This window comes from Sorex fumeus, unplaced genomic scaffold, assembly GCF_029834395.1.
Source record: "Sorex fumeus unplaced genomic scaffold, SorFum_2.1 ptg000001l, whole genome shotgun sequence".
NCBI classification, from domain to species: Eukaryota; Metazoa; Chordata; class Mammalia; order Eulipotyphla; family Soricidae; genus Sorex; species Sorex fumeus.
In genome coordinates, this window is record NW_026606058.1 from 1,299,955 (window position 1) to 1,442,371 (window position 142,417).

The following is a 142,417-nucleotide window of genomic DNA, read 5'->3' on the forward strand; positions in this document are numbered from 1 at the left end:
GGCATATTGAATACGCCATGGGGAGCTTCCCAGGCTTTTCTGTGTGGGCAGGGTACTCTCAGTAGCTTGCCAGGCTCTCTGAGAGGGACGGAGGAATCGAACCCAGGTCGGCTGCATGCAACTCAAATGCCCTGCCCATTGTGCTATTGCTCCAACCCATCATCAGGTAATTTTTATTTATTGATTGATTTACTGGTTTGGGGGGCAAACCCAGCAGTGCTCAGGGCTATCTCCTGGCACTGCACTCAGGATTCACTCCTGGCAGGGCAAGGAGACCTTATCAGGAGTTAAGGCCTGAACCCAGGTCTAAGGGAAGGCTGGAAATAAGAGATGCAGGAGACACCAGGAGAAAATGTTTAGAAAGCAAGAAAGAAAGGAGAGAGGGAGGGAGGGCCGAGGGGTCCAGATCTCAACTTCCTCCTTTATTTTGGAAATTATATGATTTTTAGAATTTTTATTTAAAAATAAAATTATTTTTAAAAACTTGTTTTTGTTTATTGGGCCAGACCCAGTGGTGCTCAGGGCTTACTCCTGGCTCTGTGCTCAGGCATCACTCCTGGTAGGGATCAGGGGACCAGATGAGGCGCTAGGGATCAACCCTGGGTAGGTGGCGCACAAGGCAAACACGTGACCAACCATGCTGTGTCTTGGGCAGGAGCTACACAATCTTGGTTATGTTCATTGGGTTACAAGTTGCTTCATTGGGTTACATTGGTTTGGGGAAAGAGATTATTATTTTTTTTTTTTTTTGCTTTTTGGGTCACACCCAGCAATGCTCAGGGGTTACTCCTGGCTCATGCACTCAGGAATCACCCCTGGCGGTGCTCAGGGGACCATATGGGATGCTGGGAATCGAACCAGGGTACGCCATGTTGGCTGCGTGCAAGGCAAACGCCCTACCCACTGTGCTATTGCTCCAGCCCCGAAAGAGATTATATTTATCTAGAAATAAACTAGAGCAGTCAATAAGTCCCCCTACAGTAAAATTTGCTTGATGGTTCTTGTACTTGGGGGGTAAAAATCAGTTCTGCCCTTATCAGTAGAAAGAAAACTTTTGTAATGTACGGCGATATAGTTATCCAGAACTATTGTAATAGTCATTGTGCAGTATGTGCAAATATCAAATCATTGTGTTACTTATACACATGAAGCTAATGTGATGCTATACATCAATTACACTTGAATCAGAGGATAAGATTGATTTCTATAGAACGCATGCTAGCTGTTTTTGATCTTACAATGTGTGAGAAGTCGCACAAAATACCTTTTCTCTGAAAAAATTAAGATCTGTTTATGTCACTGCTCGTTCCTTAATCTGAAAATTAATCTGTAGATTAAGATTAAGATTAAGATTAATCTGTAGGGCTGGGAATTTAGCTCACGACAGAGAGTCTGGTTTGTACTGGTGAGGAGTTGGGCTCAAACCATGACATTCAAAGAAACATAATGATAAAATAAAGATTGTTTATAGACAGTAGATTAAACACAGGTGTTTATCTTGTATAAACCCCTTTAAGGGAACAACAGGAGTCAGAGAGATGATACAAGGGATAAGGCATGTGGTAAACCCTAGTTGGACCCCTAGTACCCTCTATGGTGCCCTGGGACCCACCAAGAGTGATTCCATGTGCAAGAAAAATGTCCTCCTCACTACACTGTCTTTCTAACCCCAACGGTCTTGTCTTAAGATGATTTTCTCCTCCCAATCCAAGCTCCCCGTGACGTATTCGATATGCCAAACACAGTAACAGCAAGTCTCACGATGGAGATGTTACTGGGCCCGCTCGAGAAAATCGATGAATAACGGGAGGACCGTGACCGTGACCGTGATTGACAGAAAACATATCAATATAAAAATTAATTCAAAACTTCTATACAGAATGGGCAATGATTCACAGCCATTCTATGGGAAAGTGTGCACACTTCATCCTCATCATCATCATCATCATCATATTGTGTTAAGGTAATTCTTGCCTAGAAATGTGCCCCTCTCTATTCAACTTCGAAGTTTACAGAAATCTGAACACAAAATAAAGTGTACTAAATTACCTAACCCTATTAAAGCATTTTGGAAATTGACTTCCAGTAAAACAGAAAATTGTCAAGCTCTCAAAAGGCTCTTGTGTTTTTACAGGGTAATTCCTAGATCTGCACTAAAGAGAAGAGTGTATTAATTCTAAGTTGCCAAGTGGCAAAATCATAGCTAATTTCCACGGTTGCCTTAGTTTGATTTGACCATGACCAACAGGTCTGAGTTTCAAGTGATCAGTTACCATGATGAGACAGGTTCTCACAGTGACAAATAAGTAATAATAAGGGAATTCAAACATTCAGTTTATTAAACTAAGGCTGGTGAAGCCATGACATGAAAAGAGACTGCTGTCATCTGGGCCAGGGGATGATTTTATAAAGCTAAAATCAAGATATAAGACACGGAAAAATTAATAGTATGAGGAAGTAATAAAACACAAAGTGACTACAAGAATTCAAGTACATTCAAATCTCAGCTCTGAGAAATGGCCTCCACACGGCCTCTTAGCAGGAAATAGAAATACTTCTGTGTTCCAACAGCATGCACCTTTGTTTTGTTTTTGGTATTTGGTTGCACATGAAAAGGAACTGTACTGTTATTGCTTGGTAACATATCGTTTTCACATCTGTCTGACATTTGCTTCTGGGAAACAATGTGGTATATCTGTTAGGATGGTCTGAGAAGCAACTTCTACATCTGCAGAGTCTGGAGCAAATGTCTCCATAAGTAACAAGCCATTTTCTCAGCAAAAACTCTGGTTTCATGGGGCCAGAGCAAAAGTCAAGTGAGTAGGTGTTTGTATTGCACACAGCTGACTTGAGTTTGGTCCCTGGTACCCCGAGCTCCACCGAGAGTGATTCCTGAGCACAGAGCCAGGAGTAACCCTGAGCACCTTTGGGAGTGGTCCAAAAATGAAAACAAAAGACAACAGCCAAAGGACTCTCGAGTTATCTGTCGGTGTTGGGGAACTGTTACCCCAAAACTCCCGGACATCTTGTACACCGTGTCAGGGCAGGAACCTGTTGGCGGGCGAATGAGGAGGGGCATGTGGCAAAACCCCTCTGAGAGTAGACTCAGTGACCACAGCTCAACTTTATTGCCAAAAACGCGCATTCTTCTAGAGAGTCTTGGCTTACAGGTCCAATCACATAGAGCTGAACACTCTTGGCCTATCACTTTTTCCTCTCTGCTTTGCCCCCGATCCAAAGCTACAGGTTGCGGGTAGGATGACTCGCTTAAGATGTATGTGACGGTTTCCGTGTTTTAAGCATATGTGAGTAGGGGGTGAATGAGACCAGTTGTAGTTACTGGTCAGCTGAATCTTACGAAGACAATGTTTATGAGAAACAGCCTCGTTCCTGACGCCCCATTCGCTCTCAACGGAACGACCATCTCCGAATGCAACAGCTATGTGTACCTAGGTCGAGAGGTCAACATGACAAATGACCTGGCACCCGAGCTGCGCAGGAGGAAGAGAGCAGCTTGGAACGCCTTCAAGAACGTCGAAGAAATAGCTAAGAGGACGAAGAACCTCCGGCTCCGGGCACATCTCTTTGATTCCACTGTTCTTCCTGCATTAACATATGCCTCAGAGACCTGGGCCCTACGCAAACAGGATGAGAACGCTATTCGGGTCTCCCAAAGAAGAATAGAAAGAGCTATGCTTGGAATATCACGTTTCACTCAAGTGAGAGAAAGAATCCGGAGTTCTGATCTCCGTCAACACTCAAGAATCAGGGACGCTGTCTCATTTGCCAAGGCATCAAAAATCCGATGGGCTGGACACGTAATGAGATTTAAAGACGACCGTTGGACTAGAGCTGTTACTGACTGGATTCCACGGGATGTCAAAAGACCGCGTGGCCGCCCACCTTCCAGATGGTCAGACTTCTTCGTCAAGATCATGAACGATCGGTTTGAGGCCCTCCATGTTCCCGGAGCGAACAGATGCCATTGGGCTACACTAGCACGCGACAGGGACAAATGGAGACGTTACTGGCGCCCGCTCCAGCAAATCGCCGACTAATGGGAAGTTAAGTGATTAAGTGATTAAGTGACTAGGGGGTCGAGTGAGGCTCAAGAGGCAGGTGCCCTGTTTTGCAATCTCTGCCCAGCTACTCCCTCTTGCGAGGTTTCCCTTCAGGACCGTTTTGCAAGGTCGGGTTTTTCCTGCTCCAGTGCCTGTCACCCTGCTGCACGTGGAAGAACTGCCCGGAGAGGGCACAGCTCTCTCTTATTGCCCACAGGCACGGTGACAACGCCGGGGTGATTTTCCAATTCCTACAGCCCTCTCTGAGTTGTTTAGCCATGTCGGAAGCCAACGAGGCACCCTCAGGTTCATGACTGTTCTGCCCTGCTCTTGCTCCGCTGCAATCCAGATGCTTCTTGTTGCAAATTCTGCTCCAGCGGTGCTGTTGCTTTTGAGATTAAATCCATTTGAAGCTAATCAAGGCAGGAGGTGACTCTTTCTTCCCAGCACAAATCTCCAATAAGGACAACTTGGAAGAGATGGTTGTACTCGGCGATGCGAGTGCCAAAAAGCCAAGGGAAAAAAATGTTATTTTGGTTTGTTTGGGGGCCACACCTGGCAGTGCTCAGAACTTACTCCTGACTCTATGCTCAGAGAAGTTCTCCAATCCAAGTAGATAACAGGATGTCTGAGGTGCCAGCAGATAGCAGGAAACCTCCAGCCAGGCTCTGTTTTTGCACTGACATTTGGACAGACGACAGAACAGCCAGGGCCTCACCCACTAGTATGGAGCTGTGTCCGGGCACTAAGGAACTCCCAGGGCAGAGGGAGGCCCCGGAGAACAGTCCAAGAGGGATCCAGTGACAGGTGACAGAGCAGCAGCCCCAACAAGGGACACAGTGATGGGGTTCCCACTACGGATTCTGGACAGGAAAGCACCCACTGGACTGAGACAGCAGAGGGACAAGCGCAGGCCACCAGACACAGGAGAGACAGGCCTGAAGTCCAGGCATCAAGGGACAGCACAAGTGAAATTGTACACAAAGGAGAGGCCTGGACATCTGGAGCGACCTGATCCCATTCTACTCAACTGTACAAAACACTCTAATTTCTGCTGAAATTCTTCTGAGTTTTGTCTCCAAATCTTCCACATGGTGTAGGTGTGTTCCAAAGGTGGCCCATGTGAAGCAGGGAGGATAAAGAGGGTCACTTTCTCCCCACCCGCCTCTGCCACCCAGGACCCAGGGTTACTGGGTTCTTGTCTCGCCCGACAGAAAAGAATTTCAGGAGTGGACGAGCAGCAGAACTTCTGTGGGAGGGGGTCCAACCTTCTCCAGGTGTGTTGCTGGTACCAGGTGAGGGTCTTATCAGACCTTAGTGTCCGTTTTCTGCAAGATTGGCTTTCGAAACTTCAGGGTTATTACTTCCTAGGAAATTACTGCCTTTGCCCTCTTGGAAGGAGACCTTCCCTATCTGCCAACCTACCTACATCACATACAATGCTCAAGAACCCATGAGCACAGGAAAAATCTATCTTGGCGTTTGCACTGGGCGTGAGGCTGTGCTGGCAGCTGCCTCCCTGCTGTGCTGCCTCCCAGCCCCTCACAGGCCTTTTCATTTCAGAGCACACTGGGTCACACGACTCCCTCTCTGGAAATCACGCCCGGATGGAAATCACAGTATTGACAAACAGGGCTAGCTCCAGGCCCCGTTTCCATAAGTGTTGCCTTAATAACTGCTTGAGCATTCTATATTTTATTTGGGATTTTGAGTCATACTTGGCGGCTTACTCACTCCTGGCTCTGTGCTCAGCGATCACCCTGGCAGCCTCAGGGGACCATATGGGGTGCTGGGGATCAAGGCAGGCAAGGCAGTGACCCCACCCGCTGTGCTATTGCTCCAGCCCTTATTGTGTTGTCTTGGCTTAGAAAGTCTGCAATTACGGTACTGAGTTTTGGCTCTGCAATTACGGTACTGGGTTTTGGCTCTGCAATTATGGCTCTGAGTTTTATGTTTTGTTTAGGGGGGCTATTTCCAATTCAAGAATAAAAGTCTGGGCCAGAGGGATGACTCAGCACTGTAATGTGTCAGTGGGCCAGCTATACTCCCCTCTGCCCCTGGGTGTGGCCCCAAAACTATAAACAGGGACAGGACACGCAGAGCAGGGTTAAGGCACTTGTCTTCACATGGCTGATCCCAGATGCATCCCTGGTACCACATATGGTCCCCTGAGCACAGAGCCAGGGGTGATCCCTGAGCACTGCCAGGTGAGCTCCCAAGCAAAACTATAAACAACAACGAAAAGAACGATGCTTTTTTCTTTAAAGTTTTAAAACTTGTTCACTTAGATTTTGGTTGTTACCCTATATTTTCTTTAGAAAATAGTATTATTTTTCAAATGGATGGCTAACGGCCTCTGAACTCATGCTGTCCATCCACTGCCCATTGATTTAAATATGATCTTTAGGGGCCAGGCCAATAATATAGCAGGGAAAGCATTTGCCTTGCTTGGGGCCGACCCAGGTTTGATTCCCGGCATCCCATGTGGTCCCCTGAGCCTGCCAGGAGTGACCCCTGATTGCAGAACCAGTAGTAACACTCCTGAGTATCACTGGGTGTGACCCAAACAAACTAAATAAATAAAATAAAATGTAGTCTTTATGTTACTGTGTCTGGCATATCGAACACGTCACGGGGAGCTTGCCAGGCTCTGCCGTGCGGGCGAGATACTCTCGGTAGCTTGCTGGGCTCTCCGAGAGGGGTAGAGGAATCGAACTCGGGTCGGCCATGTTGGCTGCATGCAAGGCAAATGCCCTACCGCTGTGCTATCCCTCCAGCCTTTATGATAGAGTACATTTCCACTTCCGTCTGAGCCTATTGGTGGCTGGAGTAATAGTATGGTGGGAAGGGTGCTCACCTTGCACAGGTGGATGTGGGTTCAATCCCCGGCATCCCACATGGTTCCCTGAGTCTCCCAGGAGTGATTCCTGAACGCCGAGCCAGGAGTGAGCTCTGAATATCACTGGCGGGGGGTCACTGGTTGTCTAAGATTGGGGGGGGGGGGTCAACAAAAACAAACAAAAAAATAAGTGCTTTTTCAAAATCTGAGTCTACTTCTGTAAACTCACTCTAGCCTCCCCCACTTGCCTTTTCCATTGCTGAACTCTTTAGTTGTTTTTCACAGTCTGATGTCTAATAAAGCAAATTATCCCAGATCCATCTACTACCTATTATTCCATAATTTCTTTCTTTTTATTTAGTAGGGAGGGGCACACCAGTTGTGGTAAAGGCTTACTCCTGGCTCTATACTGGGGCGTATGTGGTACTGGGGACTGAACCCCAGTCAGCTATATACTATATACCAAGGCAAGTACCTTACCTTCTGTACTATCTCTCTGGCCCGATTTTTTTTAATTGTCTTTTTTTTGTTTGTTTGTTTTTTTGTTTTGGGTCACACCTGGCGATGCACAGGGGCCATTCCTGGCTCTGTACTCAGAAACCATTCCTGGCGGTGCTCAGGGGACCACATGGGATGCTGGGACTCGAACCCGGGTCAGCTGCATGCAAGGCAGACGTCCTAACCATTGCGCTATCGTTCCAGACCCATAATTGTCCATTTTTGCAGCATCCTCTCTTCATATGTCAAGTGTTCATGTTCCGCCAATTCCCCTTGAGATTCTATTTGAGATTTCATTGATTTTCTAGATAAAAAGAAGAGTTTGGCACCAATATATTGCATTTTCCTGTCAAAAATTCTTTTTTCTCATCCTCCCCTCAAAGATTATTTACTTTAATTTATTTAAAACTTTGCATTGTTTTTCAGGAACAAGCAATAATTTTTCATATAGGTTATACATTGCTTGCTTGGTTTATACTTTTGTAATTCTTTTATTTGAGTTTTTTTTTGTAGTCTTAAGGATTAAGCCTAGAGCCTCACAAATGCAGGGAAAGTACTTCACCACTGAGCCACATACTCGGCCCTGGTCGCCTTAGAGAAGGGATTTCCTCCCCCTTTTCTTTGTCTATTAGTTCTTGCTGGTACGGAGACTTTGTTTACCTAACACTGAGTCATTTGTTGTACTTATGGTTGTCTAAGATGGTCAAACAGGCAATCATATTGCTGTATATAATTTTTGTCTCCCTCTTCCCAGTATCTTTTCCCTTCCTTCCTTCCTTCCTTCCTTCCTTCCTTCCTTCCTTCCTTTCTTCCTTCCTTTTCTCTCTCCTCTCTTTTTTCTTTCTCTCTCCTTCCTTCCTTCCTTCCTTTTCTCCCTCCTCTCTTTTTTCTCTCTCCTTCCTTCCTTCCTTCCTTCCTTCCTTCCTTCCTTCCTCCCCTTCCTCCCCTTCCTTCCCTTCCTTCCTTCCTTCCTTCCTTCCTTCCTTCCTTCCTTCCTTCCTTCCATTTCTCTCTCCTCTCTTTTTTCTTTCTCTCTCCTTCCTTCCTTCCTTCCTTCCTTCCTTCCTTCCTTCCTTCCTTTTCTCTCTCCTCTCTTTTTTCTTTCTCTCTCCTTCCTTCCTTCCTTCCTTCCTTCCATTTCTCTCTCCTCTCTTTTTTCTTTCTCTCTCCTTCCTTCCTTCCTTCCTTCCTTCCTTCCTTCCTTCCTTCCTTTTCTCTCTCCTCTCTTTTTTCTTTCTCTCTCCTTCCTTCCTTCCTTCCTTCCTTCCTTCCTTTTCTCTCTCCTCTCTTTTTTCTTTCTCCTTCCTTCCTTCCTTCCTTCCTTCCTTCCTTCCTTCCTTCCTTTTCTCTCTCCTCTCTTTTTTCTTTCTCTCTCCTTCCTTCCTTCCTTCCATTTCTCTCTCCTCTCTTTTTTCTTTCTCTCTCCTTCCTTCCTTCCTTCCTTTTCTCTCTCCTCTCTTTTTTCTTTCTCTCTCCTTCCTTCCTTCCTTCCTTCCTTCCTTCCTTCCTTCCTTCCTTTTCTCTCTCCTCTCTTTTTTCTTTCTCCTTCCTTCCTTTCTTTCTTCCTTTCTTTCTTTCTTTCTTTCTTTCTTTCTTTCTTTCTTTCTCCATAGTCTAACAGTTCTAGAACACAGAGTAGCAGGAGCAGTTAGAGTGTTAGGGCACCCTATATGGAATGACTGCCAACCTCAGCAGTTGGGGAACCAGTAGGGGGAGAGGAAATAGGAAATAATTGAACCAGTAGGAAATTGAAATAACTGACCTAAGAAAAGGCAGCCAATCCCGAGCTGCCCTGTAGGAAAGTCCCTAACCGCCCTGAGGCCCACCAATCAAGGGATAGGTCGGTTCACAGATGGCTTCAGGGTGTAAAAGGGGCTTGGAGATGTAGGGGAGATCTCTTTGGGGAGACAGCCCTGATCGATCAGTAACTGGACTCTGAGCTTGGCGCAGAATAAAGCTCTGCTGAATTTTAGGCATTTCTCTTGCACTCGTTCCTTAGATCACGGACCTAGCAAGAGCATTCCTGTCTCATCCGTGAAAAGGCATCACTGTTTCATGATGAAGTTCCAGTGCTGGAGCAATACTACAGTGGAGAGGACGCTTGCCTTACACACCAACCCAGGTTCAATCCTTTGCACGCCATATGGTCCCCTGAGCACCACCAGGAGTGATTCCTGGACACAGAGCCGGGAGTAAACCCAGAGAATCACCAGGTGTGGTTCAAGAGCAATGAAAATAAAGTTTCAGGGCTTTGTAACAGATGGCCCTCATCAAATTAAGACAATTTCCTCTTCCTAGTTTACAATCATTTCTGTCAAGAGTTAAACTTATTAGGGGGCATAGGGCTGGAGCGATAGCACAGCGGTAGGGCGTTTGCCTTGCACGCAGCCAACATGAACGACCCAAGTTCGATTCCTCCGCCCCTCTCGGAGAGCCCGGCAAGCTCCCGAGAGGATCTCGCCCACACGGCAAAGTCTGGCAAGCTCCCCGTGACGTATTCGATATGCCAGACACAGTAACAACAAAGTCTCCAATGGAGACGTTACTGGGCCCGCTCGAGCAAATCGACGATCAACCAGAGGGCCTTTACCTTTACCTTTACCTCATATATATATATATATGAGATATATCTGGGCTGGAGCGATAGCACAGCAGTAGGGCGTTTGCCTTGCACGCAGCCAACATGGCCAACCCGAGTTCGATTCCTCCGCCCCTCTTGGAGAGCCCGGCAAGCTACCGAGAGTATTCGATATGCCAGACACAGTAACAACAAAGTCTCCAATGGAGACGTTACTGGGCCCGCTCGAGCAAATCGATGATCAACGGGAGAGCCTTTCCATCTCTTTCCTTAGAAATGGTACAGCGGTAAGGCACTTGTCTTGCACCCAGCTGGCCCAGAGTCAATCCCCAAAACTGCATAAGGTCTCCTAAACCCTGCCAGGAGTGATCCCTGAGCTCAGAATCAGGAGTCAACCCTGAACACAGCTAGGTGTTGCCTCCAAAGAAAAAACAAGAGAAAATCATTTAATCTTATCCACAGCTTTTTCAACATTTTACAAGATTATCTTTTTTTTCATTTAATTGATTTTTTTTTCTTTTTGGGTCACACCCAGCGATGCACAGGGATTACTCCTGGCTCTGCACTCAGGAATTACTCCTGGCGTTGCTGGGGGACCTATGAGATGCTGGGAATAGAACCTGGGTTGGCCATGTGCAAGGCAAATGCCCTACCTGCTGTGCTATTGCTCCAAGATTGTCTTTAATTTTAATTTTTTTTTTTGGTACATTGAACCTATTCGACCACACTCAAATTAATGGGTTTAACCCTACCTGGATAATTCAATGAATCAACAGAATTTAAAATTCAACCAATTCAGCACTTTCTGTTTGTTTGTTCTGGGTCCAACTAGCTGTGCTGGAGGCTGTTACTCTCTGCTTGGTTTGGGGAGGGGGGAGGCATGGTAGGGCATAGCTGAGGGGATATTTTCTCCCAGTGGTGCTTCCGGAATACAAAGTCCTAGGAACCAAACTCAGGCCCACACATTCAAGGCAAGTGCTCTGTCACTGAGCCACATTCCCAGCCCTTGACAAATACCTGTGCATCTAATATGCATTGTCCTTTTCTGGGTACTTGTGACACACAATTCTTCAGAGAGCTCCTGTTCTTGTAGCCCTATAATCTGTCTTACTATTACTGCTGAATTTTAATTGCTAAAATGTGCTTTACTTCAAGCATGATAGCCTCCCAGTAGCTATATTGCAGACCATGATACCCCAAAACAGAGAGAGACTATTGGGGGGAATTGTCTACCATAGAGGCAGCGGGAAGGTTGCGATGGGGGGAGTGGACACTGGGGACATTGGTGGTGGAGAATGTGCACTGGTGTTCGATCATTGTATGACTGAAACTCAAACATGAAAGCTTTGTAACTGTGTCTCGCAGTGATTCAATTAAAAAAAAAAAGAGTCCAAAAAATTGTACTATGGCTTAACATTTTTGTATTTACAGTTACGAGTGTGACTGCTATCAGCCTTTTGTGAAGGACTGACCCTGGCAGCTCTTGGGGGCCACTTTCCAGTGATGCTGGGTGAGGTGACACTCAGGTTGTGACTCAGGCTCAAACCCAGGCCTCTCACATGTACCCGGAACCCAGGTGTTTCCTGTGGGTGCTGTTCTTTTGCTTTCCTTATGAAGGAAATAGAAATTCTGTAGAAATAGATGAATTTACAATCTCTCCGGTCCCTAATACATATGAGGCACTGAGTTTGATCTCCACGTGCCCAATTCTGCCAAGGGGGCTGGTGACACCCCTCCAACCCCCAGCGGAATAGGCAACTTTGCAGCAGCCAAGCAAAATAAAACTGATTTAGGGTTGGAATGATGAGCAGTAGGGAGCTTACCTTGCATACTGTGGACCCAGGTTCAATCCCTGACACCGACCCTGACCCTAGCCCTGCCAGGAGTGATCCCTGAGCACAGAGCCAGGAGTAAGCCCTGAGCACCACTGTTTTGGGCCCCAAACCAAAATCAACCTCCCCAATAACCCAAAAGTTTTCACAGTTTTTTTTTTAATTTTTAATTTTTTAATTAATTTTTAAAAATTCCTTTTTCTTCTGTGTCACCTTGATTTTTCATTTTCTATTTTTATTATTTTTTTAAATTGTTTTATATTTGAATTTTTATTTTTGTATTTACTTATTTATTTTAATTTTTAATAGTGAGACATCATGAGATGCCCGGGAATGAATAATATTCAAAGCCAATTAAATCCTAAGCTACAAAGCATAATATTAATTGTCTTCCTGTATCTATACAAAAAGGACATTGCATTAAAGTAAACTATTCATAAGACATAAGGAGAGGAGAAAGGCAATATTAACTTACAATACAAGTTCAGGGTCCTAGAAGGATCTGACCTTACAAATGAACAGATTTTGATTAGGGGAAAAGCTGATTAACTGGTTGGGGAAGAGAGCATAGAGAAGTGGTTACAGACAAACAAAGGAATGGGAGTGACTCGGGAGCACTGTGATGGGTGCAACCTGATAAACCTAGGCTCCTTGTGGCAAGGGAGAAAAGGACAAATCAATTGTTATCCTACACTCTCTGCATGTGGGATCACTTCTGGCACTGTGCTCAGGTGACCATACGTGGGGCCAAGATCCAACCCAGGTTGGCTGCTTATAAGGCAAGCACATTACCCCTGTACTCTCTCTCTCTCTGTCTCTCTCTCTGTCTCTCTCTGTCTCTCTCTCTGTCTCTCTCTCTGTCTCTCTGTCTCTCTCTCTGTCTCTCTCTGTCTCTCTGTCTCTCTGTCTCTCTCTCTCTGTCTCTCTCTCTGTCTCTCTCTGTCTCTCTCTCTGTCTCTCTGTCTCTCTCTCTGTCTCTCTGTCTCTCTGTCTCTCTCTGTCTCTGTCTCTGTCTCTCTCTCTCTCTCTCTCTTTCTCCCTCCATCCCCCACTCCCTCTCCCTCTCCCTTTCCCTCCACCCTTCCCTCCTTCCCCGTCCCTCTTCTTACAACCCAGCAGCCAGATAGACAACCTGTTCAAAGTTTGCCAATGATTTTTCACCTCTTTTCCCAAAAATGCTAAAATGCTCCTGCTCTCTCTGAAGGTCCCCCTGTAACTTACCTCCTGTAACTTGCCACACCAGAGTCCAGCTCCTGTGCACACTTGATTCTTCTCTTTTCATTCCCAGTGACTTATGTGTGGAAAGAGAGTGAGAGCGAGTCCTAGGGAATACCAGAGGCAAGTGGGGGGGTCTCCTGGCTGGTGCCAACAGGTAGACTTATATTATAGCCTGCTCCCCTAAATGGAACAAGACACAGACAATATGAAAATATAAAGCAAAGAATGATTTCCATATGCAACACATAAAATACAAGAGTTTATGAATAGCAGTTTTCTGGTTCACGTCCTTCATTCGAAAGGCAAAGGTCCAGTGAGTAGGACACTTGTCTTGGATGTGGCCAACCTGGGTTCGATCCCTGGCACCCCATAGGGTCTCCTGAGCATCACCAGGAGTGATTCCTGAGTGCAGAGCCAGGAGTAACCCCTGAGTATTGCTGGATGTAGCCCCAAAACAAAAAAAGTAAAAGGGAAGGAAAAAAGAAAGGAAGGAAGGAAGGAAGGAAGGAAGGAAGGAAGGAAGGAAGGAAGAAGGGAGGAAGGAAGGAAGGAAGGGTGGGGGAGAAAGAATATAAAACAGTAAATTTGTGAAATTGAAATATTTCATTGATTTGAAGCCAAAATCAGACTAAGCCCAACAAAAAGGAAACGTGTGTCATATATTTGAACCAGCACAAATGCGCCTTCTCTCCCTTCTGGAATCATTACTCAGCAGACCAGCACTTGATGGAAAGGAGCCAGTTGTGTTGATGTTGGTTGTCCCCCTCTGTCTGAGAACATGCCAAGCCATTTGGTTTGGTTTGGTTTGGTTTGGTTTGGTTTTGGTTTTGGAATACACATGCTGGTGTGGTGCCTGGACAGACCCTGGGCAACAGCATGCAAGGCAAGCACCCTACCCTCAGTGCTATCACTCCAGCCGTATAAGTTAAAAAAATAATAATAATAAGCGAGCCCTTTGCCAGCTTTTTCTTTTTCTTCTTTTTTTTGTTATTTTGGGTCATACCTGGCGATGCTCAGGGGTTACTCCTGGCTCAGCACTCAGAAATCACTCCTGGCGGTGCTCAGGGGACCATATGGGATGCTGGGAATTGAACCCGGGTCAGCCGCGTGCAAGGCAAATGCCCTACCCTACCTGCTGTGCTATTGCTCCAGCCTTTGCAAGCTTTCTGAATTCCTTTTTTTTTTTGTTTTGTTTTTGCTTTTTGGGTTACACTCGGAGATGCACAGGGGTTACTCCTGGCTCTGCACTCAGGAATTACTCCTGGCGGTGCTCAGGGGGACCATATGGGATGCTGGGAATTGAACCTGGGTCATCTGCATGCAAGGCAAACGCTCTACCCACTATGCTATCACTCCAGACCCAGCTTTTTGAATTCTTAACAATCCTATAAGATCAGCCCTCTTTGCAAGCTTTTTAATTTCTAAGATTCCTATGAGATCAAACCTCACAACTAGCCAAAAAAAAAAAAAGTATTGTACCAAATGTTTGTTATAAGACCACCAAAAGAACCATATTGGCATCCTGCAATTGACCTGAGAGATTTAAAAGAAAACCCACAATGTATTTTTTCCCCAGAATTTATTCCATCTCCTTCAATAAAATTTTGGCCTAGAGAAGTACCCTGGTCTCTCTCTTCGTTCTGTCCCAATGAAAGTCTATACTTCAGACGTATAGACAAACAAACTGAAGCTGTTTGTTCAGCAGTAGCACAGACATTAATTATTTATTGGGGGCGCTTTTGTGTGCTGAGTGAAAGGTGAGGGGGGGGGGAACGTTCTCGGGCCTCACAGACATGATAATCTACTTTCTAGGACATACAAAAGAAACAGATGGGAAATGCTACAAGAAAGACCCCTCAGTTTGCTCTTAGCTGTGTCCCTTTTGGAAAATATTTAGCTTCTCAGAGCTATTTATTTGTACGAGGGACATAACATCCATCTTAAAGAAAAGTTGCCAAAGTTGAAATATTATAAAAAAAAAGGTTTTCTTTCTTTTTTTAAAGATCATTTCATTTTCATTTTCATCATTTCATCATCCTGTTATTCGTCGATTGCCTCGAGCAGGCCCCAGTAACGTCTCTTTCATCCTAGCCCTGAGATTATATTCAAGGCTATTTAGGAGAATGAGACCCTTCATTGTTACTGGTATCTGGCATATTTGGTACGCCACAGGGAGTTTGCCAGACTCTGCCCTGTGGGCAGGCTACATTCGATAGCCTGCAAGTTTTTCCAAAGTAGTAATGAGACAATAAGATGTCATAAAGAAAAGTTCTGATAAGATGTCGTGCGGCTGCGAATGCGGCCGCGCGGTTCCGGGATCTGGATTTTATAGTCTCTGAGTCTTGGCCGCTGATGGGATTACACGGCGCCAGGGGGCCAGGTGGTGGGTGTGACCCCCGCCTACTGGAATTTGGAGGATCTGGGTGGAAGATGCTCGACTCCAATTCGAGTAGGCTTGGAGGTCTCGGCCCCGGAACCCACGTGGCTTTGTCCCTCTGCCAGTACCTTCATGTGTGCGGAGAGTGGTCTCAGCATGGTGGTGGCTGGTCCTGGAGGTCTTCGGCTGCCGGAGCCCTGGTCGGGGCGGGGAGGAAAGCTCAACCCGCTCCCCTTTGATTTTAAAGATCAAACGATACTATTTCCAGGGTGCCGTCTATGACCAAGATTCTGGTCTTAGACTTCTCCATTACTTGATATGCCAACAACCTTTTGGTTTTGTTTTTGTCTGGGGGCTACTCCTGGCATTGCTCAGGACTTACTCCTGACTCTGTGCTCAAGGAGCACCCCTGTTGGGTTCAGGAGACCATATAGGGTGTCAGGGATCGATCGAAATTGGGTCATCCATTTGCAAGGCAAGTGCCCTACATATGGCATTATCTCTCTGGCCCCAAGGACAAACATTTTTAATACTTCAAATAACGTGTCAAGGGAATTGCTAAGCCATGTAAGGTAAGTAAATGGTCAACAAGGGGTGGCTGTATTTATGCAGTAAGAGAAATATTGAATAATAGCAACATACTACATTAAAGAAATTTTATTTGCTTCAATGGAAAGAGACAGAAACAACAAAATAGTTTCTATATTTTCTTAATATTAAATATTTTTCTAGGGACTAGAGAGATAGCACAGCGGGTAGGGCATTTGCCTTGCACGCGGCCGACCCGGGTTCGATCCCAGCATCTCATATGGTCCCCTGAGCACCGCCAGGAGTAACTCCTGAGTGCAGAGCCAGGAGTAACCTCTGTGCATCGCCGGGTGTGACCCAAAAAGCAAAATAAATAAATAAATAAATAAAAATAAATAAAAAATTAAAAAATATTTTTCTAAGAAAAACAACTAACCTCCATCAAGTGCTTGATCAAGTCAATGAGATATTTCTAGAAATTATTTCAATATAAATATAATCATGTCTCTTTTACCACTAATAAAGTTTTAAGGTTGTAGAAGAGCGTTCATTTTTTAATATTTCATGTGGTATGAAGATTCTCTTGGAACATTGATGTATAATGCTAAAAACAACTTCATCACGTTTTGGTGTCTGTGGTCCCAAAATCCAACCCAGGTGCTTTCCTGGCCAGTTTCGTTACATTTCATGGCAGTGGCTGTATCTTTAAATTTAATTTTTAAATCACCTCTCGGAGAGCCCGGCAAGCGATCGAGAGTATTCGATATGCCAGACACAGTAACAACAAAGTCTCCAATGGAGACGTTACTGGCTGTATCTAAGACCAAGAAAACACCATGCCAAGAAAGTGGATCTAGTCTGATTGCTTTTCTAATTATTATTCTTGTCCCTTCCCTATTCTCTTGTTGTTAAAATGCCTGGGCCACATAAGCCATTGCGGTGGTCACGCTCTTGCCCCATTTCTGTCCATGGGTGACCCAGCACATTCCCGTTACAGGACCTGCTGGGACCACCAGGTGGCACGCGCTTGTTGTGGTGGCGTCTGGGGTCCTGCTTTTATTTCAACCTTCCTGTTCTTAAAGGTAATTATTGTCGTGGACAGGAGAGATGGTGCAGCAGGCCGGGCGTTAGCTTTGTACCAGCTGACGTGGATTCTATCCCCAGCACCCCAAAGCATCCCCTAAACCTCACCAGGAATGATCCCTGGGCATCCACAGATGTGACCCATCCCACCCAAAGTGCTGGTATGGAATAAATAAAAGAAGATTCCAGAGGAATTCCAATTCTTTCTTTCCCGTTTTTTGGTTTTTTTTTTTTTTTCCTTTTTGGGCCACACCTGAAGATGCTCAGGGGTTACTCCCGGCTCTGTGCTCAGGAACCACTCCTGGTGGTGACCATGTGGGATGCTGTGGATTGAACCCCGGTCAGCTGTATGCAAGACAAGTTGATGTCGGTGGGCCCCACGGGTGACTTATGTGAAGTGGGGAGGAGAAAGACAGTCACTTTCTCCCCACCCGCCTCTGCCACCCGGGACCCTGGGTAGGCTAGGACCGGTAAAGTCTGCAGTGAGCACCTGCTCAGCACGGGCCTAAGCCCCGCCAGCCCCACAAGGTGGCCGTCAAGCCACACCTGAAGTCCGCTTGATCTTCTTGGCACGGAGTTAATCCCCGCCACCCGATTGCTCGGGGAGCCACGGACTCAAGCTGGGGCGAGAATTTGCTCTTCGCAGGAAAGGAGAGACCAGTCCCAAGCTGTACCCGAGGTTTCTGGGGTTCTTGTCTTGCTCGCAGAAAAGAATTTCAGGAGAAGACGAGCAGTGAAGCAACAGGTTTTATTTGGAGGCTTTTGGAGAGGGAGAGAAAGGGATAAGCAGAGAGAGAGAGAGAGTAACGTGTCCAGAGGGAACGCGGGCTTCTCCGAGGGTGGAGAGACCCCCAAGTGGGCTCTCGAGCTGGCTCTTATAGATCCTTCTGACTTGGAATGTTCTGGAATCTCCTTGGGGCTTGGTCACTGGAGTTAACTGGATTGAAAGGGGATTCAATAATCATCTGACTTGGGATGTCCTGGAATCACCTTGGGGCTGGGTCGCTGGAGTCAACCGGATTGAAAGGGGGTTCGAGAATCATCTGACTTGGAATGTCCTGGAATCACCTTGGGGCTGGGTCGCTGGAGTCAACCGGATTAAAAGGGGGGTTTTCGGAAAGGAGGAATTTCATGGGGAGGAGGCCCATATTTTTAGGGTCTGGGGATGGTCTTATCAAGTCTTTATTCTCTGTGTCCACAGGGTGGGTCGGTCCTAGAATTCTTCTATGAGACTTTGTTTCATTGCAGAGAGCCTTTCCCTATCTACCTGCCTACATCAGAACCACCCTGAACAGGTAGATTCGAAAGGGAGCTTCGGTGTCTGGCTGCCCCTCGCCTTCCGACTAATTTCACTCTGCTCGGTATCTCCATGTAACAGACAGAGAATGACAGCCATAAAAGGACTCCACTCATTTTGGGATATAAAAAAATAATGACAAAAGTATGAGACTAATGTCCAAGAACAGAAAAACCAGGGTCCAGGAGGAAAGAAAGGGAGAGAGCACCCGAGGGAGGGGAGGGGAGGGGAGAGAGAGAGAGAGAGAGAGAGAGAGAGAGAGAGAGAGAGAGAGAGAGTAACGCGTCCAGAGGGAACGCGGGCTTCTCCGAGGGTGGAGAGAGCCCCAACTGGGCTCTTGAGCTGGCTCTTATAGATCCTTCCGACTCAGAATGTTCTGGAATCTCCTTGGGGCTGGGTCGCTGGAGTCAACCGGATTGAAAGGGGGTTCGAGAATCATCTGACTTGGAATGTCCTGGAATCTCCTTGGGGCTGGGTCGCTGGAGTCAACCGGATTGAAAGGGGGTTCGAGAATCATCTGACTTGGAATGTTCTGGAATCTCCTTGGGGCTGGGTCGCTGGAGTCAACCGGATTGAAAAGGGGTTCGAGAATCATCTGACTCGGAATGTTCTGGAATCTCCTTGGGGCTGGGTCGCTGGAGTCAACCGGATTGAAAGGGGGTTCTCGGAAAGGAGGAATTTCATGGGGAGGAGGCCCATATCTTCAGGGTCTGGGGATGGTCTTATCAAGTCCTTATTCTCTGTCTCCACAGGGTGGGTCGGTCCTAGAATTCTTCTATGAGACTTTGTTTCATTGCAGAGAGCCTTTCCCTATCTACCTGCCTACATCAAAGTGTCCTCCCAGCTGTTGGCTCTGACCCCAAGGAATTCCAATGATTATAGAAAAAAAATTAGAAAGCAATTACCACTAGAGAAATATCAGTTGGTGGTGGTGTTAGGTGCCAGAGATCTCAGTGGAAACTCGTGGTGCCACAAGCCTGAGCTCAGCAGCTGACTGAGACACACCGAGACAGGACAGATATCTCAAGGTTTCATTCACACACCAAAACATACTCATACAAGGAACTCAGTGCTGAGGGCACTCGTATAATGGATCCAGTGTTGAGGGTTTACAAGCCCAAGAGAGGTAGAACTCTGAGCACCAGCGACTCAGCGCTAAGGGTTCACAAGTCTATGAGACTCCAACCCCTGACTGCCCTCTGGGAGAGGTTTTTAAGCCCTGTGCCCTCCTGCCTACTTGGCTGGGTGCTCGTCTGTGTGCCTGGGTGCCCCCTGCTAGGTGCATTTTCAAGGCCTTGAGCAAGCAAAGCAGAGGGTACAGGAGCGAAACAGAGCGATTAATACAAATTGTCACATTTCCTTGGACCATCCTTGTTAACTGTGGTTAGATGTCCATGCCCTTGGGTCTGGCGTGTTTTTCTTACTAGGTTGCAAACTCATGACCCTGAGACACAAAATGGAGTTTTGCATACAGCTGACTGGTTTTCCAAAACGGAGTTGCTGTGGTCCTTTCTGTGGCAAGGTCTATTAATTAGTTCAAGTTAAAATTAGGTTAAAGTGGGGCTGGAGTGATAGCACAGCGGGGAGGGCGTTTGCCTTGCACGCAGCTCGACCCGGGTTCGATCCCCAGCATCCCATAGGGTCCCCTGAGCACGGCCAGGAGTAGTTCCTGAGTACATGAACCAGGAGGAGTAACTCCTGAGCATCGCCGGGTGTGACCCAAAAAGCAAAAAAAAAAAAAGTGTTTTTAGTTTTTGTTTTGGGCCACACCCAGCAATTCTCAAGGCTTACTCCCGGACGAGAGCAGTGCAGTCTCTGCCCCCGCGCCTCGGTGTTCCTTCCCGGAGTCCCTTGGAGGGGAGCAGGTTGAGCTTTCCTCCCCGCCCCGGCCAGGGCTACGGCAGCCGGAGACCTCCAGGACCAGCCACCACCATGCTGAGACCACTCTCCGCACACCTGAAGGTACTGGCAGAGGGACAAAGCCACGCGGGTTCCGGGGCCGAGACCTCCAAGCCTACTCGAATTGGAGTCGAGCATCTTCCACCCAGATCCTCCAAATTCCAGTAGGCGGGGGTCACACCCACCCCCTGGCCCCCTGGCGCCGTGTAATCCCATCAGCGGCCAAGACTCAGAGACTATAAAATCCAGATCCCGGACGAGAGCAGTGCAGTCTCTGCCCCCGCGCCTCGGTGTTCCTTCCCGGAGTCCCTTGGAGGGGAGCGGGTTGAGCTTTCCTCCCCGCCCCGGCCAGGGCTACGGCAGCCGGAGACCTCCAGGACCAGCCACCACCATGCTGAGACCACTCTCCGCACACCTGAAGGTACTGGCAGAGGGACAAAGCCACGCGGGTTCCGGGGCCGAAACCTCCAAGCCTACTCGAATTGGAGTCGAGCATCTTCCACCCAGATCCTCCAAATTCCAGTAGGCGGGGGTCACACCCACCCCCTGGCCCCCTGGCGCCGTGTAATCCCATCAGCGGCCAAGACTCAGAGACTATAAAATCCAGATCCCGGAAGCTGGGACATCTTATTATCTCATTCCTACTTTGGACAAACTTGCAGGCTGTCGAATGTAGCCTGCCCACAGGGCAGAGTCTGGCAAACTCCCCGTGGCCTACCAAATATGCCAAATACCAGTAACAATGATGGGTCTCATTCTCCTAAAGAGCCCTGAATATAATCTCAGGGCTAGGATGAAAGAGACGTTACTGGGGCCTGCTCGAGGCAATCGACTCCCGCTTTGAGCTCAGGAATCAACCCCAGCGGCGGTGGTCGGGGACCAGAGGGGATTCTGGGGCTGGAACTCTGGTCAGCAGTGTGCAAGGCAAACGCCCTACACACTGTACTCTAACTCCTTACCTTGGAGTTTTCTATCCTTAAAGCCTAAATTTCTCAGATTTATTGAATACCAAAGTTTTGAGTAACTGCGTCACAAACTCTTCTAACGATTTGTATCTGATGCATTTTAAAAATTTGATAGCTTCACTCTTGAAAATACCATTTGCTCTTACATGTCCACTGTTGGAGTACAAGGAGCTTAGCTTTATCTGGTTACACCCATCACAGAGCTCCTGAAGCACTTCCACTTCCATTGTGTTTATCTGTAAACTTCAGTCTTCCCTATGATCTCCTCCCCACCCAGTTAATCAGCTTTCCCCTTAATCAGACTTTGTTAATTTGTAAGATCAGTTTCCCAGAAATCTATGATTTTATATGTATGAGTGAAATATTGCCTTTCTCCTCTCCTTATGCCTTATGAACAGTTTACCTTAAAGTAATATCCTTTTTGTATAGATACAGGAAGACCGTTAACATCATGCTTTGTAACTTAGGATTTCATTGGCTTTGAATATTATTCACTCCCGGGCATCTGCTTTCTCGACTTAAGCCTCAGTTGCCCTTAGTTCTTAACACCCCAAAAGCAGGGTCCCGACGAGGGACTGAATGGACCCAGGGCAAGCGGTGAGCTACCCTGGCAGCGAAATGGGCCTGGCCAAAGTGCCACGATTCTTAACTATAAGTTAAGAGTTTGATCATAGACAAATGCTGTCATGATCCAAAGGTAATGACGAGACTAGGATCCTGCTAGGGGTGGGAAAGACTATCTGGCCTGAGCACCGTAGTCTGAGATCAAGATGGCCCTAGGAGAGCAATTCTATAAGTTTAAGATATTTCTTACTGTATCCATACAAAATGATTTATATAATATTTTATATGCTTGTCAGACAAGGAGAGGAGAGACACACCCTTGGGATTCCGCTCTAAGGTGAATCCTCCTGCTGAGAGAGGATCTGTCCTAGGAGCGGCCTTCCCTGAAGCTAAGATTTCTACCCCTATTGATCTCCACCCCTATTGATTGTGACCGCACCTATGTGTAATTGTTTCCCCAAGTCCTCTTGGAGAGAGATATAATGAGACTGTAGATTGGGCAGGGGGGAGCAGAGAGAGAAGGAGAGAGGGAGCAGAGACAGATGAGGAGAGAATCAGAATAAACTACGGCTAATACCTACCAGCCTGGCCCTCGTTCCTTCCTCCGCCTGACCATTGCCATCGACCTCTCCGGGGTGGGAGAAGGGTGAGACTACCGAACTCAGGCGGCGGGAGAGATAGAGCCACCGCCGCTGTGTGTGCCGTGCCCCCCCTTTTGTGTGAGTTTACACAGTCCACCCTAAACTTGTGGGGAGAAAAGCAATAACGTGTGCCTTTCTGAATTTTCTCTCTTGCAAATCACCTGGATGATTTGTTACAAGAGTTTGGGTCTACACTTAGTTATAAGAGTTTAAACTTTAGGTTTGATTTCAGTCCTATTTTTAGAGGTAAGGGGATACAAATCCTCATGTCCCATTTTAAAAAATTATTATTATTAATGTAGGAGAACTGCTATTTATTCAGCCATTGATTAAGCTGATTGAATTATGCCCCATTTTTTTTTTTTTGCTTTTTGGGTCACATCTGGTGATGCACAGGGGTTACTCCTGGCTCTGCACTCAGGAGTCACTCCTGGCGGTGCTCAGGGGACCATATGGGATGCTGGGAATCGAACCCGGGTCAGCTGCATGCAAGGCAAACGCCCTACCTGCTGTGCTATCTCTCCAGCCCTGCCCCATTTTTTTGAGACACCTATTTGGAAAACTGGTCTATTCCAGTAGGATGACCCCAATAGGATGGGGTCTATTCCTGGCCCTGTGCTCAGGGTCTTGCCAGGCACTTGGGGTATCAAGTAGTGAGGGGACTGAAACAGATCATGCACACAGACCTCTGAGCTTCCTCCGCTCCACCAGTCACAAATCACAATCACAAATCATCCTTTTAATCGTCGATTGCCTCGAGCAGGCCCCAGTAACGTCTCCTTCATCCTAGCCCTGAGATTATATTCACGGCTCTTTAGGAGAATGAGACCCATCATTGTTACTGGTGTTTGGCATGTTTGGTACGCCACGGGGAGTTTGCCAGACTCTGCCGTGTGGGCAGGCTACATTCGGTAGCCTGCCAGGTTGTCTAAAGTAGGAATGAGATAATAAGATGTTATAATAAGATGTTGTGCGGCCGCAAATGCGGCCGTGCGGTTCCGGGAACTGGTTTTTATAGTCTCTGAGTCTTGGCCTCTGATGGGATTACACGGCGCCAGGGGGCCAGGTGGTGGGTGTGACCCCCGCCTACTGGCATTTGGAGGATCTGGGTGGAGGAGACTATAAAAACCAGCTCCCGGAATAACAGTGCAGTCTCCTGCCCCCGCGCCTACTGTCCTCGCCACCGGGGCCCCTTGGAGGGGAGCGGGTTGAGCTTTCCTCCCCGCCCCGACCAGGGCTCCGGCAGCCAAAGACCTCCAGGCCCAGCCACCACCATGCTGAGACCACTCTCCGCACACATGAAGGTACTGGCAGAGGGACAGTCACGCGGGTTCCGGGGCCGAGATCTCCATGCCTACTTGGATTTGGGCCGCTCCACCAACTACATTCTTAATCCTGGGAATATTTCTAGTCGCTTTTTAGTTTTCTTTAGGTGGAAAACTCCGAGATAACCAGCAAACTTTAAATATACAATTATCTTGTAGAAGTTGTTCTGCTCCGTATATTAAAGGTAAAGGCCCTCCCGTTGATCGTCGATTTGCTCGAGCGGGCCCAGTAACGTCTCCATTGGAGACTTTGTTGTTACTGTGTCTGGCATATCGAATACTCTCGGTAGCTTGCCGGGCTCTCCGAGAGGGGCGGAGGAATCGAACTCGGGTCTGCCATGTTGGCCGCTTGTAAGGCGAACGCCCTACCCGCTGTGCTATCGCTCCAGCCCACTCCTAGGCTGGAGTGATAGCACAGCGGTAGGGCGTTTGCCTTGCACGCAGCCAACATGGCTCCGTATATTATCAATGTATAAATAACCGCCACTTACACCAATAGAGTTTTATGGGCAAGGAAAGGAATCAGAAAGTCTCGGCAAAATGGGTGTTTTTCTTCCCCTTCAAATATTACAATTGTCTGAGTATAACCAGAAGGACGCTTTTCCCCTGAATTAATATCTAAAAAACAGCTTAACTTCACAGGCAAACTTTTCCTTATTCTAAAACAACACAGAACAGGGCTGGAGCGATAGCACCGCAAGTAGAACATTTGCCTTGCACGCTGCCGACCCGGATTCGAGTACCAGCATCTCATATGATCCCTCGAGCACCGCCAGGAGTAATTCCTGAGTGCATGGGCCAGGAGTAACCCCTGTGCAGAGCCGGGTGTGACCCAAAAAGAAAAAACAAACACAGAGAACAGAAAATAATCATACTGAAGTCCAAATTACAGCTAAGACTGGAGACCAGAACCATGGCAAAGTGGGTAGGTCACTTGCCCATGGCCGACCCAGGTTCAATCCTTGGAATCTTATATGGTCCCCAGAGCCTGCCAGGAGTGATTCCTGAGTGTAGAGCCAGAAGTAACCTCTGAACACTGCTGGGTATAACCCCCCCAAAAAAACAAACAAAAACCCAGGGGCAGAGTTGTAGTATAGGGGTAGGGCACTTACCTTGTACACAGCCAGGCCTGATTCAATTCCTGCCACCACATATGATCCCGAGCTCTGATAGGAGTGATCCCTGAGTGTACAGCCAGGAGTAAGCCTTGATCATAGTTGGGTGTGGCCCCCAAATCAAGGAAAAACAAAAACCAAATGGCACAGGAGTGTGGAGAGGAATCTTCAAGTACCAGAACTTACAGGATTTGTGGGGCTGCATTTCCCATTAGCACTGTGTTGGATTATAGTTCCAAGTATTGTTTTTTTTTTCTTTTTGGGTCACACCCGGCGATGCACAGGGGTTACTCCTGGTTCATACATTCAGCAATTACTCCTGGCGGTGCTCAGGGGACCAGGTGGGATGCTGGGAATCAACCTGGGTTGGCCGCGTGCAAGGCAAATGCCCTACCCGCTGTGCTATCACTCCAGCCCTATAGTTCCAAGTATTTTAGATAAACATTGATTTATCTTTAACCTCTCCTTTGTGCTCTTCTTCCCCTATCTGTTTGTCACAAATATCTCCAAATCAGACACCGTAACTTGTAAAGTCAAACCTTCTGATGACTCTGGATTTTGTATTTGTAAGTGGAATATTGCTTTTCTCTTGTCCTTATGTCCTTTGCATTGTTTGATATTAGAGCAATGTCCTTTTTGGATATACACAGGAACACAGTTAATGCTGTGATTTTGTATTACGGGAGTTGACTCTGCATAATATTTACTCCTGGGCATCCATCATATTTACTTGACTTAAGCCTCAGTTGCCCTTAGACTGACATTAGTTCCTTACAACCCTTAAAGATGGGTCCCACGGAAGGACTTGGATGGATCCATAAGCTACCCTGGCTTCAACACAGACAATCTAAGCACCACAAGAAACACAGTAAGTTCGCCTACTCCAGATGGAATCCGGTGACCAAAAGCTTCCACAAGCAAGGCCCTGGTATGTGGGTCCCAGGACTGAATCTCCAGGCCACATGGCGGCAGAGAACCTGGGCTGTCCCTCGCTAGGTCCCCACCCACCCAGCAGACTGGCTGTCACGCCCACAATTTGATTCTAAGCGCACCAACAGCCCTGGCCCAGAGACTCCCAACTGAATCCCAAAATGGATTAGTGCCATACACAGATGTCTCTGGAACCCAACCATTTATAATCTAGAAATTTACATTTATAATCACAACCATGTGAGCTCTCATGATATTCAAAATGAGCCACGGAAAATAAATTATCTAGCGTCTGCCCCTGGCAGGTAGGCTTGAGTGGTAGTTGGCAATTTCGAGCAAAACGTAATGCCCAAACTTAGAGAGAGTTTGGGGGAATTATCTGCCATCGAGGAAAGGTGGGGCCTGGGATGTGGGTGGTGGAAAATGAGCACTGGTGGAGGGGTGGCATCAATGTGTGTCTGAATCACAAACATGAAAGCTTTATAACTGTCTCACGGCGATACAATAATTAAAAAAAGAAGGTAATGTGGAGTTCATGCCCAGTTCAATCAGCTTAATCAATGGCTGAACAAACAGCAGTATTTCTTATTTTTTTTAAAAAAAAAGGGGAGGGGCTGGAGCCATAGCACAGCGGGTGGGGTGTTTGCCTTGCACGCGGCCGACCCGGGTTCGAATACCAGCGTCCCATGTGGTCACCCGAGCACCGCCAGGAGTAATCAGGAGTAATTCCTGAGTGCATGAGCCAGGAGTAACCCCTGTGCATCGCCGGGTGTGACCAAAAAAAAAAAAAGGGAAAAAAAAAGAAGTATAGTAAGTTAAGAGCACAGTCATGGAACAAACTGTGACATGACCTAAAAGGAAATGACTGAATAAAGATCCTCTTTGTGTTAGGAAAAACTAATCTGGTCTGAGGAACTGCAGTCTGGGAAATATAGTGAGATATCCCCAGGAAAAACCAACCTTTAAGCTTAATCTAGCCACCCTTTAAGCGTAATCTAAGATTAATAGATAAGAGGCTACATCTCTCACTGTGTTTATACAAAGTGGTTAGAAATATTATTAGGAGGTAAATTTGATTGTTTGAATGGATTACCAGCAAAGGAAAGGAGAAAGCTATATGCCCTCAGATGGAATTCTGTCCTTGGGCGGATCTCCTAGAAGAATTTCCCCTGAAGGAGGGACTTCACATCGGTTCATCATTTATGGTATGTGTAACTATGTGTAACCACACCTATGTGTAACTGCTACCCGCCCCAGTCCTTCATGATTTATTTCTAATAATCCTGATGGATTTGAATAAAGTGCCACTGATTACCAGCCTGTGGCCCGGTTCCTTCATCTATCGGCTGGGGGTGAGGGGACAGGAAGGGGAAGGGGAATGGTCATGGGCCCAAATGCACCAGGGGACCTCAGTCATCCTGGAACAGTGACGACGAGAGTACTGGTTCCCTGTTTTCTCATTTTAATTGATATGAAAAATTTCAGGGGCTGGAGCAATAGCATAGCGGGTAGGGCATTTGCCTTGCACACGGCCAACCCGGGTTCGATTCCCAGCATCCCATGTGGTCCCCTGAGCACCACCAGGGGTAATTCCTGAGCGCAGAGCCAGGAGTAACCCCTGTGCATTGCCGGATGTGACCCAAAAAGCAAAAAAAAAAAAAAAATCATAAGACATGAAACTTTCCTCTACTTTCCTCTGTATATTCCTCTGCTGGAAACTTTCCGTTGTTTCAGTTGTGCGACTTTCGCACAGGCCTCTCTGGTCTCCGGACACTGGCGCCCCCCTGTGGGTGGCCATCAGCCCTGCCTGCTTCCTGGCGCGGGTGTGACTCAGGCCCAGGCTCTTTCGGCGCCAATGAAGTCCTTGGCAATGTGGCTTCACTCCTCTATTTCATTTATTTTATTAAAATTTATCTTATTATTGCTTTTGTTCTGGGGCCACACCAAGTTGTATCTGCGGGGTACCTGGGAGAGAACCTGGTCAACCAGTGCAAGGTAGGCGCCCTACCTGCAATACCTTCTCTTCAGCCCTGGGGCCGTGTCTTAGAGCACTCCTGTGTCACCTTCCTGTGGTCGTGGCTGGTGCTTCCTCTACACGGGGGCATTAAGACCTCCATACAGGGGTGGAGGGTGGGGGGAGACTTTCCCACCCTTTCCTGGGTTCAGAGCTCTACATACCATTCTATGTGAGGTTCATGAAGGCTTTTTGTCTTTGGAGTCCTTGGGTCCACTATGTCGATGGCCTTTTCTTGGTAGTCTCTATTGAACTTGGAAACTCCATATCCTAATAAGCTCTTAACTCAAACCTTAACTTCCAAATATCTCTTATTTTGTTTGTATTTTAGACACACCCGATGGTGTTCAGGAGTTACTCCTGGCTCTGCCTTCAGAGATCACCCTTGGTGCTGCTTGGGGGACCCTAGGGAACACCGGAGGTCAAGCCCAAGTCGGCAACATACAAAGAAAGCACCCACCCCACTGGGTTTTGTTCCTTGTTTTGTAATGACATAACATGTCTCCTTCACCTGGGCAGTGCTCAAGGTATAAGAGAGGACACTTCAACCAGCTCCTCTGACACGTCTTTTGGAAGGGCAAAAACCACTGCACACACCACATTCCTCGACACTCTGACTCCAGTGAGTGCACACGGCACCCTGTGGGAACGGGCAGTGAGCCCAGGCAGTAAAGGTTCGAGAACTGGAGCACAGTTCATGAACTCCGTGTGGTCTGTGCCTCACTTTGGTCATGCTAGGATCCTTCAGTGGAACTGACCACAGTTTCTGCAGACAGCGACTGTATTCTCACAGAACCACCCGAACCAGAATTAGGATTCTCGCTCTGTGGGAGGCTGAGGCAGGCTGGCCATGGTTTCCTTCCAGCATTCATTTTTCCAGGTTCCAAGGGGGCCAATTCTCTGTGTATAATTAAAACTTGTGAGCAGAAACAGCAGCAAAACTGATGGGCAGACAGATGACCCCCTTCGGTGTCCGACTAACGACAATCTAACAACCAAGTCATCTTGGGCCACTTGCATGCCTGATGAAGACCACCCGCTTGTCCTGTCCTGTTATCCTCCACATTTGCAAGAGGAGAAAAGGGAAGGTTTGCGCACTTAGATGTGAAGAGCTTTGAATCCTCCATGAATCAGACCGAGGCAGAGGGTGGGAGTGGTTCAGCTGGGAGCAAGGGCTCTGAGAACGGATGAGATTAGGTGACCCAAAAGGGTAAAACTGCAGGTCCCGCTCAGCGCTCCCTGCACCACTGGATTAATGCCTGATCTGATGTATTGCTACAGTGGCGGGAAAGTTACAGACACTAGCAGGGAACCAAGCACAGGGAACCAGGTGACAGCAAGGCCAGAGGTGGAAGCTCTGAGCACCTGTTCTGGGAGCTGGGAATGATGAACAGGCCATAAATCATAGGCGTTGATTCAGAACAGAACAAAGGACCCAAAGCCACCTGGAACCTTGGCTGGAAGGGGAGCAGGGCCACCAAAACAATTAGTAAATTAATAATTATTGGAGCTGGAGCAATAGTATAGTGGATAAGGTGCTTACTTTGCATGCAATGGGCCTGGGTCCTATCCCCAGCACCCCAGAGTTTCCCTGAACCCACCAGAAGTGATCCCTGAGTAAGGCCTGAGCACAGCTGGATATGGCCCCAAACAAAAACAAACCAAAGTCTACAGGACCTAGGACAGAACTATCCACTACAAAGGACCTAGAACAGAGCCATCCACCTCAAAGGTCCCCAGCAACAAGGGCCCCCCAAGTCCCGTGCTGTGCCCCCTACTTCAGTGCCCTTCAGTGTGTTGTCACGATGCGACCAAGCAAAAAAACCTCATTCTTTTCCTCTTCTCCTCTTTGTCCTGTGATTTGTTATATTGCCAGAAAAATGAAAGGAAGCGCTCTGTACCCCCATCCAGGGATGCAGTTTCAAGAGACTGCCTAGTTGCCTTGTAGATGACAGGCATCTACAAGCTGTTCACTCGAGTCATCCTGAATAGGATTGGCAGAACACTAGATGAAGGACAACCATGCGAGCAAGCCGGGTTCCGCAAAGGATTCAGCACCATCGACCATATCCACACGATAACCAAGCTCATTGAGGTTTCTCGGGAGTTCAAGATGCCACTCTGTTTAACGTTCGTTGATTTAAAGAAGGCCTTTGATTCTGTTGAGACGGAAGCGATCATTGAAGCCCTAGCCAATCAGGGCATTCAAGCCCAATACATCAGGATCCTCCGTGAGCTGTATTGCGGATTCACTACCAGGATCTCACCATTCTACAAAGAAGTGATGGTTGATGTCAAGAGAGGGGTGCGGCAGGGTGATACCATTTCACTGAAACTCTTCAGTGCCACCCTCGAGAACATCATGCGAAGACTGGAATGGGAAGGAATGGGAGTGAAGATAGATGGTCGGCAACTACAACACCTACACACACACACACACACACACACACACACACACACACGACAGCACCTGCGAAGCAGTTCAGCCGAACAAGCAGAGTGATCCTAAAATTAAACCAGCCACACTTGGGGCTGGAGCCACAGTACAGCGAGTGGGGAGGGCACTTGCCCTGCATGCTGCCATCTTAGGTTCGATCCCTGGCGCCTCATATAGTTCCCCAAGCACCAAGCAGAGCCAGGAGTAACTTGAGCATTGCCCGATATGGTCCCCAAGCCCTCTCCCCTCACCCCCTCCAAAAAAAAAAAAAAAAAAGAAAGAAACCCAACAACAAAAACCAGCCACACCTAAAGTTAAATTTTTAAAAAATTAAAATTATCCATCTTGGTGGGAAGGCATAAAAGAAAAAAAAAACTCTTCCCCAGAATGCCATCTGCAGAATCATCCTCCATCCTCCAACTACCGCTTTTATGCTTCTAATGAATGTGTTACTCTGAGCTTGGCTATTCATTTCCTATTTCTCCATCTTTGGTCACAGGTGACAATATTGTATTCGAAGTAACAAGGTTATTTTGAGTGGCATTTTCCAGGCAATGAAAAATTTGAACTCAAATTTTTGGACTCAACTAATACCTAGTCTTTTTTACAGACGGGTGGACATGCCTAGTGGTCACTCAGGGGTAACCAGGGGTCACTCCTGGTGGGTTCAGGGAACCATATGGGATGCCAAGGACTGAACCAAGGTGGACTTTACACAAGGCCAAGACTGGTCCCATGTTCAGGCCCCCTCTGACAACACTGCCTGCTCTACTACTGATCCAATCCAGCATTGGTCAGTCTTAAATACTTTTCAAAACATATCCCAAAAATAGAAACTTGTGCCCAATGGGAAGTTTTATTTACGCCGTAGAAAAACTGAGAAGGAAAGAAAATGAACATTCTTCACTATTTCAGAGCTATTCGTAATCTTGTTTATTTTTATTTGGGGCCACCCTTGGCGGTGCCAGGAGTGATCTATCTCTAACTTCCTTCTGACAATTCAAGTGGTTTCTACTCCCCTTAAGTGGCCATTGAATGTTTTACAAAGTAATCCTAACGATCAGGATCACGATCACGACCATCCTGTTATTCGTCGATTGCCTTGAGAAGGCCCCAGTAACATCTCCTTCGTCCCAGCCCTGAGATTTTTAAAAACGTGCCATATTCAAGGCTCTTTCAGAGTTAGGAGAATGAGACCCATCATTGTTACTGGTCTTTGGCATATTGGGTACGCCACGGGGAGTTTGCCAGACTCTGCCGTGTGGGCAGGCTACATTCGGTAGCCTGCCAGTTTGTCCAAAGTAGGAATGAGAAAACAAGAGTAATGTGAAGATGTTCTGAGTCTGATAAAATTATTTTTGGAGGTGGGTTTTGGGGCCTAAAGATTTACACCAGGTGGACCTAGGGGCTATTTCTGGCTCTGGGCCTAGGAGCCACAACAGACAGTGCTCCTGACATCCATTACACACTATAGTGAACAGCATCCACTGCACGCAAGGCCGCTTCTGATGCCTGAACCACACCTGGTGGTGCTCGGGGCTTACTCCTACGTTTGCACTCAGAGATCACTCCTGCCAGGGCTCAGAGGACCATTTGGGATTGAACAGGGGAAGACTGAGTCACTGCTGTATGGGGCTCAGCACCACTGCCCCCTTCTGATTTGTTTTCCCCTTTGGCTTCTTTGGGTCACACCTGGCAATGCTCAGGGGTTACTCCTGGCTCTGCATTCAGGAATCAGTCCTGGCAGTGCGGTGCTCAGGGGACCATATGGATGCCCTGGGTGGGCGGGGGCTGGAGCGACAGTACTGCCTACCCACAGTACTGTGGCTCCAGCCCCCACCCACCCTTCTGATTTCAACAGCACACCTCTTACAGTATCTGAAATCGTTGACTTGGTCATTGTCACTGTCACTGTCCTCCCGCAGTTCATTGATTTACTTGAGCAGGCCCAGTAACGTCTCCATTGTGACACTTGTTACTGTGTATGGCATATTGAATATGTCACAGGTAGCTTGCCAAGCTTTGCGGTGTGGGTGAGATACTCTTGGTAGGTTGCCGGGCTCTCGGAGAGAGGTGGAGGAATCGTACCTGGGTCGGGCAGGTCGGCCTCGTGCAAGGCAAACGCCCTACCCGCTGTGCTATCGCTCCAAATTAAATTGACCACCACGATCAATGGTCAACACTGGGTGGAAATATTGTCACTGGTTTCTTGCCCGTGCTTCTTGTTGTAACTGTTGTAAAGGTGTGCAAAACTCATTTACCCTCCTCTTCAAGAAGGCAGAGGCCAGTAGTCGGGCATAAACACAAGAGTAGACAATTAGAAACCGAGGCAGGGATGAGTTTGGTTGCCAAATGTATGTGTGTCCGTGAATCAGAACTTAGAGGAGTTTTGGGCTGGAGAGATAGCACAGCGGGTCGGGCGTTTGCCTTGCACGCGGCCGACCCCGGTTCGATCCCCAGCATCCCATATGGTCCCCCAAGCACCGCCAGGAGTAATTCCTGAGTGCAGAGCTAGGACTGACCCCTGAGCATTGCTGGGTGCGACCCAAAAAGGCAAAAAAAAAAAAAAAACTTAGAGGAGTTTTGCTTTTGCTTTCCTCTTGCTGGGGCCCTGATCCCTTTGCCATTTCTTTTTACCCTTTTTTATGGGTTTTTTTTTTTTTTTTTTTTTAGACAGACTTGACGATGCTTGGGGCTTCCCCTGGCTCTGTACTCAAGGATGACTCGTGGCGAGGCTCGGGGAACCTTATGTGAGGTCAGGGACTGAGCTCGGGTCAGCTGCGCGTAAGGCCAGCGCCTCCCCGCTGGACCCCGGCCCGGCCCCCTTTTTTCTGCTTCTGACCGTGCCAACTCCTGCTGGCAAATTCCAAGGTGCTGATACCGGCGCGCTGGGACGGGCGCCCGTCAGGCCCGCAGGTGGCCGACTGGTCCCAGCCCGGGCCCTCCTGGACAGCAAGGTCAAGGGGCGTTCCCCTGTCCATTCATTCCGCAACGGTGTGTCCGCGCACCGAGGCCTGGGCTCCTGAATCTCCGAAACCCAGATTCCAGTCCCACTGTGCCTCGTTGGTGACCCGGTGGGGCTCCGGGCCGAGCCTCGGCCCCTATGCAGCAGCCCCGAGCGCCCCCCGCCCCTCACCCCCTAGGACCCCCCCATCCCCCAGGACCACCCTTCATCACCCTTCAGTGATGAAGGGGTGTCCTGGAGGATGCGAGGGGGTCCTGGGGGATGAGGGCTGGGCCTGGGGGATGCAGGGGGTGGTCCTGGGGATGTGGGGTGGTCCTGGGGGATGAGGGGTGATCCTGGGGGATGGAGGTGGTCTTGGGGGGGATGCGATGCGGGGTGGTCCTGGAGGATGCGGGGTGGGCCTGGGGGATGGGGGGTCCTGGGGGAGATGAGGGGGTGTCCTGGAGGATGCGACGGGGTCCTGAGGGATGAGGGCTGGGCCTGGGGGATGCAGGGGGTGATCCTGGGGATGAGGGGTGGTCCTGGGGGATGGGGGGTCCTGGGGGATGAGGGTTGTCCTGGAGGATGCGACGGGGTCCTGGGGGATGAGGGCTGGGCCTGGGGGATGCAGGGGGTGATCCTGGGGATGAGGGGTGGTCATGGGGGATGGGGGGTCCTGGGGGAGATGAGGGGGTGTCCTGGAGGATGCGAGGGGGTCCTGGGGGATGAGGGCTGGGCCTGGGGGATGCAGGGGGTGATCCTGGGGATGAGGGGTGGTCCTGGGGGATGACGGAGTGTCCTGGGGGATGGGGGGTCCTGGGGGATGCAGGGCGGGGGGCGCTCGGGACCCCCGGGCTCCGGAGCTGCGGGGCAGGACGACGCCCGCCTCGGTCCGAGGGCTCCGCCCAGTGCGCCGAGTCCAGCCAGAGCCCAGAGCCGCGCGCGCCGGGAACTACAACTCCCAGAAGCCTCTGCGCGGGGACCGGAAGTTGCGTCCGGCCGAGCGGAAGTCGCGGGGGCTCGGCGCAGGCCCGGAGCTAATTGAGCCCGAAAAGGGGGCGTGAGGGGCTGCGCGACCCGCTGGTCCGTGCGCCGCCATGAACGTGGTCTTCGCCGTCAAGCAGTACGTCTCCAAGATGATCGAGGACAGCGGCCCGGGCATGAAGGTCCTCCTGATGGACAAGGAGACGGTGGGTTGGCCGGGGCCGGCGCTGTCCGCGCGGGCGCGGCTCTCGGCTTGGGGCCCTGGACGCTGCCCTGGAGGGCGTCTTGGCCCCGGAGCGGGCTGCTCGGGTCCGGAGTTGCGTGGCCAGCGTGCGCCTGGGGGATGCGGGGCGGGCCTGGGGGGATGCGGGGTGGGCCTGGGGGATGCGGGGCGGTCCTGGGGGATGGGGGGGTCCCGGGGGATGAGGGGGTGTCCTGGAGGATGCGACGGGGTCCTGGGGGATGAGGGCTAGGCCTGAGGGATGCAGGGGGTGATCCTGGGGATGTGGGGTGGTCCTGGGGGGATGAGGGGTGGTCCTGGGGGATGCGGGGTGGTCCTGGGGGATTGGGGGGGGTCCTGGGGGATGAGGGCTGGGCCTCGGGGATGCAGGGGGTGGCAGGGGGTGGTCCTGGGGATGCGAGCTAGTCCTGGGGGCTGAGGGCTGGTCCTGGGGGCTGAGGGCTGGGCCTGGGGGATGCAGGGGGTGATCCTGGGGATGAGGGGTGGTCCTGGGGGATGGGGGGTTCTGGGGGATGAGGGGGTGTCCTGGAGGATGCGACGGGGTCCTGGGAGATGAGGGCTGGGCCTGGGGGATGCAGGGGGTGATCCTGGGGATGAGGGGTGGTCCTGGGGGATGGGGGGTCCTGGGGGATGAGGGGGTGTCCTGGAGGATGCGACGGGGTCCTGGGAGATGAGGGCTGGGCCTGGGGGATGCAGGGGGTGATCCTGGGGATGAGGGGTGGTCCTGGGGGGATGAGGGGTGGTCCTGGGGGATGAGGGCTGGGCCTGGGGATGCAGAGGGTGATCCTCGGGGATGCGGGGTGGTCCTAGGGGATTAGGGGGTGTCCTGGGGGATGCGGGGAGGTCCTGGGGGCTGAGGGATGGGCCTGGGGGATGGGGAGGTGGTCCTGGGGGATGAGGGCTGGTCCTGGGGGGTGAGGGGGTTCTGGGGGATGAGGGGGTGTCCTGGGGCCTGAGGGCTGGGTCTGGGGGATGCGGGGTGGTCCTGGGGGATGGGGCGTTCTGGGGGGATGCGGGGTGGTCCTGGGGGATGCGGGCTGGTCCTGGGGGGATGAGGGGTGGTCCTGGGGGATGAGGGCTGGTCCTGGGGGATTGGGGGGGGTCCTGGGGGATGAGGGCTGGGCCTCGGGGACGCAGGGGGTGGCAGGGGGTGGTCCTGGGGATGCGAGCTAGTCCTGGGGGCTGAGGGCTGGTCCTGGGGGCTGAGGGCTGGTCCTGGGGGATGCAGGGGGTGATCCTGGGGATGTGGGGAGGTCCTGGGGGGATGAGGGGTGGTCCTGAGGGATGGGGGGTCCTGGGGGATAAGGGGGTGTCCTGGAGAATGCGATGGGGTCCTGGGGGATGAGGGCTGGGCCTGGGGGATGCAGGGGGTGATCCTGGGGATGAGGGTTGGTCCTGGGGGGATGAGGGTTGGTCCTGGGGGATGGGGGGTCCTGGGGGATGAGGGGGTGTCCTGGAGGATGTGACGGGGTCCTGTGGGATGAGGGCTGGCCCTGGGGGATGCGGGGTGGTCCTGGGGGATTGGGGGGGGGGGTCCTGGGGGCTGAGGGCTGGTCCTGGGGGATGCGGGCTGGTCCTGGGGGGATGAGGTCCTCGGGGATGCAGGAGGTGGCAGGGGGTGGTCCTGGGGATGCGAGCTAGTCCTGGGGGCTGAGGGCTGGTCCTGGGGGCAGAGGGCTGGGCCTGGGGGATGCGGGCTGGTCCTGGGGGCTGAGGGCTGGGCCTGGGGGTTGCGGGCTGGTAGTGCAAAAGCGGAACTATTGGGGCTGTGGAGCACCTGGCAGGCTGCAGGGCACAGTATTTACATTTTGTAAGAGGCCGTAAGGTGATGGGGACATTTTGTGGGCACCGCTCGTGTTCAAAGGGCGTATGTTTCATTCTGCACGTTATCTCCAGATTTCGGATGCTCTGTCGATGTTGTCCCATAGGTTAGTATTCAAGGGACGAGCATCATACCTAGAAACGTGGGTGGGAGGCAGTGCCACAGGCTCTGTCATTCCATCCGGCACAGCAGCCCGTTCTCGCCCCTTTGCAGACCGGCATCGTGAGCATGGTCTACACGCAGTCGGAGATCCTGCAGAAAGAGGTCTACCTTTTTGAACGCCTCGATGCAGGGAACAGAGAGGTCATGAAGCATCTGAAAGCCATCTGCTTTATTCGCCCCACAAAGGTATGACATGAGCCGAGCCTGGCTTCCCAGCCGTGCGGGGACCCACAGACGGAAACTCCCAGCTAGAGGACAGAACATGAGGCTCCCACGGGTGAGGTTCCGGGCGGGGTGACCCCGCACAGCCCCTGGGCCAGAAGACCAGTGTGTATCACCTTCATCGGTCATGCCTGGTCTGCGCGGTTACACAGCTGGACAGACAGCCCGTTCCCTCCTCCCCCAGCTCCACTTGCTCTTTCCTGCCTCTGTCCCATCACCAAGGACTACTCCAGACACCCGCAGTGTTTTCTCCTGGGTTACTCTCCGCATATATCATCACACTGAGCTCTTTTGTTTTTTGGAAGTAAAATCGTTTTATTTAGAGTATTTTACAGAGCGGGAGGGGTAGAGAGAGGTGAAGGGGGGAGAGAGAGGGAGGGAGGGAGGGAGGGAGTCTATCCAGAGAGGACTTGGGCCTCTCCAGAGGGGGATATGCCGAGGATCCCTGCACCCTCACCCAGGAAAGACGAGGTTAACCTCCAGGAGAGAATGAGCCGGGTTATCCATGGCTTAGGGCCTCTGTTCATATCTGTAGTACTTGAGTCCTCCTTCTGTGATGAAACCAACATTCATTAACCCTCCTGCCTATCGTTGACGGGGTCTGAACGTGGCGCCCGGCTCCCTCTGTCCCTCCTCCGCCCCTTCCCGGCCTTTCCGTGTCCATCCCGTTCTGGTTGCTCTGTTCCCCTCATTAAAGGCTCTTTCATTCATTGTCATTTTCCTTTTGGGCAGTTCTGGAGATCCAGTCTGGGCCTCACACCCGCCAGGCAAATGCTCTGCCGCCCAGCCACCACCCTGGCCAATTCGATTTTTTTTTTTTTTTATGTAGGAGTGCTGCTATTTATTCAGCCACTGATTAGCTGATTGAATGGGGCATGAACTCCACCTTATTTTTTTTTCTTAATTTTCTTTATTTTTTTTCTTCTTATATTTATTTACTGAATCACTGTGGGAAAAGTTACTAAGCTTTCGGGTTTACGTCTCGGTTATTTCCCTTCACCAGTACTCATTTTTCACCACCAAGAACCCCAGTATACCCTTCCTCCCACCCCTCCCAGTGCCTGTGAGGCAGATGATCTCTACTTAACTCTTCTCTACATTGATCCGATTCCATTTTTAATCTGCTAAATCTATCTCAGCTCTAACCTCCTTTAGCCTTTCTTAGCATCTCATCTGATTTGGGGTTTTTGGGTTTTGGGGGTGATGTCAGCTGGTTGCGTAGTGCTAGTGTCAGGATCGAACCCGGGACAGATACCTGCAGAGCTGAGTTCTGTCCTTCGAGCTCTCTCCCTGGTCCTTCCTTTGTGCCCTCTTTTTGCTTTAGGTTTTATGTTCTTCAACTCCAGTGCTCTCTCTGCGGTGCTTGTACATAATAAGCCTTTCAAAATATAATCATGATCCTGTCGTCCCCACTTGAACATGAACGAATTCTCTTTACCTTTACGATAAAGACGCTGCCTCAATTGGGGCCTGCAAAACTGTGTGTGACCTATTCCTACCACTCCAACAGCTTCTTTTCGGACCACGTCCTTTTGATTTTGGCGATCAAGTTGCTTAGTCTGCCGTATTCCGTTGTGCTGCAGAACCTTTGCACAGACTCTTCTCTGCCTGGAACAAATTCTCTGGCCTCCCAGAGCAGCTCAGCCCTCCCTCCCTTCCCCCACCCGCAGCATCCCCTTCCTCTCCCTGCTGCGTGTCGTGGTTGAATTTTTATTTGATTTATTGATTATGCCAGGAGGGCAGTCCGCATCTGTTTTGTCTTGTGGTTGGTCATCAGTGCCTGCCCCATCGTGAGTAACCAGTAGTCCTGTAGCTCCTGACTCTGCAGGGATTGAGGGGCCACCTCACACAGAGGTGTGGACTCACCTGGCCTCACTCCGTCTTTGCGGTAAAGATCACTCACTGTCCCCTGTGTACTTTCTTTCAGAGAGCAAAGGGAAAGCGCCCCATCCCACCCCAACCGCACCCAGCTGTCATTCAGGGGATTTAGGGGGTGGGGTGGTAGCTGCCACACTGGGGAACAGGGACTAATCCAGCATCTAAGATTCTTTAAAAAGTAGCGCTCTCGGGGCTGGAGCGATAGCACAGCAGGTAGGGCGTTTGCCTTGCACGCGGCCGACCCGGGTTCGATTCCCAGCGTCCCATAGGGTTCGCCAGGAGTAATTCCTGAGTGCAGAGCCAGAAGAGTACACCCGCTGGGTGCGACCCAAAAAGGAAAAAATAAAAAGTAGCGCTCTCATATATAAAACTCTCTCTCTCTGTATATATTTAACTCTCCTTTCTCCCTTTCTCTCCCTTTCTCTCTCTCCCTCTCTCTGTCACTCTTTCTCTCTTACCATATATCACTATCCTATCACCTCGTTGTTCATCAATTCGCTCGAGCGGGCCCAGTAACGTCTCCATTCGTCCCTGCCACGTGCAAGTGTAGCCCGATGACATACTGAGGGCTCCTTCAGGGTCAGGGGAATGGGGACCACTCATTGTTACTGATTTTGACATATTGAGTACGCCACGGGTAGCTTGCCAGGCTCTGCCGTGCGGGCAGGATGCTCTCGGTAGCTTGCTGGGCTCTCCGAGACGGATGGAGGCTTTTGGGGCAGCCTCTAATCACCTCTACAGGTGTTCCTAGTCAGGCATACAGGCGGGTAAGATACTCTCAGTAGTCTGCCAGGTTCTCTGAGTGAGAACTAGAGAATAAGAGATCGCACGGCTGCAAATGCTTCCGGGAGCTTGGTTTTAGAGTCTCTGGATCCTGGGTGTAGCAGGGGGTTGGGTTTTTGGAGGTGTTCCTCAGCTTACCACACAGTGCTGTGCCAAGACCGATGTGGGCACTAGCAGTGCTCAGGGGTTCCTCCTGGCTCTGCACTCAGAAATTCCTCCTGGCAGTGCCTGGGGGACCATCTGGGATGCTGGGGGTTGGCTCTGGGCGTGCAAGGCAGGTGCTCTCCCTGCTGTTCTCTGGCCTCTCACTTGACTTGTTTATTCTTGCCTGGCATATTATGGGGGAGATGAATAAAAGTGATGGGACACATTGGATTTTTCACTGTCACTGTCACTGTCCTCCCGTCGTTCATCGATTTGTTCTAGTGGACCCAGTAACGTCTCCATTGTGACAGTTGGTACTGTGTTTGGCACATCGAATATGCCACAGGGAGCTTGCCAGGCTTTTCCGTGCGGGCGAGATACTCTTGGCAAGTCAGGCTCTTCGAGAGGGGCGGAGGAATCGAACTCGGGTCGGCTATGTTGGCTGCGTGCAAGGCAAACGCCCTACCCGCTGTGCTATCGCTCCAGCCCATTTGGATTTTTATATGCTCAAATTAATATACTAGCACCTTGAGGAAAGTTTCAATTTTATCTTCTGTTCAACATCTGTGTCCTTCATGTTTTTAATCTAAATTTGTCCAAAATAGCACGGTGAGTTATATGTGATTCCAGATCATTTAATTTAATGTGTTTCTTATCCCCAGCCCTCACCGCCGACCCTCCGTAGACATAACAGTTAATCTCGAACCAGTCGAGTCTCTACTTACAGAAGGGCTGGAGAGCGAGCCGTGGGGAGGGCTCTTGCACATGGCTGACCCAGGTTCGACCCCCCACATTCCGTGTGGTCCCTGAGCCCACCAGGAGTGAGTCCTAGAATGCAGAGCGGTGAGGAAGCCCTGAGCATTGCTGGGTGTGGCCCAGAAACAGGCTCACAGAAATGAATGAATGATATTTATCACTTTTCTCTTTAAAGATCTTTCATATTTTGTTTGTTCTTAATTTTCTAGGAAAATATCAATTATTTGATTCAGGAACTCCGAAGACCCAAGTACAGTATATACTTTATTTGTAAGTACACAATTTCACTGCTTCATCATATGACAACATTTTAGCAAGTGCACTCCATTGGATGTCATCCGTGAGTTCATGGAACCTGTCACCTGTATAAATCCAGTTCTTTGGTTTCTGGGCCAGGGGTCAGGAATTGTTAGAGGGACAATCTGCAGCTTGGTGGCCTGGTTGAGTCCTGGGCCTCTCACTGTGCTCTTTGAACTGTCTCCAAGGGCCTCAAAGACAAATAAAAGTCATGACCTTTTTCAGTGTGACAGAGCTAAATTTGATTTTTATTCATAATAATTGTTCAATTTTTTTTTTTTTAAGTCTTTTAGGCCTTTCAGGATTCTTTGTAAGCCAAAAAAATTGAATAGCACGGCAGTCAGGGAGTGTGCCTGCCTTGCATGCTGCCGACGACCCTGGTTTGATCACTAGCACCCCACGTTCCCCTGAGTCCAACCAGAGTGACCCCTGAGTGTAGAGCCAGGGCATCACCAGTTATGGCCCCAAAACAAACAAAAATTTTAAGTTGCCAAATTTTACATGATAGAAAGAAAGAAGGAAGATATCCTTGCTAATTCCTATTTTGTTCTCAAATAACTTGGGCACAGAAGCTGATTTTCATATTTGGTGGGAGGTTGTATCTGAGTTTGTTATAAAAGCAGAAATTTATTTTACATGACAGATAAAAACATCCTGCTCTCTTTGCTATTTTCTGTATTATTGGAAGGAATGAGTTACTAGGTAAATATCTTTTTTTTTTTTTTTAGGGGAGGGTAAAGGAAAGAATCCTGGAAATAAACTAGGTTTGGGGTTATTATGTGTTCAATAAAGATGGTCTTATTTTGCTTTTGAGCCCTACTTGGCTGTGCTCAGGGCTTACTCCTGGCTCTGCACTCAGGGATCGGTCCTGGCGGGGCTCAGCATAATAGCTCGAACCCAGGGCAACCATGTGCAAGGCAAGTGCCTAACCACTGTGCCAACTCTCCATCCCTCAATAGGGATGTTTAAAATCTTTAACGTAGGCACTGCACTGTGCGTTCCAGTCTGTCGATGATAGGGTTTCATGTGTGCCGGGACCCAACAGCCTACCTACCCCAAGACAGTCCCCTCGAGGGCCCCGCTCTCTCCCCACGACGGTCAGCTCAGTTCCCTAGACCAGGTCTCAGGTTCCGTTACCTTTGGCCGTTGGTTATCCCCTTGCTGTGCTGCTTCCTATCCCGCACATGAGAGGGATTCTGTGTCCTCCCTCTCCCTCGGACTGATGTCACCCTCTGGCTCCAACCAGAGTGTGTGGCCTTTTCTTTCCTTTGCAGCTGAGTGTGTTCCATTGCGCATGGGTACTGTAGTTTCTCTATCCATCACCTGTTCTTGAGCACGGGGTTGTGTCCAGATTCGGGCTATTATGAACGGTGTTAAGTGTACACGGGAGTGGAGAGGCCTTTCCGTAATAGAGTTTTGGGCCCTTGGAGTATTTGCCCAGAACTGGAATCACTGAGGCATAGGAAAAATCAATTCCTAGTTTGTTTTGTTTTGTTTTATCTGGGGGCCACACCTGGCAGTGCTTAGGGGTTACTCCTGGCTCTGCACCCAGGAATCACTCCTGGCAGTGCTTGGGGGACCATATGGGATGCCAGGGATCGAACCTGAGTCGGTCACTTGCAAGACAAACGCCCAGCCTGCTGTGCTATCTCTCCAGCCCCACAATGCCGAGTTACGTTTGAGGAATATCCAAATTATTTTCCAAAATGTTGGACCGGTCTAAGTATTCAGCATGAATGAGTCTCTTTCCACATATCACACAAGCACTGGTGTTTTTGTACTCTCTGATGAGGGCCATTTCTCTGGTGTGAATAGTATCTTATTGTTCTGATTTCGTTTCCCTGATGGTAACGGATACAGAGCATTTTTTAATACACTTGTGACATATTCGATGTGCCAAACACAGTAACAAGTCTCACAGTGTTACTGGGCCCGCTTGAGCAAATTGATGATCAACAGGAGGACAGTGACAAGTGCCTACCTGTATGTCTACTTTGAGGAAGTTTCTTTTTATCTCTTCCTACTTGATGATGGGTTGGTTGCTTTCTGTATCAGACTATAAATTTTCTGTATAAGTCTATAATTTGTATTGAGGAAAACAGAACCCCTTATGACATTACATCTAGTGGCATCTTCAGTGATCCAGCCCAGTGGCCAACCAAATAGACCACGACCACAACCATCCTGTTATTCGTCGATTGCCTTGAGCAGGGCCCAGTAACGTCTCCTTCGTTCCAGCCCTGAGATTTTTTTTAAAAAGTGCCATATTCAAGGCTCTTCCAGGGTTAGGAGAATGAGACCCATCATTGTTACTGGTATTTGGCATATTGGATACGCCACGGAGTTTGCCAGACTCTGCCATGTGGGCAGGTTACATTCGGTAGCCTGCCAGTTTGTCCAAAGTAGGAATGAGATAATAAGATGTTGCGGCCACGCGCTTCCAGGAGCTGGGTTTTATAGTCTCTGAGTCTTGGCCGTTGATGGGATTACACGGCTCCAGGGGGCCAGTTGGTGGGTGTGACCCCCGGCCTACTGGAATTTGGAGGATCTGGGTGGAGGATGCTCAGCCCGGATCTGAGTAGGCTTGGAGATCTGAGCCCCGGGACCGCATGCCTTTGTTCCTCTACCAAATAGAAGCAAAGATAAACAAATAGGATTACATCAAACCAAAAAACTTCTTCATAGCAAAATAAACCATCACCAGGATTTTAAAAAGTACCCCAAAGACTGGGAGAGAATATTTGTCTCATCTGACAAAGGGTTAATATCCCAGAGATATGAAGCATTTGTTAAATTCACCAAGAAATCAATGAGGATTTCACGAATCACGATCACGACCATCCTGTTATTCGTCGATTGCCTCGAGCAGGCCCCAGTAACGTCTCTTTCATCCTAGCCCTGAGATTATATTCAAGGCTCTTTTGGAGAATGAGACCCATCATTGTTACTGGGATTTGGCATATTGGGTACGCCACGGGGAGTTTGCCAGACTCTGCCGTGTGGGCAGGCTACATTCGGTAGCCTGCCAGTTTGTCCAAAGTAGGAATGAGATAATAAGATGTCATAATAAGATGTTGCGTGGCTGCAAATGCGGCCGCGCGGTTCTGGGAGCTAGGTTCTGTGAGAAAAGGGAAACTGCCTCTTACAAATTTTTCATAAATGTTAGCTGAGGCTTGTAAGATAAGTTCTTGCTTTCTCTAAACTCTTATTTCACTTTAGTTTTAGGCTCTAATTCCACAGCTCTTCCTGGACAGTATAGATTCTTAAGTTCAAAAGAATTACAACTGTTAATAACCATTAATGTTCTTCCAATAAGAAATTTAGATTGAGAATTCTGCTTTCTCTGTAGGTAACTTTCTGATAAGAAATCTTCGTTTAAACCTTGTCTAGCAAGTTCCAGAAACAACTACACTTCTTAAATCCCTAGGTTGCATATCACTCACTGACTTCTCTAGAATTCCTACTTCTGATTTCAACCTGGTTCCAGCACAAACTGTTCCACACAGACAGACAGACAATGAACTGACTAAAAACCACATGTACATGCGCACACGTCTGCAGTTGATCGATAAGCCGGCAAAATAAACTATGACAAGTTGTTGAAACCTAAGGTGGTCAGATGTTAGATGTTACCATATTTTGGTCAAGGCTAGTTCTGAGGCAGGGAACTGGTATCTTCTTGCTTCTTCCTGCCTCTTGCATCTTAATGAGGATTTAAAAAGAAATAATTTGACACATTATGCTTTAGAAGTTACAGCTGTTCACCTCTAGAGGTCACTGTTGGTCTTTATAGAATTAGTTTCTATTCAAACCAAAGACAAAGCTTAGTGCCCAGCAGGGAGTCTTAGACGTCGGGGAGGTTTGTGTATGTGTGTGGTGCCCGTGGCCAAACCCAAGACCTCATGCAGAGGCAGCCTGGGCTTTCCTCGGAGCTGTGTTCCCAGCCATTGGAGGAGTTTCCAAACATCCTTGAAGACTTAGGAGCTTTAGGGAAGTGTGGTCTGACCTGCAAGCTTAGCGTATGCAGTCTCAGCATTCTTAGTTTGGCAGTGGTACCGACATTTAATGCTTGACATAATTTTTTAAATTTTAATTCCATAAGAACTTTAGGGCCAGAGAGAGAGAGCACAGGAGGTAAGATACTTGCCTTGCTCTTGGCTGGCCTGACTTCAGTGTCATAGAGTTCCACTGAGCACTGGCCAGGGATCATTCCTGAGCACGGAGCCATCCAGAGGTGAAATAGACAATTTTATTAGCTTCTGTGGTTCTTAGATAGTTTTTGGGTCCCCCACCCTTCCACCCCACAGTGTGCGTGTGTGGTCCTGGGGATTGAGCCCAGGGCAGCACACACGTGGCAAACTGGCACTGGACTCCATCCCCAGCCCATCATCCCTGTATTTTCTTCCTCACTAATAGTCACAGGTTAACTTTTTAAAAACTTATTTGATAAAATTTTAGCTTCGTATATGGTTTTGTAGATAGCTCCCATTCCTTTCCTCTGTAGAATCTCACATAAACACAGTATAATATCAGATCCATGATGTTGTCACTACAGCAGTCAAAATACATAATACTTCCATCTCCTTACGGGTCCTACATGCTGCCCTTGGTAGCTCTGTCCACTTCTCTTCAACCCAACCCCTCTTTAGCCCTGCACAGCCCCAACAGTACATTTCCCACTTCTAGAACTGTGTCATCCCAAGACTATTCTATAAATGGAGTCGTAGTCTCTGGGATTGACTGTTTTCATGAAGCGTAAAGAGATTCGTTTAGGCTGCTATATGTATTACTCATTTCTTTTTAATTCGTGGCATGGATATACATTTTATTCAGCTGTTCAGCCACTGGAGGATATTTGAGTTGTTTCCAGTTTTGACTTCTGCAAAAAAAGCTGTGAAAATATTCATATACAGGTTGCCCGTGACGTACTCAATATGCCAAACACAGTAACAACAAGTCTCACGATGGAGATGTTACTGGGCCCGCTCGAGCAAATCGATGAATAACGGGAGGACCGTGATACAGGTTTTCATAAGAGCATTGGTCTTTGTGTCTCTGTAATAATGCCCAGCTCTGTATTGCAAACCATAATGCAGAGAGAGAGAGAGAGGAGAGGTGCCAACCATAGAGGCAGGCTGGGGTGGGGGTCGGGGTGGCTTAAAGTGGTAGGGGGGAAGCTGGAGACATTGGTGCTAGGAAATCACACTGGTGAAGGGACGGATGTTAGAACATCGCATGACTGAAATGCAGTCAGAAACAATTTTGTAATGCTCTGTCTCATGATGATTCAACTTTAAAAAAGGTAAGAAAATAATTGAAATGTAAACAAATAAATAAAATAATTCCCAGTATAATTTCTGGATCATACTCTACTTGTGAGTTGTATATTTTAAAAAATCGTTCTATGCATTCTAGAGTGACTATACTGTTTTATATCCTGTTGATCCAGTTTCTTTATGTATTCATGAGTAATATTTTTAAAACTATTTTTTGTCTGTCATGGTGATGCAAGTTTGTAATCACTCTAGTATTTTTTTAGTCTGAGTATAATTTAGATTCCTTGAAAAAATGTAGACATTTCTGCACTCAGATAGATGCATGCATATACGTATATATATATACACACACATATATATGTATAAATATATATATACACTTAACGTATCTACCACCAAATTTAAGTGGGTCATTCTTTAAATTTAAGGATCATTCTTTCCGTTTACTTTCTTTTTTGCTTTTTTTTTGGGGGGGGAGGGGCTGTACTTAGAGCTTATTCCTGGCTCTGCACTCAGGATCACCCCTGGAAGGACTCGGGGAACCATATGGGGTTCTGGGGACGGAACCCACGTTGACCATGTGCAGCGCAAGTGCTCTTTCTGCTGAATTATTGCTCCAGCCCTTAGGATCTTTCTTTTTCTGAGTTTTGTACCCCCAAAATATTATAGGTTACGAAATGAAAGATTCCTTCCTTTAAAAATAGTTCTTGGATGAAAAGTTTGAAATTAATAAAAATCAATAAACCTAGGTCTAGTATTTACTCTTCTATTCTAAAGATTGTTTCATCTAGGATGTAAGTCTAAGAAGCAGGAGATAAAAATATATATGTATTAGTTAGCAACAAAAAGCCTAAAACAAATATACTTAAATTTCTTGGAGCAATCGGTTTCACAATTTCATTTGATCAAATTAAGCTAAAATGAGTTTCTATATGGTTTATTCATTCTACGTTTATAGATCAATTTGTTTTCTTCAGATTCAGAAAAGATTTTTTTTTTTAATAAAGGAAGTTGTGTGTCTTTGTTCAATTGAGTTACAGTGAGATACAGTTACAAAGTCGTTCGTGATTGGGTTTCAGTCATATAATGTTCTAACACCCTCCCTTCACCAGTGTCCATTTCCCACCACCAGTGTCCCCAGCTTCCCTCCCGCACCCCTAACCCCCACCTCAATGGCAGTCTCTCTCTCTCTCTCTCTCTCTCTCTCTCTCTCTCTCTCTCTCTCTCTCTCTCTCTCTCAAGTTTTTAAATTTTTCCATCAAGGAGGAGACTATCAGGCAGGGAAGCCCCTAGACCACGGGAGGGTTTTCTTAAACAGGATTCCAGAGGAAGGCGGAGACCTGTCCCTTTCTATAGTAAACTTTAACATAAGGGCGAGGGGCGTTTTTCACTGAGCTACAGTAGGTGGGTTGATAGGACATGCTCAGAGCACTGTCTCCTGGTCATTAGGCAGCGGATCACAGAAGCTGTGGAACCATTGGTATTAGCATGGAATTGGCAAATTGAGGTCGGTGCCCTCCCCAGCGTACTATCACTCAAGCCCTCTGCTTGGTGTGTTTGTATGTTTATAAGCTTCTGTCACTTATTTCGTTGTCCAGTACTTTATTATATATATTTTCGGTCTTCTAAAGCCCTGCTAACGTAAGCTTCTTTATTCTTTTAGCAAAAAAATAAGCTGACCTGGGGCCAAAATGATAGTTAAACAGGTAGGGCACGTGCCTTGAATGTGGTCGATCTGAATTTGATCCCCAGAACCTGGTGTGTTCCGCTGAGTCCCACCAGGAGTGATTCCAGAACCCATAGCGAGGAATAACCCCTGTGCACCACCAGATGTGCCCCATAACAGAATGAAGCAAACACACAAAACACCAAGCAGAGGTCTGGAGTAATAATACAGTGGGGAGGGCTCTTGCCTCAGTCGCCAGCACCTTGTGGTCCCATGACCTCCACCAGGAGTGATTCCAGACTGCAGAGCCAGGAGTAACCCCTGAGCATCCCTGGGTGTGCCCCCTCCAAAAGGAAAAAAAAAAGGTACGTGATTTAATTAGATTTGGATTCTAATAATTCTTACTCGTAGGATACTTCCTAGGAAGTGTTTTGTGCTTCCATTGATTAATTGGGACTTGAAAAAAAATGCTGATGTTCTGATTCCATCATTATGGTTCCTGGATTATTTCTGTGAGAAGAAATAATCCCTTACAGGGTTGGAGTGATAGCACAGCGGGTAGGGCGTTTGCCTTGCACGCAGCCAACATGACCGACACAGGTTCGATTCCCAGCATCCCATGTGGTCCCCTGAGCACCGCCAGGAGTAACTCCTGAGTGCAGAGCCAGGAGTAACCCATGTGCATCGCCGGGTGTGACCCAAAAAGCAAAAAAAAAAAAAAAGGAAAGGAAAGGAAGGGAGAGTAGGTGGGTGAATGAGTCCCTTGGTCATAGCAATAGTACAATGGGGAGGGCACTTGCCTTGTATGCAGCTGACCTGGGTCCATCCCTCTCATCTCATATGGTCCCTCAGGCCTGCCAGAAGTGACCCCTGGGTATAAAGCCAGGAATAACCCCTGAGCATTTCCAGGCGAGGCCCAAAAAACCAAGCAGAAAGAAATAGTCCCTCATTTCTGATTTTGTTAGGTGGTATACAGTTTGTATATAAAAGTTATATAGCTTCTGTAGAAAAGGACAAAAGCTTTTTTCTTCCTCTTTTAAAAGAAGGCACCTTCAGATGCCCTTCCCTGGCATCATTCAACGCCTAAAATTGTGGTTCTTTTGGAGTAGAATCATAAATTCTTGTTTTTATTTATTTATTTATTTATTTTTATTTATTTATTGAATCACTGTGGGAAAGGTTACAAAGCCTTCAGGTTTATGTCTCAGTCATGCAAATATCAAACACATTTCCCTTTACCAATACTTATTTTTTACCATGAAGAACCCCAATAAAGCCCCACCCCCCACCCCTCCCCGTCCCTGTGAGGCAGATGAATTCTAGTTAACACTCTATCTGCTTTGATTAGTAGAATCATAAATTCTTAATTCAAATTTGTTTTTGCATTCCCCTCTCTAAAAAACGTAATAATTAGGCTTTGCACATGTGTGTGTTTTAGATGTCTAGTGCTTCGTACCTGCCCCCGGTGCCAGGGTCCCCATCAGGCCCTGGCCAGCCGCCTTTCAGTCTCTCTTCCATTCTGTCTCCACCTGAGGGCTGGTTTCCTTGGGTTTTGCCTTTTCCTCTGCTGTTTCTTGGATCCCGTGTGTGAGTGAGGTCAGATGGCGCTTTCCTTTCTCCTCAGGACTTCCTCTGCGTAGCCTGACTCCCCCCAGTTCCATTCATTTGTAGCAGAAGACGAGTCCGATCTCGACATAGAAATAGTACATAGATCTGTTCAGATTAGTGTTTGTGTGTTCTCTGGCTAGATACTTAGGGGTGGAGTTACTAGATCGCAAAGTAGATCTATTTCTATAATTTTGAGAAATGCCCTTACTAATTTTCATGGAGAGTGAGCCAACTTACATTCATACCAGTAATATATAAGAATCCCTTGTTCTCTGCTCCTCAAACAGCACTCCCCGCCACACACACACACACACACACACACACACACACACACACACACACTTATGGATTCAAACTTATGTGTTATTCTTTGGAATTAGAAGGTGTTCCTTTTGTATGTGTGTTACAATAGATATTTAGTGTAATTGACTCCTCGGGCTTTTGTTGTCAGCCCATTTCTATGTCTGACGGCGGCACAGAAAATGCCCTTTGGGTCCACCACGGCTCTTGTGTATCTGTTTCAGATTTCAGTAATGTGATCAGCAAGAGCGACGTGAAGTCCTTAGCTGAAGCTGATGAGCAGGAAGTCGTGGCCGAAGTCCAGGTGAGCACGTTGGTCTTCCGACCTGTCTCTGAACCTTTTAACTAGCCAAGACCCAAAGTAAGGGAGTGCACAAGAGAAAGGAGGCCACTGCATCCGTACCGGGCAGTGGGACACGCTGAGCTCAGAGAGGATGGGGGTGGGTGGGAACAGAATGGAAGGCGTCATGGGAGCAGAGCCTGCGCCGGTCCGGGTTGGTGGCAGCGTTTTCCAGGCTGAAGCCAGAGTCTCATGCCACACTATGAGCATTGGTGGATTATGTCTCCGTGGACTATGCCTGCTTGGGAATAATAAGAAATAGTAGATGAGAACAAGAGGGCGGAGAGATGGCACAGCGGGGCGGGCACCTGCTTCGCATGCAGCCAACCTGGTTTCAGTCCCCAGCATCCCATGCAGACCCCTGAACCCCACCAGGAGTGATTCCTGAGCACAGAGTCAGGAGGAACCCCGGAGGACGGCCAGGTGTGGCCCCAAAAACTAAACAAAAAAAGATGTGAATGAGGGTTTTTCAAGTTCTTTAGTGGTTATCTTTACCATGAAGTAATAAACAGATCTTTGTCATGGCCAAAATTTGAAATAAAATACTCTGCATTTATATAATTGGTGGGGGGTGCATCAGGTGGTGATCAGGGGTCTTTCCTGGTCCTGCCTGGGCTCACGGTTTATTCCGTGGACTCTTCCTTTGTCCTCTAATTGCTGCATAAAAACTATATTAGAATGTATTATTGCCTTTTTCTTTCCTTTTTTTTTTTTTTTGGTTTTGTTTTGGGGCCACATCCTGCAGTGCTCAGGGGTTACTCCTGACTTTGCATTCAGGAATTACTCCTGGTGGTGCTCTGAGGACCATATGGGATGCCAGAGATCAAACCCAGGTCAGCCACATGCAAGACAGATGGAATTCTAATTCTAATTCTAATTCTAATTCTAATTCGCATTGGACTGTCACCCCTGTCTTTTTCTTTTTAAACACTTTAGGATTCTTGAGTACATTTATCACAGATGTTTGAACGTGTTTATCAGCTAAGTAAAGAATAGTGTATTCAGGTACAGCAGAGAAATAAGTTATAGAGGGCCTGCTTTGGGGACAGACTTAATGGGGGGTTGGGAAAATTGGAGATAATGGTGGTGAGAAGGTGCAGCGGTAGTGGGATTGATGTTGGTATGTTGAATGTCTATAACAAATAAATTAATTAATTAAAAAAAGAAATATTTTAAAATTTTAGAGCTGGAGTCATAGTGCATCGGTTCAGGCGTTTGACTTGCAGGTGGCCAACCCGGGCTCAATCCCCAGCATCCGATATGGTCCCCCAAGCACTACCAGGAGTAGTTTCTGAGTGCAGAGCCAGGAGTGGTCCCTGAGCATCGCTGGATGTGACCCAAACAGAAAAATAAAATTTTTAGAAGCTGAGGCCAGAGAGATAGCACAACAGGTAGGGTGCTTGCCTTACACACAGCTGACCTAGGTCGGACACCCTCATCATATATTGACCCCTGAGCACTGCCAGGTATAGCCCCCCAAAAAATAAAATAAAAATCTAGAAGGATAAGCTAGGTATTAATTTTTTAAATAGCTTCTTTTAATTTTTAAAATATTTTTTATTTTATTTTGATAAAGTTGTTCACAATATTTGATTACATTTAATATTCAAACACCAACCCCACCACCGTTACCCCTTCCTGTCATTTTATTTCCATCCTGAACTTCAAATCCTGCCCCCAAAGCAGAACTGAAATAATTTATTTTACATTGCTTGTTATGAATAATCCATTCAAAATGAGACCAAAAGGATGTTTTAGAGGAGAGTGTGTGAAGATTGTTGAATTTCACCCAGGAGCCATAAAGCCCTTCTATAAGAGATTAGTAATTAGTTTAACATGTTGTTAAAGGTTGAGCCTTACGTGCTTATATCCACACTGTAGCACTGTCCTCCCATTGTTCACTGATTTGCGCGAGCGGACCCAGTAACGTCTCCATTGTGAGACCTGTTACTATGTTTGGCATATCCAGTACATCAGGGGTAGCTTATATCTATATCTGTATAAATGTATTTCCCCCTAAGATTAATTGCCTTTTGCTTTAAACCCAGTCAACAATCAAATGTGGTGTGCTACTCTTGGTATATTCGTGGTGTAAACTATGAGATGATTTGCAGCCATGCAGCCCAGGAATAGATTGACTCATGGGTGCGGCTGGTCGGAACGTGTGGAGAGTGGCAGTGAACATGGCTCGGTTGAGTTCTGGAGGTTTCCGGCTGCTGGGGCAGGCTCCGTTGGGGCAGGGAGGGGCCTCGTCCATCCGCTCTGGATTGCCACAAATGAAACGGCCTGGTGCGGGGTCTGGTGGCATGAATAACCTCTCTTTTTTTTTTTTGGCTCTGCCCCTCTCGGAGAGCCCAGCAAGCTACTGAGAGTATCTCGCCCGCATGACAGAGCCTGGCAAGCTACCCATGACGTATTCGATATGCCAAACACAGTAACAAGTCTCACAATGGAGACGTTACTGGCCCACTCGAGCAAATCAATGAACAACAGGAGGACAGTGCAGTGCAGTGCAGTGCTTTTTGGGTCACACCCGGCGATGCACAGGGGTTACTCCTGGCTCATGCACTCAGGAATTAATCCTGGCGGTGCTCAGGGGACCTGGGAATCGATGCTGGGATTCTGGGAATTGAACCCGGATCTGCCATGTGCAAGGCAAACGCTCTACCTGCTGTGCTGTCACTCCAGCCCCATGAATAGCCTCTTTTAAATCACATCCTCTCTCATGAAAATACACCACAAAGGTTTTTTTTGATGGGTGTAACATTATATATTCTGTTAATGTTTTTTTTTTTTATTTTTATTTTTTAACATTTATTTATTTTATTACTTTTTTTTTCTTTTGGGGTCACACCTGGTGATACACAGGGGTTACTCCTGGCTCTGAAGTCAGGAATCACCCCTGGGGGTGCTCAGGGGACCATATGGGATGTTGGGAATCGAACCTGGGTCGGCCGAGTGCAAGGCAAGCGCCCCACCCGCTGTGCTATTGCTCCAGCCCCTAGTGTTTTATTTTTACTAAATAGTAAGCATGCATAGAGTTCTCCAGAGATAAGTGTATAGCTTTATTACCTTTTCGGTTCACAAAAAGATTTATTTTTACTCTTCCATAATTTTTAAAAATTCTCCCACATTGGCCATTGTTGCTCAGGTGTAAATTGTTAATATTTCCTACCTGTATTTCCTTATGTTGATGACATCATAGAGTGGCATAGCAGATAAAACTCTCACTTGATGGGGCTGGAGCTATATATAGCACAACAGGGAGACCGTTTGGGGTTCGGTCCCCGGCATCCCATATGGTCCTCTGAGCACCGGCAGGACTAATTCCTGACTAATTCCAGAGGCGGGGTATGACCCAAAAAGCCAAATAAATAAATAAATAAGTATCGGGCTAGAGCGATAGCAGAGCAGGTAGGGCGTTTGCCTTGCACGGCGGCCGACCTGGGTTCAATTCCCAGCATCTCATATGGTCTCCCGAGCACCGCCAGGAGTAATTCCTGAGTGCAGAGCCAGGAGTAACCCCTGAGCATCTCTGGGTGTGACCCAAGAAGCAATAAATAAATAAAGTAAATAAATATGTTTTTGAAAAAAGAAAACCTCTTACTTGGCACAACTGAAGTTCATGGATTGACTGATCTTGGTGTTTTTTGCAGGAATTTTACGGCGATTACATTGCAGTGAACCCACACTTGTTTTCCCTCAATATTCTGGGCTGCTGCCAGGTATGGTTAGACGGGGCTTTTCAGGTGGGAGCTAGTTCATCGAAGCAAAACTTTTGTAAGAGGAACTTCTAAGTGTCTTCTCTGAATAAATGTTTTGTTAAGGGTCGAAATTGGGATCCAGCCCAGCTGTCCAGGACGACACAGGGCCTGACGGCTCTTCTTCTGTCTCTGAAGAAATGCCCCATGATCCGCTACCAGCTTTCCTCAGATGCGGCCAAGAGACTTGCTGAGTGTGTCAAGGTACCACACGCCAACCCACAGTCCCAGAGGGAAGGGTGCACATGGCCTTTGACATTCATTTCCTTAGAATCTCAAAAAGTAGACAGATACTTTCTTTATGGAGATGGTGGATTAGGTTTACTGGCAAACTGGTATTTGTAATTCAAATCAAAAGCAACCAATGGAGCGAAGATTCTTAGGTTTAAACCAAGAAGTCTGTACCATCTACTTCGCTCTGGTTAAACCGTTTGTAAAATGGAGTTTTAAGTCCTCATCTTCGAATAAAATGTGATCAAATTTTGTAATGCTTGTTTTTTGTTTGGCTTTGAGTCATATCCAGCAGTGCTGAGGGGTTTCTCCAGGCTTTGCACTCAGGAATGACTCCCGGCAGGGATCAGGGGACCATGTGGGGAGCCGGAAGTCGACCTTGGTTAGGTCGGCCTGGTGCAAGGCACAAGCTCTACTCTGCTAGCTCTGGCCTGGAATTTTGTAGAGGTCTTCTTTGTTTATGTTTAGTATCTTTGGTTTTAGAGCCGTACATGGTGATGCTCAGGGGTTATTCCTGGCTGTGCACTCAGGGGGTGCTCCTGGTGGTGAACAGGAGACCACCTGGGGTTCCAGGGATTGAACCTGGATGGCTGCATGCAAGGCAGATGCCCTCCCAGCTGTACTGCTGTTCCGGCCCCTTAAACCCTTGTTTGCTTTTGTGCTTTTAAATCCTTGCGTGGGAAGTCTATGAAGATACAAAATGCTGTTATTGCTAAACGCACTTTAAATTTTTTTCTATTTATTTCTCTAATCTCCTTTTTATGTTTTTCTATGTAAATGAAATCTACCTGCAACTGATTAATTGGGTGACCAAACTGCCTCTCTCCCTTCAGCAAGTGATAACGAAAGAATACGAATTGTTTGAGTTCCGCCGGACGGAAGTCCCTCCGCTGCTGCTCATTTTGGACCGCTGCGACGATGCCATCACTCCGCTGCTGAACCAGGTAGAGCCTGTCGGAGTCGGGCTGGCCACCAGAGCTCGCGGCCTCCGTGCTCAGTCATTCTTGCTTGAACCTCCGCTTCCAGGTGTTTCGGTGTCACTCTCCTCCCAGCCTGTGTCATCTCTGCCTCCTCCTTCTGCTCCTCCCCCTGCCCCCTCTGCCAGGCTCCCCAACCTCCGGCTGGGATTCTGCTTTTCCAGGTCCTGTCTCATCTTTCCCAGCATCACGTCCGTTACTTCGTCCCCTGGTCTCTTTGTGGGAATACCGCTAGGGTCATCTGCTCGATCCCCCACTTTGAAATTTCTTTCCATGACTGCATTTTTCCAGACATGTGCTGTCAAACTGCTTTTCCCCACGCTTGTGCTCTGAGCCTTTGATGCCTGGCTTAAAAACCCTTATGGGTTCCTATTTCCATCCAGGTTTAAGTAAAAACTCCCGAAGTTCATACTTCAGGAAGAACCTTCATAATCCGGGTCCGATATCCTAGAAAAACTCTAGCTCATGGCTCTGCATTCATGCACCATGGTTTCCTGACATTTTGTTCATGTTCAGACCATTGCCAGAGTGCTGGGATTTGTTTTTTAATTTAATATTTCTTTTATATCCCCATGGTTTGCCAAATTGTTCGTAATATAGTTGTTACAGGGATTAACTGTCCCACTGCCAGTCCCACTGCCAGGGTGATTATTTCCTGACCCCCTGTGTCATTCATCCTTCAGCCCTTGCTGTCTCACCTGTGTTCTCCTGTGCTCTTGCAAATGGCAGCTGCTGATAGTGTGCTTCTGGATTTGTAGGGAAAAGTACGTTCCCTATTTTAGGTTTCCCCAACCTGTGGCTGTGACATGCAGCTTCTGTGTAAGATAACTCCCTGTTTCCAAAGTTGAAAGTAGCTTTTGTTTACGAAGAAATGCTGGATAATATCAAGAAGCAGAAATAAGAATTGCCAGTGACTCTTATTTCCCAAAGAAAAGCAACCATTCATTCAATAGAATCCACTTCGGATCTGCTATTTATTAATCACTTCGGATAAGAGGTTAAAAGATGTGTTGTCTCTCTGGGGCCTCTGGGAGGGAAGGAAAAGCCCTCAAGCCACTGAGTGAGTGAGGGCAGGACTGAAGCACGTGCCTGTCTGCGGAAGCATCAGAATTCTCTTGTTCCTTATTTTATTGTTCCTTTTCTTTTCTTTCTTTCTTTCTTTCTTCTTTATTTTAAATGTCCTAATGAAGTAATGAGGTATTGTGTTTTGTTTTGTTTTTTTCAAGTATTCTTTGGCAAATATTTTGTTTGTTTGCTTGGGGGCCACATCCGGCATTACTCAGGGCTTATTTTTGGCTCTGCACTCAGGGTTCACTCTTGGTAGGGCTCAGGGGACTATCTGGGTTGCCCAGGATCGAACCCTGGCAGCTGTGTGCAAGGCAAGCCTTGCTTACAACCTCACTCACTGTACTATCTTTCCAGACCCTCTTCAGTTGGCTACTGTTTTAGGAAAGAAAGCAGCTTGTATAACCTCTTAGATCTAGATTGCTAAAAATGAAATATACATATATAAATATGTCTGGTTACTTAAATTCTAGGTTTAGTTGTAATTTGGTGGGAAATACTGTTTCTTCTTATGAACCCATGATCAACTGTATCTCTCTCTGTCAGTGGTGAGAAGATCAAACTTGGAGGTTTTCCCTTTCCGGCTTTATTAAATAAGTCCCCGATTTGTCAGGCTAGAAAATAATCCTCAACGGTCATGGTAACGGTCCTCCCGTTATTCATCGATTTGCTCAAGCGGGCCCAGTAACGTCTCCATCGTGAGACTTGTTGTTACTGTGTTTGGCATATCGAATACATCACTCACATTAAATAAAATATAAAATGAAACGGATTCAGAGGCAAGCTTCTGAACTATGTGTGTTTTCATTGACTCATGGGACTTTTTTTCTGTTATTATTAGGGTTCTCAGGGTAAATATAGCGCCTCTCAGATCAGCAAGCACACCCTCGTGGTGTAGAAAAACCACAGAAGCGTGCAGGAAATGGTGCGACTTGAAACTGCAGTGCCAATAGGTCCCAAAATATACTCATTTCAGAGGCAAAAGCCAGAGCTAGTGATAGGTCTAAATTGTTTTCTTTATGTTCAGAATACCAGTCTTCCTGCCCTTTCTACAAAGGTATGAAATCTAAAGTATTTTGACATGTGACTGTTTCACCAACTACAATAACAAGCTGGGTGCTTAGTATAAAGTATTCCTAAAATATGGGGGGAAATGGAATGAAAATGGAGAACCTCCACGTCAAGAGGACTAGCTACTAGGTCTGCTTTCGGTCTTTGCTTTTGTGAACATTTACCATTTTGGTTTTTTGTCAGTTACCAATTGTTTTTTGTCACCGACCTTTATTTAGTGGACCTACCAGGCCATGGTTCATGAACTCCTGGGGATTAACAACAATCGAATCGACCTTTCCCGAGTGCCGGGGATCAGTAAAGACCTCCGAGAGGTGGTCCTGTCTGCTGAGAACGATGAATTCTATGCTAACGTAAGTGGTTAACATTTTCTCACACTGCCTTTCAGTTTTTCTCTTTTCCCTACAAAGGTCAGGATTGACTTGTCAGGGTGAGAGCAGGTCTGGGATTTCGTGTGGACCAAGGATCGATTGAAAAAGGCAGTCTGCATGCCGGGTGCCTCGTGGAAGCAGAAGGCTAGGGTGCTGACCTGCTAGCACTTTTTTTTCCCTACTTTAAAAATCATGAGCCCTCTTTTGTAGCCCATTGTGGGAATAATGATGGCATTCATTCCTCACATTCTGGCCGCTGTCCAGATTTGGTAATCGTAATGGAATTTTCGTGCCCTTTCCTTCTGACCACGTTCAGAATTCTTCTCTTGGAAATTGTGTGCAAGTTAGGCTAATGATGTATTAGGCTGATGATGTATCTACGTCACTTCCTTTTTCACAGAACATGTACCTGAACTTTGCAGAGATTGGTAGCAACATAAAGAATCTCATGGAGGACTTCCAGAAGCGGAAACCAAAAGAACAGCAGAAGCTAGAGTCAATAGCAGACATGAAGGTAAATTGAACGTGTGCATGAGTGACTAACGTATATAACAGGTACAAAATGTGCAAGACTTTGGGTCTGTTCATGCAGGCGACATCTCTGGGATACTCTGGGTCTTCCCCTCCGTTCATTCTGTTTGATTTGAGATTATGTTCCGTGATAGTTCTCTTAGCAAACATCCTAGTGAAAATTTCATAAGAAACCATGTGCTTCTTTTCATTCTTTAGTGATATTTCGACACTCTTAAGACTGTATTGGGTTGGGGGCCGGAGTACGGTGGGTAGGGCCTTTGTCTTGCGTGCAGCTGACCCAGGTTCAATCCCCGGCGTCCCATATGGTCCCCCAAGCACTGCCAGGAGTAATTCCTGAGCACAGAGCCAGGAATAACCCCTGAGCATCGCTGGGTGTGACTCAAGAGAAAAAAAAAAAAAGACTGTTGGATTGGAGAGATAGAACAGGAGTAATGGTCTTGTTTTTCATTCTTTTTAATGCATTTCACCTGGGACCAACCCCCTGGACCCTGTTGGGTTCCCCAGTCCCTGGCCAGGAGCAATCCCTGAGATAAGAGCCAGAGTTAAAGCCCTGAGCTAGCCAAGTATGGCCCAAAAAATAAACAAGAAAAGAGACTCCATATACTGTACCAGTTTTTCTCTTTTTAAGTGTAACAAAATGCCACGTTAGGGCTGGAGCGATAGCACAGGAGGTAGGGTATTTGCCTTGCATGCAGTCAACCTAGGTTCAATTCCTGACATCTCATATGGTCCCCCAAGCACCGCCAGGAGTAATTCCTGAGTGCAGAACTAGGAGTAACCCCTGGGCATTGCCTGATGTGACCCAAAGAGCAAAAAAAAAAAAAAAAATAGCCAAGTGATGAAAAGTTGTACCACCTTTCTCCGGGGATATGAACAATTCACTAATCCCTCCCTCTGCCCCAGTGTTCTGCATCACACTTGCCTGACCTTCCTCAGAATTAACAGAATCCCTGTGTCCTGTTGATGATCCCCGTGACAGGCCTTTGTTGAGAATTACCCGCAGTTCAAGAAGATGTCTGGGACTGTGTCAAAGCACGTGACCGTCGTCGGGGAGCTGTCTCGGCTGGTCAGTGACCGGAGCCTGCTGGAGGTGTCGGAAGTCGAGCAAGAGCTGGCCTGTCAGAATGACCACTCCAGTGCCCTCCAGGTATCTCTTAAGTCTCATGAGATGGGCAGCTAACGTAGAAGGCACAGTGCCAGGTTGAACAAGAGATTTAAAGACACAGGATCCTGCTTCGCCAACATAGACTCTGTAGACTTATAAGAAGTTGAGACAAAAATACAAATTACAGGGGTTGGAGTGATAGGGACAGCAGATATCTCCAAGCTGGACCCCCAACGTTCCATATTGTTTCCTGAGCACCACCAGGACTGATTCCTGAGTGCAGAGCCAGAAGTAAGGCCTGAGTATCACCAGAAATCACCCCAAAAAACAAAAAACAAACAAACAAACAAAAAAGGAATATAGATTATAGGGACCGGAGCAATATTACAGCTCTTAGGGCACTGGGCTTGCACTCAACTGACCTGCACTCAATCCAGGGCATCCCATATGGTCCCAGGAGCACCTCCAGGAATAATTCCTGAGTGCAGAGCCAGAAGTAAGCCCTGTGCACCACCGGGTGTGGCCCCAAGCACCCCCAAAATAATACATAACCCTATAAGGCAAGAGGGAAAAATTAGAGTTTAGTTGAAGGGATAGCAAAGCAAGTGAGAAGAAACCCTTGCAGTATTGAAGATAATATTTAGTGGAGTAAAAATTGTGATACTTGACGATGTCACTGTCACTGTCCTCCCGTTGTTCATCGATTTTCTCAAGCGGGCCCAGTAACGTCTCTATTGTGAGACTTTGTTGTTACTGGGTTTGGCATATTGAATACGTCACGGGGAGCTTGCCAGGCTTTGCCATGCGGGCGAGATACTCTCGGTAGCTTGCCGGGCTCTCCGAGAGGGGCGGAGGAATCGAACTCAGGTCGGCCATGTTGGCTACATGCAAGGCAAACGCCCTACCTGCTGTGCTATCGTGATAACTGAGTTTATGAGGAATGTTTTCTTTGATAAGGTGACATTAAGATGCACCATAAAGGATGACTAGAATCTGGAGAAGGATTTTCATTAGGGATAGGTAAATGCCCTCCCGTTGATCGTCGATTTGCTCGAGCGGGCCCAGTAACGTCTCCATTGGAGACTTTGTTGTTACTGTGTCTGGCATATCGAATACTCTCGGTAGCTTGCCGGGCTCTCCGAGAGGGGCGGAGGAATCGAACTCGGGTCGGCCATGTTGGCCGCGTGTAAGGCGAACGCCCTACCCGCTGTGCTATCGCTAGGGATAATAGTCAAAAATGGGATGCAGAAATATGCAGGAAATAATAAACAATTTGACCTCTAAAAGTGGATGTGGAAGAGAAATAAGAGAGAAAATTGAATTGATAAACAGGAACCAGTTTATAAAATGTGTAAGAGGGATCTGGATTCGGGGCTGGAGCGATAGCACAGCGGGGAGGGCGTTTGCCTTGCACGCAGCCGACCCAGGTTCGATTCCCAGCATCCCATATGGTCCCCTGAGCACCGCCAGGAGTAATTCCTGAGTGCAGAGCCAGGAGTAACCCCTGTGCATCGCCGGGTGTGACCCAAAAAGCAAAAAAAAAAGAGGAATCTGGATTGCTGTGTGAGGCAGAGCCTACTCTAAGGGCTGATGAAAGCAGTGCTCGAGGGTATTTCATCTCGCAAGGATGTTTTGGAAGTCAAAAAGAATGAAGACAGGAAAGCTGGTAGTTTCAGGGAAGGGAAAAATGTTCAGAAAGACAAATCTGAGAGATATTTCAAAGGCGAAAACAACATGTTGGTTACCGATGAGATCTACAAGTAACAGTCAATATAATAGTCAGTTTAATAGTCAAAGCCAGAACAAGTCCTGAGAAATGACAACACGTGTTGCGAACAAGAGATTTGGGGGAATATGCCGTTTTCTTTCTTTGTATTTTTTGTTTCTTGTTTGTTGGGTCACACCCAGCAGTGCTCAGGGCTCACTCCTGACGCTGTGCACACGGTTCACTCCTGGCAGAGTTTGGGGAACTGTAAATGGTGCTGGCGATTGAACCTGGGTCCGGTGCGTGCAAGGCAAGTGGCTTTACCACTGTACCTCTCTCTGGCCCCCAGGAAGCCATTCTAAGTCAAGAAGCACATTTCCTATTAATAAGACCCTGTATTCTAAAGCAGAGTCTCTCCCCTTTCCCTGCTGCAGTTTTACTTGACTTTATACAGCAAAGCAAAAACAGTATAATGGGGGCTGGAGTGATAGCAGATCGGGTAGGGCGTTTGCCTTGCACGCGGCCGACCCGGGTTCGATTCCCAGCGTCCCATATGGTCCCCTGAGCACCGCCAGGAGTAACTCCTGAGTGCAGAGCCAGTAGTAACCCCTGTGCACTGCCAGGTGTGACCCAAAAAGCAAAAAAAAAAAAAAAAGTATAATGGAAACAGCAGCAGAGTCCGAGGCAAGGCTCGTGGCTCGTGCCCATCTCCTCAAACCAAGTTTCTCTTAGGGACAGTGCTTACTCAGCCCAAGACTTCAGAATCAGCATTTCAAACTTTTAGATTGTTAGGAGGACTCAGGGAGAGATGTCAGCAGCTTCACACGTGACAGAGAAGCCCTAGGCAAACGTGGGTTCTCATCCTAGAAGTCTGATTTTTTTGCTCTATGGTACAGACAAAGAAAGGTCCTCCTTCACCTTTGATTGCTCTAGTAAGGCCAAGTTCCTCATTAAATGATCCCTTTTCATTTTTTTTGCTTTTTGGGTCACGCCCGGCGATGCTCAGGGGTTACTCCTGGCTCTGCACTCAGGAATTACTCCCGGCGGTGCTCAGGGGACCATATGGGATGCTGGGATTCGAACCTGGGTTGGCTGCGTGCAAGGCAAACGCCCTACCTGCTGTGCTATCGCTCCAGCCCCTGGTTTTTTATTTATTTTGGGGGGCCATACCCAGCGGTACTCAGGGCTTGCTCCTTGCTCTAACTAAATAAATATACAGTTTGAAACTATTACCTTCATTTGTCATATATATCTTTTTAATTATCCCTTGAAGATTTTCTTGCCTGTAGTAAAACCATTACACTTTTACTCTCAGTCGTTGATTTGGACTTTCCTATTATAAAGAATCTCTTTGGTGACATGTTTTAAGTAGTCTAATAAAGGGGATTTTGTTTCATTAACGCTCGGATGTCAGCGGCCTGACCCCTAGATGGGTCACAGCATTCCTCAGCTCGACCTTAGATCAGAGAGTAATGAATCGAAATTTTTGAGTAGAGATGCAGTTTGCTTTTTTTTGAATGGTAACTAGGCCATTGTTAGGGAGAAAAGCTCATTTATTGCTAAAACTTAATATTTCTAACGGCCACTTCTGATAGTTTATCCTAAAGACTAATAAAAGTTTGGCTCAGAAGGAATTTAATTGCAGTGTAGTACTATACTAATAGGCCCAGAAAAGACTCACTTGGCTTTTCTGTACCACAAAGAAGAATATCTCTCCTCAATAAAAAACCCTCATCCCTCCTGTTGTCTTCTCAGTGCATCTTCCCTGGGAGAAAGAACAAGTCTCTCAGGTGTCCGGCCTTGCTCAGAGCTCTTTTGCTCTCTCCTCTCAGAGGAGGCTTCTGTTTGAAGCTTGGACATGAGTTATGCCTAAGCCCTTGGACCTTTGACAATTTGGATGTGAAAAGGACTCAGCCATTTTATCAGTAAAAAAAAAACAAAAACAACTGTACTTGGGCTGGAGAGACGGTATTGTATGTAAAGTGCTGACTTTGCATGCCTCTGACCCAGGTTCAATCCCCAACACCATATATGGTCCCCTGAGCACCTCCAGGAGTGACCCCTGAGCACAGAGCCAGGATGAAAGTCTTCCAGATCCGGGGCTGCAGCGATAGTACAGTGAGGAGGGCGTTTGCCTTGCAAGTGGCCAATCAGGGTTTGATCCCAGGCATTCCATATGGTCCCCTGAGCAGCTCCACGAGTGATTCCTGGCTGAGGAATTCCGGAGTGCAGAGCCAAGAATAAACGCCGAGCATCGCTGGTGTGACCAAAAAAGCCAAAACATTAAAAAAAAAAAAAATTTTTTTTTAAAGAAAAAATAACGTCTCCCAGATCCTTTTTCTCCTCTTCTGTTACCCTGAAATTCTCAGATACTGATTCAGGTTTCCATGAGGGGAATGGTTCAAAATGAAGTCAGAAGGTAACGTGGCATGCAGGCTGACAGATAAGGCTGTTTCCCTGAGGACGTCTAGAGTCCAGAGAGAAGCAGGCGCTCACTCAGGCTCTCCTGAGGGGCCGAGCTTGCCACTGCCAGAGTCTGGCTGAGGTTCTCAGGGCTCAGTCAGCAGAGTCCTTTCCAAGTGACCTTGAGTCAGATCTGAGTCAAGTCTGAGTCAAGCCAGCCGGGGACACTGAATCCCAGCGCACCCATGAATCTCAAGGAGCAGAAATAGAAAAACAATCAAGGGTCAAAGTGTAGGCGAAGGTCATTCGCAAAGAAGTAGACGCTGCGGGTTCATGTCACAGCCAAGGACTGTCCCCAGGCCAGCTATGATTCATTTATGATTCATTTACTTAAATGGCAAAAAGACATTTATGATTCATTTGATTAAAAAGCAAGGGGGGCTGTGGCTGGAGCAATAGCACAGCGGGTGGGGTGTTTACCTTGCACACGGCCAACCCGGGTTCGATCCCCAGCATCCCATCTGGTCCCCCAAGCACTGCCAGGAGTAATTCCTGAGTGCATGAGCCAGGAGTGACCCCTGTGCAGCTCCGGGTGTGACCCAAAAAGCAAAAACAACAACAACAAAAACTTGGTTTCAGGGACCAGAGCTATAGTACAGTGAATAGGGCATTTGCCGTGCACGTGGCTGACCCAGGTTCAATCCACAGCATCCCATATGGTCCCCCAAGCACCGGAGTGATTCCTGAGTGCAGAGCCAGGAGTAACCCCAGAGCATTTCTGGGTGTGACCTAAAAAGAAAAAAAAAAAAGCAACAGGGGACACTTGCATTACACACAGCTTACCTGGCACATAGCCAACTGGGGTTCGAGTCTGAGCTGGGTTCTCATTCAGCAGTTCTCAGGGGCTTTTCCTGGCTCTGTGCTCAGAGTGACTCCTGACAGTCCTCTGGGGATCAGATGGGGTGCTGGGATTCAAACCAGGTTGCCCTCTACCATGTTAATCCTTGTGCCATCTATCTGGCTCTGAGTTTTGCGTACGTGTGTTTGCCTTCATGTCTTTTGGGACATTCTGCCAAGCCATGGACTAGAGAAAAAGAGGAAAGTTAGATAAAAGTAGACCACCTTCAAAAACCGTAAGCTGGAGTTCATGCACAATTCAATCAGCCTAATCAGTGCCCGCACGGCAGAGCCTGGCAAGCTCCCCGTGACGTATTCGATATGCCAGACACAGTAACAACAAAGTCTCCAATGGAGACGTTACCGGGCCCGCTCGAGCAAATCGATGATCAACGGGAGGGCCTTTACCTTTACCTTTAATCAGTGCCTGAATAAATAGCAGTACTCCTACACTAAAAAAAAAAAAAGGTAGACCACCTTCAGGTGAAGACACTTCCCTTGTACGCAGCCCGTCGGATTTGATCCCCGGCATCCCATATTGTTCTGTGCTCCACCAGGAGTGATCCCTGAGTGCAGAGTAGGAGTAGTCACTGTGTGGCCCCAAAACTAAAAAATAATTTAAAATAGAACACTTTAAATCTAAATAACTAAAAGACTAGAAAAAAGAAATCTATATAGAGCGTGTTAATCATAACACGAAAAACAGTAGTAGGTGGGGCTGTGACTCAGTGGGCCAGCACCGGCCCCTCGTGCGTGAGGCTCTGGGTTGGATTCCCAGCAACTCCCAGGCCCCTGAGCAGCAGCAGGAATATCCCCGAGCACTAGACCAGAAGCTGCCCCCGAGCTCTGCCAGTTGAGGCCCGAACAGACTCACCACCACCACACGCACCCCCAAAAAGGTAATAACAACCTGAATAAAATTATTACCACAGTTAAAGTCTTCACTGGTCTAGAAGTAGGCTCAGTCTTCAGACCTGTATTCTCGGCACCCATTTCATTTGTCTGGAAAAAGGGTCTTGGAAATGTTTGCTTCTCCTAGACAGAGTTTGATCAAACGAATACGCCATGGGGGTAGCAGCGCCTTCCTTCTGCTCTCTCACCCAGAGGGGTTTTTCTGCTCCCTTTCCGTTTGTACCTGCTGTTTCCTAACTTCAGGCTTCACAGATGGAAAGTCAGGAGCCTCTCGGAGCCCCGGCGGCAGCTCGCAGAAAATGCTGCTGTTTGGTGTTTTTGAACTTTGGAGTTTGGGGTTTTGTTTTCTTTTTGTCTGGGAACCTGGGAACCTGACGGCGTTCGGGGGCTGCCCGCAGAAAACAGTTCGGTAGGAATATCATTCATTTTACAATGGACACGTTGGCAAAGTTCCCTCTTTCCATGCTCCTCGTAGAAACGTGGGGGGAGATGATCTCGAAGCCAGCTAGCCCTCAGTGTGATGCTGGCAGGATTCTGCCTCAGGAGCTAGGAATGCCTCAGAGAAAGATACTTCTGGAAGCCCATATCGACAGCGCAGCGGCGAGGGCATTTGCCTTGCACACAGCCGACCCAGGTCCCATCCGCAGCATCCTCTGTGGTCCTCTTAGCACTGCCAGGAGTGATCCCTGAGCACAGAGCCAGGAGTAACCCCTGAGCATCACTGAGTGTGGCCCCCAAATTAAAAACAGCAAAATAGTACTTGTTGTGAAAGCCCAGTTCCTCCACATCACTCAAGGGAAGCAGGTCAAGTGTCCACTTTCTCTGTCCTCAGAACATAAAGAGGCTCTTGCTGAACCCGAAGGTGTCGGAGCTGGACGCCGCACGCTTAGTGATGCTTTATGCTCTCCACTACGAGCGGCACAGTGGCAGCTGCCTGCCTGGGCTGATGATGGACCTCAGAAACCGTGGCGTCTCCGACAAGTACCGCAAGGTGACGGGGTCCAGGGGCCAGCCGGGCTGCAGTCTGGCTTCCCTACCACGGGGTCTGCTTGTGAGCTGAGTCCCCTGGCCCCGGCAGTAAGAGGGGGTCTTCTTTCTTTGTCCCCTTCTGGCAGCTCGTGTCTGCGGTCATTGAGTACGGCGGCAAGCGGGTCCGAGGAAGCGACCTCTTCAGCCCTAAGGACGCCGTGTCTATCACCAAGCAGTTCCTCAAGGGACTGAAGGTACAACGACGACATCCCCCTGAGCCTCCAGACGGTAGCCCTGCCCGGGGGCTGGGCCAGTGCAGGAGCTGGGGACAGTGGCTTGTGTCCCCTCAGTCTCTTACAGCTGCTACCCCTGGAAGTGGTATCAGGGTACCACTGATACCCTCAGATGTGGGTGTCACTTCTCTGAGGCCTTTCTGTTCCCAGTCACAGAGCAGGGAATGACGGGCTGTTTCCAGGAGACACTCAGGAGCCCAAAAGCAGACAGTTCTGTTTGTCATAGCTGTTTTGCATTTGCTTAAAACACAGGCTTTGTGGGGTCAGAAAAATAGTCCAACAGGAGAGAGTGCTTGTCTTGCGCGTGGCTGACCTGGGTTCGGTCCCCAGCACCCCACATGGTCCCCCGAGCACCACCAGGAATAAGCCCTAAGCACTGCAGAGTCTAACCTCAAAACAAATAAATAAATGAAATCTAAGTTTTGTTAGGTCATTTTTCTTGAAGGAAATACAGAGAAACCAAACTATAAGATCTTTATGTCTAAACAACAACAATCAAAAAAAAAAAAACTACTTAGTTTTAATCTTCTAGCCTTTCTTATTTTCCCTGAATTATTCCCGTTTTTCTGAGTGTTTCGGCCTCCTTTTCTACCTGGTCCTTTCCTTGTATTTTTCCTTCCTGTCATTTATCATTTTCATAAAAGACTGCGAGAAACAGAAGGAATTTAAGTGATTCCATGAATGAAAATCCTTTATAATAGCTATTCTTTAATTAGAGTGTTTTTCAGAGTTTGGTACATTTCTAGTTGATGAAAGATTTTTTTGTTTGTGTTTGGCCCACACCTGGGCCAGGTCTTCTGTCTCTGCTCAGGGCTCACCTCTGGCTCTGTGCTCGGGGCTCAGTCCTGTCTCTGTGCTTGGGGCTCATTCCTGGCTCTGTGCTCGGGGCTCACTCCTGGCTTTGTGCTCAGGGGTTGAACCTAGGTGACCGTGTATAGGATATACACCTTCTCCTCTGCGCTCTCTTTCCCGTCCCTAAAAATAACTGTTTTAATTATTTAATTAAAATTCTCTTAGGATGGGCACAGGGCTCAACAGTGAAGATATCCCTCAGTACATGACTCCTGGGTTTGATCCCTGATGCTGCAAAAAGTAATAGCACTGTAGCACTGTCCTCCCGCTGTTCATCGGTTTGCTCGAGTGGGCACCAGTAAAAATAATAGTAAAATAAAATAAATTCCCCCTTAAAGTTTGTATTTGAATTGAGCCCACAAAAGGCCTGTGAAGTGGACCTTTTAAGCCCGAGTGTTGCATTGCAGATTTCCCGCAGATGACTTTGGAATTATTTCCCCCTTCTTAGGGAGTAGAAAACGTCTATACCCAGCACCAGCCTCTCCTGCATGAGACCCTGGACCAGCTCATCAAAGGGAAGCTGAAGGAGAGCCTGTATCCCTACCTGGGCCCCAGCACCCTCAGAGACAGGTGAGCTCTGGGACGCGTGGTGACCCTGGAGCACCACGGCTGTGAGGCTTCGGGGCCTGGGAGCGGAGCCCTCTCATTCTGCGCTCAGACGCTGCAAGTTTTCCATGCATCAAATTACACAGAAGCCCAGAGCTTTTCCTAAAATCTCCTTCCTCTCCCAGCCCCCATCCCCGTTGGTGGTGGTGGTGGGGTGTGGGGGGGCACTGGGCAGTGGCACCTTGTGGGGCCCCACATCCTTTTAGTGAGGTGATTGGCACCTTCTCAGTCTGTGCTCTCTAGGGGGCACCCAGCAGGCCCCAGGCCTATGGCACCTCCAGCAGCACTGGCCCCTGGGCAGTCCCTTTAGGGTCCCTTCCGGTGTAGCTCAGGGACCGCACCCATACACATAGGCAGCACCAAAGTCAGGATTCATACTGGCCAGGCGGGGTCATCCCCAAAGGCCCCCAGAGCGTAATTTCTGCTTTGTTGTTGTGTTTTGGGTCATACCCAGCAGTGCTCAGCTTCGTCACGTCTCTGCCCTCAGGAATCATGCGTAGTGGGGCTCAGGGACCACATGGGATGCCAGAGATCCAACCCCCGCCTGTTTGTGCAAGGCAAGCGCCTTCCCCGCCTTACTGTTGGGCTGGCCCCCCAAAAAATTCCTTTTGGGGTAAAGGAAACAGGAGTTTCGGAGCATCTCTGATACTTGAAGCTAGTCCTTCGGTATCAGATACTTAGCCATTTAAGGTTCTGTCCCAGGGCGTCTGGCATTTGGGATTTAAATATTGAGCCAAAAATAGCTCAGCTACTGGCCTGCTGTGGAGAGCAGGTTGTTACTATTTTGGGTTAGGGCTGGACTTTGTCAAGTGTGGCCAGCTCACAACCTGAGATCTAATTAGCAAAGGCCATTTGTTACGCAGGAGAGAAGCTGAACTTGAGGGCGATGAATTGAAGGAAACCATTTAGGGTTCCTTTTCATCTAGTATTTTGGTAGTAACTTTAAAAAAAAAAAGTTCTAAAACACTTTATCTAGGCGACCCTGACACTTTTAACATGCAAACATTCGAGATATTGGTAAATTATATTCTTTAATTTTTTTTCCATTAGGGCCACATGCTTTAGTCTGATATATGTAACTGAATCCTGTTGATTAAATTGATGTGAGAATTGTTATCATCGATAAGGCTTTCATTATTTTAGCTAATTGTAATCTAAGACACTCAGCAGAATGTTGTACAAATATAAGGGATATCTGAAAGGAGAACAGTGTCTTGTAGTTCATAGATGATTTTTCACCTACGAAGTATATTTTTTTCACTTTATCCCCTACTGAAAAAATAAAACCAAAACCCTGTAATTGGTAACAAACAGAAGACTCACCTTTTTAAGAAGATCTTAGGTAGCTCGGGGCATATATCTTAGCCACAGAGTACTTGCTTGCGTGAGACTCTCGGTTTTTTTCCTGGCACTGCAAAAATGCAAAAATAAAAATTGAAAGCTGGGGCCAGAGAGATAGTATGGGATTATGATCTTGCATATGGTCAACCCCTGTTTGTTTAGGTTTTTTTTTGGGGGGGGGACGCCCCTCCCAGCAGTGCTCAGGGCTTACTCCTGATTCTGCACTTAGGGGTCACTCCTGGAAGGCTCAGGGAACCAGATGGGGTTCCAGGAATCCAACCCAACTTGGTGCATTCAAGGCAAAAGCCATGCTCATGTCCTGTCTCTCCAGCCTCACAAACCCCTGTTGGATCTGGGCACCACTTAGAGTTCTCCGGGCACTGCCCAGAGTGACTGCTGAGAGCAGAGCCTGGAGGAAACCCTGGGCATCCCTTGGTCTGGCCCCAAACCAAAAAGAAACAAAATCAAATCTAGCCCATGCACCTGGCTGTGTGATTTTTCTCCAGGAACTTTCAGCTGCTGTAAAGCAGAAGCTGGCAGAGAAAGGATATTGGATAGTCAGGTTAGAGGCAGGTAGGGATGGGGGAGGCAGGCTCTCGAGCTCCCGGGATTATCGCGGTTGGGTTTTGCCGTAAGTTCACCTAGAAATGGGGGTTATTGGAAGAAGAGACCTTTAATTCAAGATTTTCTGAGTGGTGGAGATACGGTCATGAGAAGCTTCTGTTAGAATCCTGGATGCTAATGGTCTGGGCGAGGAGAATGAGATGATCCCTCAATGATCCACATTAGCATCAAAGTCTAGAAAATCCTGACAGAGCAGGTAGGAGGAGGGGACAGTACACCGAGCTAAAGTCTCCAGGGAGTAAGAAAATGACCAGGAAAGGAGGTCAGCCGTATTCCATTTCATTTCATTTCATCATCCTGTTATCCGTCGATTGCCTCAAGCAGGCCCCAGTAACGTCTCTTTCATCCTAGCCCTGAGATTATATTTAAGGCTCTTTAGGAGAATGAGACCCATCCTTGTTACTGGTATTTGGCATATTTGGTATGCCACGGGGAGTTTGCCAGACTCTGCCCTGTGGGCAGGCTACATTCGATAGCCTGCAAGTTTGTCCAAAGTAGGATTGAGACTATAAGATGTCATAAAAAAAAAAAGTTCTGATAAGATGTCGCGCGGCCACAAATGCAGCCGCGCAGTTCCAGGATCTGGATTTTATAATCTCTGAGTCTTGGCCGCTGATGGGATTACACGGCGCCAGGGGGCCAGGTGGTGGGTTAGGGTTAGGGTTAGCTTCTAATAAACTAGAGATGGGACCAGAGCAATAGAACAGTGGGGAGGGCTCTTGCCTTGCATATGGCCAGTCTGGGTTTGGTCCCCAGCATCCCGTATGGTCCCCTGAGCCTGCCAGGAGTGATCCCTTGAGTGCAGAGCCAGGAGTAAGAACTGAGCACCTCTGGGTGTGACACAAAAAACAAATTAAAAAATAGAAGTTTTTATTGGAAGAAGCAGAGAGGTATGGGGGGGACTGGGGAGGGAAAGTGGGGACACACCATCTCTGGTATTGGCCGAAATGAAGAGTGAAGAACTTGAAGAGGCCTAATTAAACAGCTACTTTGTCACTGTCACTGTCACTGTCCTCCCGTTGTTCATCGATTTGCTCGAGCAGGCCCGGTAACGTCTCCATTTTTGAGACTTGTTGTTACTGTGTTTGGCATATCGAATACGTCACGGGGAGCTTGCCAGGCTCTGCTGTGCGTTCGAGATACTCTCAGTAGCTTGCCGGGCTCTCCAAGAGGGGCAGAGGAATCGAACTCGAGTCGGCCATGTTGGCTGCATGCAAGGCAAACGCCCTACCGCTGTGCTATTGCTCCAGCCCAAATAGCTACTTTCCTTTTAAAATTTGTTTTGTTTTGGGGTCACACCCAGCAATGCTCCTGGCTCTGCACTGAGGAATTACTCATGGTGGTGCTCAGGGGACAATATTGGGTGCCAGGATTGAACCCAGGCTGGTTGCTTGCAAGGCAACCAACTGTCCTATGGCTCCAGTCTCTCTCTTTAAATTTTTTTATTTTTTTGAAAAATCAAAAGTTTTGGGGGCCACACCCACTGATGCTTAGTACTTACTCCTGGGTCTGTGCTCAGGGATCCCTCCTGGAGGGCTCAGAGCACCCCATGTGGTGCTGGGGATCAAACCGGGATCAGAGATGCATGCAAGACAAGTGCCCTCCTTACTCAGGGCCCAACAAAGCTGCTTTAAAATTTTTCCACAGAGGTATTCTTTGATAAATACACAAAGACAAGGACTTCCATGGAAATATTTTACTAGTAAGTGAGAAAGAAAGAGGTCCGAAACCTAAGTTACCGGGCAGTACTGTGTATTCTTTGTTTCTCGATAGCATAATTCTTCATGGGTGAGGTAAAAGACTTTTATTTTTTTGTTTTTTTGTTTTGGGGTCACACCCACTGATGCTCAGGGTTTTATCCTGGCTCTGCACCCCTGCGTCTGCACTCCTGGCTGGGCTCAGAGACCACATCGGGTGCTGTGGATCACACCCAGGTTGGCTGTGTTAAAGGCAAGTGCCCTCCCAACCGTGCTCTTGCTCTGGCCCCAAGGTCTAAGACTTCCTAAAAGTTGTTGACTGCAGACCGGAAGACAGTTGGAAGAGCCAGTGTACTAGCTTTGCACATGGGGGCCTGGGTTCAACCTGGGCAGTGCACGCCCCCCCCCGCATCTCTGGAATTGGGCTTTTTCCCACAGTGTCTCTCCTGGTGCCTGTACTCTTTTTGCCAAGCTAATTTTTTCTCATTCGGGAACTGTGTCTTGTCTCCGATAAAACATCTTAAACATTTTGGTGAGAAAATGGAGCTGACGGGTCCTGCGCTCAGACTCAGCTGTCAGGAGGGAAACCCTAGTCGGGGCAGCAGAACCCGAGCCGGGGCCTGTGAGAGCAGCAGCCCTACCTCACCGTCCTCCCTTCCCACCGAGTGTGCGCGTACGCTGGCTAGCGTTTGGGGCCAGAGGGCCAGTACAACACGTAGGGCATTTATCTTGCACACTGCTGGTCCTCTTCGATCCCAGCACCCCCAAGCCCACCAAGAGTAATTCCTGAGCACAGAGCCAGAAATAACTCCTGAGCACCACCGAATGCATTCCTGCCCCCCCCCCCAAAAAAAAACCCCAAAACCCACGCACCAAAACCAAAAAAAAAAAAAGCAATCTTTAGCTTCTGTAAGTGTATCAAGAAATCGGGGCTGGAGCAATAGCACAGCGGGTAGGGTGTTTGCCTTGCACACAGCCGACCCGGGTTCAATTCCCAGCATCCCATATGGTCCCCTGAGCACCGCTGGGAGTAACTCCTGAGTGCATGAGCCAGGAGTAACCCCTGTGCATCGCCGGGTGTGACCCAAAAAGAAAAAAGTGTATCAAGAAATTTTAATTTGTGGCCAGAGAGTGCGGGTGTCACTGTACGTCTTCACTTCCTACCAAACGGGCTTTTGTCTCTTCACCACACACAGTTCCGTGAACACTTCCAAGGCTAGTCCTGAGCTCAGAGCCAGGTGTAGCCCCCAAACAACAAATAAAACAAAAGCAGGGGAAAAGATGTCTTTTAACCCCAACTCTAGAGGCCCACAAGTAGACAAAATAATGTGTCTGCAAAGCTCTCGTTTCTCCACTTAGTAGAATCATTTCCAGAAATACTGTACGTGGATTTTTCTCCCTGACACATAAGACACGCGTCGGCTGGCTCCTGCGTGTCCTCGTGCATCCCTGTGGGCAGGAGCTGGTCGCTGCCGGACGTTTGCTGTCTGCACTGATTATTGCTCTTCAGTGGATGCTGAGTGACAGTGCAGGCAGATGCCACGGAGAGCTGACCTGTGTCCCCCGCCCAGCCACCAGGGAATATGTCAGAGATTCGTCCCGTTTTTTTCAGGCATGTTCCTCCTCAAAGGTGCTCAGGTGAGTGGAGGAGGCGGAGGAGGCAAACATTTACCAATGTTTCTGTTCCCACTTCCGAGGAGTCACCCGTCAGACAGGCGGCTCCGTCGCCTCCTCCTGCATCTTGGCTTTGTCCTTACGTTCATTAACCTACACCCACGCTTCCCATCCTTGACGTTTTCTTCCTTCTCCAGTCGCACAGAAATACTCTGGCACCCCAGAATTAGCAGGCTGCCAGCTCACAGTCTCTGCAGTGCCAGGGCCTGCCCAGACCCTTTCCAGGAGAGACGCATGTCCTCTGGGGCAGGTGGCGGGCCAGGGGCTGCTCTTCCACGATGACCCTCCTCGGGTCTGCCCAGCTGCTTCCTAAATGGACTTAGGACATCGGGACCGTTAGGACAAAGTCCTAACATCGGGAGGTGGGGGGGGGGGGGGGGGGGGGCCGTACTTCCCTTTTTTCTCTGAGATTGTCTCTGTGTGACCCGTGAAGGGCAACAGCCACTGCGTGGCTCCTAGCTGTCCCCCTCCCCTGCCCCCGCCACACGCACCAGAGGGCACACACAGGGCCTCATGGGGGATCATTTTCCCAGACCACACTACAGCCCTGTTGGCCTATTTTGTTCGTGTTTGTCTTCAGTTTTCCATTGTTGTCACACATGGATCGAACTATCGGTGTTATTTCCTGTCTCCTTGATGGCTCATGTTTGAACAGTTAAGTGGCCACACCCAGTGTGTGTGTGTGTGTGTGTGTGTGTGTGTGTGTGTGTGTGTGTGTGTGTTTGCCCTATCCATGCGCAGGAGCTGGTCCCTGCAGGACCCGTGCAGTGCTGGGATGCACCCCGGGTGCAGGCACCGTGTATGCCATACCCTTTGGACCCTCTCCCCAGCTGGCACGTTCTTAAGGCCCTGCCCATTTTCTAAGGACCGTGAGATCTGTGACGGCCTGATGCGTTCCCTCCACCCAGCCCCCGCCGCCCAGCTCTCTCCACTAAGCTCACTGCCCGCGCCAGCACTTCCTCTTTCGCAGAGGAAGGATGTCTTCCCCACACCACCGATGTCTTTCCTCCCTACTCAGATGCTCATTTCCATAGACTTCCCCTTTCTGTCCTTCCTTCACGCTGATGAAAAAGCCTCATTTTTTTCCACCGTGAAATCAGTGATTCAGGCTTGGGTTTCAGGCATGCAATGTTTCAACACTGACCCCTTTACCAGTGTCCAGTCCACCAGTCCACCAATACCTCCCTACCCCCATTTGCCTACCACCAGTCCACCAATACCTCCCTACCCCCATTTGCCTACCACCCACCAGTCCGCTTCTCTTTTTTTAATTTAATTTTCACTTTTATAAAATTGTTCACTGTGATTTATTGCATTCAATATTCCAGCACCTTCCCATCACCATCATTTCCTATTTTCCCAACCACCACCCAAACCTGCCCCAATAGCAGGCCATAAATGTCTTATTTTGTATTGCTGGTTATAGTTAATTTGCTAAAAATGGTCAAAAAAGATTTTCTTTAAAAAAAAAAAAAGAGTATGGGGCTGGAGTGATAGCACCGCAGGTAGGGCGTCTGCCTTTCATGTGGCTGACACGGGTTCAATCCCTGGCATCCCAGGTGGTCCCCCAAACTCCACCAGAAGTAATTCCTGAGTGCAGAGCCAGGAGTAACCCCTGAACATCGCTGAGTATGACCCAAGAAGCAAAAAAAAAAAAAAAAAAGTATGTGAAGATTGTTGTATCCCACCCTAGAGCCACGAAACTCTAGTATCAGAGACCACTAACATGCTACAGGTTAAGCCTGGTGTGTTGGTATTTTCTTAATCGAGATTGGTTGCCTTCTGCTTTACGTCCCACCCAGTGTGATGTGCTACTCCTGGTATATCAGTGTTGCAGAGTGCTACAAAGGCAACCGCACACTCCAGGAATTCTAAAATGTTGAGGGGGCGACACAGCTGCCGTTAATTTTTTTTTTTTGCTTCTAAATGATGTTTATTTATTTTTCTTAATTTTTTTTAATTTATTTTTTTTTCTTTCTTTATTAGTGAAATACCATGAGGTACAGTTATAGGCTTACAAATTTTGTGCTTGGGTTTCAGTTATACAATGATCAAGTGCCCATCCCTCCACCAGTGCCCGTCATCCATCACCACGGGTCCCAGCATCTCCCCCCACCCCTCATTCCCCCCCCCCATCCTGCCTCTGTGGCAGGGTATTCCCCCTTGTTCTCTCTCTCTTCTTTTGGGTACTGTGTTTTGCAAGAGAGGCTTTGAGTGGCAATCATGTTTGGTCTGTCGACTACTTTTAGCATGCTTCTCCCACCCTGGGAGGGTCCTCACAACACCCTTCATTTGGTACTCTCTTCTTGCCGTTAATTTTTTTTTTTTTTGCGGTTAAATTTTTAACTGGATGATGACTTTGGAATCTGGAAGCATCTCTGCAGCTCACTGATCTATTTCAAAATTTATTTATGACTTTCTGAATCATGGCCGCTAATGGACTTCTATGGCACCAGAGGCAGTTCATGGGCTTGACTGCCAGGCTCCCAGAAAAACAGGGGGGTGGGGGAGGTCGCCCATCCCTGACTCCATGGGAGCATGGAGATTTCAGTCACAAAACCTGCGTACCTGAGTTTTTCAACAGACTCACTCATGGATGAGTCTCGTCCAAGCCTGTGGAGGCCGTGTGCAGGGCAGAGATTGGGCACTGGAGTTTTCAGCTGCTAGAGCTCCACCCACCCCCTTCCAGGGTTCCTGGACAGGAGAGCCAGCCTGGAGTGGGGCCTGGCGGCACCTCTGACCTCCACCAATCCACTTCTACGAGGTGCCCTTTTTGTTGTTGAAACTTTTGCCATGTGGTTTGTAGTACTGATGCTGGAAAACAATACGGACTTTAAAAAAATCTCAGAATGGAGCTTCCATTTGGCCCAGCCACCCCCCTTCTCAGAATACACCCCACGGGCCCAAAAGCAAAATGGACAGAAGACATTTTCAGCTCCATGTTCCTTGCGGCACTGTCCGCAGTGGCCAGCATCTGGAAACCACCCGAGTGTCCAATTGTAGATCCCAGCCTGAAGAAACGTCCTGTCTGCACAGCGGGATAGAGCTCGGCCATAAGGAAAATGCGTGCTTATTTCTGTTTGGAACGAGACTGCCAGCCCTCGCACTTCAGACTCCTGCCATTTCTTCTGAAGCCTTTCTCTGTTCATAATTTTCATATTTCCTTTATTTTCAGCTTTTCCTTTGACTGCCTTTTTTTTTTTTTTTGCTTTTTGGGTCACACCCGGCGATGCTCAGGGGTTACTCCTGGCTCATGTACTCAGGAATCGCTCCTGGCGGTGCTCAGGGGACCATATGGGGTGCTGGGAATCGAACCTGTGTCTACCATGTTGACTGCATGCAAGGCAAACGCCCTACCTGCTGTGCTATCGCTCCAGCCCCCATTGACTGCTTTTTTTTTGGTAGGAATTGCTGAAATTCAGTATTAAATGAATAAAATACTGAAATTCCTCCTGTTCAGTGAGTTTGAAGCCTGGGGGGCCGATCCAGTGTTTCCCAGCCTTTTCTGATTCTGAACTTGTTTCCTTCCTATGCCTTTGTTTCCCTCCTCCACGCCCTGCCCTAACAGATGCTCTCTCCCCGCCCCGCCCCAGGCTTGTGCCATGCCCCCACCCCATTTCCAGAATTTTCACTCTGGCCCCATAGACTCTCCAGGGTCGAACGCGGCTCTGGCTCCCTTTCTCCCTCACGCCCGCCTTTCCCAGAAGCCTCCTGCCAGCTCCACGTCTCCTTTCACATGCCCTGACTCCTTCCACACAGTCTTGCAAGAATATCGCAGCGGCTTCTGCAGTCTGCATGGCGGTGGCATTTCCCACCTCCGAGTCCCAGAACACTGTGTCCCTGGAGTCCCTGAAATCCTGTGTCTCTGTCACCTTCTTCTGTCCACTTTGCTGTCATTCTCCTTCTCTGCTGCTCTTGCTGACTTGGTGCCTTGCTCGTCTCCTGGGTGGGTGTCAGGGAGCCCCAGCATCTGGTTGTGGCTCTCCTCTCCTGCGTGAGCCCCCAGGGAAATCAGTTTATCCCCATGGCTTCAGGCACTGCCCCCGTTCAGAGCCTCTTCCCCAATCCCGGGGGTCTCAGGCATGACGTGTGTTTGTCGGACTTCAGTCCAGCAGTCCAGCCTGCTTTTCAATAGCTGTGCCTTGTCACCCAAACTCCTCGTGGAGCTGGAGCAGTAGGACAGCGGGGAGGGCGCTGACCTGGCACACAGCCGACCTGGGTTCGATCCCCGGAACCCAGTATAGTCCCCTGAGTCCACCAAGAGTGATCTCTGAGCACAGAGCCAGGAGTAAGTTCTGAGCACTGCCAGGTGTGGTCTCCAAAACGAAGATATCCTGGGTTCTTCAGTGATCCACATCACTGTATTTAAAATCAGTGACCAAATATTCATCGTTTTAAATTTGTGTGAATTCTTTCTCCATCCCACTTCTCCAATCCCACATCTTATTATCTCATTCCTACTTTGGATAAACTTGCAGGCTATCGAATGTAGCCTGCCCACACGGCAGAGTCTGGCAAACTCCCCATGGCGTACCCAATATGCCAAATACCAGTAACAATGATGGGTCTCATTCTCCTAAAGAGCCTTGAATATGATCTCAGGGTTAGGATGAAAGAAACGTTACTGGGGCCTGCTCGAGGCAGTCGACGAATATATTTCCTTCCTGTTTTTTTTTTGGGGGGGTATACCCAGTGGTACTTGGGGCTTACTCCTGGCCTTGCTCGGGGGTCACTCCTGGCTGGGCTTAAAGGACCACATGGGTTGCTGGGATTGAACCCAGGTTGTCTGTGCAAGGTGAGCACCCTGTTCTGTTGTTTGACACTCGACCCCACCCCCACCAGCCAGTTCTTCTTTAGTCTCATCTTCCGTATCTTCTAAAAGCCTTATGACACCCGTTTCCCCCCCACCCCCGCCTTCCTGAAGAGCAGTGCCTCCTTCATTCTTAGATGGCTGCCAGAACCACCCTTCCAAAATTCTAGTTTGATCATCTTGAAGCCCTGCTTGACTCCCGTGCTGCTGAGGCTCTGGGCTCCTGAGTCCTGCCGGCTCCTCTCACTGCCCCATTACGGGCTCCGCCGTCCCTAAGGAAGACTTAGGAAAGACCCAAGGCATTTTGGTTTTGTTTGGGGGCCACACCCAGCAGTGCTCAGGGCTGACTCCTGATGGTGCTTGGGGGACCGTTCGGGATGCAGGAATCAAACTGAGGTCAGCAGTATCACTCTATCACTGTCATCCTGTTGTTCATCGAGGTCAGCCGTGCGGGAGACAAGCATCCTCTCCACTGTGCTGTCACTCCAGCCCGAAATTTGCTTTCTCTTAAAAAGTAAGTTGTGGGGCTGGAGTGATAGCACAGCGAGAAGGGTGTGCCTTGCACGCGGCCGACCCGGGTTCAAGTCCCAGCATACCATATGGTCCCCTGAGCACTGCCAGGAGTGATTCCTGAGTGCAGAGCCAGGAGTAACCCCTGTGCATCGCCGGGTGTGACCCAAAGAGAAAAAAAAAGTAAATTGTGCCAGGAGCGTAGCTCCATGGTAGAGTGTGTGCTTGACCTACGAGGCCCTGAGTTTCCCTCCCTGGCCCCCAAGGAGGGAAGAACCAAGTAAATGTGGGGCCCCAAGGCTCAGTGTTTGAGCCCATGTTCGCAGGGAGCGTCCAGAGGTTGTCTGGCCCACTGTTGAGTAGCGCCTGCACCAGGCAGCCCTGGCAGCTGGCAGGGGGCACAGTGCCGGGTTCCCAGGAGTGCAGAGACCCTGGGAGAGGCGCTAGGAAAGAGACGGACACAGAAAGAGAGTGGCTTGTGTGTCTCTTGATTCCAGATGTTTCTCTTTAGTTCTGTGCTGCACCCCTCAAAGTGAATCCTCTGCTCCGGAGCTTTTAGTGATGTCTAGTAAATAATTTCACAGAAGGACTTGCCTACGAGGTAATTTTGTCTTCCACTGGAGGCAAGCGAAAAGAAAACCAAAGCAAACTCGAACAGTTTTGAAGTACAGTATCTCAGTTTTTATTACTCTCCACAAAGCAACCTCACAGGAGTGTCGGTTCCGAAGTGGACCCTGGTAGACATAAGCTTGAAGCCCAGGGCTGGAGTGATGGCATAGTGGGGTGGGCACCTGCCTCCACATAGTCAACCCAGGTTCGATCCCCAGCATCCCATAGGGTCCCCCAAGCACCACCGGGAGTGACTTCAGGAATAACACCTGAGCATCACTCGTTGTGACCCCAAAACAAAACAAAAATGCAGCCCAGTAAAATGCACAGTGCCCCTCAAGTGAAGCCAGTGGCTGGGCCGTGTCCCGCCGCCCAGTATCTAAACTTCTCACATGGCTTCTTACTCATGGTTTACCGAAGAATTCAGAAACTAAGTTCTGAAGAAGAGCGAGAGCCCGGGAGCTCTCTGCGTTGTTCCGGTGGCGGCCCTCAACTCTGTTTCCTGTCGTGGGGCGATGCCCAGCTGTGCTCCAGGGCCCGCCTAGTGTCAGGCATCGAACCCGGGGCCAGCATGCACCTCAGCCCTTGGACCTCTCACCCCTGCCCCCATTTTATTCTCAGTCTCAAAGCATCAAATGCTTCTCGTTCTCATATCTCAGGGCACCCAAATGTGCTAGTGCTTTTGAAAATATTTGACATCCTCGTATAGGAGCAGCTGTGCCGAGCCCTTGACAAAGCTGGTCTGTGAGAGGAGCCGGTGGGACCAGCATAAATCATCGCTGCATTGACATGTTACAGAGCAGCCTCTTGGATGAAGAAGCATATTTCTGCATTTGGCTCCGGCAAACATCATTGTGCTATTCTCAAACTCACAGTGCAGAAATGAGAAGACAGCCACTCAGAACCAGAACAAACCGCTATTCAGCATTTCCTGTGCTGTTTCCTGCCAATTTCAAATCATTAGAACTTTTTAAAGCCTTTTATTCTGTTCTGCTTTGCTTCTGCTTCCTCCATCAAAAAAGGAAGATTTAGGGAGATAAAATGGGGAGGAGGTGGTGATGTTTGCTTCGGGGCTATAGCAGACGGTGCTCAGGGAGTATCCCTGGCTCTGGACTCGAATAACTCCTGGCAGGCTCAGAAGACCCTGCGGAGTACCAGGAATCAAACCCAAGTCAGCTCTGTGCAAGGCATGCACCCGACCCTCTGTGCTGTTTCTCTAGCTCCAAGATCTAGAAATTTAAATTGTACAGAGAATTTAAATTGTACAACAAATCTCTGTGTGTGTGTGTGTGTGTGTGTGTGTGTGTGTGTTTATGGGCCACACCCAGTGATTCTCAGGGCTTACTCCTGACTGTGTGTGTGTGTGTGTGTGTGTGTGTGTGTGTGTGTGTGTGTGTGTTTATGGGCCACACCCAGTGATTCTCAGGGCTTACTCCTGACTCTGTACTCAGGAATCCCTCTTGGCCGGGCTTGAGAGATCATAGGGGGGTCCAGAGGTTGAACCGGGTCATGTGCAAAGCAGATGATGCCCTTCAGCTGTCCTATGGCTCCCGACCCAGAAACCACAAATCTTTGACTGTTTTCCCTCTTCTTTGACATGAACTTTCTTCATTTTTGCAGACCCCAAGATATCCTTGTGTTTATGATTGGTGGCGCCACATATGAAGAGGCTCTCACAGTCTACAACCTGAACCGCACATCCCCAGGCGTGAGGGTGGTCCTGGGAGGAACCACGGTGCACAACACAAGAAGGTAAGGAGAGCAGCCCTCGCCACAGGACAGCGAAGTCCTGTCACGAGGTAAACGCGGTCCAAGGTAACTAAGCTCAGACCACGACTGCATAGATAAAGCATCCGCATGTAAGAAAAGAATTCCTACCACTAGGTTCATAAATCACTTTGAGTTTAGCACAGAGACCTGGCAAGTCAGACCGGCCTGACCGTTAATAATGGATATTTCCTGTGTTCAAAGAGAAACCTGATAGCCACACACCAGGACATTGGAAATACCTAAACAGAATGGTCTTGGAGCCTGCGAGTCTTTTTTTTTTTTTTTTTAATTAACTGCATTTATTCGGCCAGTGTTATAAATGGGATCAGAGAGACGGCACAGAAGCTGAAGCGTTTATTTGCTTTGCCCGTGTCCTATTTAGATTCAATCTCTGAAGCCCTGCCAGGAGTGATTGCTAAGCACAGAACCAGGCGCAACCCTGCCCACCACTGGGTGTGGCCCCAAAACAAAAAAAAAAATGTCATACGTAAGAGGCCAGTGGAGATAGTATAAGGATTTAGGCATTTGCCTTGAATGTGGCCAACCCCAGTTCGATTCTCACCGCTGCATCTGGTCCCCCAGTACCAGGAGCGATACCTGTGTGCAGGCCGGGGGGAAACCCCAAGCAAGCATCATTTGGTTAGGCCCAAACCTCTCCCCACAAAAGAGTACATAGTTGAAGGGGATAGAAATCCTATCTCAAGTAATTCATTATTAGGAAAAATAGAACATAAAAAAAAAATGAATGCTTGCAGAGACAAATCAAGAAGTCAGTGATTTTGGGGTTGACAAAGAGAAGTTTATAGATGTTTTGTGGAAAGATGGTATATGGACTGGAGCGATAGCACAGCGGTAGGGCGTTCGCCTTACAAGCGGCCAACACGGCCGACCCGAGTTCGATTCCTCCGCCCCTCTCGGAGAGCCCGGCAAGCTACCGAGAGTATTCGATATGCCAAACACAGTAACAACAAAGTCTCCAATGGAGACGTTACTGGGCCCGCTCGAGCAAATCGACGATCAACGGGAGGGCCTTTTTACCTTTATGGTATATGGGCTAGAAGATGGCCTCGCTGGCAGGGCACAGGAAAGAGATCCAACCAGAGGCACAAGTTCTGAAAGACTGCGGGTGACGTGGAAAGAACAAAGGGTGGGAAAACACAGAAACAAGCCACTGAGAGAGATTTTTAATTTAAAAAAGAAAAAAAGGGGGCTGGAGTGATAGCACAGCGGGGAGGGCGTTTGCCTTGCATGCGGCCGATCCGGGTTCAATTCCCGGCATCCCATATGGTCCGCCGAGTACCGCCAGGAGTGATTCCTGAGTGCATGAGCCAGGAGTAACCCCTGTACATCGCCAGATGTGACCCAAAAAGCAAAAAAGAAATAACTAAATTAAAAAGAGAAAAAGGAGGTGAACAAGGGATCCACAAGGTGGGGCAGGATAGCTGGGGACGGGGCGTGGGGGTGCAGGCTTGGTGGGGTGAGTTGTCCAGCACAACCCAAGTGGGGCCAAAGGCATGCTCGTTCCCTGTGTCCAAGTTCCCTGGACAGTTGGAACGGGAGTGAGTCGAGTTCCAGAGAGGCAGAGGGGCGTGTGGGCGGCAGTGACACTGTTTGCAATGGGGGTGGGAGAGCACTGTAGGGGTACAGGCTCAGCGCCGCCAAGATGAGACTCAGGTACCTTTCAGCCCACCCCGTTTTTTTTTTTTTTTTGCTTGTTTTTGGGTCACACCCAGCGATGCACAGGGGTTACTCCTGGTTCATGCACTCAGGAATTACTCCTGGCCATGCTTGGGCAGCCCACCTCTTTTTATTTTTTTATTTATTTTTTTTTTACTTTTTATCTCATTCCTACTTTGGACAAACTGGCAGGCTATGGAATGTAGCCTGCCCACAGGGCAGAGTCTGGCAAACTCCCCGTGGCGCGCCCAATATGCCAAATACCAGTAACAATGATGGGTCTCGTTCTCCTAAAGAGCCTTGAATATAATCTCAGGGCTAGGATGAAGGAGACGTTACTGGGGCCTGCTCGAGGCAATCGACGAATAACAGGATGATTTGTGATTTGTGATTGTGATTACTTTTTAAAAAAATTTTTAATTGGATATCTGTGAGATAGACAAAGTAGTTCATAATTGGGTTTCAGTCATACAATAACTCAGCATCTGCCGCTCCACCAGTGTACATTTCCCACCTCCAATGTTCTCTCGTTCCCCACCACCATCCCTCAACCCCTAGCGCCTAACTCCAGCCTCCCTCTATGGGAGACGCTTTCCTTTCTCTCTCTCTTTCTCCGTTTCCTTTTATGCATTACGGTTTGCAATACAGGTGCTAAGAGGTCATGGTGTTTTTTCAGGGCATTCAGTATTGTTACCAGGACTCTAAGAGCCCACCTCTTTTTAAAGAATAAAATTCTGTGGCTTCTAGAACTGTCGTGGATGAGTGTAATGACAACAGCTAAGTTTAGGTTTTTTTCATCACCTTGAGCAAATCCCCCATCCCCTCAGCAGCAGGGATCTGTTTTCTGTCTAAGGATCCTCCCGGCCCAGACAGTTCATTCAAGCGGGTTCACAGAGGCCAGTCTCGGCCCAGTGGCTCTTTGTCTTGCTCTGACGTTTTCAGCGGTCTGCCTCTTTTTTTCCTTTGTTTGTGTTTTTGTTTTTGTTTTTGGGCCACGCCCGGCAGTGCTCCTGGCTCTGTGCTCAGGGATCACTCCTGGAGGGCTAGGTGGACCATCTGGGGTGTCAGGGATGGAACCAGGTGTGTCGTGTGCAAGGCGAGTACCCTCCCGCTGTGACATGGCTCCAGCCCCAACACTCCACCATTCTGTAGCTTGTAGCAACTCCTCATTCCTTCCCTGGCTTTGTACTGTGGACTGCAGGGATTCTCAGCACAACCCGTCAGACTGGCACTTTGATTTCCACCAGTCAGGGTCAGTAGCAAAGAATCAGGCTGATGGCCACTGTGGTGCGTCCAGGCTGCCATTGGCAACGCGGCCTTTTTGTTTCCTTGCTTGTTTTTGTCTGGGGGCCATTCCCAGCAGAGCTCAGGGCTTACTCCTGAATCTCTGCGTAGGAATCACTCCTGCTGTGCTCAAGAGACTCTGTGGAGTGCCAGGGATCGAACCCAGGTGGGCCACAGGCAAGGCCAGCGCCCTGACCACTGTTCTGTCTCCCCTGCCCTGGCTCTGGCTACAGACACATGGACCATTGTTTAAGTTGACAGACACATTAAATGCAACATGTAGCAACATCAACACTTGACTATGCATTGAGAGCAGAGCTGGGTGGGGGTTGTGGCCACCTTGGGTTTGATGCCTGACACCCCATATGGTATGGTCCCCCCAAACCCTTCAAAAGTGACCTCTGAGGACAGAAACAGGAGTAAAGCCTTGTGTGACCCCAAAACAAAACTAAACAGTGCAGTGAGGTACTCTCAACCCATGTTGGTAAATTGTTGTATCTTCTCAAAACAGTTAGACGTCATATGTTTAAAGTCATGGAGTTGATTTTCCTCAAGTGATGGAAATGTTCTTTGTGTTGACTGGAAGAAATGATTCCGCAACTGTGTATTTGTCACAATCATCAAAAGATACCCCCCCAAATTATTGTATCTTGTTGTCTATGAATAATATTGCAGTATACTTAATTAAAAGAAACAAAAGTACTGAGGCCATAGCGATAGTACATCAGGAAGTGCACCTGCTGTGTACACAGCTGACCTATGTTCAGTTCTTGGCACCACATACAAACCCTTGAGCCACGCCAGGCATAAGCCCTAGCAGAGTTGAGTGTGACCCCAAAAAGGTTAAAATGGAAGGGGGAATGGTACTGGGAATAGTACTGAAGATAGGGTGTTTGCCTTGCATGCAGCCGACCTGGGTTCAATCCCTGGCACCCCATGTGGTCCCCTGAGCACTGCCAGGAATGATCTTTGAGAAAAGAGCGAGAAGTAACAAAAAAAAAAAAAGTACCAAAAACAAAGTACTGCAATTTCAAACCAACACTTTTCCCTTAATATTGTCACAGAGATAAAAAGAATTTTAGGAGCCAGAGAGAGAGAGTGCAGGTACTTGTCTTGTTGGGACCTGCATGTGACTGCCCAAAGTATCCCACAAGAATAAGGAACACATCAGATCTCGAAACTTTGCACCAAGAACAGTGCCATTACATAATTCAGCAGCATGCATCTGTCTGATTCATTTTACTTAGAGTTTCGTTACCCATTCAGTATTGCTTAATTCTCCCAGATGTGTTTATTATTAAAGCTTTACTCTTTTTTTCGTATTTAAAAAAGCGTGTTTATTTTTTTGCTTTGTTTTTTGTTTTTTCATTTTTTATAATTTTATTTATTGAATCACCGTGAGAGCAGTTACAAAGCTTTCGGGTTTAAGTCTCGGTCATACAATGAAACACCCGTACCTTCACCAGTGCCCATTCTCCACCACCAAAAACCCCAGTATACCCCATCCCACACCCTCCCCCTACCTGTGGGGCAGATGATTTCTACATTACTCTCTCTCTACTTTGATCACATTCAATATTTTGACACCAGACCCAGCGTTATTATTTGGGATTTTACCCCAACACTCAGATCTGCTCAAAAGGCAACAGTAGACAATTTGTTTTCTATTGCTGGTTATGAATAACGTGATGTCGCATGGCTGCAGTAGTGGCTGCGCAATTTTGAAAATCCAAAATTTTAACACTTAAATCTGGAGGGATTCCTGCCAAAAGCCACTGGGTTTCGAGATTTGCTCCTGAGTCTCTGGGATCTTGGCCATTGAGCAGCTTGATCAGGAGCCAGAAAGGCCGTTCGTGGGCGGTGACTCAGGGTCTCATTGGGGTGGGGAGGAAAGGGCCGGCTGCACCCCCATTCGTGAGGCCCTGCATGTCTCGTCACTGCGGGCCCAAACCTGACTGTCCAATAGCCTCTGGCGGATGGCGGCCACTGAGCCGCCAAGGGGGAGCAGGCGGACGGACAGCATCCTTTCCCCCCTGGGGTAGCCCGGTGACAGTAACCTACTGCGGGGTCCAGACGCGTTTCAGCCAAAAGTCGCTGGTTTTCGAGATTTGTTCCTGAGTCTCTGGGATCATGGCCATTAAGCAGCTTGATCAGGAGCCAGAGAGCCCGTTCGTGGGCAGCGACTCAGGGGTCTCATTGGGGTGGGGACGAAAGGGCCGGCTCCACCCCCATCCCGTGAGGCCCTGCGTGTCTCATCACTGCGGGCCCAAATTTGACTGTCCAGTGGCCTCTGGAGGATGGCGGCCACCGGGCTGCCAGGGGGAACAGGCCAAGGCATGAAACCTATTCCCGCCTGGGGTGGCCCAGCACCTACTGCAGAGACCGGACGCATTTCTGCCAAAAGCTGCTGGGTTTCGAGATTTGTTTCTGAGTCTCTGGGATCATGGCCATTAAGCAGTTCAATCAGGGACCAGATGAGGACATGCCTCCAATTATATAGCTGGGCCGGAGGTGGTTTGTGGGCGTGTCTCCCACATACCTAACTTTTGGCCGTTTACTTTCTTGGTAAACTTTGCCCCAAGTTTTGGGGGTCTGGCCAAAGGCACAGCAGCAATTTTGGGGTATCTGGAAGCCTAAAGGCGCCATCAGGTTGCTAATGCACTCGCCTTACAGGTACAGATTGACCTGCTGGCGGCACCATACCCCCGGAATCACTGAGTTTTAAGGTTTTTATTGTCTCAAAATAATGAAGCATGAAATTTGACAGTGTGGCACTATGAATAAAAACAGCGAATGCGTTTGCTTATCGCGACTTGCCTCTGTTGCTACTGCTTCGGCCCCAGCAGAGCTGGTCAGCAAGAGTGACGTTCTTGGCAAGTATAGATTTGAGCTTGAGGAGGGCCACCATCTGGATTCTGTTTACCAACTTGAAGCTAAAAGAGAGTTGATAATATTCAACTGGACATCATCAATTTCTAACTAAGCAAGTAACTCGAGACTCACCCACGGTCTCTGGTATCCACAAGCTGGGGCTAGCACTGAATTATTTACGGGAAAATTAGTGTCTAGTGACTGTATGTGCATGTCACAGGAAGAGAGAGGGGGTGCTTTTCTTCACAAGGGGCATGACAGGAAGAGTTTGGAAACAGTCGGCGCCATTGCAGTTTTTGTCAGGTTGGCAGAGGGTGGGGGAGGAGGTTACTTTCCTTCATAATCAAAGTTCTTGGCACCCCAGGCTGTGGTGGGGTGTTTGCCTGTTGCTAGGGAGCCTTTGCTGAAAGCTGGTCTTATATAAGGTTTGTGCACAGAAGAGGGGGCATTGCCATGGGGACTCACATCCAGGCCCTCAGACATCAGAGGCATGTGCTCTGCACTGAGCCATGACTTGGACCCAGAATTTATAGCTATATTTATATGTTTATTGAACTGTGAAGTTGTGTATCATTCCTTCAAACCTGAATGAGAGTTTGGCCGGGTCAAATATTCTTGGTGAGGCTTCATTTCTTTTATTTATTTATTTTTTTTAACTGTATCCAGCCATTGACCTGGCCCAGAGGGCTTCATTCGATTTCAATACATCTGCTATAAATTTAAGGGATGCTCCTTTGTTTGTCATTTCCTTCTTTGACCTTGCTGGTGAAGTATTGTGTCTCTATCTATGTTATTCATTGTTCTGATTAGGATATGTCTTGGAGTCTTTTTATTAGGGTCTCTTTTAGCTGGTGCCCCTCAGGCTTCCTGGCTTTGGATGCCTGTGTTCTCCAGCTCGGGGGACTTTTCAGTGATGATTTCTTTAACTGTTACTGCCTGATCGGGGTTGTCTTCCTGTCCCTCTGGGACTTCAGTGATTCTTCTGTTGTTCCTCTTGAGTTCATCCCTTCCCACAGCCCTCTTCTCGGCTGTTGATTTGTTTTGGGTCTTTTTCTAGCTTCTGCTGTGGACTGGAAGTTTTCTGCATCTGTCTTCGAACTCACTGATTTTTGTCTTTAGCTACTCTTACCCTACCGTTGAGGACATCTGTGTTTTTTATTTCACCTACCAAATTTTTTAGCAATGACATTTCTGCTTATATGTATTTTTACAAAAAAAAAAACCCATGATTTACAAAGTCATTCATAATGCAGTTGTTTCAGGCGTTCAGTATCCCAGTCCCAAACCCTCCACCAGTGTGACCTTCCCTCCACCAGTTCCCAGTTTCCCACCCTATCTCCGAGACTGTCCCAAACAAATTTACATGATATTGCTTGTTCCAACAAAATGGAAATGGAATGATTATAAAATATACCAATAAAAATCAATTGTTGGTAATTATTTATCTCTCATAATGGTGTTACTAAGTAATTGGGAATTCACGGAGCCAGTTGGTGCCGGGTGAGCTTCTGTCTTGTTGTTTCTGCTCATTGAGCTTGATGGGCTCCTGTGCCCCTTTCCCATCTCATTTGCCATGCTCCTACTTGGACTGTTAGTACTGTGAACTTTGGAGATGTCACATATGCAGCGTGCGCGCCAGGTGCTGTGGAGCTGGGCCATTTACACGTCAGAGGGTGTCAGGTGGGGATGGGAGCTGCTGGGAGGGGGGTATGCCCGCCCCCATTCTGAGAAGAATCCCAAGTTCTCAGCCAGAGATCTGTCTACCTGGGAGGGTTCAGCAGCTCGGTGATTTCCGAGATGAGCTGTCAGGAGCTGGACCTGTGTCTGACATCTTTAAAGATTTTTATATCTGATAGAAAGACAGGCACATAAATTCATGACTCTAATAGGATTTTTTTTTTAACTAGGGGTCCAAATTTGGGTGTGCCCCCTGATTCCACTTGATTTGTGCACTAAAATATCTCTTTCACATGTTTGTTTTAGGGCCACACTTGGCAGTGCTTGGGGACTTCTGCAGGGGGGATTTATATATACTCAATTATTACAACTGCACATGAACAACCAGATAGTGTGTTATGACACATGAAATAATGTTTACTACGACAGTAACCTCCTTTGGGGGTTGTTTGAGGTGTGCCAGGGATGGAAACCAGAGCTCTGCTTTCAAAGAATGCGACCCAGCCCTCTGGGCCATCACACCAACCCTGCAGCATATAGATTATTAACTTTGTTGTGGGAGAGGGCTCTAGGGATGGGGGCTCGGCCTTAGGGCTGTACCAGGCGGTACTGTCTCTACGCTCAGGGGTCACTCTTGAGGGACTTGGGGGCCATATGCCTTGGCAGGGATTTAAGTAGGGTCAGCCATGTGCTCCTCCCACTGTCCTATGACTCCAGCCCCTGATCACATATTTTTAAAGTTAAAAATGTCTTTTGTCGGTGCATAGTGGGTCTTTTGCTTGCCGTGCACACAGCTGACCCACGTTCATTCCTGGGCACTCCTTATGGGCGTCCCCACACTTTAGAAGTGATCCCTGAGTGCAGAGCCCTGAGCACTGCCGGATGTGCCGCCCCCCCAAAAAAAAAATCTCTTACGTTGCAGAATGAATATCTGACCCTTGCAAAGTATGTGATACATCTAAGCAAAGAGAAGATGAAAGATTCATCCTGCCCTGCTTAGGGAGGTGTCAGCACCCTCATCCAGAGCTTTATAAGCCGTTTCGTTCTGGAGGAGGCCAAACTTGTCAGTGTTCAGGAGTTGCCCCTGGGGGAGTTAGGGGTCTCATACTGCTGGAGGCAAAACCAGGCTTGTCCTCGTGTAAGGTAACCTTAACTCCGCACTTTCTCTCTGGCCCCGTAAACTTTTTTTATTAATGTATTCACATATTTTTAACTAAGAGGAAAGACATACGTACTTTCAGTGAAAATATTAATTTATCATTTATAATAACTGACTGCCATTCTGCTGTCTAATTTTGCTGCAATTTATTAAACTAATCCCATGCAGGGGAGGGTTGGTTTGTTTTGATTTTGGTTTTTGGTCCACACCCAGCTATGCTCAGGGCTTAACTGGCCCCCTGGCGCCGTGTAATCCCATCAGCGGCCAAGACTCAGAGACCATCAAAACCAGCTCCCGGAACCATGCAGCCGCATTTGCGGCCGCGCGACATCTTATTATGACATCTTATTATCTCATTCCTACTTTGGACAAACTGGCAGGCTATCGAATGTAGCCTGCCCACACGGCAGAGTCTGGCAAACTCCCCGTGGCGTACCCAATATGCCAAATACCAGTAACAATGATGGGTCTCATTCTCCTAAAGAGCCTTGAATATAATCTCAGGGCTAGGATGAAGGAGACGTTACTGGGGCCTGCTCGAGGCAATCGACGAATAACAGGATGATTTGTGATTTTGTGTGAACCTTGGCTCTACCCTCCAGAATCACTCCTGCAGGGCCCAGGGTGCAGGACATTAAACTCACATCAGCCTGTTCAAGGTCAGCGCCCACCTGACAGCTGTCCTCTCACTCCAGCACTAATCCGTAGTTTTTTGGTTCATTCCATAAATAATTATTGAGCATTTACTGTATTCCAGAAGTCTTGTTGAGACCAGACACACCGTGGTGAGCAGAACAAATTCTCGTTTTGGTTATAAGTTTTCACTCCCATAAACAGTGCTCACGTCATAGTAAACATTGTTTTGTGTGTCATAACACACTTTGTCTGGTTGTTCACGTGCAGTTATATAACTGAGTATATAGAAATCACCAAACAGCTGCTTCCTTCATCACGTAGTTCAGCTCTTTTGCGCTTCACAATTCGAGAGTTTGTGATCCAGATATTCAGATGAAGAAACCGAGCATAGAGAAATGAACTAATTTGCCTTACGTCTTCCTATAGAGAAATGTGACGCAGGAATTCCTACTCAGACTTCTGTGATCAGTGTTAAGCGATGTTGAGATCACTGCATCAGAAAGTACAAATATTTTTAAGTAATAATTACTTTTCAGCAAGTGGTATCAGTTTATACCTTCACGTTGTTCCATTGCCAACACTCAGGGACTTGCTCCTGAGTCTTAAAAATAAACTTGGGGCTGGAACGCAGCAGGGAGGGCGTTTGCCTTGCACGTGGCCAACCCGGGTTCAATTCCCAGCATCCCATATGGTTCCCTGAGCACCGCCAGGAGTAACAACTGAGTGCAAAGCCAGGAGTAACCCCGCGCATCTCCAGGTGTGACCCAAAAAGCAAATAAATAAATAAATAAATAAATAAATAAGCAAACTTGGGGCTGGAGTACAGCAGGTAGGGCATTTGCCTTGCTAACCCGGGTTCGATTCCCAGCATCCCATATGGTCCTCTGAGCACCGCCAGGGGTAATTCCTGAGTGCAGAGCCAGGAGTAACCCCTGTGCATTGCCGGGTATGACCCAAAAATAAAATAAAATAAATTTTGAAATAAGGAGCATGGAGCAGAGCACCCGAGCTCTATATGCGGGACCCCGGGACCAGTCCCTGGCACCACCACACGGTCCCCGGAGTAGCCCCCGAGCGCCACCATCTATGACCCCAAAACCAAAAAAATGTAAATAGACTTAAACTTAGGGGCCCTGGACATAGCTCCAGTGGTGGGTGGTCTCAGGCCCTGGCTCTGTATGGTCACCGATCCCCTGAGTATCAGTGGGCAACCCCAGTACCACAGGACCAGCAACCCCAGAGGGCCCCCAGTTTTTTCAGTTAAAAAATACATGAGGGGGCTGGAGCGATAGCACAGCGGGTAGGGCGTTTGCCTTGCACGCAGCCAACATGGCCAACACAGGTTCGATTCCCAGCATCCCATATGGTCCCCCGAGCACCCCCAGGGGTAATTCCTGAGTGCATGAGCCAGGAGTGACCCCGGAACATCATTGGGTGTGACTACAAAAACCTAAAAAATAGGGACTGGAGCGATAGCGCAGTGGGTAGGGCATTTGCCTTGCACGCAGCCAACATGGCCGACCCAGGTTCGATTCCCAGCATCCCATATGGTCCCCCGAGCACCGCCAGGAGCAATTCCTGAGTGCATGAGCCAGGAGTAACCCCTGAGCATCGCCGGGTGTGACCCAAAAAGCAAATAAATAAATAAATAAAAAATACATGGGTGTTTTGGTGCCAGAGAGAGAGTTCAGCATGTCTGGCATTTGCCTTGCATGTGGCCAACCTGGGTTTGATCCTTAACACCCCATATGGTTCCCTGAATCCCTCCAGTAAAAATCCCTGAGTGCAGAGCCAGAAGTAAGCCCTGAGCACAACTGGGTGTGTTCCCAAAACCAAGTAAATAAGTTTTAAGACCATCCATTTGTATGAAGGAACTTAGCTTAAAAAGTTTTCAATTCAGAGGCCAGAGCTATCGCGGGGAAGGGACTTTCCTTACAGACCCAGATTGCTGACCCTGGTTCTACCCCTGGCGTCCCATGCGGTCCCTCAAGCGCCACTAAGAGTGATACCTAGGAGCAGAACCAGGAGTGAGCCCTGAGCATCACAGGGTGAGCCTCCTCAAAAATAAATAAATAAATAAATAAATAAATAAAAAGTTTTCCATTTTGGCCTGTTCTCTCAAGCTACTGTTCTTCCTGGAACACATCTGTCTCTTCTTGCTTGCTTCTTCAAGCCTGTATTCTCTCCTTTTTTGTTGTTTTTGTTCTTGAGTTCAGGTGCGCGGTGCGTTCAGTGGCCTAGAGCTGCCTCCCAGGCCTAGTCTGAAGAGGAACAAAGAGACGGGGACCCAGAGGTACATGGTCAAAATGGCCTGTTTAATTCCACAGCTGAGTAGCCTTTACAATCTTGAGGGGTTCATGTATAGGACTGCACGTAGGTGTGAGTGATCATTTCCAGAGGTAAAGCGTTTCGATGGAGGCGCTTCTCTTGCAGGGGATTAACTCAAGGAGATGCCCTGTCTCCCAAGGGCGAGAAATACTGCTTTTCTCTTTCCCTTGCTGCTAGCACATATTAAACAATCAAGTTTACTTCTTGTTAGTAGCCGCAGTTACTTGGAGAAACACAATAAGAGATTTAGAGTCCAAAACTTAGTTCTCTGAGGACAAGCAGAGGTTAAAAACTTCAGTGGCTTGGGGAATTTAGTAGAAAGCTTAAAGATAAACTCAGGGAAGTAAGGGTGCTCATACGAGCACTGTAAGTTTCCCTGAGGGGGGAAAAGGGGCGGTTCATTGATGAATCCTAAAGCAGTTGGTGTTAATATCCAACGATTTGTTGATTTTGTTCTGGGGCCACACCCAGTGTTCAGGGCTGTCTCCTGGCTCTGCCCTCAGGCAGTGCTCAGGGGCCCCTGTGAGATGCAAGGGATCCAGGCAGACCCCTCCCCCACTGTACAGTCGTTCCGCCACTTCGTGTAGTCTCTTGTGCAATGTCCCTTTCTTCTCCCTCTCACATCTTTCCAAGCTGCATTCAGTAAAAACTTCCTTGCTATTAAAAAAAGGGGGAGGTGGTTAATTCAGGGGCCAGAGAGATATTCAAGTGTGTAGTGCTCTTGCCCGGCGTGTGGCTGACCCAGGTTCAATCCCCAGCCCCCGTATGGTATCCCGCGTGCTACCTCTTGTAATCCCTGAGAGCAGAGCAGGAGGAAACCCTGACCATCCCCAGAAGTGGCCCCAAAGCTCAAAGCACACACGGAGAAGTTTTCAGTCCAAATTAGGGTAAAGAAAGACACGTAGGATTAAGCCGAGAGAGGGACAGACCAATAGGAGAGGGAGGGGGGGAGGAGAGCGCAGGCTGCTGGTCTGGCCTGGACTCCTTTGGCGACCCAGGCCCCTGAGGGCTCCGCTCCCCCCACATCAGGGGCTGAGCACTGCGCTCACACACACCGAGTTCTCTGTTCCCTCTTCTTTGGAGGGGTGAGAGGGCGTTTGGGCCACATCCAGCGGTGTTCAGGGATTGCTCCTGGCTCTGCTCAGGGATCGCGCCTCACCATACCCAGAGACCCTGTCTGGTGCCAGAATCGACCCAGGTGCGTCAAGTGCAAGGCCAGCCTCAGCCACAGACTGGCTCTGCACACCACTTACTTCCCTTGGCTGATGCTGGTCAGAATGATGTTACCATCTTTTTGCATTTTCAGAAACTGTTCTTACCCCTTGCAAGATGACAGACTAAGCTTTTTTTTTTTTTCTTTTTGGGTCACACCCAACGGTGCTCAGGGGTTACTCCTGGCTCTGCACTTAGGAATTACTCTTGGCGGTGCTCGGGGGACCCTATGGGATGCTGGGAATCGAACCCGGGTCGGCCGCGTGCAAGGCAGATGCCCTCCCCACTGTGCTGTTATTCCTCCAGCCCCAGAATAAGCCTTTTTCTGTGGCACATCCACATCGTGCGTATTTGCTACTAGAAGGACAGGCTCGAAAAGCTGCTTCATGGTCACGAAGCGGCCGTTTCAGGCTGTGTCTGCATCTCTGCTACCGTGTTGTTGTAATCGAACAAATACTCTGAAAAGCTGTCCAGTGGCTGTTCCTGGAGTGATGAAAACAGAGAGATCCGGGTACTTCTGCCCAAACCGTGGCCCCCTGAGCAATGCCTGCCTCCCCCCCTGCCGCCCCCCACCTCCTACCACCACTGCAGCAAAGGGGAGGCTGGTTCGTCTCTTGGACCTTTGTAGTTGACCTTTGCTGCCCTCTGGCCTTTGAGTGGCCACACGTTGCAGCTATTAGGAGCGGGAGCTGCAGAATGCCTGGTTCCAGTTCAGTGTGGAGTTGGGGGCTCGGTCAGGGGACACCGTGATGCAGTGGATGGGGCAGTATCAGGCACCAGGAACACCAAGCCAGGTGTGGCCCCCCAAAAAAAATTGCAAAATTACAGTTTTGCGTTGGCTGGAGCGGTAGCGCAGCGGGTAGGGCATTTGCCTTGCACGCAGCCGACCTGGGTTCGAGTCTTCCCTCTCGGAGCATCCCGCCTGCAAGGCAAAGCCTGGCAAGCTCCCCGTGATGTATTCATTATGCCAAACACAGTAACAACATGACTCACTGGTACCCGCTCAAGCAAATTGATGAGCAAAGGGAGGACAGTGCTACAGTTTTGCTGTGTGTCCACTGGTATGGCCTCAGGTGAAATATTTGGGGGGGGGGGGGTTGGGTCTTGTTTTTCTCCTCCGTGTCACTGTGTGAGTGGCCGCTGCAGAGGAGGGAAACAGCCACCGAACACTGCTGTGTCTTGCTGTCTGAGAAGAGACCCTGCCACAGGGCACGCACAGTGGACCTGCCCTGCTGCCGCCACCTTGACGTTTATATTCCATGAATTTGTACTGCGTAAATATCGGAGGGAAGTAAAGCTGAAAAGACTCATTCATCTTTGGGTCCGAGAGGGCTGGAGCAAGCATGTGCTCTGTATGCAACAGAAAAACAAAACCCTGGGTCTCTGGCCGAGGAGAGGCCCCCAGGGGGTGCGGCACGAGCTTCCCCTGTGGGACCCCCAGGTTTGAGCCCCAGCACCAGCCCAGCTGAGGCCAGAACAGCAGCCACGAACAGGATACCTCCCCCCGCTCATGGCCGTCACGATCCGAGTCCCTTCAGAACCCGACTCCACTGAGTTCGGGAGGAGATCAAATCCCTCTCCCCAAGGAATACACGGTGCAGGCATAGAGTCTGCCTTTGCGGTGCTGTGAAGAGATTGAAGTTAGTGGCCCTCCTGTTTCTGGTCACCTAAAGTGCCTCCTTGAGACCTTTAGAATCAGTGAGAAATAGATTGTGTGTGTGTGTGTGTGTGTGTGTGTTTCTGTGTGTTTGTCTGTGTGTGTCTGTGTTTGTCTATGCGTCTTATATTTGTGTGTGTGTGTTTCTGTGTGTCTGTGCCTGTCTGTGTGTGTCTGTGTGTTTGTCTATACGTCTTATATTTGTCTATATCTTTGTCTGTCTATGTGTGTGTGTGTGTCTGTGTCTGTGTCTGTGTGTATGAGTGTGTGTGGTATCAGATATGGAACGCATTCCTCATACAAGCAGGGCCACGTGCCCTAGGCCAGCCCCATGTCTTTAACGAGCAGCCACCCCCCCCCCATTTGTTTATTTAATCTGTATTTGGTTGCTCTGACCAATTATTGAGCTGCCCCAAAACGAACAAAAATTATAGCCACATAATGAACTGTCCCCACTCCAAAGGCTGGAGAACCACCCCTCACTGGCTCTGCCCAGGCTCCGTCTCTGTGTCACCCGTGTCCCTGCACCAAGACCCCAGTCTAAGGTCCACGCTCTGACTGTCCCCATCACAGATATTCAAGTTGGGTTTATTGCTTTGTCTTGTTGACCGTAACTGTTGCTTCTGTCAAAGAGCAGCAAGAAGAAATGTGAACCAAGGGTGTTGCCAAAGGATTCATGTTTTCTCGTTTGACGGCAAGGACACTTCACTGACGAGCCATTTTTATGCAGGGCAGCGTTCAAGACTAAAAATCCAAAGACAATAATGTGACAGTCTCTTTGCTGACCAGAGAGGGAATTTGTTCAAAACTCTGTTTCTGAAATTTGGATTTGAATCGTCTTAGAGACATATTTTAGGATTTCTGTTTCTTAGCATTTGGGGAAATTCACAAGGGCACAATCAAATAATTTCACTGCTGAATACCTCAAAATATGCTTCTGTCACCATTTGAAATGTCCCTTTAGGGCCAGAGAGATGGTACAGGGGTTAAGGCACTTCTCTCACATCCTTTTGACCCCCAGTTGAATCCTGACACCACCTCTGATCACCAAGTCCCACCGGGTCGCATGCCTGAGTACACAGTCAGGATTAGCACCTGGCCACTGCCAGTATGACCCAAAAACCAAAACTAAAACGAAAGGAACTTTTTTGTGCCTTGTATGTGTGAGTACCTGGTACTGCGATAGTAATAATAATAATAATAATAATTAAATAATAATAAGGCTTAAGTGCAGCGTACAGTGGGTAGGACACATGGCTCACATGCAGCCAGCCAGATTTGATCTCAGGACCCCATTGGTCCCCTGCACGCTGCCAGGAGTAATTCCTGAGTGCAGAGCCAGGAATAATCGTGGGTTATGTAATAATATTGATGATGATGAAGAATTAAAGGGCCTTTGGTGAAAATTAGCAAAGGTTTTTTTTTTTTTTTTTTTTTGCTTTTTGGGTCACACCCAGCGATGCTCAGGGGTTACTCCTGACTTTGCACTCAGGAATCACTCCTGGGAGTGCTCGGGGGACCATATAGGATGCTGGGAATCGAACCCGGGTCGGCCGCGTGCAAGGCAAACACCCTACCCGCTGTGCTATTGCTCCAGCCCCAAAGTTACTCATTTTTAAGACAAAACGTCAAATCTCCGAGTCAGCTATAAACCAGTACACCTGTTCAGACAACACACTTTTAGAACCAGTCAGTTATCCTCTTCTGTTGTTTGGCATCCTTGGGTACAAACATTTGAGAAACGTTAGTGGGGTAAATTAAACAGAATGAGCCCTGAGTAGAAATCCTTCATTCTGGCCACGTCCTGGGGAAGTGCTTCGCGGAGCAGACAGATGAGTGGGGTCTCCAGCGGAAGCAGCCCCCACCATGGAAGGAGCAGGCCGGGTGGCTCTCAGCTGGGCAGCCCAGAACCCTCAGACCTGGCCTCTCCCATGGCTCCTGGCAAAACTGCGACAGGTGGGAGACCAGAGAGATAGGATAGTGGGGAAGGTGCTAGGCTGGCTGACCCCAGCACCCCATAGGGTGCCCTGAGCCCTGGCAGGAATGAGCCCTGAGCACAGAGCCAGAGAAAGGCCTGAGAATAGCTGAATGTGGCCAGAAAAAAAAAATGTTGAGATGGGCTGGAGAATCAGCCCAGCAGCTGAGCGCATGCTTCTGCACGAGGAGGCCGAGGTTTGATCTGCAGCACCACAAGAATTCCTGTGTGTACGTGCTCACTCAGCCCCTGTCATTCAACTTTGACCATTTTTGTTGTTGCTGTTGGTTTTGGTTTTGGCTTTAGGGTCACTCCCCGTGGTGCTCAGGGCTTAACTTCTGGCTTTGCACTCAGGGATCACTCCCAGTGGGCCCAGGGGACCCTCTGGCGTGCTGAGGACTGATGTGATGCCAGGAATCGAACCCAGGTGGGCCACATGGAAGGCAGGCGCCCTCCCGCTGTACTGTCACTCCAGCTCCCAGTCTCTTGACTTTTAAATTTTTTTATTTTGGGGTGTGGGTAGGGGCCCTCTCACCAGCTAAGGGCGTGGGGTGTAGTGCTGCGCAGACTCTGGAGCGGGGGGCGGGGGGGGTCCCTTGGGCCCCTGGAAGTGGGCTCCCAGGCAGCAGTTGGCCAGTGTGAGGCAGCACCGTCACCCTCGTCCTCCCTCTCAGGTCCCTGTGACTTGACATTCCCTCCACCAAGAACTCCCCAGCTTATCTCTCGGCCCAGAGTTCGTCAGCCGGCACAGGGAGTTTTGGGTCCAGACAGTGCTGAGCAGGGGGCAAGGACCGTCCTATGTGTTGCAGGGGGTACTGTGGCAGTGAGGCCTCTGCACACAAGGGGTCTGCAGGGTCTGCGGGTGTGACACTGGGAGGCCAGGACCTGTGGCTGTGACACCAGGAGGCCACCGGATCCGTGGGTGCGACACTGGAAGCTGCAGGATCTGTGGGTGCGACAGCCTGCCCTCTGGACAGTGCCCAGGGCGAGCGGCGGCCCTGCTGCGGCCCCCCCCGCCGACGCCTTCCTCCTCAGCTCTTGTCTCCTCTTCCGGGAGCCGCTCTCCACCTGACGTTTCTCCTGGAATGTCTAAAAACCTCTGTGATGTGATCAGAACCCGACGCCTGCTCGTCTTGTTGTCTGTGGAATAGTTTCTGTCACATTGGATGCTGCTGCCAGGTGTGACGTGGTGTGTGTGCCATCCATCGTGCTGTTAGGTTTTAGTAGTCTGTTTTATTTCATTTTGTTTTTTTTCTCTGCTGTTCCCTATTGGAAAAAAATTTCGTGAGGGCTGGAGCAGTAGGACAGTGGGAGAGTACTTGCCTTGCATGCAGCTGACCCAGGTTCGATCCCTGACACCCCATATGGTCCTCTGAGTCCTTCCAGAAGTGATCCCTGAGTGCAGAGCCAGGAGTAAGCCATGAGCATCACCGGGTGTGGCTAAAACCAAGGGGAAGGGGAAAAAATTCTGTGAGGGCACTTTCTTTTTTTTTTTTTCACTTATTGTCGAATCCAGAGCTCCCTGAGCATGGCCTAGCATTCAATAGGTGCTCAATAAATGCTTGCTCAGTTGTCATTTCCAGAAAATGTAATGGAGGAACGACATGGAAAATTGAGCTTTTGTATTATTGAAAACTTGTACAACCTGAATGTATTCATATATTACTTGCACCCTCAAAGCAAGGGTTATACACGAGAGGCCCTGGTTTAACATGGTCCCCAGAGTACCACAAAGGTGTGGCCCAAAATCCAAAAACAAAAAACAAAAATAGTCACCCAAATAGCCCATGGGCACCCTTGGAGACCTCATGTGTCTGTGAATGTGCGTCCCCAGAGCACAGCTTCGAGGGCTGTCGCGGACCATAGCAGTGACCCAAACTCTCTGATTTAATAGATCACTGTTATGTACCTAGAGGAAATGTATGAAACCCTAGCGCTTCCTAGAGCCTGGCATGAGAGCTGAGTTTATAAAGATGCAGGATTCCAGGCCAGAGAGACAGCACAGTGGGGCGGGCGCAGGCCTTGCACACAGCTGACCCTGGGTCAGTTCCCAGCACTGCCTGGAACAACCCCGAGGCACCTTTGGGAGTAGCCCTTGAGTCCTAATGACTGTGTCCCAAATAAATAAGTAATTAAGATGCAGAGTTCCACCAAATCAAGGGCAAGAGGGACAGCGATGCCTTCCAGGCCAGCGCCCGCTTGGCTAGTTTCAGGAGCTCTGAGACACCACGGTGGCCAGAGTCAAGCCTGGCCCCTTTCTGAATGTCCCTCGCTGCCCTCCCCGCCTCTGCAGCTGGCGTGGCAATAGGAAGAAGCTTAGGACTTTACTTCAGCAAATCACCTCAGGAGTGGGTTTTTTGTTTGTTTTGTTTTGTTTTGTTTTCTTGTTTTGTTTTGTTTTTGCTTTTTGGGTCACACCCGGCAATGCACAGGGGTTACTCCTGGCTCTTCACTCAGGAATTACTCCTGGCGGTGCTCAGGGGACCATATGGGATGCTGGGAATCGAACCTGGGTCAGCCGCGTGCAGTCGTGCTATTGCTCCAGCCCCTCAGGGGTGGGGGTTTTTCTTTCTAATTTTCTCCTTATTTTCTGGGAAGTCTTTTCCATTCTTTTCTTTCTTTCATTACACCACTCCTGGATTCCCTGGGTTTTTGTGGTTCATTTCCCCCCCAGGGTTTTTGAAACAGACTCCAGTGTTGCGTCCTTCTGGAGAGTAATGAGACAGGAGTATCCTGCAGTTGTTAGGTAGCTCAGTTAAAAAATTAGTTGTTCAACAGAATCACTATAAGATGTCCAGACATCTTATCAGGACATCTTTTTATGACATCTTATTATCTCATCCCTACTTTGGACAAACTGTCAGGCTACCGAATGTAGCCCGCCCACAGGGCAGAGTCTGGCAAACTCCCCGTGGCGTACCAAATATGCCAAATACCAGTAACAATGATGGGTCTCATTCTCCTAAAGAGCCTTGAATATAATCTCAGGGCTAGGATGAAGGAGACGTTACTGGGGCCTGCTCGAGGCAATCGACGAATAGCAGGATGATGAAATGAAATGAAAAAAAAAAAACAGAATCACTTTAATAGTGAAAAATTTAAGTGCTTCGAGTGTTAATCTCCAGTACCTTACCAAAGACATTTTTAATAGTTGTTTTATTTTTATTTGGGGGCTGCTCTGGCCTAACTCCTGACTCTGCACTCAGGAATTACTCCTGGCGGTGCTTGGGGACCATCTGGGATACCGGGGTTCAAGCCTGGGTCAGCTGCGTGCAAGGCAGGAGCCCCCTGCTATACTGTCTCTCCGGCTCTCTATCTCTTCCCAAATACTTCGAAGTGAGGAACCTTGCTCTGAGACTTTTGGAAGTTGGCCTTTTAAGATCAGGGTTTTGGGGACATGGGGAGAGGGTGCACCACCCTTGGTGGGGCTCAGAGACTGCTCGTGGCTCTGTGCTCAGAAGTGACCCTTGGTGTTGCTCAAGGGACCATGTGCAGTGTCAGGGTTGAACCCAGCCAGCTGAATGCAACCCAGTGCCATAGTCTCTGTTCTGTCTCTCCAGCCCTTCAAATCAGGCCTTTGTTGTTGCTTTTGAGTGCTCAGGACTGACTCCTGGCGGACTAGGGGACCCTGTGGGGTGCAGGGGATTGAACCGAGGTGGGCCACATCAAGGCAAGCAAGCGTCCTCCCTGCTGTACTGCCGCGTGGCCCACAGTGCCCGCCTCTTACTGGAAGCCATAAAGTTGTATTCTGCTGAATTGAGAAGGATCATAGTTACGGGGATTTTTTTTTCCAGTTTATTCCCATTGTTTCAGGTCCATATCTGGGGCAGATTTTGGGTCTGCTCTGAGCTTTCTGCACAGGGACACCCCCTTGGGGGTGGCCTGGGGGCTCCCCGCGGAGAGCCATGCCAGCCAGCCCTTGTCCCTCTCCCCGAGCAATAGTGCTTTTTCCGTGGGACTGACTTAAAATAAAGCCAGGAAAGTCATTCTTGTTGTTGTTATTAAAGAGAATCTAAATTTGGGGTACACAAACCAATATGTTCGTCCTCCATGATTTTAAAAGCATCCTGCAGTGACTCATCACCGCCCCAAATAGAGATTTCTGAGGTCACAGTGGGCCTCAGAAGCAAAATTAGCTGTGGCAGATACAGTGTTCCTGCCTTGAAGTAAAGAATTGGGAACCGTGTTGATTCCCAGAGGAGACTGAAGCAGGCTCAGAGTCTCTCCTTCCCTGGGCACACAGTCCTGGGCCCGGCAGGAATCGGCTTCTGGGGTATCCCCTGCACTCCCCAGAGCTCTACTTTGGTTTTTTGGTCTTGTTTTTTCAGTGTGTGTTCAAAAAATGTAGGCGCGTGCTGTGTGCACTCAGTGGTCCAGAGCTGCTTTCCCATCCTGGCCTGCCTTCACTGCCGACAGACGCATAAAGGAGGGAACAGGGCCACCAGGCTGGTTGGTGATCGGTGGCCATTTATTCCAGTATCTGTCCCCATTCCAGACTCACTCCCCTTCCAGTTTCACTCTCTCCATCCAGTTTCATCTCTGCCCCATTGCAGTCTTACTCTGCTCCCATTCCCCTCCCCTAGCATTAGTTAAGAGCAGAACATCAAAGGTTGGGGGTAGCAGTTACACATAGGTGAGGTAGAACAGTCAACCCTTCCTTCCAGGGAAGCTCTTCTAGGACAATATCTCATCCCGGTAGGAGATCCACTCAAGGGCAGGAATCGCATCTAAGGAGTATTAACTTTCCCTTACTCTCCTCTTTCCTTAGCCGGTTTTCATCTAAACAGTCATCTTAAATTTACTTCTTATAATATTTCTAGTCGGGGCCAGAGTGATAGCACAGCGGGTAGGGTGTTTGCCCTGCATGTGGCTGACCCGGGTTCGATCCCCGGCATCCCATATGGTCCCCCAAGCACTGTCAGGAGTGATTCCTGAGTGCAGAGCCAGGAGTAAACCCTGAGCATCGCTGAGTGTGACCCAGAAAGGGAAAAAAAAAAGGTATTTCTAGTCATTTTGTATGGACACAATAAGATTTACCAAGCTTAAAGGGTGGCTCTTCCTGGGACATCTCACTATATATCCCAGACTATAGTCCTGAGGCCAGATTACTCCTTCCTAACCCCAGCAGGGCCCTTGTCCAGTTACGTCTTCTTGGGTCATGACAGAGTTTGTCCATGACCGTGCTCTTACATATAAGTTTTATGGTACTTGCCTGCCCCTTTTCGATGCCCAGGTAGCTTACAGCTTGCCCTGGACCCATCTAAGTTCCTTACCAAGGACCCTCCTTTTGGGGGTCCATGAACTAAGGGCAGCTGAGACTTAAGTCGAGTAAATATGACAGATGTCCAGGAGTGAATATTATTTGGAGTCAATTAACTCTCAAGAAACAAGAGCATAGAATCAGCTGTCTTCCTGCACAAAAAGGACATTGCTCTAAAGTAAACTGCAGAGGACATAAGGGGAAGAGAAAAGTAATATTTCACTTACAAAATCCAGAATCCTCTGAGGAATCTGACTTTACAAGTCACAGGGTCTGATTAGGGGAAATAAGTGATTAACAGACAGGAGAAGTTAAAGATAAAATACTGAGGAAATAGCACTTTGGGAGCATTGTGGTAGGTATTTATTACTCAATGAACCTAAACACCTAGATTTTACTCACTAAATCTAAATTCCTTTCTCCTAGGAGGAGAAAGGACTAAACAATGTTATCCAACAAGTCACCGTGAATTACAAAGTTATTTGTGATTGGGTTTCGGACATCCAGCATTCCAGCACCAAATCCTTCACCTATGTCCACTGCCGTCCACCAGTGTCCCCTGTTTCCTCCTTCCCCTCACCCCACCTCTTTGGTAGGCTCTTTAGAGGTAAATTCTTGGCACTTTGGCTTACAGTAACGTTCCTGACAAGGGTTTCATGCTCAACACTCACCAGTTCTCAGCCCCCTCTCCTGAGTGACCACTTGCGTCCACCATTGCTGTGCTGGTCCCCTCCCTGTCCCGTGTCTCCCACGCGGCCCTGCCCCACCGGTGACCTGCTTCCTACTTGAAGACCAGTTTTCTTGCTCTTCGTTTCAGTTGCCTCTGGGTGCTTGATACTCCCCTTCACATTTTCTTCTACCCTGCAAGAGGGAGATCTTTCTGTGCTGGTCCCTCTGACTCGGCACAGTCAGAGATCCATCCGTAGAGAGGATTGCGTGACTTCATCTTTCCTTTCAGCCAGGTAGATTTCTACTGTGTAGGTGTGTACCGTAGTTTCTTTATCCAGTCTTCTGTTCTCAGACACTAGGATTGTTTTCCAGGTTCTGACTACTGCGAATACTACTGTGGGTCTCATTCTCCTAACCCTGAAAGAGCCTTGAATATGGCACTTTTTTTAAAAATCTCAGGGCGAAGGAGACGTTACTGGGCGATCGACGAACAACAGGATGGTCGTGATCATGATCGTGACTACTGTGAATAGTGCTGCAGTGAACATCGATGTGCTGATAGCTTTTCATCATGTATTGCTCAGCCCCCTGGGTGTATTCGCAGAAGTAGTGCTGCTGAGTCATGTGGAAGCCCAATTCCTAGTTTTTTGAGGAAGGCCCGTATTGTTTTCCAAAAAGCCTGGACCAGTCGGCATTCCCACCAATGAACGACAGTTCCTTTCTCCCTCTGTCCGCCCCAGTGCTGGTTGTTCTTCTTCTTTTTTTTTTTTTTTTTCATGAATCCCAGTCTGTGTTGTGAGACGCATCTTACTGTTTTGATTTGCATCTCCCTGATTAGTGATTTTCTCATGTGCCTCTTATCCGTCTGCATGTTTGCTTTCACGACCACCCTGTTGTTCGTCGATTGCCTCGAGCAGGACTCAGTAACGTCTCCTTCATCCTAGCCCTGGGATTTTTTTAAAAAGTGCCATATTCAAGGCTCTTTCAGGGTTAGGAGAATGAGACCCATCATTGTTACTGGTATTTGGCATATTGGGTATGCCACGGGGAGTTTGCCAGACTCTGCCATGTGGGCAGGTTGCATTCGGTAGCCTGCCATTTTGTCCAAAGTAAGAATGAGATAATAAGATGTCGCGCGGCCACAAATGCAGCCACGCGCTTCCAGGAGCTGGGTTTTATAGTCTCTGGGCCTTGGCCATTGATGGGATTACACGGCACCAGAGGGCCAGTTGGTGGGTGTGACCCCTGCCTACTGGAATTTGGAGGATCTGGGTGGAGGATGCTCAGCCCCGATCCGAGCAGGCTTGGAGATCTCAGCCCCGGGACCCGCGTGCCTTTGTTCCTCGGCCAGTACCTTCATGTGTGCGGAGAGTGGTCTCAGCATGGTGGTGGCTGGTTCTGGAGGTCTTCAGCTGCCGGAGCCCTGGTCGGGGCGGGGAGGGAAACTCAACCCGCCCCCCTCCAAGGGGCCCCGGCGAGGACAGCCAGGCGCGGAGGCAGGAGACTCTGCATGCTTGCTTTATTTTTCATATTTTGGTTGGGGTAGTTTGGCCAACCTGGCAGTGCTCAGAGCTTCTCCTGGCTCTGCGCTCAAGGATCACTATGGTGGGGTTCAGGGGATCATATACAGTGCTGTGGTGCCAGGGATCCAGCCCAAGTGAGCAAGACAAGTGCCCTACCTGCTGTACTATCGCTCCAGCCCCAAGAGGTATTTTATAAGTATGGGGTGAGGGGCAGGCCACACCTAGAAGTGCTCAGGCATTACTCCCAGCCCAGTGCTCAGGGGCTGCTCTTAGCCCAGTGCTCTGGGGCCCGTGAAGTTCCCAAATGAAAGCACATGAGTATGTCCAAGCAGATGCTATCACTCAGGCCATCAGCAGTCCTGCCATCAGTGCTCCTGTGCGGTGGCCTCAGTCTCCGTTCTGAACCCCATCAGGCCAGCCGAGTGGGTCTCACCCCAGCCTGGAGCTCAACTCTGGGCCACTGGGAGCTCCCACAGCACCTGCTTCCTGGAGCTAGTGGCCACTAGGAAAATAAAGTGATGGTGCCTTGGGAGTGGTTAGCTCAGCCCAGAGGATCTTGGTAAGCAAGGCGTCCTCAGTCTTTCAAGCTAAAAAGGATTTCCTGGGGCCAAGCCAGGACAGCCAGGAGGGCACCTGTCTCACACATAGCCAGCCAGGATTCGATCCCTGGTACCCCGTATGGTCTGGTCCCCCAAACCCACCAAGAGGGACTCCTGAGTGTGGAGCCAGGGGTAAGCCCTGAGTGCTGCCAGGTGTGGCCGAAAAACAAACAAAAAAGGATTTTCTCCTCCGAGTAGAAGCTGGCTCTGCACTCAGGCACAAACACACCCAGGAACTGCTCGGTGCCCACGGGCCTGGCATCTGGAGCCTGGGTCTGAATGCCAGTGGGGCAGCCAGAAAGCCAGACTCCGGAGTGTGCTGGCCTCATCTTTCCAGTGAAGATGCAGTACCCCTTTCCCAATCTCTCTCTCTCTCTCTCTCTCTCACACACACACACACACACACACACCCCAAAATGCCGGTACATGTATAAATTTACATTTACATCCATATGCACATGAAGGCTTAAACTAAATGCAAATATTAGTTATTATTGGAACACATACTAAAGAGCCTTGGGGTTTTTTTTTTTCTTTTCAGGCTTTGGGGCCACAGCTGGTAGTGCCTGGGGACTGTCCCCACCATGCAGGGCGTCTAGCATGCAAAGCAGGGACTCTGGCCCGTTGAGCGTCTCCCCCAGCCCTTGAAGTTTAACCTGTGCATTACCTGTAAGCATGCACAAGGCCTTTAAGTGGAAGTGGGAAACTGCGATAGGATATAATTTGTATTTTATAAAAACCAGTAAGGGGGCAGGAGCGATGGCACAGCGGATAGGGCATTTGCCTTGCACGGGGTCGACCTGGGTTTGATTCCCAGCATCCCATGTGGTCCCCCGAGCACCACCAGGGGTAATTCCTGAGTGCATCGCTGGGTGTGACCCAAAAAGAAAAAAAAATCAGTTAGGCCACAGAGCTCGTACAGGGGTTAAGGCGCTTGCCTTGCTCGCAGCCAACCTCATTTCAATCCCTGGCACCCCACAGGGCCCTCCAGTCCCCAAGCACTGAACCAGGAGTCAGCCCTGAGCACCTCCGGGGTGGCCCAGAAACAAAATAACTTTACTGCCACTTAGAGTAGATTGGATGAGGACGAAATTAGTCACGATACAAGTTCTGCACCGCCTCAGGAGCACAGAAAAGATGCTAAGAGGAACCGCAGAGGAAATGTGAAAGGGCCAGAGTCTGGACTTGGCATGCAGGTGCCGCCTGTCCCCAAAGCAGTGCTGAGAGCAGTCCCGTCACCACAGCCGAAAGAGGTGCTGGTATAAAATCATTCTGTGTTCCCAACTAGAAACTTCCAGCTTTAAATAATAATGTCCCCAGATCTTGAAAGATGAATGGGGAAAAAAAAAAAAACAGCAGTATTGTAGCAACAGGGCGCTGCTTTTCACACTGCCAGTCAAGTTCAAAGCCCAATTCCTAGCACACCCTATGGGCCCCTGGTCCCGCAGAGAAGTGGTTCCCCCCACGGCAGAGCCATGAGTCAGCCTCCTAAGCTTCATGGCCCCCGAACCAAACATACATGTACAAAAAGAACAACAGGAAGTAGTGAGGGCCCTGGGCCGGCACCCAGAGGACCTCCTGTGCGGGCAGGTTTTCTGGCCGCTCTCCTGGCTCTGAGTCACAGTAGCGTTCTGTCTGATTGGCGTGTGATGCACGAGATCTTTCTTTTTGTTTTGGTTTCTGGGCCACACCCGGCAGTGCTTAAGGCTCGCTCCTGGTTCTCTGCTAAGGGATCACTCATGGCAGGGCTTGGGGAACCATATGGGATGCCGTGGAGAGAACCTGGGTTGCCTGCCTGCAAGTCAGCGCCCTCCCCACGCTCCTGTCGCTCGGACCCACGATGTTTTCTTTCCAGAGCTGCTTCTGTCCTGTCCATAACCTCCAATCTCCTGGTCAGTTTCCTAGAGGAGGTTCTAGCCTCCGGACTGCACAGCTCCAGCCTGGAGAACGCTCCCGTGACCCCGAGGTCGGCCAGCCGAAGGTGAAAGTGTGCAGTGGCAGGAGAAGGGCACAGAGCTCTCCGACTCTGGCTTCGCCGGCTGTCCCCACTGACCAGGTGTGCAGCAGAGCCGCCCTGCTGGCCCCATCCCCAGGCAGCTGACTCCTGGCCTGGCCACACGGAGAGTGACCGGGCAGAGCTCTGGCAACATCCAGACCCACGGGCCACTCGCCTCACCGTCTGTCTCTCCAGGAAAGCATGCCTGGTGCACTTCGTGTTACAAGCCACACCAGTTCCCGATGAAGCTTGCTGGGATCCTTAATAGAAGACAAAGGTTCTCAGCAGATCGGAAAGTCGGGGAGCAGTCACTCAGTGGACTGATCATACAAACAGTCGCCCTTCTCTTGATCTCTTCCATGTCCTGTGACCACATTCCTGTGCATCTCATTTCTGAAAAATCATCGTATTTTCTGAGAGCCGCCGAAATGCTGCTTGTCCCTCCACTGTCATTTTGTGGCCCTGAGGAATCGTGTATGATGACAATAAACATTTTGTGAAAAGAGGCAAGCGATTGTGTTGTTTCTTGGGGATTGGTGGCTGTCTGGGGGTTCATGGGGACAGGCCTCACCTGGATCCTTTCTTCTCTTTCTTCTTCTATCGAAGCAAACCACATGTTCCGGGGGACAGTGTCTCTCCTTGAAACCAGGGGCAAGTGATGATGTCATGAAAGCCAGGAAATTGTGTTATCGAATCATAGTGACTCACAGTGGCACAGGGACCTGGAGAGAGTGGCTCAGGGGTCACAGACATGTGCCCAAAGTCCTGAGTTCAGTCCCCAGTACCAGCTGCCCTGGCACCCAGCATTACTTAGCTTGAATTAAAAATTCTTTTTTGATCTTTTATTTTTTGCTTTTTGGGTCACACCCAGCGATACTCAGGGGTTACTCCGGGCTCTGCACTCAGGAATTACTCCTGGCGGTGCTCAGGGGTCCATATGGGATGCCGAGGATTAAACCCAGGTTGGTCGTGTGCAAGGCAAACCACCCTACCCACCGTACATATACTTTTTAACCTCGCTGATTTTGGGATGCGGGGGATTCTGTTTACACTCCTTGGTGCTTGGTGCTTGCTATGTGCAAGGCCTTAAAACCTCTATACTATTCTCTCCAGCCCCTAACCTCACTTTCATGTGAGAAAAGTCCTCAGGTATCAGCCCAGATTCACAGTTACATGTTAGTCTCTTCGTGGCTCAGTGAAACAAGAATCATAAAATAACAGAGGATTGTAAGGATTCAGTGAAGTAAGATAATGCGTTTAAGGCACTCGGCACAGTGGGGCATTGGAGCTGGAGCGATAGTACAGCCGGGAGGGCGTTTGCCTTTCCCACAGCCAACCCAGTTTCAACTCTGCATCCCATGTGGTCCGCAGACACCACGAGTGATCCCTGAGCACAGAGCTAGGAGTACGCGCTGATCATCACCGTGGTGGGTAGGGCCCAAAAACAAAAACATTGGAGCATTGTGAAACACCTGAAGAATTTTACAGGTGTTAAGTATTATAAAATCACGACACAGAATGATTCGATTCCTGTGTCCCTCTCCCGGCCCATACTAGCAGCCCAAGAAAGGAAAGTGGAGAGTTAATGGGCCCCTGCCTGCCACGCAGCTCTGAGGCCTCCGGGCTCCTAAGGATTATCCAGATGACAAAAGCTAAATCTTTTTGTTTGGTTTTGCTTTTGTGAATTTTGTTTCGAGGAGGATTTTTTTTTTTTTGGCGACCACACTGACCGTGCTCGGGGCTACTCCAGGTTCGGATGGTCTCAGGGATCACACCGGGGGCTCCAATGAGCAAAGCGTCTGCCTCACCCTCCGAGCTGCCTCCTCCCACGTTCCCAAATTCCTCTTTTGTTTGATTTTATATGGGACCAGTGGTGCTAGGTGGAGGGAGGGGACCATGCCGACCTCCTGGGGACCCGCAGTGCCAGGGATGCAGCCCAGGGAACACGCCCAGAGCAGTGCTCTCCGCTGAGTCACGCCCAGCCCTTGAGATCGCCAGCAGTTTAGGAGGCAACTTTTCTAACGCAGCGTTTCACAAGTTTCCTCCTCTTTTTAAAAACAGCCCATCTCCCTCCATGCTCCACTTCTTGGCAAGATGCTCTGTGGGGCAGAGCGACCCTTTCGGCACTTGGCTGCTCGTGGCCGCACGGTCATCAAGGCGTCTTAGAGCCTCGCTTCGGGATGTCTGCTGTGAGGGGCTAGCGTTGCTCAGACACGATTTCCATGTCTGATGATCAGAGCTGGGCCTTGGGAGTTCGTGACTCAGTGGCCAAGAGGAGTATTTGCCTGGCCCCGTGAGGTTCCGTACAGCAGAACCAAACGAAATGCTCTGAGCTGATGCCACTGTGTTTTGGCTTCTTGGCTGATTCCATTATTAGTAGCCTTCTTTATTAAAAAAAAAAATCATTGAAATGTAGAGCACACAGGCTCGTAATCATCCATCTTCCATAGACTCAAACGCCCTGGTGAAACCCCATGTCCCATTTACTCCATAAAACTGGAGGTGCTCATTTGTCAGGAAGGCACTGTTTGGGAAGCAGTGTCTGTTTCTGGACACGCCGGCAGTCCTCATGACTTATTCCTGGCTCTGCACTCAGGGGTCACTCCTGGAATGGCTCTGGGAACCATAGGGGGTGCCAGGTTGGCCACACGCAAGGCCAGTGTCCTCCCTGCCGTCCTGTCTCTCCAGCCCCTGGAGAGCAGTTTCTGTGCAGTGACTTGTCCGGGCATCTCAAGCCTGTCTTTGGTAGTTTCCTGCTTCCCGTGGAGTCTACTACCCAGGGAGAGAATGAGCTCTGGTTCACCTTGGAGCTGCACTGAGGACAGTGACCACGTCCAGAGTCCTGCTTGTGTCCATCTCCACCAGACAGAGGAACTGGATGGGGGAGGGGAGGTGCGGCTATCTGTGTATCTTTGTGTGTTTGTATCTGTGTGTGTCTGTGTTTGTGTTTTCGTGTGTATCTGTGTGTGTGTGTGTGTGTGTGTCTGTGTCTGTGTCTGTGTACCCTGCTCACTGAGGAGCAAGCTCGGTGAACATGAGTCAAGTTGTCACAGTCAGACATTCCTCAGTTAAGAATTGGGGGCCTGGGGCTGGAGCGATAGCACAGCGGGTAGGGCGTTTGCCTTGCACGCGGCCGACCCGGGTTTGATTCCCAGCATCCCATATGGTCCCCTGAGCACCGCCAGGAGTAACTCCTGAGTGCAGAGCCAGGAGTAACCCCTGTGCATCGCCAGGTGTGACCCAAAAAGCAAAAAATAAATAAAAATAAATAATGATGTTTGTTTGGATTAAAAAAAAAAAAAGAATTGGGGGCCTTCATCCGGCTTCTCACCGACCATGATCCCAAAGGGACACATACCAGTCTCGGAACCCAGGGGCTTCTGGCAGTAACCCCTCTAGGTTTATTACTAAAATGTCAGAAATCCAAATTCGCGTGGCCGCTGTTGTGGCCACATGACATCATATGCTCATCATAATCAGCAATAGAAAACAAATTTTCTGATTACGTCTTTGTGGCAGGTCTGAATGTTGGGGAAAATTCCAAATAACCATGTTGGGTCTTTTGTTGTAATATTGAACGTGATCAACGTAGAGAGAGAGAGAGTAAAGTGAAAGTCTGCCACACAGGCAGGGGGTGGGCTGGAGGGGGGGGTATACCAGGGTTCTTGGTGGTGGAAAATGTGCACTGGTGAAGGGACGGTGTTTGATCATTGTATGACCGACCGAGACTTGAACTGAAAGGCTTTGTGACTGTCCTCACGGTGATTCAATAAATAAATAAAAGAATTGAGGGCCAGAGCCATAGTATAGCAGGCAAGGTGCTCCCCTTGCAGCAGTCAACCCCAGTTCAATTCCAGCACCCCAGGAAGTCTGCGAGGAGTGATCCCTGAGCACAGAGTCAGGAGTAAGCCCTGAGCAATGCTAAGTGTATACCCAAACCAAAAACGTAACACGTGCCTTTTCTGGGGGTAGGGCACTTGCTGTATACTTCCAACCCCAGCTAGCTCCACAGGAGGTTCCCCAAGCCCCACCAGGAGTGATCCCTGAGCACAAAGCCAGGAGGAAGTCCTGAGCACCACTGGGTGTGGCCCAGGAAAGAAAAAGGGAAAGGAAACAGTCCACACGGAGATCCTAATGTGGAGGCACGAAGGTTCCTTGGTGAGGGAGGCACTGGCTGGAGGGGCCGGCCCACAGAAGGGGAGTTGCGCCAGGTGGAAGCAGCAGTGCCAGGGGGGGCCAACCATGGCGTCTGCCGCAGGTCTGGACATCACTGTGGAGGGTTTGGAAGGACCCGGGCACCGTGCGAGTGGAGGACTCAGGTGTTTGTCACTGGGGCCCAAGAGCTCCAAAGACTGGCTCGCATGCAAAGCCCCAAGGTCAGTGCCAGCGTAACAGATTGTGTGTGGGATGGCCCTGAGCATCACCGGGACTGCATCCCAGTGACCTGCCCCCTGAGCCCGAACAGCAGGGGTCCATCCCTGAGCACCCCAGGAGAATCCCTGTTCCTCTCAGAAACGGGAACGGGTGCGGAAAGGTCGGCTACATTGGGAGGGAGGGCAACCTGGACAGCACGCTGGGTCAGAAAACCTGGAGATCTGGATTCTAACCCACTTAACCAGTACGTTGCTGTGTAGACTGGCAGGCAGGCTGGTCTGCCGTGTCCTGTTTCTGGACTTCCCAAGGGGAGTAGTATTTATTCTAAGTGCTATATAAGAAAGTGCTGGGGATTCAAAGAACTTACGGATCTGTAGGAGCATTTGAGAGGACCAGTGGACAGCAAGGGAGGGCACCGGCCTTGCATGTGGCCAACTCGGGCGTGACCCCAGCACCACATAGGGTCCCGAACACTACCAGGGGCGATTCCCTGAGCACGGAGCCAGGAGTCAGCCCTGAGCACAGGTGTGCCCACCCCCACCAGAGTGATAGTACAGCGGGTAGGGTGTTCGCCTCGCATGCAGCTGACCTGGGTCCAATCCCTGGCATCCCAGATGGTCCCCCCAAGTACTGCCTGGAGTAATTTCTGAGTGCAGAGCCAGGAGTAAGTGTCACTGAGTGTCTCAAAAAGAAAAAAAAAATCGATTAAAAAATATATATATAAATAAAATGGAGGGGTTCATGATGGTTGATGGGAGGATGCTAGGAGAAGTCTTAGCCGGTGAAAGGGTGGCGTGCCACAGTCAACCCTGCAGGAGAAGCAAAGCCGCATCCCCCTTCCTCCTGGCATGGGGTGGCATCGCGTCCCGCAGGATGTCCCATGTGGAGAAACCGAGGCGCAGAGAAGTCAGCTTGGTCCCCAAAGGTGTGATACAACCGGACCCCCGAACCCGACTCCCCTCTTCCCCTGAAACAGACGAGGCGTGGGGGGCGGGGGGGATCGGACTCCCCGGGTCAAGCGTGGACGGGGGTCAGCGGTGCCCCCCGGCCTGCCAGGTGCCGCGGAGGGCCCCCCTGCGCTCCAAGTTCGGGGGTCCCGACCCCCGCCGGCGCAGGCCCCGGGCGCGCTCGGGCCGTCCGTCCGGGCACGCACCGGGGCGCGGGGCTGCGTGGGCGCGCGCCGGCCCGCGGGCGCGTCGCGGGCCGGAAACTTTGCCCGGCGCGCGGGGTCCCGCGGGTCCCGCGCCCCCCGCGCCCCCCGCGCCCGCGGCTCCCCCTCGCGGCGGCGTCGGCGGCGTTGGCGGCGGCGGCGCGGCGGGAACAAAGGCGCGGGGCGGGCGGGGGGGGCGCGCGCGGCGGCGCCGGGTTCGCCCCTGGATTCCGGCGCGACGTCACGGGCCGGGGCCGGGCCGGGGCCGCGGCGGAGGGCGCGGGGCGCGGGGTGCGGGCGCGCCGGGCCCCGCGTGGCCATGAGGAAGCACGAGCCGGGCCGGCGGGTGAGTGGCCGGGGCTGGACCGGGCCGGGCGGGGCGCGGGGCGCGGGGTGCGGGGCGCGCGCGGGCGCCGGACCGCGGCCTCCCTCCGTCCCTCCCCGCGCAGGGGCCCCCGGACGGGAACGCGCAGCCGGCGCCCCCCGAGAAGGTCGGCTGGGTGCGGAAATTCTGCGGGAAGGGCATTTTCCGGGAGATCTGGAAGAACCGCTACGTGGTGCTGAGGAGCGACCAGCTGCTGGTGTCCGACAAGGAGGTAGGCGCGGGCGGGGGTCCGGCGGGCGGGCGGGCGGGGGGCGCCGGGGCTCCCGCACCCGCGCCCGGCGGCGGCCACCCCCGTCCGGACCGCCCCCCGCCGCCCCGGAGTCGGGGCGCTCGCTCCCGCAGCCCGATCTGCAGGAAGGACCCGTCCCCGCATTGCCCTTCCTGTCCACTCTGCGCCCCCGGCCCTTCCTTCCTTCCTTCCCGCAGGGCCGCCGCCAGCATCAGGACCACCGGGGACTCGCGGGGCCCGACCCCGCGTCCTGCTCCGTCCACCCGCTCGGGTCCCCATAAGCGAGGGGAGGAGGTCGGGGCGCTGGGCCCTGCGTGGCCAGGCAGCCGCGCGCCCTGCACAGGGCCACGCTGGGTCCACAGGGGGCCTGCTCAGACCCTCGTCTGTCCACCGCCTTCTCGGTGACTCGGATGAATAACTGAGAAATAACTGGACTTGGCCCCTGGCTTAGAAGGCCTGCTGTGTCTGCCCAGAGGGGAGGGGGCAGCCCTGTCTGGTCCCTGATCCGGCCACCTGGTGGGCCCCCAACTTGGAGCCTCTTCCGCTTTCTGCAGTAGACAGCTCACTGGACTTGGGGTAGGTCAAAGAAACCTTTTATGGCGTTGAAGCTGGCGTCCTCGGGGCAAGTGCCACCAGAAATCGGGGAAGTGCCCGGTGTTCAGGACCCCCGGATGCCTCCAGTCGGGTCTTGAGGCTCTGCTGTTTCCTAGTGGCAGGAGTGGCCCAGGCCAGACAGGGCTGGCTGGGCTGTTCCTTCACCTTCACCCTGGAGAGAGAGCCTGGCCCCAGCCCCCGAAGCTTCCCAAGGCTCTCTCCACGATGCTCCCCAGCGTGAACAAAGGAAGTGAAGGGATGGCCAAGTGCATCTCCCGTGTGCATAACAGCGCGAAACTGGCAGGAGAGGCTGGGAACGGAGGGATGGGGGGAGAGTGCTCCTGGTCCGTATTTGTCTGTGCCCGGTGTGAGCCCCTGGGTCGCGGGGCCACGTTTGTGCAGTAAAGGGGTCAGGCACAGTGACCACTGCCGTGCCTGAGGGTGTCTCTGAGTCAGGAGTGTATGACCGTGGACAACGCGGCTTCCCCTGGTGCAGATGCAGTGGACCCTGGTCTGCTCACTCGCTCAAACCACAGAGCCAAGAGGGTCGAGACCAGCTTTCTTGTTTTTATTGAGCGGGTCATTTGGGCCGCACCTGGTGGCACTGGGGGCTCCAGTTAGGGGTTAACCAGGGTCCATAGCTCGCGAGGCTTCAGTGCTTGCTGTCTGTTGGCCTGGATGTGAGTGGATGCATGGGGCCTCGCCTGTGGTGGCGGAGGTCCATCCCTCACCTGAAAGTACTTTTGCTTCACCCTCAAGGCAGGATCTGCCCGAGGCTGAGGCCAGAAGCCCTCTGTGGAGAGTCCCGCCTGCGTGCTGGGGTGGGGGTGGGGGGTGGGGGTGCTCTTGTGCCTTGCAGGGCCCGGGGCTGGGCGTCTGTGCACTCCCCGAGCCTAGACGGGCTTGTGCTCCCCTCACCCCAACTCCCACTCCTGCTCAGTGACAGGCTGACTTCCGTCCCCGGACATGTTATCAGGCGTGCCCATGCCAGACCCTCTCCCGTCCCCCCACCTGGAAGCAGGACTCTGGAAACAGTGTCCTCCACTGCAGACCACCCCCTGCCAGAGTTTCCTGTCCAGGATCTCGGGCCTCCGCTGACGGGTCCCGCCCCAGTTCCCGGGTGTTGTTCCTGCAGCCCTGGGCTGTCAGCACTTCTGCCCTTGACCCTTCTCGGACACAACTCACAGCCAAGATGCCCGGAGTCCATGGGCCACGCCAGGTTCAAGCGTGGCAGGCTCGGGCCGGGCCAGGGGCCACTCACCCACCTCAACTGCTCACTGTCACAGCCCCTTGCCCACTCAGAGTCGGGGAAGAGGAGGTGGGGTGGGGTCTGGAGGAAGGGGTGACGGGGGACGGGGTCTGGGGAGAGAGGACAGGGTCCAGGAGACAGGGTCCAGAGAGAGGAGTGGGGTCCGCCTTCTGGAGCATCCCGGCAGTCTCCCGGCCTCCTGCAAAATACGCCGTCACTGCTCTGGCAGCCCTGGGCCCGGCCACTTAGGCGAGAGCTTTGTCTCTCAGTGGCCATGGCTTGTTTTGTTCCCCGGGGGCTGTAGCAGCCCCTCAGTGGTAGCCCCAGAGCCGCAGAGTGTGTGGGGATCCCCAGGAGGCAGAGGAGAACTCAGAAAGGCAGACGTCAAAATGGCCCTTGCACAAAATGTTCGTGGAATCCACTCTGGGGTGCCCGAAAAGGCTGGTGGAGTGGAACAGGTGGTGAGTTCAGTCGTACACTGAAGTAGGGACACTGTGGCAGGAGGGGACAACACTGAGGTGGGAGGGGACACTGCACAGGGAAGTGACACAGTTGCACGCAGCTCTCAGGGAAGTGACACAGTTGCACGCAGCTCTCAGGGAAGTGACACAGTTGCACGCAGCTCTCAGGGAAGTGACACAGTTGCACGCAGCTCTCAGGGAAGTGACACAGTTGCACGCAGCTCTCAGGGAAGTGACACAGTTGCACGCAGCTCTCAGGAAAGTGACACAGTTGCACGCAGCTCTCAGGAAAGTGACACAGTTGCACGCAGCTCTCAGGGAAGTGACACAGTTGCACGCAGCTCTCAGGCTGGGGTTGTGGGAAGAAGCCAAGACACCATCCTGGGAGCCCATCAGGGCTGCCGACCAGTCTCCGAGCCAGGGCCGGAACCCGGGGCCTTCCAGCCTGGACACAGGTGCTCCTGGGGGCCAGGGCAGGTGTCCGCAGTGTCGGGATGGAGTTCAGGGAGACCAGGCCAGCTGGAGACACGGGGCCCTCACAGCCCTCAGGACAGGGCCAGGGCCACAGTGCGGGCTGAGGACTCAGGAGGCCCTGAGCGGGTAGCCGGCTCCTGCCGCCACGGGGGTGGGAAGTGACCTCATGGTCCCACCTCAGGTGAAAGATGAGAAGAGCATCCCAGAGGCCTTCGACCTGAGCGACTACGAGAAGTGTGAGGAACTGCGCAAGTCCCGGAGCAGGAGCAAGAAGAGCCACAGCAAGTTCGCCCTGGTGCACTGCAGGCAGCCGGGGAACACGGTGCGGGTCACTGCGGGCGGCCCGGGAACACGGTGCGGGTCACTGCGGTTGGCCCAGGAGGCGCGGTGCGGGTCACTGTGGGCGGCCCGGGGGCATAGTGCAGGCTCTCCGGGGGCGGCCCGGGACATGGTTCGGGTCACTGCGGGCAGCCTAAGGTCACTGCAGCTAACCCAGGGACACTGCAGGCAGCCCAGGGACATGATGAAGGGGTCACTGCAGCAGCCTGGAGACCCAGTGAGGCTGGCAGTCCCCCTAGCACCTCCTTTCACACCCCGGTGGCCCTCCTGCTGCCCCCTCCTGCCTGTTGGTCATCTCGTTTGAGGGTCTTACTCAGGCTCTGCCCCAGCTCTGTGCTCAGAGGACCATACCTGGGCATGGCCCAACATTTATTATTTAACCTGAAATAACCGTGCCCACTTCCTTCCCTTTCTGCAGCCAGCCTTCATCTGTCCAGCCACAGGGACCGCCCCTTCCTCTCTACCTGCATGTCCCCTGCTTTGGAAGCCAGGGGAGTCCTCGATTTCATTCCTCTTGTCCGAGGGAGCCCAGGAAGGCCACCGGTCATTCCTGTCACCGTCTGGGCTTTTTTTCTTTTTTTTTCTTTTGGGCCACTCCCGGTGGTGCTTAGGACTACTCCTGGCTCTGTGCTCAGCAGTTACTCCTGGCAGTTCTCAGGGGACCCTGTGGCATGCCGGGATTGAACAAGCTCCTCTCCCTGTGCACAGCCCCGTGTCACAGTCTGCTTCCCCAACATTCAGAGGTCGTTGTTTTTCTCTGTCCTTTGTTGAGCCTCCTTCAACGGCCTCCAGTACCAGTTACCCCTTTCCAGGTCTTTCTGAAACAGACTTGGCACTGTGGCCACTTGCTGACGCTGGGCTCTGGTCTGCTGGCCATAGAGGTGCCACCCAAGACATCTTCCTCCTGGAGCTGGGTCCAAGACAGTAGCTGCCAATTTTGATTCCCTGTGTCAGGGTGAGGTGGCCACCCAAAACTCCGGCTTCAACAAGACTGTCCCCTCGCAGGCGCCCAACCTGGTCTTCCTGGCTGTGAGTCCGGAGGAGAAAGAGCTCTGGATCAGCGCCCTCAACGCTGCCATCATCCGAGCCAAGAACCGAATCTTGGACGAGGTCAGGGGTCTGACTTCAGGGACGGGCGGTGGGCGGACAGAGCTCCTGAGCCCGCGGGGAGGGAGGTGACAGGCAGCCCCGTGTTCTTGCTGCCCTGTCTCCCTTTTGTGGGCTCTTCTCCAGTCCTTACGGCCTCTCTGCCGGCCCATCTCCCCGCGCAGGGGCCCTGGCCCCATCTCGGGGCCCTGGCACACAGCGAACCCCTCACCCTGGGATTATCTGCTGCAGTTCGCGGGGCCGCTGGCCCCGGGACTCACAGCGCGTGTCCACAGGTCACCGTGGAGGAGGAGAGCTGCCTCGCCCATCCCACCCGAGACAGAGCCAAGATCCAGCACTCTCGCCGGCCCCCAACGCGGGGACACCTGATGGCGGTGGTGAGACCCTTAGGGAACAAAACCTGATAGCACAGGGGTGGGGCACGTGAGTTGCACACACTCAGCCCTGGGTCAAGCCCCACAGGAGTCATTCCTGAGCGCAGAGCCGGGAGTGAGCCCCGACCACCACTGGGTGTGGCCCAAAAGAGAAAGACCGAAGTAAGTAAGACCTGCTGACTCCATGGCAGCCAGTGCTGACAAGACCACCGCAAGACCGCCCAGAGAGGCATTTGTGGGGGGCTCCACGGAAACCAGGGTCAGGGTCTAAGGGAGCCTTTGTCACCCACCCTGACGGACCCCTCCAAATCATACGTCCCGATGGGCACATGCCGGAGAGTCATGGTCCCAGGCTGTGGCTAGGGAGATAGCTAGGGACTGAGCACAGGCCCCAGCACCCACACGGCACAGGGTCCCACCTGCTGCGCAAGGGGGGCTTCGCATGTGCCCTGGGGGCCCAGGCACCAGCGCTAGGAGGGGCCACATGAGGCGGAGCTGGGGCCCTGCATGTCCACACCTCTGGGGCCTGCTCCTCCCCCTACTGAGGAAGGACTGAAGGGACATGTGAGCGACACACTCGGGACTGGACAGTGTCAGAGAGAGGAGAGCGGGTCTCAGCTCGTGGGAGGCTCCGAGTGGCTGGGGGAGGATGGACAGGGACAGCGGCGGGCTGCAGTAGAGGGTCCTGTGTTCAGGCTCTACATGGAGACCACAGTCCAGAGAGAACGGGGTCACGAAGTGACACCATGAAGGGGTTGGAGCAGTAGCACATGGGGAGGGTGGTCTAATCTCCAGCGCCCCCTGACCCGCAGGCAATACCATAAGTGACCCCTGAGCACAGAGCCAGGAGTAAGCTCTGAGCATCCTGGATGTAGCTCGTCCCACCCCCCCCCAAAATATGAGACTCTGAGGAAGAAGCAGGGACGTTAGTTTCAATCGCACACAGCAAAAAAGACGCACGTTCAGATCATGAGGGAGGGGCGGCCAGGAAGAGCAGACGAGCCCTGGCACTGGTGGACGCTTCTCACCCGGGCGCCGTGGGGGCACAGCGGCAGGCACTGCCGCTCCCGAGGCCACTGATGCCCTCCCCTCCCCTTCCCTCCCCAGGCCTCGACCTCTACCTCCGATGGGATGCTGACCTTGGACTTGATCCAGGAGGAGGACCCTGCCCCCGAGGGATCGGCCTCCTGCGCCGACAGCTTCCGAGTGGACCTGGACAAGTCAGTGGCGCAGCTGGCTGGCAGCCGGCGGAGGGCAGATTCGGACCGTGTCCAGCCGTCCGCGGACCGTGCGCGGGGCCTCGCCCGGCCCTGGGAGAAGCCAGACAAGGGGGCCCCCTACACCCCTCAGGCACCCAAGAAGCTGACCCCCACCGAGAAGGGCCGCTGTGCCTCCCTGGAGGAGATCCTGGCACAGAGGGACCCGGGCCTGGGGCGGCCCCTCCAGCTGCAGCCCAAGGACACCCCGACCCCCGGCACACCCCAGCCGGGCCAGCTCTCCCGGATCCAGGACCTGGTGGCCAGGAAGCTGGAGAAGACCCAGGAGCTGCTGGCCGAGGTGCAGGGCCTGGGGGACCGAAAGCGGAAGGCCGCGGGCCCCCAGCGCTCACCCCCGGGCGCGGAGCCCCAGCAGCTCTTGCAGGAGACGGAGCGGCTGCTCGGGGAAGCCTCGTCGAACTGGAGCCAGGCCAAGCGGGTGCTGCAGGAGGTGCAGGAGCTGCGGGACTTGTACCGGCAGATGGACCTGCGGGGCCCCGAGCCCCAGCCCGCCCAGGCCACCCCGCGCTCACAGTTCCGGAAGAGCCTGATGTGACGCTCACCAGCGGACTTGGCGGGGACAGACTTTTCTTTCCCTCCCAGTGTCCCAGAAGAAGCTTTTTTATTTACCTCAGTCCAAAAAAAAAAAAAAAAGAAAGAAAGGAAACAAACCATGAGTGTCCTCATCCGCTCCCGCTGACGTGCGAGCCTCACGCCAGCTGCTGTCCTGAGTCCCTGCTTCTCTCTGGGCCGCCCCCACAGTCTCCCTGAACCCCAGCTGCCTCACAGTCGGGGAGGTGATGCCCCTCAAGCTGTGTTTGGGAACCTTCGCCAGGGCCAGAGAGATAGTGCAGTGGGTAGGGCCCTTGCCTGACACGCACCTAGCTGACCCGGGTTCCATCCCTGGCGTCCCATGTGGTCCTCTGTGCCCCGCCGCGAGTGATCCCTGAGCGCAGAGCCAGGAGGAACCCCTGAGCATCGCTGGGTGTGGCCCAAGACAAAAACTTTCACCTGGGGGTAAGAGGCACAGTCCGACCACCCACGTGTGCTAGGGGACAAAGCAGGGTGCACTGCTGCTCCCAAAGCCACGATGGCCGTCCAGTTCTGCAGGGAAACAGTGGTCCTCGGATGCCCGGGGCCCCTGCAGCGCACAGTGGAGCCCAGGCACCAGCCTGTGAGCCTCCCGGCCCAATAGGGGCTTTCTCTCTCACCCCATCCCAGCTGTCAGTCTCGGGGTGACGTTCCAGCTGCCCAGCGTGAGCTCCAGGGTGGGGGTGCTCTTGGTCTCTTTGTGCCACGGGAGCTGGTCCCGCCAGCCTGGCCTCACAGCCGTCTCTCCGTGATGGGCTGTCTGCCTTCCCTGCTGCTGTGAGTGCCACATCTGGGGACCCAGAGCTACGTCCAGTGTTACTGGGGCGTGGGAGCCCAGAGCAGTGCCAGAGACCCAACCCAGAGCCTCACTCAGGCCTGGCATGCCGCATTGCTGGCTCCTGACTCCCTTGGGTTTGGTCTCTGGGTCACAGCAGGCGGCACTCGGGTTGTTTGCAGATCTGCACTCAGGGATCGCTCCTGGCAGTGCTCAGGGATCACCGAGTGCAGGGTCGAGCCCAGGCTCCTGCCTGTAGACTCTGCACTCAGCTCCAGGAGAAGGATCTTCGAGTTTTGTCACTACAGGGTTCCTTCCCTTCATGCCCAGACCCCAACACTCTTCAGAGCAACAGCCCAGTGCGTCGCGGGGCCGGGCTGCTGGTCTGGCCTGGAGGTGCCCAACAGAAGAAGCAAAATGGAGCCAGGGCACGGCATTTGCCTTGCATGTGGCCGACCTGTGTTCAATCCCAGGTACCACATAGGATCCCCCGAGCACTGCCAGGAGTGATCCCTGGTCACAGAGCCAGAAATAGGCCCTGAGCACTGTCAGATTTGGCACAACCCCCCCCCCCCCCCCCCCCGCACACACACACACACACACAAAAAACAGCAAACTAAGCCTGAAACTAAACTCGGAAACCACCAGGCCTCTGCCCAGCCGCGCTGGAGCTTCCTCCCGCTCCGCCTCTGCTTCCTCACGTCTACTTCCACTCCTAGTCAAGCCCCAACTGCAAAAACCATCGTTATGCCCAGCAGCAACCCTGCCCGGCGGCGCTGGCCCTTCCAGACCCTTAAATTCTTGTCTGTGGAAGGTCTCCACTTTCAAGCTGTTTCATTTGATTCTTCAGAAGTTTCTAAGATCAGGTCAAAAAGGGCCATGAAGCAGGGCCAGCGCGTACTAGTGGGGAGGGCGTTTGCCTTGCACGCGGTACCGGTACCCCAGGTGGTCCCCAATATTGCCAGGGATGGCCTAATGACAAAAAAAGGGAGGAGGGATGTTTATAAAAGTAAAATGGGATTTGTGGAAAGATGGGGACCGAGCCTCGCGGGGCGCAGAATTGTCTGGAGACCACTCCTGGACCTCTTGATTCGTTTCCAAAATCTGTCACTTCAGAGCCAAGACTTATTGCCTGGGGAGGAGGAAGTTAAAGTGGACAGGACGGTCACTGTCCCCGGACACACAGACAGAAGGGCCAGAGTATGGTTTTGCACGTGGGCAGTCCAGAGCCCACCCCAGTCCCCAGCACCGAGCCGGGTGTTGCCCTCCACAAAAGTCACCCACAGTTCTATCCAGAGCAGCTCCCCTGCCCAACTTTTAATGTCCCCTGGGGGACCTTGTCAGCCACTACGGGAAGCACATCCCCTGGCTGCAGCTAGAACCAGTCCGCAGGCCCTGCCAGGGCTTTCAACCCTTCGACAGTGGCACGGCCAGAAGGATCCTGCTGTAGACCCGAGCCTGAGGCAGCCTCAGTGGGTGCCAGGGGGAGGGTGGGCGAGAAGGGAGGTCCTGAGGGAAATGCAGATCATTCTGTTACCCACAGCCCACCTAAACAGCTGAGGGCTCAGCTAGCCCAGTCACTCCGGTCATGAGGCCCAGAGATTCAGCACAGCACGGAGGCCCAGGTTCAATCCCCAGCATCCCACATGGTCCCCTGAGCCCCACCAGGTGTGATCCCTGAGCACAGAGCCAGGAGTAACCCTGAGCACTAACAGGCATGGCAAAAAAAAAAAAATTTTTTTTCTCCTTTGGGCTGGAGTGATAGTATAGTGGGTCAGGCTCTAGCCTGGTATGCTGCTGATTCAGATTCACCCCCACCCCCCACAGGCACCTCAGGTCCCCAGAACCTACCAGGAGTGAACCATGAGTAGAGCCAGGAGGCAGCCCTGAGTGCCAGGGTGTGGTCCCAAAACACACACACACACACACACACACACACAAATCAACTCCAGCAAAGAGGTGACATGGCCTCATTGAGGCTCGCAGCCCTCAGGAAAAATTTCCCTCTATTTGACTTTCTGGTCTCTTGTCTTGAGAAAAACCCCCAGGAGTACAGAAAAAGCACTCAGCCCCTGTTCCTTTGTGGGTCCCTGGGGTCAGAGGGCAGCATCCGCGTCTCCAGACCCGTCTTCTGTGCTCAGCCCAGTGCCAGCGTCGCTCTTGTCATGAACATGGAAGTCTCGGGAAGCAGCACTTCCTTTTTCGAAGTATCATCTTTGCATATTCGTTTTAACCAGCGTTCCCCTTTTCCTTCTGCTCTTCCTTGCAGTTCCCCCTCAAAGAGGAAGGGGATGAAACCAAGAACCACGGGTGTCTCCCAGTGGCCCATGCCTCCGTGGCTCCCAGGGGAGGGCGAGGCCTCCAGGAGACCCTGGGGGGACAGAAGAGGGATGAGTTTCCCAGGGGCGGAGCACAGGTACCTGGCTGGAGCACTTCGAGCGCCCCAGAGCCAGGATGTAAGGTGGTAAAATAAACCCCTCTTTAGAACCAGACATCTGGATTCAAATCTGGAGCTCTTGTCGGTTGGGGTGTCAGTCTCCCCTGCAAACACCGAATGGGTATGAGGATAGAATGTTCTTTTTATGCAGGGGGTTTGATTTGGGTCACACCCAGCACTACTCGGGGTTACTCCTGGTTCTGCACTTTGAGATCACTCCTGATGGTGCTCGGGGGACCATATGGGATGCCAGGGACCTACTGTAGGTCAGATGCATGCGAGGCAAGGACCCTCCCGGATGTACTATCTCGCTAGCCCTGGTGGAACGTAGGTGCCTGGGTGCGGTGTCCACAGCATCATCCCTGTGACTTGGATACTGAAAGTTCAGTCAGGCAGCAGGAGGCCTAGAGCACTGGGACAGGCAGTCACATCGCTCCAGGTCATGAGCAGGCTGGAACCAGGCCTGTCCCCATTGTCCATCCTCCCGGCCTTGAGCGGCCCATTCCTCTAGTCTCAGCGCCCCGCCCCTCCCCCCGCCCCCCACTCCCTGGCTCCTCAGCCTGGCTCTGCCGTGGGAGGCGGTGGGCAGCTACTCCCTCGGCAGCTGCTCCCAGACCTGCTTCTTCCTCCACTTTCCAAACGACCTCACGAGGCTCTGGACGCAGTAAAGCAGGCGAGGGTTGCTGCGGGGAGGACACTAGCTGAGGAAATCCAAGGTGCAGAGTTCGCACCAGTGAGGGGCAGACAAGGGCAGGACCAGGCGCCATTCTGTTCCACCTTCCTTCTGCTCTTCCTTGCAGTTCCCCCTGCCTGGGTTGGCCACAGGGACCGCGCTTCGGCGGCTCCTGTTTGAGTGGCGGATGTTGACCTGAAAAGTCCATTCGCGGGCTTCCCCCTGCAGGCTGTTGCTGGTGGAAGAAAGGGGGCTGGGGGACCCGCAAGTCTTCCAACTCCCATGTCGTCAGCCTGAACAGAACACATGCTGCACCTGTAACTCAGCCTCTCCGGCCCCTGGATGGTGCCCCCTTGGAGCCCCGTAGGTAGGTGACCCCTGCCCCACTCTGCAACTCTGGGGCCCACCACCCTGTGCACCCCACCCCCACCCCACACTTCCCCACTAGCAATTTCAGTTCTGTTTCTGCTGCATCCTATTCAGTATCCCAAAGGCACAGCCAATCCCCAGCCTGCCTGGGAGCTGAAACCATATATGGAGAGGCTAGAGAGGAACTCAGAATGGCAGAGCAAACACAGACACACACACAGACACACACACACACACACACACTCACACAGACACGCACACACACACGCATACGTATACATGGTATACATGCAGACATAGAAGCACAGATACTGATACACACGTGCACACATGCACACACGCTAACGCACAGAATTGCATGTACACATGCACTTAGATACACCCAAACATGTGCACGTGCACACACCACATACACACAGACTCATGCCCACACACATGAACGCGCACACACCCCCACACTCATACATATGCACACGTACACTTATGCACACGTGTGCACACATGCATACATGCTGCACCCTTCTGCATGTCACCTGTCTGTGAAGAAGACGCTAGTCCCATCATGCCCTCCTCCCAGCCCCCACCCATAGGCGGGAGCCTGTCTGCTGCTCTTCACCTTCAGTCCTGCCCCTGAGACCAGCACTGCCACCCTGGCCGTGACCTAGATTCTCCGCACTAATTAGGAGCCTTGATGAGCTCCAGCAAACACCCAACTTAGCATAGCCCGGACCCTTGAGGTCAATTAGCGCCACCAGCTCACGAAATGGGAGCCGGAACTTGGCAGCCTCCTGCACGCCACCTGACCCTGGGCTTGGAAGTTGGCAGGTGGGATGCCGGAGTTAGCGGGATCCCTTTTATTCGGGTCTATTCTTTGAGGGCCACACGCAAGGACACTCAGGAGCGACTCCAGGTACAGTGCCTCGGGGTGACTCAAGCGCGCTGAGGGGGTTCTGCCGTGCTCTGTGCAGGATCGAACTCCAGAGCACGCATGAACTCCACATGCAGAGCATGGACGTAGTCTTGGAACTCTCTCAGTACCGGGTTTTTGTTCATTTGTTTATTTTGTTTCGGAGCTACTAGGTGATGCTCAGGGCTTACTCCTGGCCCTGTGCTCGGGAATCACCCCTGGCAGGACTCAAGGGACCATATAGGGTGCTGGGGGTCGAACCCAGGTCTGAGTGCAAGGCCAACATCTGACTATGGCTGAAACCCCACTGGTACCAGTTTTAAACTAGGATCCTGGAGCTGCCGTAGTGTGGGAAGAAGCTAACGGTCGAGACTGAGCACAGCTTCCCCCCAGCCCTGCTGGTTTGAGAAGGCTCAGAGATCGCCCTCTTCCCAGCGATTCTGCCCTGCCTAGATCTCTCGGATCTGACAGCCAGAACAGCCAACAGCCCCTTCCTGCCAGGAAGCCCCAGGAACCACACATGAAAGGTGCCAGCGTTGGGGATGAAGTCCGAATGACCCGCTTCCAAGCTAGGTGACGACAGCAGCAACGAGAGAGCCAGGGAGCAGGCAGTGGGCCTGCCCTGCCTTGAGGCCCGCAGTGGCCGGGACCCTCAGGGCAGTGTGTGACAGCCCTGTGTGCTCCCTCAGGGGTGGGGTGGCGGGGAGTCAGCGCCGGGCCGTGCAGTTGCTGTGGGAGCAGATCTGCAGCTCTGCAGCTTCCGCCTGCAGAGCTGCAGATCTCTGGCCACGGAGCTCCCTCCGTTGGCTCTCCCTGTACAAGATCCTTCTGTACTGGATCTCCCGGCGGCAGATCTCCCTTGCCCGGTCTCCCTGCAGCTCCTTGAGGAGCGCCTGTCTGCCCAACTTGGCTGCACTCAGGTTCCTGCACTTCCCAAGCCCCCGCGTCTCAGTTGGTGACTGAAGTTTCCCTTCTCTCAGAACAAGACACGGTGCCCATTGGCAAATCTACTAGTCTAACACACAGGGATTTTAAGCTTCACCTACGAGGGGCGTTCCCTCCAGAATGGACACCCATTACAGACAGACCCCTCAGTCTACTCCATCCGGGGCTAGGGCCATTGCTAATCCTCCAACTACCAACCACACTGGCCTCTGGCCTGCTTTAGCCTCGAGTACGCGCTATTGTGGGAAGGCTCCCGCACTCGGACCCCAGTCTTGCAGTTTCCTCACTAAGCCCCCTTGAAAATTCAGCTCCCTGGAGAAGCCTAGACTGTCTCCTTCAGAATGTGAGACCACGGGGGAAGGAACGCAACAAGGAGGCAACTCTGACGTCCCAGCTCCGGGCACCAGAGACCAACCAGCCCCACACAGAGCAGAGGGAAAGGAACTTCCTTACTGCTGGCCGTCACCCAGCCTTGCCGTGGCAGGTCCAGAGATGGGCCACGGACCCAGCACTGCGTTCCCCTGACGGCAGCCCCGCACACCCACGGTACAGTGGACACAGCATAAAAGAAGCCAAGGTCTGAAGGAGACTGAGCGGGGAGGGAGGAACAAGGTCCTGTGTCAGAGAAGACTTGGCAGGTGGGACCGTCACCCCAGTCACTTGGAGAATGCACCCACAAACTAGATGGTGATGGTCATGGGGGTTTCAGGCTGAGTGTTAAGCACTGCTGAGCTGTGAGTGGTCAGGTCCTGGAAGAGAAAAGACTCCAAAAGGAAGTCTTGTGTTTACAAGCAAAGAGTGAAGGGAAAACACTAGACAGGACCATCTCAGTGGTCACTGAGGAGAAGGAGTTGACCACAGGTCTAACCTGGCCATCAAGGGACTTGGCCTGGGGCCAGAGGGGACGAGTCCTCAGAGACGAGCAGTCACTACAAGCTGTGTTGGCATCATGAGCCAGGAGGGAAAGACTGGCCCTTCTTCCCAAACCATTCCAGGAAAACAGAGTAAGTTTCTCCGGTGGTGTCTGAGGCAGGCACTGTGGCATGGCGCTAACACTCTGACCGCGTTCAGGGCCCTGCATGAGGAAGCCGGCCTGGAATTCTCACCCCTGGTGCCATCGCTGATACTGTAGGACAGTGAATGCCTCCTGATATTTCCAGCAACAGGGACCACCCATGCCACAGGAGTGAGGCCCACCGGCCTTCAGGGAAAGCAAAATGAAGACGCCCCCCCCCCCCCCCAAAAAAGGTGGCAGGGCCAGTGTCTATGTCTCCAGGAAGCTGCTCGGTGATGCCAAAGCTCAGCTCAGTGGAGCTGAAGAGATAGGACAGCAGGTAGGGTGTTTGCCTTGCACACAGCCGGGTTCGATTCCCAGCATCCCATATGGTCCCCTGAGCACCGCCAGGAGTAACTCCTGAGTGCAGAGCCAGGAGTAACCCCTGTGCATCGCCGGGTGTGACCCAAAAAGCCAAAAAGGAAAAAAAAAAGTTCAGCTCAGATATGCTGGGAAGACACTGAAAAGAACACAAGTCCCTCTGCACAACAGGACGGAAGAGGAGTCGCAGCTGAGACGCTGAGTGCCTTTCACCAATGGAGCCAAAATAATAAACTGGATAAGAGTTCATTCTTCTGGGGGCTGGAGAGAGGACAGTGGGGAGAGCGCTTGACTTGCAGATGGACATGGCTGACTTGGGTTCCATCCCTGCCACACCATATGGCTCCCTGAGCCCTGCCAGGAGTCAGCCCTGAGCACCGTCAGGTATGCCCAGGTAAAGGTAAGGTAAAGGCCCTCCCATTGATCGTCGATTTGCTCGAGCGGGCCCAGTAACGTCTCCATTGGAGACTTTGTTGTTACTGTGTCTGGCATATCGAATACTCTCGGTAGCTTGCCGGGCTCTCCGAGAGGGGCGGAGGAATCGAACTCGGGTCGGCCATGTTGGCCGCGTGTAAGGCGAACGCCCTACCCGCTGTGCTATCGCTCCAAGTTGAAAAATAAAAAAAAGTTTAAAAATTTAAAATATAGGGAAGAGTCAGAGAGAGAATTTAGCGGAATAATCATGGGCTTTGCATGCAAGAGCTATGGGTTCAATTCCTGGCAACATGTGATCTCCCAAGCACAACCAGGGGCATCCTCTGAGCACAGAGCTGGGAGTCGTCCCGAGCTCATACAAACATATACACAAAGAACTCCAAAAAGTGGACAGGATGCAGAGAAACCCAGGTATGCAGGACCTGTGACTGAAATCTCCAAGCCCGCTCAGAGCGGGAATGGGCCTCCTTCCCCCAGCTTCCAAATTTACCAGTAGCGTGGGAGTCACACCCACAAACTGCCCCCCGCATCCTCTAATCTCATCAAGGGCCAAGACCCAGAGACTCAGAAATAAAGCTCCAGGAAGAGAGCCACATAGGCCTCACCCATGAGTGAATCTGCTGTATAACTGTATTCTAAATTTTAGAACTCCTAGAGTGACCTCTCATACTTGGTACTCATGTACCAAGAGTAGCACACAACATTTGATGAGGTTTAACAAACATGTTAGTAATCTCTTATATAAGGGCCCAATGGCCCCAGGATGAAATAAACAATCTTCACACACTGTCCACTAAGGAAAATTTATTGGACTATTTTCAGTGGATTATTCATAACAATACAAAATTAATAGTTTTAGGGGCTGGAGCAATAGCACAGCGGGTAGGGCGTTTGCCTTGCATGCGGCCAACCCGGATTCGATTCCCAGCATCCCATATGGTCCTCTGAGCACCGCCAGGGGTAATTCCTGAGCGCAGAGCCAGGAGTGTGACCCAAAAAGAAAAAAAAAATAATAGCTTTAGTTCTTCTTTGGGGACATGGTTTGGAATTTGGAGTGGAAACATTCGAAATATGGTAGTGGGAAGATGCAATGGTGGTGGGATTGGTGTTTGAATATTAAATGTAATTAATTATTGTGAACAACTTTATAAAAAAATTTTAAAAGAGGACAGATCTACTATTTCATTACTTTTTAATTTTTTTTTTGGACGGGGGGTTCATTCCATGATGCTCAGGGCTTATTCCTGGCTCTGCAAGCAGGGATCACTCCTGGCAGGGCTCGGGAACCATATGGAGTGCCAGGGACTGAACTTGGGTCAGACACTGCCTGCTGTCCTGTCGCTCCAGCCAAGGGTTGATGAGAAGCCTGAACATATGTGTTCTTTGGAAAGTTTGAAAGGAGAAGGCCAGTGAGAAGGGCTCTGGGTTCCACAGTGATTGTCTACAGCCCGAGACAAGAGAGAAAAGTCGCCACAGAGCTGGGACTACTGCTCCCCATGGCCAGAACGACCCTCTGCCCTCACATCAATAGCAGCGAGTGACAGGCAGTGACAGCTTGGGAAGCCATGTGGCCCCAACCCAGTTACCTTGAAGACCGGCAAGGTGGAGGGACCAGCCAAGGGCCCTTAGCCATGGGTGTTTGTGTGAGTACTGGAACACAGGGCCTCAGAACATTGTCTGACACATAGCCACATGTATAATGCGAGGATAGATGAGTGCGGAGCTAATGAACAAATCAGGATACTTATCAGCCCAGGATGCGGCTCAGTGGTAGAACACATCTGGGGTCTATGAGGATTCTGATGTGTGAGATCCTGGGCTCCATTCCTGGCACCACTAAAAGGTCATGATCATCTCGGCACACCAACCGCCTTGGTCCAGAGACCCAGCAGTGAATCCCGGAAGACAGAAGCTCACCGGAGATCTCTCCGGACCCGGTACCAAGTTGGTTCCTCAGGGCACCTCAAATGGAGCGGGTGCGCCCTCGCCACCTGCTCCAGATGCAGCCCCAGTGGCCACGAGCTTCCAGAAGTAAAACCCAGGTATGCGGGTTCAAGGACTAAGACTCCAGGCCACATGGCGGCAGCAGAGATGGGCTGACCCTCCCCGTCTCCCCCGCCGCTTGGGGTCCCAAAATCCCGCTGTCACGCCCACAATCTGCCTCCAGGCGCCATCTCAGCGCGTGTGCGGCCTTGAACCAGAGACTCCCAAATGAATCTCAAATGGATTCGCTCCCTACAGAGGTGTCTCTGGACCCCAACCGTTTACAATTTTAGGATCCAGAAGTGAGCAGGACCTCTCGTGATATTCCTAATACACAATAGTACATAAATCATCTAGCATCTGCCCCTGGCAGGCAGGCTTGAGTGGCGGTGGGAAAATTCGAAATAACGGTGGTGGGAAGGTGTAGTGGTGGAGGGATTGATGTTTAAATATTGAATGTAATCAGTGAACAAACTTATGGAAATAAAAACTTCTTAATTAAGTGCCAAACACAGCAACAAGAAGTCTCACAATGGAGACGTTACCGGGCCCGCTTGAGCAAATCGATGAACAACGGGAGGACAGACAGACAGACAGACTTAATTAAGTAATTAAAAGTCGCGCTTCCTGGACGTAGAAAAACTGAAGGCGAATGAGGATGCAAGCGTGCAGCTGCCGGAGAGAACAGGAAGGAGAAATGAAACCACAGCATCACCGATTCAGAAACTCAACCGCAGTCAAGACCCAAACACGGGCAATGGAAGGGACGCTGACAGCCACGTCCACATGGGCTCCGTCCACGGAGCACCCAGGGCGCCTTCAGAGGAAGAACAGTTCAGCCAAGCGCGGATCCAGGCTTAGCCTTCGAGAGGGAGGAAACCCCCACATCCTGCAGCACGAGTGAGTGTTCCTGGAGATGTTATGCCAAGTGAAATCAGCCCATGCCAGGAAGACCAACGCTGGCTGACTCCGCTTACCAGGCACCGCGGTCAAAATCCCGGAAACCAGAGAGGAGTGAGGTTCCCAGGCCCAGGAGGGGAGGTGGGAGCTTGTCATTTCAGCAAAATGAAAGAGCTCTGGGGGTGGGTTGCACAACACTCTGATATGTTTAGATTACTGAGCCCAGAGTGACAAGTGTTGCCTTGTGGGTTTTTTTTTTTTTTACCACAGTTGAAAGTATTTTTAAAGACTTTTAGAAAAGTCAAGACCCTGGGGCTGGAAGGGTACTAGGACCTTGCACACAGCTGCCCCAGCACCACGGAGGGTCCCCTCACTGCCAGATGTAGCCCCAAAAAAAGATGAAACAAGTCTCCAAGTTGCTGTCTATTTAGACCTGAAATCGGATGAATGAAAACTGGTCATGTCCCCGGAGGCGAGCTCTGCAGAGGGCGGCAGGCACATACTGCGGTCACTCCAGCAGTCCTCACAAAGGGCCCACGGCAACCGGTCAACCTGGTGACTGTGAACAAGCGAAGGAAGAACACCCAGCTGGACATGGCATCGGAAATGACAGCGGCCAGGAGACCAGAATCATTGTGGCTCCACTGGACTGTGAACTATGGGCCGGATGGGAATGTGGGTGGTAGAGCCTTCCATGTGCCCATTTTCCCCAGTGCCCTAGATACACCAGCTGGGATGATGTATTTGTTGTTTAGGCTTTTTTTTTCTCCAGGTATCACACTTGGCAATGACTCCTGACTCTGTGCTCAGGGATCGTTCCTGGCAGTGCTCGGGACAATCATATAGGATGCCAGGGATTGAACTCGGGTTGGCTACTTGCAAGGCAAGAGCCCTCCTCACTGTACCATCACCCCAGCCCCAAGGGACTGATATATTTGGCAGTTGGAGAAGGCCTTTCACCTGGCTGCTCACTGGCATATGGGACAAGAGCTATTACAACGGGGAAGAGATAATGGGGGCCTCTGACACTGTCTCTCAATCTCCTTCTCTTCGTCAAGATGGTTGACATTTAGGGGCCAGGCAACAGTACAGCAGGTAGGTGCTTGCCTTACACACAGATGACCTAGGTTCTGTCCCCAGCATCCCATAGGGTCCCCTGAGCCCTGTCAGGAGTGATCCGTGAGCACAGAGCCGGGAGTAAGCCCTGAGCACAAATGGGTGTGGCCCCCAAACCAACAAAAAGTATATATGATATTGAGGTGTCCAAGTATAATTCTGGAGCATTAGACTTCAAAAAAGATGCTTAAGAGAGAGAGAGAGAAAGAGAGAGAGAGAGAGAGAGAGATCAAAACTGAGAGATGTCTTTCATCTCTTCCTGTGCTGGAAAGGAGTTAGCAGCAGGGGGGCACTTCGAGAGAGGACTGGCCACGAGTAAGTCGTGCACAGGGCGGCAGTGACCGACGTAGCCACCCAGACACATGAACTATGGCCCACGACTCCCCGAAGCCTCCCCAACTCAGCCTCGTCAGGGAGAAAGCGCCCCGGCCCGTGGGCGTGCAGGAGTGAGTCCCGATGGCGCCCGAGTTCCAAGAACCAGATAGATGAACAGCCCATCAACTCTGGCGTGAAAATAAATACGAGGACAGAAATGAAGGCTTTGTTCTCGAGCAAGGAATCTGCTCTTTACCCAGGGAAAAAAATTGTTTTCACTTTTACGTGAGTTGGTTGAAATAAGATCCAGTGAATGAATCACTAGCGAAAGGGAAAAGCAAATGATTCTGCAGTGTCATCGAAACACCAGAAGGGACAGGATCAAATGATCGGTCTGGCGCCACCACCTGTGACTCCCTCCAGACGAACATGCCAAGAACACGCCAGTCACTTACTGATACGTGGACTCCAGTGTGTCTGACTGGCTCAGGGAGCACACGTGGCCTGCATGTGTGCAGTTTCTCACTCTGTACAAGACTCGATCATGTTATTGACTTCAGAGTACGTGGCACCGTGATGCCATTAACACACATTTATGAAGTTTCCAAGTACAAAATATGCTTCACCTTCAATCTGAGCCATCCGTTAATTTACCTTCCTGTAACTAAATGGTGAGCTGTCTACAAGGGTCTTCAACAAGCGCTCTGCAGGCCAGGCCTGGGGCTCAAATGATAGCACATTCCAAGCTGGGGTGGAGCCCCAGTACACGTGACCACCCAGACACCTCTAGGTGCACCCCTGAGGGCCCATCGGTAACGCTGGGCTCCAGGGAGTTTTTTGGTTGGTTGGTTGGTCGGTTTTGGTTTTTAGGTCACACTCAGTGGTGTTCAGGGGTTACTCCTGCCAGGGCTCAGGGCACCATGTGGGGTGCCAAGGATTAAACCCTGGTCAACCTGGTCAACCTCACACGAGGACATAGGCAAAGCAAGTACTCTAACACTGAGTCCCATTCCCAGGTCCTAGTTTAAAGCGTGTTTGTTTGGGGGTTATACCCAGCTGTGCTCAGAGGTTTTTCCTGGCTCTGAGCTCACGATCACTCTAGCAGGGCTCAGGGGACCATATGAGGTTCTGGGGTTCAAACCCAGGCCAGCCACATGCAGGGTGAATGCCCTATTCAGTGGACTATTGCTTCAGTCTCCTAATTTGAATCTTTTAGAAGAATTACAAGACACAACAGCAATCCTCGAGAGGGGCCGGGAAGGCAGCTCAGGGGTCGGGGCACACGCCACGCCTGAACGTGAACCCTGGCAGGGTGTGCCCGCTGCACCATCAGGTTGGTCCTGGAGTCCCCCCACACTCCCCCAAACACTGCCAGGGTGGCCTTGGGGAGTGCCTGGCACTGAAGGGCCCAAGCAGACATCTGCGGCCCTCACAGAAATCCAGGCCAAGAATCACCAGGAGGGGGCTGGAGCAATAACACAGCGGGTAGGGCGTTTGCTTTGGGCCGACCCGGGTTCGATTCCCAGCATCCCATATGGTCCCCTAAGCACCGCCAGGAGTAGCTCCTGAGTGCAGAGCCAGGAATAACCCCTGAGTATCGGCTGGGTGTGACCCAAAAAGCAAAAAAAAAAAAAAAAAAGAAAGAATCACCGGGAGGTCCCCCAGGAGCCTAGGAGCACCCCAGGACCCCACCGCCCCACGCACATGGAGCAGTGAAGGCCTGGAAGCGTGTGCTGAGAGACAGCTGCAGAGCCAGGCCTGGGGCTGCCGTTCCTGGCAGTCTGGCCCGCAGTCTCGGGTCCTATTCAGTCTCCTCGTCTGCACAGACTCATTCAGACTTGTCTTGTTTACCTCTCAGGGCTATTGGAAGGATCAAGTGAGTCATGACATTTTTTTTCTCTCTCGCTTCTTTTTCTGTGGGCCACACTTAATGGCTCTTGGGGGCTTCTTGCATTCAGTGTTCCAGTGGTGCTCAAGGGACCCCACAGTGCTGGAATGAAGCCCACACGCCAAGCCACCCTCGGGCCTGCTGAATGACGCGCTGGCCCTGAGCACTGGTTTGCGAGCGGCAGAGTATAGTGAATAAAAAAGCTAAGGCCTGATTATTCCTGTGGAAGATGCCTTCGGTGGCAAGAGTTTTACCGGGGTATAAAATAAATATATAAGAGGACGAAGAACCTCCGGCTCCGGGCACATCTCTTTGATTCCACTGGAATTGAAAGAGCTATGCTTGGAATATCACGTTTCACTCAAATGAGAGAACGAATCCGGAGTTCTGACATCCGTCGACGATCAAGGATCAGGGATGCTGTCTCATTTGCCAAGGTGTCGAAAATCAGATGGGCTGGTCACGTAATGAGACTTAAAGACGACCGTTGGACTAGAGCTGTTACTGATTGGATTCCACGGGATGTCAAAGGACCGCGTGGCCGCCCACCTACCAGACTTCTTCATCAAGATCATGAACGATCAGTTTGAGGCTCTTCGTGTTCCTAGAGCGAACAGACGCCATTGGGCTATACTAGCACGCGACGGGGACAAATGGAGACGTTACTGGCGCCTGCTCGAGCAAATCGATGATTAACGGGAAGTCAAGTGATCAAGTGATAAAATAACGGCCTGCAAAATGCCTACACAGCCCAAGACCTGCGTCTCCTCGGCTTGGTAAGTGTCACAGTCCAAACAGCATTTTCCAATGTGGGAAGGGGGTTCCCAGGGCATTCTAAGGGGGGGCCACAAGTGAAAATCCTGTAAATCAAGGAAGGAAAAAATACTTTTGTTTTTTTTTTTTTTTTTCGTGCTAATGTCTCTTCCGCAGACGATCTGTCCTCTGTAGCGTGCCAGTTTGGTGCAGGAGCGTCTGGGCCAGGCCCCTCCTCAGCAGCACGAGGTGAGTATGAGGCATCACAGGAGGAAATACTGTCGGGGAAAGCTGAGTGCCACTGGGCCAGAGACTCGGCTCTGGTCTGTCTTGTTTTGTCGATACCCCTAAGCCTCCACTTTGCCCCTGATACCAGGAAGACGACTCAGGGGCACGTGTGTGTTTGGCCCCTGGCAACACCCTAGAGCCCCCACTACTGATCACAGTGCCCAGCCTCCGGGTATAAGCAGTGCCACTGCCTAGAGCCCTAGCACTGACCTTTCCGGCCCTGTCGGCCAAGTGCCACCAGGAGGAGCCCTAGGACTCCTGGGCACTGCCCCCCAAGAACCTTCCTACCCCTGGAAGTGTTGCAAGGGTGTCATTTATATCCCTGTTGTCCCTCAACAATCCTAACATGCAACCCAGACATCCAGAAGAAATCCGCAGTGTCTCCTGCAGGTTACAGCTATTTAGGGAGCTTGGTTTGGTTTGAGTTGGTTTGGATTTTGGACCTCCACCAGAGGTGCTCAGGGCTTACTCCTGGCTCTAGGCTCAGGGATCGCTCCTAGTAGGGCTCGGGAGGGATTATATGGGAAGTCAGGGATCTAGCCCAGGCTGGCCGTTTGCAAGACCCTATTGCTCCAGTCTCGAAATGCCCCAGTTTTAAGTCGTATCCCAATTTCCACCTAGATTTAAAGGGAGTACACCCTACTGCTTCCTTCTCCTTCTTCACACACACAAGGTCAAAGGCTTAGGCGAGCTGGAACCAGAGCAATAGCTCAGCAGGTAGGGCACCTGGTTTGTACCCAGCGGACCCAAGTTTGAGTCCTAGTACCCATATGAAACCCAAGCAACAATAGGAGGGATCCTTGAGCACAGATCCAGGAGTCACCCCTGAGCACTGCCAGGTGCAGCCAAAACATAAGAAAAGTCATAGGGCAGAGCACTTGTCTTGCCTGTGTGAAGCCCCGCGTTCAATTCCCAGCACCCCCAAAAGAAAAAAGCCAACTTGGTCAACCTCAGAGTGGCCGTCCCAGCCGCCACTCTATCTGTGGTCCTCCGGTTCTTCCACTTCCTGCCTTGGCATTCTCAGGTCCGCTTTGGTTTCTGCGTGGGGGCGACACCCAGCAGTGCTCAGGGGATCTCTGCCACGTGGTTCTGGGGATCCGTCCCTCGAGCATCTCCTCAGCTCCCCGCTCTTGTCTCAGTGACTCCAGCAATTTCTGCGTGTGCTCCCACAGAAAGCAGCTTCATGTTCTGGGAGTGGAGGTGGGGGTGGGGGAGGAAAGGGAGGGGAAGGGAGGGAGGGAGGGAGGAAGGGAGGAAGAAAAAGAAGCAGGGCACAGAGAAAGAGCTCAGAAGGCTGCAGGGGTGTTTTGCTCCCAGAAGCTCCAGGCTGAGCCCAGGAAGCCTCCTCCAGCACCACGGAGTCAGAGGACTCACCAAGCACAAACACCTCTTGAGAAATGTTGTTTGGTAAAAATAAACAAAACCACCTGATTTTTTGGCTGTAGGGGTGTGTAGAGGTGGGGAGCACTGGTTTCCGCGACAGGCCTAGCAAACTGTGGGAGACACGCCCTGGGCAAGCGTCAATGCCGCCTCCGCTGCTTCACCCATTCCCCTAAAGCAGTGCTTTCTGGAAGCTTAGCTCTCAGCTGGTGAGAACCTCAACTCTGCCCCCCTTGTCCATCAGTCTTCACAGAGAAAGCCCTCCTGTCCGGCTGTTCCGGCTCTGATATTCACTTCAGAACACACGATGACCCAGAGAGTCGGCAAGGGGCTCTTTGGAAACTTGCAGAAAGGAATGAAAAAAAGTGCTCCGGAGAAAAGATGCAACCCGTAGAAACCAGCCTTCATTAAGAGAAATTTATTTCGATTATTCTGGGCTGGAGCGATAGCACAGCGGTAGGGCGTTCACCTTACAAGCGGCCAACATGGCCAACCCGAGTTCGATTCCTCCGCCCCTCTCGGAGAGCCCGGCAAGCTACCGAGAGTATTCGATATGCCAGACACAGTAACAACAAAGTCTCCAGTGGAGACATTACTGGGCCCGCTCGAGCAAATCGATGATCAACGGGAGGGCTTTTACCTTTTACCTTTATTCTGAGATGTGGGGATTAGCAACAAGGCACCATTTCAGGTTCTGGAGTACAAACAAACACACGCACCAAAGGCACCATCCTTTCCTTCCTTCCTTGCCAAAGCAAATGGTCTACAGATTTCCAGTGGATGAATGCTAAAATCTTTTTTATTTTTTTTTATTAAAAAAATTTTTAATAGTGAGACATCATGAGGTACAGTTGCAGACATATTTGATATGCCAAACACAGTAACAACAAGTCTCACAATGGAGACGTTACTGGGCCCGCTCGAGCAAATCGATGAACAACGGGAGGACAGTGCAACAGTGCGACATGGAGTCGGGAGTGATCCCTGAGCACTATTGGGTATAGTCTCAAAACGAACAAACAAAATTGACCCATCTGGGTTAAACAGCAAAGTCATTTCCCAGGGCTTGGAAGCAGGGCAGAGGACAGGAGGGGGCCGAGAGAGGATGGCTCAGATTCTCAAGTGCTCTGTCCAGGGGTGGGTGTTTGGTGTTGAGCCAGAGCCTCACTCACATGGAACATGCTCTTACCGCTGAACTCCTTCCCTGGGCCCTCGATTGTGTTTTGTTTTCGTTGGATTTTGAACCCGACCAGCTTGGTGCTGGCAAGTCTCTTTGGGCAGTGCTCAGAGGGCCAGGGGAGTACCTGGGAGAGAAGCTGCGAATGAGACAGGACCACTGCGACTCCATTTTGGAAAGCCAAACTCGATTTTGTGCCGCCGTCCTGGGTTTGCCGCCTTGTAAGAAAAACATGCCAGCCCTCAAGGGCAGGCCGCGTGACCACAGATAACAAAGACTATTCAAGTAAATGTGACAAGTCATGTTAACTGCGATAGCACAGCGGGTAGGGCGTTCGCCTTACAAGCGGCCAACATGGCCGACCCGAGTTCGATTCCTCCGCCCCTCTCGGAGAGCCCGGCAAGCTACCGAGAGTATTGGATATGCCAGACACAGTAACAACAAAGTCTCCAATGGAGACGTTACTGGGCCCGCTCGAGCAAATCCACGAACAACGGGAGGGCCTTTACCTTTACCTTTATCCTCCTTCTGTACCTCCACTTGCTTGCTGAAGACTGTGAAAATGCACCTGGCAGGAGGCACCCAGACACACAGCCATGCACCCCGTCTTGTAGGGCACAGGGTTTAAAAACCTCTCCCAGAGGGGCTGGAGCAATAGCACAGCGGGTAGGGTGTTTGCCTTGCGCGCGGCCGATCCAGATTCAATTCCCAGCATCCCATCTGGTCCCCCAAGCACTGCCAGGGGTAATTCCTGAGTGTGCATGAGTCAGGAGTAATCCCCGTGCATCACCAGGTGTGGCACACACAAAAAAAAAATTAAATTAAATTAAAAAAAAAAAAAAGCTCTCCTAGAGGGTGATTGGGTTCTGAGTCTCTTCGGCTTGTGCTGGATTCCTTGTATGAGTGCTCTCAGTGCTGAGTCCCTGAAAGTGTGTATCTTGGTGTGTGAATAAAACCTTAAAAATATCTGTCCTGGGGCTGGAGCAATAGCACAGCGGGTAGGGCGTTTGCCTTGCACACGGCCCACCCGGGTTCGATTCCCAGCATCCCATATGGTCCCCTGAGCACCGCCAGGAGTAATCCTGAGTGTATGAGCCAGGAGTGACCCCTGTGCACTGCCGGGTGTGACCCCTCTCCAAAAAAAATAAAACATATATATATATATCCTGTCTCTGTGTGTCTCAGTCAGCAGCTGAGCTCAGGCTTGTGGCCACTTAACATCTGGAGGTTGTTAAGATCTCAGACCACCTAACATCTGGAGGTCCCACCAAGATCTCTGGCCACTTGACACTTGGAGGACCCACCAAGATCTCTGACCAGTGGCCCTTCTGTGTGCAAAGCAACAGCTCCAGCTCATTGAACTCTCTCTGGCCCAATATTGTTTTCTTTGCTTCTGTTTGGCACTACCCAGTTCAGGGGTTACTACCAGTATCTCGGGAATTCTGGAGGGGAGAGGGTGTGGCAGAGATCATCTTGTGCCAGAGCTGGAACCCAGGCCTCTGTCCTCGGCCCACTGAGCGAACTCCCCAAAAGAGTATCACAGATAGGCGGTGTGTAGGTGTCTATGAATTGTAAGCCTTGACTTTTTAACACTAGGTCCTAGATGTAGCTTAAGTGTTGGAGTACACGTCTAGGTTTAAGACCCAGAAACCCTAGACCCCAAGCACCAGCTGAATATGGGTCTTGTGACCCTCTCAAACTATCGAGAGTGCTGAGAACAGAGTGAAGAGGGTTGGGGACAGCAACAGGACTTGCCTTACAAGCGTAAGACATAAGTGTAAGATACAAGTTCAAATCAGGAGTGGTTGTCGCCCCATACCCAGCCCCAAAAGGGGGAGGGATATTGAAATATATATATATATATATATATATATATATATATATATATATCACAATCACGACCATCCTGTTGTTTGTCGATTGCCTCAAGCAGGCCCCAGTAACGTCTCCTTCGTCCTAGCCCTGAGATTTTTTTTTTTAAGTGCCATATTCAAGGCTCTTTCAGGGTTAGGAGAATGAGATCCATCATTGTTACTGGTATTTGGCATATTGGGTATACCACGGGGAGTTTGCCAGACTCTGCCGTGTGGGCAGGTTACATTCGGTAGCCTGCCAGTTAGTCCAAAGTAGGAATGAGATGATAAGATGTCACGCGGCCACGTGCGGCCGCATGCTTCCGGGAGCTGAGTGTGATAATCTCTGGATCCTGGCCGTTGTTGGGGTTACACGGCAGTTGGTGGGTGTAACTGTCTAGCTACTGGCAGGTCCAGTCCCAAACCGTGCAGGCTTGGAGATCTCAGCCCCGGGTCCCACACACCTGGGTTCCTCTGCCAGTTCTTTTATGAGTGAGGCTCATCCAAGTGTGTGGAGAGTGGTCCCAGCATGGCCTTGGCTAGGGCCCGGAGGTCTTCAGCTGTTGGACCCTGGTGGAGACAGTCAGGCACAGGGTAGGAGACTCTGCCTTGGTCTCTCCCGGGAGCTGAGTGTGATAATCTCTGGATCCTGGCCGTTGTTGGAGTTACACGGCAGTTGGTGGGTGTAACTGTCTAGCTACTGGCAGGTCCAGTCCCAAACACGCACACATATATATTATCATTGAATCACCGTGAGATACACAGCTACAATGCTATTCATGCATATAATGTTCCAACACTCAGCCCTTCACCAGTGTACGCAGTGTACATTTCCCGCCACCAGAAAATGTCCCCAGTTTCCCTTTCACCCTCCCCCCGCCTGCCTCTATAACAGGCACTTTTCCTCTTTCTCTCTCTCTGTTTGCAATACAGGTGCTGAAAGGCTATCGTTATCTATCATGTATATCACTTTATTTCCTTTCAGCGTTTCTCATCCAGAGTGATCATTTCCAACTATCATTGTCATGGTGTTTCTCAGGCTTCCTCTCCGGAATCGAACCCTGATTCCCCGTCACCCGTGGTCACCATGGTAGGCACGGCGACTACCATCGAAAGTTGATAGGGCAGACGTTCGAATGGGTCGTCGCCGCCACGGGGGGTGTGCGATCGGCCCGAGGTTATCTAGAGTCACCAGGTCGGGAGTGGGTGAAATGCTGCCTGATGCCTTTGCGGCCACGCGACATCTTTTTATGACATCTTATTATCTCATCCCTACTTTGGACAAACTGGCAGGCTACCGAATGTAGCCTGCCCACACGGCAGAGCCTGGCAAACTCCCCGTGGCGTACCCAATATGCCAAATACCAGTAACAATGATGGGTCTCATTCTCCTAAAGAGCCTTGAATATAATCTCAGGGCTAGGATGAAAGAGACGTTACTGGGGCCTGCTCGAGGCAATCGACGAACAACAGGGTGGTCGTGATCATGTGATTAATACTAGCATTCGCGGCCACGCGACATCTTATTATGACATCTTATCATCTCATTCCTACTTTGGACAAACTTGCAGGCTATCGTATGTAGCCTGCCCACAGGGCAGAGTCTGGCAAACTCCCCGTGGCGCACCCAATATGCCAAATACCAGTGACAATGATGGGTCTCATTCTCCTAAAGAGCCTTGAATATAATCTCAGGGCTAGGATGAAGGAGACGTTACTGGGGCCTGCTCGAGGCAATCGACGAATAACAGGACAATTTGTGATTTGTGATTGTCATGGTGGTCCCTTCTCTATCCTAACTGCCCTCCCTGGCATCCAGGATACTGAATTTCTATTGAAATACAAGATCGAGGCTGGAGAGATAGCAGAGTGAGTAGGGCACTTGCCTGACACACAGCCAAACTTGATTTAATCCTCTGCACCCCATATGGTCTCCTGAACCCCTCCAGGAGTGACCCCTCAGTGCGAAGCCAGGAGTAATCCCTGAGCACCTCAGAAAATGACCTAAAAACCAAAAACTAAAAAAAAGTACCAAGGTGACTTAGGTTTGAGCCTGTATCTCTCGTACTAAAACAATAACTTTCATTTTTATTTTTATTTATTTATTTATTTATTTATTTTACTTTTTGAGTCACACCCGGCGATGCTCAGGGGTTACTCCTGGCTCTGTGCTCAGAAATTACCCCTGGCAGTGCTCGGGGGACCATATGGGATGCTGGGAATCGAACCCGGTTGGCCGCGTGCAAGGCAAATGCCCTACCCTCTGTGCTATTGCTCCAGCCCCAATAACTTCCATTTTTTAAAAAAAAATTGGACTGGACCTCAGAAAACCAGAAAATCGAGTCATTCTGCATACTGAATTAATATCTTCAACCTACAGACCTGCTGCTGATGTCAGAGAATCAAAGGGTGGAGTGAGCCCGGCCCCTGCACTGCGTGACATGTCCAAGATGCAGCTTCCGAGGCCCGACAAAGGATCATGCCTCAGAACAGCTGCTTTCATCGCCTGCTTTCAACAGCCAACACCAGTGCAAGTGACAATGACGTGAGTGCTTCTGTGTGTGAAAACCTAGTGCCAATTTCCCCCTTTTTCTGAAAAAGTCCCCAAGGCATCATTAGGAAACAGGGAAAAGCTGAGTCGCTGGCCTTCTGCTGACTGCAGAGACTCTAACCGCAAAAACACCTTTTGCTCTAGAATTACTGCAGTCATTTCCCGCCCCCTTTTTGGTTTCTGGGCCACACCTGGCTGTGGTGAGGGCTTGCTCCTGGGCTCTGTGCTCAGGGACTATTCCCGGAGGGGCTGGGAGACCATATCAGTTTCCCCTCCAGTACCCTTAAATTAGGTTCTCTTGCCACCTTAATCAAGAGATTGTTTGTTTTTTTTTTTTTTTTGCTTTTTGGGTCACACCCGGTGATGCACAGGGATCACTGGCTCTGCACTCAGGAGTTACTCCTGGCGGTGCTCAGGGGACCATATGGGATGCTGGGAATCGAACCCGGGTCGGCCGCGTGCAAGGCAGACGCCCTACCCGCTGTGCTATCACTCCAGACCCAATCAAGAGATTTTTTTCCCACAATACCTTAGTACCAAAATGCATCACAACCTGTGAGTACATACTGCCCTCTAGTGCTTATACTTTTATAATAAAAAAAAATTGAGCCAAGTTGAAACCAAGAGTGTGTATCAAAACCCGAAGAATGGCGCACCAACAGCCCTGGCCCAGAGACACAGCAGTAAGTCCAGGAAGACATCACAGCACCAGAGATCTCTCCGGGCTTGTACCGACTCAATTCCACCAGGGCACCCTGGATGGGACCACCATGCTGAGAC

At 50.5% G+C, this 142,417-nt stretch overlaps 2 protein-coding genes across 2 annotated transcripts; both read left to right on the top strand.

Annotated features, from left to right (window-relative positions):
• The first annotated feature begins 34,191 nt into the window (after positions 1-34,191).
• On the top strand, positions 34,192-107,204 carry VPS45 (vacuolar protein sorting 45 homolog). Its single transcript, XM_056137787.1, has 15 exons — positions 34,192-34,335; positions 36,406-36,540; positions 40,347-40,407; positions 49,509-49,588; positions 53,281-53,349; positions 53,452-53,589; positions 54,450-54,560; positions 56,948-57,082; positions 57,501-57,614; positions 58,614-58,781; positions 65,489-65,647; positions 65,772-65,879; positions 67,219-67,340; positions 80,262-80,393; positions 106,836-107,204. Exons 1-15 carry the CDS (start codon positions 34,243-34,245, stop codon positions 106,921-106,923), a joined length of 1,713 nt encoding a protein of 570 aa, XP_055993762.1. The 5' UTR covers positions 34,192-34,242; the 3' UTR covers positions 106,924-107,204.
• A 5,567-nt stretch (positions 107,205-112,771) lies between these two features.
• PLEKHO1 (pleckstrin homology domain containing O1) lies at positions 112,772-119,512 on the top strand. Its single transcript, XM_056109917.1, has 6 exons — positions 112,772-112,804; positions 112,908-113,054; positions 116,032-116,172; positions 117,195-117,299; positions 117,572-117,673; positions 118,778-119,512. The coding sequence occupies exons 1-6, from the start codon at positions 112,778-112,780 to the stop codon at positions 119,480-119,482; spliced, it is 1,227 nt and encodes a 408-aa protein (XP_055965892.1). The 5' UTR covers positions 112,772-112,777; the 3' UTR covers positions 119,483-119,512.
• The last annotated feature ends 22,905 nt before the right edge of the window (positions 119,513-142,417 follow it).

What these genes read in the sequence shown, in the direction of transcription:
- VPS45 (XM_056137787.1), top strand. Translation starts at nt 34,243, where the DNA reads ATGAACGTGGTCTTCGCCGTCAAGCAGTACGTCTCCAAGATGATCGAG. An exon ending in AGTCAATAGCAGACATGAAG is followed by an intron (nt 57,615 to 58,613) that starts GTAAATTGAACG and finishes TCCCCGTGACAG; the next exon opens with GCCTTTGTTGAGAATTACCC. An exon ending in ACGGTGCACAACACAAGAAG is followed by an intron (nt 80,394 to 106,835) that starts GTAAGGAGAGCA and finishes TCTCCTGGTCAG; the next exon opens with TTTCCTAGAGGAGGTTCTAG.
- PLEKHO1 (XM_056109917.1), top strand. Translation starts at nt 112,778, where the DNA reads ATGAGGAAGCACGAGCCGGGCCGGCGG. An exon ending in TGCTGGTGTCCGACAAGGAG is followed by an intron (nt 113,055 to 116,031) that starts GTAGGCGCGGGC and finishes GTCCCACCTCAG; the next exon opens with GTGAAAGATGAGAAGAGCAT. An exon ending in GCAGGCAGCCGGGGAACACG is followed by an intron (nt 116,173 to 117,194) that starts GTGCGGGTCACT and finishes GTCCCCTCGCAG; the next exon opens with GCGCCCAACCTGGTCTTCCT.